The following is a 121,896-nucleotide window of genomic DNA, read 5'->3' as shown; positions in this document are numbered from 1 at the left end:
TAAAATACAATAGCTATTTAGAATTGTTGATGAGTTTCCAAATTTAGGATAAGAAGTTGAGCAGACATTCCTTTGATTTGCATCGTATGTGAGAGCCATTTTTGCCGACGACGGATATGCTGGGGGATGATGGGAAGAGTGCGAAGCGATCCCAATGTACAAATCGCTTGTCAATTAACAAAATAAAGCTAGATCGAACCGAAAAAGAGTTGACTATTTGTGCTTCTTTATTAATGGCAAGAGACGCTTGCTAAGTAAGTAAATCGCATCGTTGTTTGTTCTCGAAGTAATGAAAGGAGGGCTTGTTACACCACAAGCGCAAATAACCTGCCGGATCAAGCACTGGTTTGCGAATAATCCGAAAATTGCTTCATTCGAACAAGCTTCGGAGCCTAGAACTTCTTGGCAACAATCTTGGCAACGAAATATGTTTGCCCAGAAAATTGACGGTAGTAGGCGTTGACGTCAGTTTCATAGTCCATCTCGATGTAACACGATTTGGTGTGTGCTAACTTCGTCTAAAGTTTCCAGTCGCAGGTTATCACAGTGATGTTCTGCTTTTCATCGCGGTTTAACATGTAACCTTGTGAATACACATTGGGGTACAAAGTAACCCAGGACGCTTCATAATTTTCTGCGTAAAACTGACAAAAACCTCAGACTTTTTAGTGACATTCCGACTTGACAAGTGTGAGTGGTTCTTTAATAAGATTTACTCTAATTTTAAGCTCTTTTATTCATACGGCTCAAAAGTTAAAGAAATTTTTTAATGTTCTAAGAACAACAACTTTTCTCGAAAAAAACTGAACCGTTTTCAATAAACTTAGGCTTGTTTTGAATCTACTTTTGGGCCATTGATCAAGTTCGAAGATCAAATGGCTGTGATTTTTGATTCCGGCGATATGATGGTATAAGTGACATAACCGAAACTGTAGTACAAGTAGTACAAGTAGTACAAGTAGTACAAGTAGTACAAGTAGTACAAGTAGTACAAGTAGTACAAGTAGTACAAGTAGTACAAGTAGTACAAGTAGTACAAGTAGTACAAGTAGTACAAGTAGTACAAGTAGTACAAGTAGTACAAGTAGTACAAGTAGTACAAGTAGTACAAGTAGTACAAGTAGTACAAGTAGTACAAGTAGTACAAGTAGTACAAGTAGTACAAGTAGTACAAGTAGTACAAGTAGTACAAGTAGTACAAGTAGTACAAGTAGTACAAGTAGTACAAGTAGTACAAGTAGTACAAGTAGTACAAGTAGTACAAGTAGTACAAGTAGTACAAGTAGTACAAGTAGTACAAGTAGTACAAGTAGTACAAGTAGTACAAGTAGTACAAGTAGTACAAGTAGTACAAGTAGTACAAGTAGTACAAGTAGTACAAGTAGTACAAGTAGTACAAGTAGTACAAGTAGTACAAGTAGTACAAGTAGTACAAGTAGTATACGTACAAGTACAATTAGTACACGTACAAGTACAAGTAGTACAGTACAAGTACAAGTAGTACACGTACAAGTACAAGTAGTACACGTACAAGTACAAGTAGTACACGTACAAGTACAAGTAGTACACGTACAAGTACAAGTAGTACACGTACAGGTTCAAGTAATACACGTACAAGTACAAGTAGTACACGTACAAGTACAAGTAGTACACGTACAAGTACAAGTAGTACACGTACAAGTACAAGTAGTACACGTACAAGTACAAGTAGTACACGTACAAGTACAAGTAGTACACGTACAAGTACAAGTAGTACACGTACAAGTACAAGTAGTACACGTACAAGTACAAGTAGTACACGTACAAGTACAAGTAGTACACGTACAAGTACAAGTAGTACACGTACAAGTACAAGTACAAGTACAAGTACAAGTACAAGTACAAGTACAAGTACAAGTACAAGTACAAGTACAAGTACAAGTACAAGTACAAGTACAAGTACAAGTACAAGTACAAGTACAAGTACAAGTACAAGTACAAGTACAAGTACAAGTACAAGTACAAGTACAAGTACAAGTACAAGTACAAGTACAAGTACAAGTACAAGTACAAGTACAAGTACAAGTACAAGTACAAGTACAAGTACAAGTACAAGTACAAGTACAAGTACAAGTACAAGTACAAGTACAAGTACAAGTACAAGTACAAGTACAAGTACAAGTACAAGTACAAGTACAAGTACAAGTACAAGTACAAGTACAAGTACAAGTACAAGTACAAGTACAAGTACAAGTACAAGTACAAGTACAAGTACAAGTACAAGTACAAGTACAAGTACAAGTACAAGTACAAGTACAAGTACAAGTACAAGTACAAGTACAAGTACAAGTACAAGTACAAGTACAAGTACAAGTACAAGTACAAGTACAAGTACAAGTACAAGTACAAGTACAAGTACAAGTACAAGTACAAGTACAAGTACAAGTACAAGTACAAGTACAAGTACAAGTACAAGTACAAGTACAAGTACAAGTACAAGTACAAGTACAAGTACAAGTACAAGTACAAGTACAAGTACAAGTACAAGTACAAGTACAAGTACAAGTACAAGTACAAGTACAAGTACAAGTACAAGTACAAGTACAAGTACAAGTACAAGTACAAGTACAAGTACAAGTACAAGTACAAGTACAAGTACAAGTACAAGTACAAGTACAAGTACAAGTACAAGTACAAGTACAAGTACAAGTACAAGTACAAGTACAAGTACAAGTACAAGTACAGGTACAAATACAAGTACAAGTACAAGTACAAGTACAGCTCGACGATCTAAGCAAATGTCTGTTTGTGTGTGTATGTAACAAAAATGTGCACTCGATTTTTTTAGAGAAGGCTGGACCGATTTTCACAAAGTTAGATTCAAATTAAAGTTTTTTTTTTAAAAAACTGCACTCGATTTTCTCAGGGAAAACTCAAACGATTTCCTTTAACTAAGATTTAAATTGATGGCCTTGTAGTCTCATAGGTTGCTATTGAAGTTCATATGCATCCGACTTCCCGTTCAGGAGTTAGGGGGTAAAATGTTAAAAATGAACTAACAACGTGCAATTGATTTTCTCAGATACCGCTCATTCGATTTTTATAAACTTAGATTCAAATGAAAGGTCTCACGGTGCCATCCAGAATTCCTGAGTTTCATCCGGATCCGACTTCCAGTTTCAGAGGTATAGGGTAAAATGTGTTAATTATTGTACACCGTCACATAAACCGGCGAAACAAAAAACGTAAAAAAAATTCTAAACTGGTCTCAAAACTACACACATCGATAGTCATTGTCAGTAGGCAGCCAACAAACCGATTCTGACTATCCTGGTTCCCGGTTTTCGATTAACGACGGGAGAAAATCATATGCTCAAAAATGGATCTTTCCACTTTTGCAGAACCGATATTTCCAATCTTAGGGTCAAATGAAAGGTTAGGTCTTACGGTTCTACCAAAAATTACTGCATATTTTCGAATTTAACAAAAATTGAAACCGTCGTATAGAGTACGATGATAGAATCGTATAAAAACTTCAAAATTTGAATAATAACTAATAAAGTTTGTACGTCAATGTTAGTTAGTGGCTGTACGAACCGACTTAGATTATACCGGTTCTCGGGTTCCAGTTACATATAATAGTGAACCCACTTCGTTTTTGTAAGGATGATCTACGCGAACAAAGCACTGTTTCATTCTGTAGGTTATACTAGTCAATGCACAAACAATCCCATGATTTCTTTCAAAAATCGAAGAGAAAAATTGTGAATAGAATACCACAATATTATACATGAGAAAGACATCATTACACCACTATGTGGAATAAAAGAGATATTTAATTAAATAGACAGTTGTAATTCTGGCAAGATATCACTCGATCACCATCAATCGAACAGCAACGTCTTACGCGATACGAAGTAATGTCGATATCTACTCCCTAACCAAAATAATAAAATACCAAAACGGATCCTTCTCGCAGTCTAAACTATATTTTGATACGTCCTGCTTAAGCACGATAGCTAGAAATGTGAACTTCACGCGAGCGTCTTAAACTTAGCGATTGTCCAGAAGAAAAATAGATCCATTGATCAAACGTTCCCCGAATAATTGACGTAGTTTAGTCTAGTCTGAATTTTAGTAAAGAGAAATATAATAAGACATTATTAATAAGAAAAATGGGAAACATCTATGAAGAACGATCACATCAATATCCTACTTTGCCCACACCACTACTGAAAAAATAAAATAAACATTCGCGGATTAGATTACCAGTTTGAATCGCATGATTGACTTGTAAATTTTCACACATTCCATATATATCTGATATCACCGAAAATGATATGCAGATGGCGCTTCGTTCAGCTGACATAGCTTAATTTTGGGCGGTAAATTTGCAGTATTCGTCGCTTGAACATTTTTTAGTTATGCGAATCAACATTATTCAATAAATAACACTTTTATCACTTTTCATTAGTCAACACATACTCAAACTAACTGTTTCGACCAATTACTTTACTATAAGTTGTTTGATACACATTAAAATTAGACTGTTTTGAGAAGCATTGCATCGTACTCCCAGTGATGCCCAGAAAGTTTCATTCATCTCAGAGATTGTACTACCAACTTCGAATACGATTTAGCGCGAATTTCGTTGTATATTGCAACAAAAATAGTCATAAATTCTAGCTTTTTGATGTTTTTAACTCAACTTCGTTCTCAAAAAGATCACATGCAAGTGGAAAAATAATTTTATAAATAGACATACTAGGGCTAAAAATTACAGTTAAACATACATGCTTGAAACAATTCCTGGAGAAGTATAAGATAAATAGTCGAAACGTTGGAGTGAAAGCGAACATTGGTCCATACTGTTAAAGACTACCGAAACTGAGTTTTGAACACATTGGAGAATGATGATGAATTTCGAATATGGTTGCCAAGTTTTCCGCTACTTTAAATTATCGTTTTTCATTTTCAAACGTAAAGCAAGTTGTTTTTTATGCTTATCCAGTTCAAACAATTTGCTACATTTTTGACACTTGCTACAAGTTTTATTTTCTAAAGTTCCATGATTGATTCCGTTTCTTGCCGTTCGTACCTCATTCCGTCCCCACTCGGGTGGTGTTTCGACGTGTGACGATCACTACTACTTCAACACTGGCATAAAGTAGCACTGGTATTAAATTTTCATCACATGTCGTCTTCTGGTGTCTCCTTTCTCCGATGTGATGGAACGATGTGTGTTTCATTTTGGACTGTGTGTTTTCTCGTAGTTTTTTTTCGTTGCTTCAGAAATGCACTACTGTGTCAGTATTATCGGGTAGCACCCGGATATTCCTATTATGACACATGTGTGAAGCTGATGCCTTAAGTTTGTCGGTTTTAAAATAAGAGGATAAGATTTACCGGGTTTGGAATTTTCAAACAGAACTCACATGGCATTGGATTGCTTTGTTTTTTTTCAGAGACACTGACGAAAAGTTTTCCACTTCTGATCGTTTTTTTCTTCAGCTTTTCAACTTCCTCGTTCAAAAAGGAAATTCCAAACGGCCGGCGTGTGCAGGGCATCATGAAAAATAAATATATCCAACAGGACCCGTTGACTTCAACTACATACATACATACATACATACATGCACTCACATACATCTTGGATTGTCCTTTCACAGCAGAGTGTAGTGTACGCAGGAGTTTCGCAACATGACACAAGCAGCAGTACATGTCGTACGTGATTGGAATGCAAGCCAGCGTTTCCAGCGAGTCATGTCTCAAGGTAGAGATAGAGACAAGGATCATTTTAGCAGCTTGTCACCCTTGAAGTTCTCATGGAATCAGTTTTCTCGTATCCTCCGGTATTCGCAGTCGGATTTTTCTCTGAAATCATATGGGCTTACCAGTTTTTTTTTGTCAGATGAAATCCGTTGTGCTTGATCAGTCCCTTTGGGACTGGATTCAAAAATTAATGGAACTTGATTGTATCGTGGCATGCATTGAAATAGTCGAAATTTCAGGTGTATGTACACCAACAAACAACATATTACAGTTTTCGTTTAGTTTTTTTTGTCTCTCTCACATAAACCTTATCCGTTCCGGAGCAAACCCTATCCTCCGGAGGTCGGTTTAAGCTTATCAAAAATGCACGAAAACTTTGCCAGCACCGCAGCGAGCGCAAACTAAACTGCCAAAAAGAGGAAGGATTTCAAAATTTCTATTTCGACGCCTCACAGGTGCGATTCCGCTGAAATTCCATAACACCGTTCTGATTAGTGCCCGGGGACATGAAGACAGCCAGCGTGCGGGAATTTCTTCCTCTTTACAGGGTGAACAGCTCATTAGGGTGGTTTACAGTGGCTCTAAACGTGGTTTAAAATTTCCACCCGAAGTAAGCAAATTCAAGCAAGTTGAACTATTTTGTTGTGCTCATTCGAATGAATATTTTACGTTGTTGTTTTGTGTTTTTGCCTTTGTCAGGCTTCAGTAACTTTGAGAACACCGATTCATGTTGACAATAAAATAAACTTGCTGCTGGAGGTAATTTGTCAAGTCGTTTGATCGCTTGGGGTGACCCTTACGGAAAATATTTCTTCCAATAGGACAGCTGTCGTCACTCTACGTTCACATACCATGGTTTTGTGGTTGGAACAGCACCAGAGTTGTCCGAACAACTATTAAAATTTTTGTTTTTGATAACCTGTTAAGTGTTGCAGCTCACAATTTCATCATTTTATGACTATTACGCATAGCTTTCTACAGGCTGTATTTGATGAATCGATTGTTAGATTTTCTTGAAATTTGCAGGAGAAACTACTACTGATTTATGATTTATCGATATTTAGATTTAATTGTTTATGATAGGTTTCCTTTATTCAATTTCGCCTCCCACTCCGAATGCCTTCTACTCATAAAATTTTTACAACCGATCTGCTATTTTTCGCAAACAAAAAGTTTTTGCCTTTCTCATATAGAAAGGTTATGTAATCACTGTGAAAACCGTGGCCCGGAGGGCTGAGCATCATATACCATTCGACTCAGTTCGTCGAGTACGCAAAATGTCTGTACGGATGTTTATGAATGGTGCCAGAGTCATTGCGTCGAAAGCCGTTTTTCCGAAAGCCATTTCGCCGAAAGGGTCATTTCGCTGAATTCTGAAATTGTCTTAATATCGTAATTGGAATTGATTTAAATAAAGACAAATGAAAGATGGTAGGGTTAACGCCCGTTTTGTTGACCTACAATTGTACTTCTTGAATTAGGATTGAATGTTGTACTCTTGAATAAGGATTGATTCATGAACCTTAGAATGGAGCTTCCAAGAAAACTTGTTGGGTTTTTTAGCTACTAAGCATTAAACCAGTTGCATAGGTGTATCGACCAGGAAAATTTATGGGGTATTTTCCGTTTCCTGAGTGAAAATGAAATAATATCTAGTGCGGCTTCGCCACATCGTTTTGGTTCGTGTGCTAACTAATGCAAAGAAACCAAGTTTCGACTGGACCGGGCATATATTCGGAATTACCCTTTCGGTGAAATGGTCTATTCGGCGAAACGTCTTTCAGAGAAATGGCATTCGATGAAACGACTTCGATGAAATAACCCGCTTAATTCCGGTTGATTGATATTCCTTGAAAAACCCTTACAACATGGACATTTTCGGAACGGGATTGATGAATAGATGTTGGAAAACGATGTTTGAGGTGGTTTTGAAATCCAAGATGGCGACTTCCGGATTTTTGATATTCCTTGAAACCCTCGTTTTTCGACATCTACTCATCAACCCCGTTCCGAAATACCCTAAGGTTTTCAAAGAATATCAAGAAACCGGTAGCCGCCATTGTTGATTTTGGAACGAGCTCAAACATTATTTTCTTGCACTTACTCTCCACATCCGTTCCGAAAATAGCCATATGATGGGCGGTTTCCACATTCATTACCCAAAACTGTTTTTTTGCGAAGTAAATTCCAAATAACGTAAACATTTTGTACGAATCAAATTTTAATAAAGCCATAATAAAACACTGTCAAATTTTCGGTATGGAGAAATAATATTTGAAATAGTAACATGTATATATATATATATATATATATATATATATATATATATATATATATATATATATATATATATATATATATATATATATATATATATATATATATATATATATATATATATATATATATATATATATATATATATATATATATATATATATATATATATATATATATATATGTATATATAATGTGTACAGTTATTTGAAAAATCCATTGTGGTCTGCATCTAGGCTAGCTAAACAGCTGAAATTGCCCAGAAATACCGTATGGCGCGTTATTAAACGGTATAAGGAAATATTGACGACGATTCGGAAGCCTCAAACCAATCGTCGGAGTAGAACTGTCGACCAGAAACTGCGTGGTAAGATTTTGAAGACGCTTAAGAGGAATCCTAATCCTCCGGAGCGAGATTTGGCCAGAAAATTCGGTGCTGCCAATAGTACCGTAAGGAGGACTCGACTCTGGGAAGCAATCAAGTCGTATCAAGGTAGCAAACAGCCAAATCGGACCATAAAACAGTATAGTGTGGTCAAAATTCGCCAACTTCGCCGGGTGTCTTGTGATGGACGATGATCGCAGGTCAAAAATTTTACTTGGCAACGGCTCGGGGTATGTTCCAGCCAAATTTAAATTTGTTTTTGCCAACAAATTTGCAAGAAAATTCATGATTTGGCAGGGCATTTGCCGCTGTGGCAAAAAAAAAAAACGAAAGTTTTCGTTACAAATAAGACAATGACATTGGAACTATACCAATAAGAGTGTCTCCAAAAACGAATTTTGCGGTTCATTCGATCCCACGACCATCCCGTAATGTTTTGGCCGGATTTGGCAAACTGTCATTACAGCAAAGTCGTTCAAGAACGGTATGCAAAGAAAGGGGTCCAGTTTGTTCCGGAAAAATCTTAACCCACTAAACTGCCCCCAGTTCCACCCTATTGAGAAATATTGAGCAATCCTGAAGAGGAGACTCAAGGCAAAAGGAAAGGTTGTCAAAAACATCAATCAGATGACGACCTGGTGGAATAAGATAGCTAAAACGATGGACGAAGAAGGTGTGCGCCGCCTAATGAGCCGTGACGAATAATTTTATCCGTAATTTTTCTTAAAAGTATGAAGAAAACGCTACATTTGTATAAAAAAAATTTGAAATCAATAATTGTCTTTGTTCCAATTCTATCTGAAGCAAGCTTTAGTTTGTAAAAATCGGTCACGCCATCTCTGAGAAAGGTTAGTACACATATTTTCATGTTTTTTTTTGTTGTGCCTATTTTACCCCATAACTCCGAAGCCGGATGTCATATCCAATCAATATTCAAGAATTTTGAATTAAGGAACATAAAACATAAACCATGGTACATAAAACAGAAGGAAGAGTTTGTTTCCTATTTTGTTCAAATGTTAGAAAAAAGTCTTTTGGGTAAAACCGCTTTTGTTTTAATAAACTCTAATAACCATTCAAAAATCGTCACAAGAATAAAAATTTCCCGAAATTTTTGTTGTCAAACCGCTGTATCTCGAGAAAATTCAAAATTTATAAAATTTTGTAGAAGAATATAGAAAAAAATTGTTCATAATTTTCAAAAATTTATTTGTAATTTTGTAATTTATCGGTAAAGAACTCGAAAATATTCGACACGTATTTTTTTATTTCAACATGGTACGTGGAATTTTCGAGATATGATTTTTTGAAGTATCGGGTTTACTAAAACGAGCCTTTTTTCAACGGCCTATACTGTAAAATCTAATAAAGATACAAAAATTCATCCAGGACATGGAATGTGCGTCGTTTCCTTAGCTTTTAAATAGACGATTGCTTAAAACAACCTTTGTAGTTTTTTCAATGGAAAAAATTAATAAACGAATAAAAAAAATTTAACTTTGGTCGAATTTTTTTCTTTTGTAGTTAAAAAAATAAGCCTTAGGGGTTTGACTCAATCTTGGCAAAGTTTCTGAGTGGAAAGAATAATACTTTCGGAGCAGTGAATTTTTCAATCATGACCGCATGCGTGAAGCGTACAGCAGCGCAACACGCTCCGACTCGGGCTTAACTTGTCGACACATGTCGCACCACTGATCGAATCCTAACTTTGACAGTTTATTGTTGGCAACGTTACAGTTGAGATCACGGTGTGAAAATGAATTCAAAAATCAAAAATCGTTGCTGCAATCTATATCACTTTAGGACTCATGTTAGCAAAAATCAAAAACATTCGTTCTTCTTCCTTTCTTGAGAAATTCGATTTATTGATAGCAAATGATGTTTCGTATGTACCGTGTTTGACTTTAATTGTTATTTTAGGGGAAAATTGGTTTTCTGTAGAATATGAATATTCATGATTTTTAATATAAAGACATCAAAAGTTTACAAAAAAATAGATTTTATTTTTTGTGTGCTTGCCAAAAAAAACTTGAGTATTCGTAAGATAGACCTTTCATTTGAAGAGTTGGTGTATTCATTTTAACAATTGTCGGCTTTCCACATTTTACCTCACATTTTCGGTACCGGATGTCGGATCCAAACAACGTTCAGGAATTTGGTATGGGACTAAAAGACCTTTCATTTGAATCTGAGGTTGTAAAAATCGATTCAGCAGTTTCTATGAAATTTGAGAGATTTCCGGTTTGGAGCACACGATCACTTTTATCAAGACTTCCGGAATCTGAAACGAAGATCCGGTATACCCAAAATCAATGTATTTGATCATCAACAAACAAAATCTGTCCAATTCAAGAATTATACGGCGTTTTGGATGCATTTGATTAAATTTTTCCGTGTCATGTATAAAAACATGCCCCCGAAAAAGAAATTTTTATACCTATCTGTTTATAATTCCGGTACCGGAAGTCGTATCCGGATGAAATTTGGTGGGATTATATGTGGTTGTAAGACCTTTTATTTGAACCTATGTTAGTAAAAGTTGGAGTCTCTGAAAAAATCGATGAATCGTTTTTAGTTCATTATTCACATTTCACCCCGTAACTCTCGTACCGGAAATCGAATCCAGATGGAATTCAATAGCAACCTGTGGGATCATAAAACCTTTAATTTAAACCATTGTTGAAGAGAAACGGTTGAGTGGTCTCTGAGAAAATCGAGTGCACTTTTTTGAATATTTTACCCCGTTACTCCCGAATCGGAAGTCCGACACGGGTAAAATTCAATAGGAGCACATTTTTGTTACATTCACACATACATACATACATACACAGACATTTGCTCAGTTCATCGAGCTGACTCGCAATTCTGAAAAAAAGATTTCTTTTAGCTTTTAAATTCAACATAAACTAGTACATTATCCACCATTCCAAATTCTTGATCTGAAAGTCGTTTTTGATCCAAATTAGTATTATTCGCACATTCAGAACTAATTGGCTCAAGTGTTTTCCCATTTTAAACAATAACGTTTAAAGGTAGGAGATTGGGCATCACTGGAAGTAAGATGCGGTGCCTAAGAGTCAGATGAAAATGAAATTGACTTCTGTTGCCATATTCAAATGAAGCTCCCGGAATTCATCGTCATTTGAATAACCATACTTAGTCACCTGAAGTTTTTCTTACTTAGTTTTAAGTGCCAAGTAGTATACCTTCTTCATTGTCTTCAATGTTGGTAGTGAGCAAGTTGGAATGAATAGGCATTGACCAAAATACCGATAACCAAAATTTTTCCTAGCCAGAATTATAAATGGAGGGTGGCGGTTCTCATTTGAGCTTTCGATTATCGCCGTCAACTTTGAATTGATAATTTTCAACTTTTTTAAATGTATTGAGATGTGTTCCAAGGTATTAAAAATGAAAACTGAAATAGGGGAGCTATTAGTTTTCTGTTTATTTTGAAATTGATATTTCAGCTCTGGTTTACCTTTCATCCATTATCTTGAACTAATTCGATTGTTTACATGAACCTCATTTGAAGGGCACTCTTTCATTCAATTGAAAGAGTTTTTATGTTATTTCAAGATATCAATTGACGGTGTGTTTAAACAGAGTGTCGATTGAAAGAGAAGCGAATGAAGAACTGAATGCCACCCGTTCTGTACCTCAGCGAAGGTTGTGTGTTTCAATGTGAAGTTTACTGCAGTGGAGTGCCACATTGGGTTTCAATTGAATGGAATGAAGTTTTACAGCTCTGATCACAATTCGTCGATTGAAAGTCGAATAATCGGCCAAAATAACATGGCGACTGTACTAATGAGATGACTATAGATGATTTTTGTGTCGTTCTCTGTATCTTACACTTCGTCTTTCAGATGCTTGTCGTAGTACAGCTTTCACTTGACAATCTCCTAACATTCGTTCTTGAGGAGGTATCTCTGCGCATTTCGACCTGTGTGTCCTCTACGTGAGCGGTTCTCCTTCTCATAGCATACCATTCAAAACGGAAATCTCATAGATGGAAATTTTTATTTTTAACTCACATACCTTTACCGGGCGAACGATTTATTTTTATTATGAGCATTCATCTTGTAAGAGTAGCTAAAATGATAAAAGTAAATTAATTTCCTGGTTTATCCACGGGAGTTACTCTTCTAGGCATAGTGGTGCGTTTTCAATATTATGGTTATCCATTATATCAGAGGTAGCTACGCATTATGGCTATAAAAATGCTTAACACGTTCATTGAACGTAACTAAAAACACACCACTCAGTTTTAAAAACAGTGCACTTTGTCATAATTGGAGTTTCTGATCACTTACTAATTTTTGAGTTGAGGAACAAAGCTGTAAAAATTTGTGTAATTCACATTCAAACCTGGAAAAAAATATTTATTTAAAGTTTGAGTGAATTTTACTCTAAATTTGAGTTTTCTGCACTCTAAATAAAAAAAATCGACTTTTCGCTTACACATGGAATTCCCGATTCGAATTTCGGAATTTTTCAAAATGTATTTCATGTGAAAAAAAGGTTAAAAATTTTTCATTTTTTTTAATCGCACTTACAATTTTGATACCACTCTAGATTTTACATCCCAAATAAATAATTTATGAGTACATTACGCTTTAATTTTTTCAGATTTTTTAAAAATGTGGACGGGTATAATATCACACTTAAAAAAATCATTCGGAAAACCATGCTTCCCCATCAAAAAAGTTCTAAAATCATATGTCACGTGCCCTTAGAATTAAATACCATGCGTTTCCATCTACAACTTGAGTTCAGGGCTTAAGAAAGAATTTTCATAAGGAAGGACCGGTGAAAGAAACATGAATCAGAACTAATGAATTGACAAATATTTAGGTTTTATTATAAGGTTTAAAGTTTTTATTTATGAACTGATAAGTCATTTTACATTTATTCTACATTTATTGTATTCAAATCAAATAATAACTATATTTAGTTAAAATTCTTAAGGACAAATAAATTATAGTTCTTTTGCAGAAAAAAGTATTCCCAGATACCAAGCGCAAAATTGAGGTAAATTCGAAACCAAGCGAAATTTAAAAAACTATCAGTTTTAAGGTAAAATGTTCGTCGACGTTCTGTATCACATGATATGAACAGCCAAGTTGCCAGAAGTTGCCCAACAAGACAGCTAAAGTCAAACGGCTTAAGCTCATAAAGACGGATTAATCAAACTGAGATCGGACTGACAGTAAGTCCGTCGAAAAAAAATGTATGAGAGGGAAAGGCTTTAAAATATAACACCTTCCCACTCGAATAAGGTTGCTGTCAGAGTGAAAGCGTCACGCGAAGCGTCTGGACGCGCGTGTGAGCTAGTTGATCAAAGCAATCCTGTCAGAGCGAATGCGATGCGAAAACAGTACATCGCATTGAATCGCTTCGCACATCAACCTAATGGTGCGTGGCGACGATATCGTGGTGGTTCATGAATTCGTGTATTCATTCATTTAAGACCGCGGATCCTTACAAGAAAAGTAATACGTCCTTACAAGAAAAGTAATACGTCACCATTAGAAATTAATAAACGGCGTTAAAAACCACGGGTTTCAACAGCTGCTTGGAGATCCACCTATCACGTACAGCTGAAATTGGACAGCGACGATCGGCTGGGCATGTCATCAGAATAACAGACGGCAAACATTTGAAAATGGTTCTCGAATGTGATTCGGAAGGCCCAAGAAAAAGAGAAGCATAGCGAGTAAAGTGGATCGATCAAATGGAGGCAAAGAGCAGCCATAGTCTGAGCTGTATGGAGACGACTTCTAGATACATAATTAACGGGCTTGAACTGAGAAAAGTACTCCACAAAATGCCAGAAAAAGAACATTAAGTGAGAGTGAATTCAATTAACTATATTTGCGAAAGCGTTTGAAATCAAACTTTTATATCTGTGGGACGGGTATAGTGTGATGGGTAAGTCGATACCTTTCACGCAGCCCGTCTGGTTTCGATTCCCAACCCCGCACATATGGTCAGAAAGTTTTTCTGGTCCGAGGAGGCGAATGACCTTAAGGTTTAAACCTCTATAATCGGAACAAAAATAAAATTTATACATAGCTCAGTTTCTCATTCATTCTTAGTTAATGCATATTTCGATTAAAGCAACAAAACAATACGGTTTTCCGAAACTTTTTAATAAACAGGTTCTCTTTAGGAAATAGCAAAAAATGAAAATATTAAGTTTAAAAGAACATGTTGTTTGAATAGAAACTCGACGATGCGAATTGATACGTTCTTTTTGGGTCTTCGGGACTTGCTGCAGACGCTTCTACTTGATTTCTATCTGGTTTATAGTATTTCTTAGGACTGCTAATAGCTAACCTCGAAACCTCCAGACTATCCAGCAAGATGTTGAAATTAGAAACGAATTGCATTCCCTGCATCATTGCTTGGTAAATCGACCTAGGCGTGCGGGCGTGTGTAAATAACATAAGAAATAAAATTCTTTTATCATTATTAATTACGTCCTGAACTCAAGCTGTAGGTGGAAATGCATGGTATTTAGTTCTAAGGGCATGTGATATATGATTTTAGAACTAAATACCATGCGTCTCTATCGGGTGATGACAATTCGATGGAGACGCATGATTTTCCAAATGATTTTTTTAAGTCTGATATTATACCCGTCCACATTTTTTGAAAATCTGAAAAAAATACAGCGTAATGTACTCATAAATGATTTATTTTTGATATAAAATCTAGAGTGGTAAAAAAAAGGTAAGTGTGTAAAAAAAGTTCGAAAATTTTGAGCATTTTGAGATGATAGCTTTAAAAGCAGAATCTAGACACTGGCAATGGGAAACAATATATATTTCGAACAGCACAACACAGTTGAAGTGTAATTTTCACTCAAAAGCTTGGAAGTTCAACCACAAACGAATTTCCAGACATGACAGTCACGATCTTTTTTTGGTGCACATCTACGTTCTTCCATGAAACTGGCAACAATGGTGATAAACTGGTTGCACTGTTGAGTTCCCATCATCACATTTATAACACAAATGTCAAACCGTGAGAACCTTTCGATTCGTTAGCTCATTTGTTTATATTGAGATTTGAAAGTACACTTAATATTTTGTTTGTTTTGATGTAATCAGCTAACACCATGATCTCTCGTGTATTTAAATTAATAGCGAGAGGACAGTTTACAGCAGTTATGAATCATAGCAGTTAAATGAGAGTTACATTGTATACTTTTCGCGTTGGAAGTAAAGGTAGCTCGGAAAGCTCGGAATTCCAAGTGCTAACACAGTAGATTTCCGACGTTTCATTATGTACTACGAAAAAGTCAGAGTAGATTGCATAAATGTTAAAAGATCAAAATCTACGGTTCACGAGTATATGGAAAAAATTAGCATGATGACCTGGCTTTGGATGTCCATTTTTCGTGCTTTTCCGTTTTTTCGTTTTGCTTATCTTGTTGGTTATTTTTAGCAATTGTCTTTTAATATTATGGTATCGAAATGAGTGACAATGTTGACATTTGATTCTGCTCTACTCATGGCACACTTTAATCGAAATGATAACAATGCAATTAATCTCGCGCTCCACCAAGCGGTGAGTGCGGTCATTTTAGAAAGTACCGGGCACGAACCAGATTTTTTTAAATTATTGTAGGCACATACATGTTTTTTTATTTATCTTTGGTTCAACTAAATACAAATAATAATACCCCTAGGTCCCATATAAACGGATCTGTTTTTCTTGGTTCAGTAAATAAACTAGTTAGCCTAGCCCAATCGTCTATTTCGTCGTGATTGTTTCAAAATGCCGAAAAAGAAATGAAGAATTTATTAGAATATTCATCACAGAATTTATCCCCTTTAATATATATTAAACTTTTTTTCTGTTTATTATAAAAATAAACAGTTACCATGGCGAACTGATTTTCTACATTCAGCATTGCCAGTTCTATAGAAATTTCACTAAAGGTCTCTGTCACTCTGACAATGTACCACATAGCGCAAAATGTGTCCTCGAAAATATGTCGAAGTACTCCGTATCATAATTTGTATTTAGTTCAACGCTTACACTAAATACGAGAGAACTCATGGTATGAGTAAATTTATCTCAAACGGATACTCAAATTTTGACATTTCATGCTAGTTTATGAATTTGAGCAAACACGACTCAAAGTTGGAGTTATGTTCAATTAGCGTGTAATTGATTTGTTGGTGAACATGTTTCATGGCGAAACTACGCGATTAAAGTCGGGCGCAGAGGAACACCAGGTTGCTGCAACAAACAATTTTAAAGACTCTGCTTTCGGGCTGCTCTGATCAATAAACGAAAACGTAATAAATGATCAAAGATCCGACGAATGTGCAATTAGTAAACCAGTTGACACTCCTTCTATGTGCATCTATAAAGACGTAAATTTACACGATTTTTTCTAAGTGAAGGGATAGAACTGAGATAGCCTCTTCCAGCAGTGAAACTGGTTACCACTTTGTTTAGTTATTAGATATTTGAGCCTCCGGATATCGGTTGTAAAATTTCTACCTTCAAAAGACAATTTCACGCACCTCCGAACCACCCTAGTGCGGAACACAAACGGCACACTCATCATCGACAAGGTGAAGAACACTGTATGTAGTACTGAAAGTACCTAAATTAACCGCAACGCGGGATGTGTCGTGTGGCATACTAAAAAGATGGCCTGTTTCTGTCGGCCGCCTGCCGGAGAATCCTGCCTGGATGCTGAATGTGCAAAAGTTTCGCTTCCGGTGTCTGCCTATCTGAAGTGCACGTAGTTGTGAAAATCTGTGCCCTCCCCGGCCACACCCGGAACCCCCGAACAATGAGGAAAAATGGCGAGGCGGAGCATCTGAGATAGATTAATTTCTTAGCAACCTGGAAAGCCTCCTTTGAGCACTTAAATCATGAACTTTACCTGTTGGAAAAAGGTTCGGTCGGTTGGTCGGTCGGTAGGTGCCAGTGTGCCAGTCCTACATCCTACACCGGCGTAGTTGCCATAACTTTTTGTGCCAAATCTGAGAAGGGTCTGCCGGGGATGTAACTTATACAGGTGGTAAACAGCTTTCCGGAACGTTTTCGAGTGAGTACAGATTCGATGGTGGCACAATGCTGTGAATAGGCTGCTACTGCTGCTGCTGCTGCCGGTGCGATACCAAGTTTCTAGACTTGCCACTATTGCGGTTTTTTCTTGTGATCCTGTGCTGTGCTGTGTCAGGGACGTAGAAAGCTCAAACTTCATTGTGGTGGCGTTGATCTAAGGTGCCTCCTTGGTGAATGTGATTAAGCACAACAAGGAAATCTCCCGGAAGATGAAGACGGCAAAGTTTTCTGCTGCTATTTCTTCTGCCCGCAGCAGCACACCACCGCGCCAGGATAAATGAGCCGGGCATGTTCGGAATGCAGAAGAATTGCCATTCTCGGCAGAGTTTGGTGCTCCATCGACCGCTAAGTAACAACTGCAAACGCAACTTTTGGCTCGTCGTCGTCGTCGTCATCATCACTGTCGGACCGGAAGCAAAGTCTGGTTTTTACTTATCCTTCTTGCGGTACCGAGCATTATCAAAACAAATGGAACGTAATCTTATTTATTGACCCAATTTATAGGACGTGCTTTGCAATTTAAATTCACTGGTGGGGGACGCACGGTCGGGGCTGACCAAGTTCTTGGCAAAGTTTACTCGGAAGAAATGTTTCGGTTGGGGGTTGGGTGTTTTATTTCACTCAAAACAGTCAAGATTTTCAGCACTCTGACAGCGTTATGATTTCCAATCCTAATTACCGAAAATATTATCATTGTGGGAAAGATACACTTGCCCTTTTGAAAATGTCATCCATTCGTCACGTTGCTAAATTTCTCATTTGCTTCGAAAATTGATTTTGGCGTGTGGCAAAGATGCTATCGAACAGCACTTTTAGCACGAGTGACGGACTGTAGATTGGGAGAGAGAGAGAGAGATAGCGTAAAAAGTAATTATCGCACGCTTCATCCGTCTCTTGTTGAAGACAGTTTAGCATCAAAGTTTCAAAGTTTTTCCCAGTCAATCCGATAGCGATATCGCATAGCCGCAGAACACGGGCCAGTTCCCCAGTTGAAGGAAACTTCTTGGTGAAGGTCGCCGGTTCGGTTCGACTGAGACGAGGGGTTTGCGTCGGGGCGGTTCGGACGACGAATCCGATGGTGGTCCAGGAAACAGATAAAGAACCAAGTTTTCACACCGCAATTTCCCGCCTCGCTGGTTGTCATCACATTCGCACCGAGAGACGCTGTCAACGTCATGCCGCACCGCACAAAGTAGAGCCAGATATAACCGGAAAACCCCGTTTCTTCATCCTGACACTGCAGATCAAGGGGGTGGCTTTAGTGCTTCACCGGAATGGTTGAGTGAGTATGTGTGTGTGTGTGTGCGCATCTCTATCTCTCTCTCAGCAGTTAGGTGGCAAAGAAGACACTGTGGGATAACACCGGAAGGAAGAAAAAATAAAAATAAGTGGCGCATAATAAGGAAAACTACAAACATTTCTCGATGCTGTTGACTTGCTAACCATTCCGGTATCCTTGGCAGGGTTGAGCATCGGTCTGTCCCCGGACGGTTGATGGGCGTGTTATCTCTCATCTGCTTTTTACGACTACGTCTTCGGGATACCAGTGACTCAGATCATACAGCCGATGAAGAAATGTTGCCCGAGAAAAAAAAACCGTTCTGTGCATCATCTCTTTGTGTTTGATAAAATAGAATGTCGTGAGTGAACTGAAACATCGTTCAGTGAATAAACAAAAGAATGAAACAAAACCCAAATAATATAAAGGCTTTCGGTTGGAAAAGTCAGATCTTCTTCAGCATAGAGAGATGGTTTTCCACTTTTCAATTGAAATCTTGACAAGTTTGTAGTTTCAATTCCTATGCTCTCAATAATCCAAATGAGTCATGATTTCGGGGAAAGAGTGTTTTGTCATGTTATGATAATACACCACGGTTAAAAGTCTAAATTTAAGTGTCACTCACTTCCAGGCGAATAAAAGTAAAACAAGTTTTAGCGTTATCTATATATATATATATGTATATATATATATATATATATATATATATATATATATATATATATATATATATATATATATATATATATATATATATATATATATATATATATATATATATATATATATATATATATATATATATATATATATATATATATATATATATATAAATGCAGAGATCATTCTTTGTAATCGCATCACGTAAGAACGGATGGACGGATTGAGATGCTTTTTTTTCGTTTGATCAGTTTTTACCCCCACCGGGTTCGTACATCAAAAAAATTAGGAAAACTTACCGGAAAAGTGGGAAAAACCAATAAAGTTATTTTGTATGGACAATTGAATTTTCCACTGAAAAAGTCGCCAATGATTGCTAGATCTACAATTGATGTTTGGCGCGCAAGGAGATGCTCAGTATTTCGCCGTTGAAGAAAAGAATACTAGATCTTTGGAAAATCGTTTGGCGCGCAACGAGTAGATTTGGGTGGATATTTTACATGCATGATTGATTCGTCATTTGGAAACACGTGCCTCATAGGGTATCAAAATCATTACTTGCCAAATTACTGTTTTAGCTATACCGTAAACAGAAACACAAGTTCTAATGTCATTTACCAGTAGATGTAGTTAGATGAATTATGTTGGCCATCGTGGGCGTGAGTTGAACAAATCAAATTATGTAACGATTTTTTTACGTATCAATGATAGGATTCTGCTGTTGAAATAATGAGTTCAGATGAAAATATTTTCCTTGCATTTAGCATGCTGACGTTTGTTCAGCCGATTCGAGTGAGTTTTCAAGAGTGGTTTACTTCAAAACGGATGGTATTCATGACATTTGTAAGCTGCTTAAGCCAAATCATTTCATTTTCCGAACTTTGGATTACTTGACGAATTACCATATGCGAATCGTGAATATCATATCTGAAGGAGAAATCGTGGCATGTAAGAACCATTAGTAGTGAGATTTGCTGTTTTATACATTGGCCTTAACGATAAGAAGAATACTGGTATAATCACTCCTCATGTTCACTCCGCTAGAACAGAATATTGATTCTCAGGACTGAATACTAAGCAAACCGATGTGGTGGCTCGACGAATGAGAGGCCTTTTGATACAATTCTTGAACGAATATAGCGTTCATGTCAAAGCTAATGAACACAATATTTAATAAAAGGGTAATTTGAACTTTCGAATGTCTAAGTATTTTTCATTTTATCGCTAATTCGTTAATCGAAAATTGATCCTGTCATTTCCCTGCTACGAACATTCATAAAAAACGACTAAGTAGTATCACTAGCGGTGAAGTAGGTTATGGACAAACGTCCAAAATTAGTTTATTACTTTCGATAATCCCTAAGGATTTGCTATTAAATTTTAAACGTCTTCAGTACAAATAAGTCTTAATATTCAATGATAAACAACAATCCCCGAGGGCTGCTTTTGGAAATTTGGGGGGTCAATTTAAAGTAATTATCTTGGTCATCTCTTTTTCATCCATCTGTTAATTAATTTATTTGTTTATTTAGGAGCAAAGGAAAAGCTGGAGCTGAGATTTTGGTTCTCCTTCTCCAGCAGGCATAAAACCTTCTAATCTTTTTTATCAACAAATAACATTTGACCAAATGATACATAACGAAATCTTAAATTACCCTTATTTAAACTACAAAGCTAACTAACAACTATTCATATTGACTAATTATCCTAATAAAACTACCGGGAAAATATTTGGAGAAAACGGGTTTTAATGGCGTTACGAGATAAATTGAAATTAAATCCATCAGAGCAAGTATTGAATACGCGACATATACTCGAAAACGGTTCAATGAACCCATAGTTAGTTCTAGCACGAGGAATTCTGAGAAAGGGATTAAATCGCAAATTACGCCGAAGAATGTCAAAACTTAGCTGTTGTAGGAGATCTGCACTATCAATTCGAGATTGGATGAGGTCCGCGACGAAAACAGCTTTTTGTGTATCACGGCGGACAGATAGCAAATCGAAATGTATGTCTACAACGATTTTCGTAGCTTGGAAGATTAAATGGATCTCTCCAGGGCAGGCGACGCAAATCAAAACGAATGAACTTGTACTGAACAGTTTCAATGCGTAGCTTATCTGTTTGATAATATGGTGCCCAAACAACAACAGCATACTCGCGAACTAGAGCGCAATATAACGATTTCAGGCAGTATATGTTTTTGAAATTTTTTGAGATGCGAAAGATGAATCCTAGCATCTTTAATGCTTTAGAGAGGGTATATGCTATGTGATCTTTGAAACTAAGTTTTGAATCCAATAGTACTCCTAGATTCCTAATTGATGTCTCCCGTTTTAGTACAGCTTGCGAAATAGTGTAATCATACATGATCGTGGTTCGTTTACGAGAGAAGGAGATAACGAAGCATTTGAAGGCGTTAATAACCATTCTGTTGACGTTGCACCAGTTAGAAAATACATCCAACTGTGACTGCAAGAAGTTTGAGTCTTTCAGATATTTGATGAGATGAAACAGTTTGAAATCGTCGGCGAATGATAGCTTCATGCATTGCAATGCGCAATTCAGATCATTTAGATATAGCAGAAATATGAATGGTCCTAGATGGCTTTTCTGAGGAACACCAGAGCTCACGATGAATGATGGAGTAACGCAGTCGCCAATTCTCACGGTCATACTGCGACCAGTCAGATATGATTCAACCCAATCCATCATCCCACATGTCACATCTTTAGTTTGAGAGAGATCTACAATCTCTGTTCAATACACTGACTCGAATGATGAGATGGCAAACGGTGCATTTGTTTAGTTTTTGCGTAACAAAAGCATTGAACATATCCACAATAATTCTTGATGATATTTCTTCTTCGGGACGAAGTTATTGTGTTGGATATGAATTTGTCGTAATTCGTTTATTGTAAGCCAAGTAATCAGTAAAATAATGGAAAGAAACATTAACTCTGCAACTGGCAACTCTGCTGTTCGAAAACACAAATTTAAAAAAATAATTTCAGGCGAGACGAAGTTCGACGGGTCAGCTAGTATATATATATATATATGTATATGGCGGATACTTTTTTAAGACCATAGAAACAGTTTGCATATATTAGATATGATTATATGGGCGGTGGATGTAGCAAGTGCCTTTAAGAAGGGTGGTGTAATGTTTGTAATGGCATAACTCCGGAACTACTGAGCGGATTGCTATCAAACTTGGCACATGTACTTACTGCTCATCAGAAAAGATCATAAGCGTATTTTTATAGGGAAGGGGACGTAGCAAGTGTCATTAACATGGGGGGATCATGAAAAAAATAAATATAATTTGCTGAGAATCGATACTTTTTGAAGACCATAGAAACATATAAGATATTTCTATATGGGGGTGGATGTAGCAAGTGCCTGTAAAAAGGGAGGGGGGGGGGCGGTGAGGTGTAGTGTTTGTAATGACTAAACTCCGAAGATACTGAACGGATTGCTATCCAAAAAGACACAGATACTTCATGCTCTTCAGAGATGATCATAAGGGTATTTTTATGGGAGAAGGAGCGTAGCAAGTGATCTTAACAGGGGGTTCAGAAAAAAAAATCTAATTTGACGAGAATCGATACTTTATGAAGACCATAGATTTTGTATACCTAAGATATGATTATAAGTGGGTTGATGTAGCAAGAGTCTCTAAAATAGGGAGTATAATGTATATAAGAACAAAACTCCGAAACTACCGAACCGATTGCCACCAAACTTCGCACAGATACTTCTTGCTCTTCAAAGATGGGCATAAGGGTAATTTTTAGAGGGGAAAGCGTAGCAAGTGTCCATAATAGGAGAGCACCATAACTAGTTTATCTAATATGGCGAGAATACTTTTTTATGACCATAGATACTTTTCGCACAACTTAGATATGTTTATAAAGGTAAGGTGCCTCTATAAAAGGGAGTGTAGTGTTTGTAACGGCATAATTCCGGAGAGGGGAGAGTGTATAACAAATGTCCTTCACATGTGGGGTGTGGACCAATGACGAAATTTATCTGATTTAAATAGAAGCGATACTTTTCGAAGACTATACATACTTTTTTGAAAACTCGAATATGGTCTTTAGGGTGGATATAATGAGTGCCTCTTAAAAAGAAAGTTTAATGTAGAGTTGTTAGAATTTGTCAAAATACGATAATTCTTGCTACGTACAGATATTATTAGAGCATTTTTAAGGGGAGAGGGAGGGGGGTGTGGATAAAGTAAGTCCCATCCAAGGGGGGGCGAAATTCAAAAGACCGTACTAAGCTCAAGTTATCAATGCTATTCATAGGTTGCTTTAAGGATATTTAAAGGGGGAATTCGAGACGAAATGAATCGAATTTGTGAAAATGGACATGTTCCGACAGGCACAAATATTTATTACAACTAATAGATGGTCGTAAGGATATTCATAAGCGTGAAGTAAGTAAGTAAGGGTAACAAGTATCTCTAATAAAGAAGCTGGACGACAAATTGTTTGTATGTATCTGCATTGTTCCATAAAAACTCAGAAAACTATCACAAACTTGGTTTTGCGATTTATAGGTGATCATAAAGATATTCTTCAAGTTTTCTTCAGGAGATATTCATTGCCAAAGTGAACAAAAGTGTAAAATTTATAACAAGTGCCTTTATAAAGCGATGTTTATTGTAAAATTTATTCTCTAACATATGTCGACAAACAAGACGGAGAGGGGTTTAGGCTAGAAGAAGGGGGTTTGAAAATCAATTTCCATCTCCTATTTTTTGTAAAGCAATAGAGGGGAGAGAATTTGAAGGTCATACTAGATAGTATTGCTATTTTTAATTTGAAACCAACACGAAATTCCTAAAATAATTTCAAAAGAATTGCCGGGGAATCCGAAGAACATAGGGTAAATAATCTTTATTTGCGTATGAACGCGATTGTTTGTAAGTCTTAGCATAAGTACGAAACAACTAAACAAATCGCCACCAAGTTTGAAACATAAACCAAAGGGGGGAATCGATAATTGTTGAAGAGCATAGATACTTTCTACACTACTCAGAAGTGGTTATAAGGGTTATCATGGAGGAGAGCTGTAGTAAGCTCACTAAAAATTATGATTATTGTGACATTTGAGATCCCGACATCTGAGATGGAATATTGTGCAATCGGGTTGCCGTCTATGTTGTGTTACTACAATCAGAGTTTCACTGGACAGGATAATTTCGAGAATTTTTTTGCGCCCTTACCTTCCCGAAATATTTCTGGGCAACGCCGGGTAACTCAGCTAGTATCTTATAATAAGGAGTGTATCGAAAATAAACTATCCACATACATTTGTGTTGTGCGAATGTATTTGGATGGTTTTTTATGCTCAGATCACAGCATGCTGTGTGTTTGGCTGTCAGCTTTCGTTTGTTTACTTGTTTGTGCGGTTGAAATTCTGCGTTTTCTTAATGTCGTGTATTGAAAAGGAAGTGAAAATGAAGGTTCTGGATACATGGCTAAGTGAGAAGGGTATGCGCAAATTGGCGAAGCGGTTTGGTATACATCATGCCAGTGTTAAAACCATCATTGATAAGTTTGGATGAGCTACCAGGAAGAGGCAGAAAACCCGGTTCTTCCAACCCGAAACTGGACCAGAAAGTGGACTTTACTGTCGTCGCGATGGAATAAATTAAATTTAGCGATGGAATAAATTAAATTTCATCCGGTTTTCATTATGCTCAGGTTTAACCTCGTACAATAAAGGATCAATTTTTAGTTTGAATAAAATATCGTTTTTTATCATAATTTGAAAGAAAATTTTGTGGATAGCTTATTTTCGATACACTCTTTATTAAAGGATTCCAATTGTGTAATTAAAAGGTTAGATGACCGTATTTTTTATGTACGATTCCAACATAAAAAAAATCAAATCAAATTACGACTACTAGCAGCAGTGCTGCTAGTTATATTAAGGAATGAGTCGAGTCGGTTTTCTTTTAAAAACTTTTTCTAAAAATATCAGATTGATTTGTAGACTGCGAAGGTTTTCTTCTGCGTTAAATTTCCTTCGAAAATAACATATGCTCTGGTTTTTGGAAAATAAAAGTTGATCATCAGCCTATTTGTTTGGTAAGAAGTCAGTTCCCCCATACAAAATACCATACAAACTCTAAACCTCGGGTGCGAAAACCAAATATACACTGAAAAATAACCTTCCGATTTCTCAAAAATTCATAAATAAAAGCATTTTTTTCTAAATTCTTTGTTATTCCATCGTAAGATTTTTCCTTTCTCATACAGAAAGGCTAGTCAATCACTGTGAAACCGACGCTCGGAGGGCCGAATGTCATATACCATTCGACTCAGCTCGACGAATTGAGCAAATGTCTGTATGTGTGTATGTATGTATGTATGTCTCAGTGTATGAGACAAATGCACCATTTGGACTGGTTTCACAAACTTAGATTCAAACGAAAGGTCTTATGGTCCCATAGGTTGCTATTGAATTTTATTCTTATCCGACTTCCGGTTCCGGAATTACAAGATAATACAGTGGTACAAACTCATTTTCGTACACCTTGCGTGTATAACTTTGTAATCAAATTGCTATAGTATAAACATTTTTTAACAACAGAAAGTTGGGTCAAATAGTTTGCACAGCATTCGGCTAACTAGATAAATATAAGATATTATTTGAAACATGGTTTATTCAATAACAATCAAATGTGCACTAAATTTTTGTTGAAAAATTATTCAAATTCATATTCGTACAACGAACGAAATCATTGGGAAAATAATTTAATTGAGATTTTAGTATTTAGTATGATATCCTTTATTATCATAAACTGTCTTCAAACGACGAGGGATGCTGTCTACTAGTTTTTAGTGTATTCAATAGATATATTGTTCCATTCGTAGAGCAAATGCTTCTTTAGATCCTTTTTATTAGAAATCTAATGATTTCTAATCTTTTTATCTAAATGCTCCCATAAATTCTCAATTCGATTGATGTCGGGTGATTGTGGAGGAGTTTCTATAACTTTTTTACAGTTGTATAACAACCATGATCGGACACTGTATGCCTTGTGCTTAGGATCGTTGTATTGGTAAAATTAATATGTCTAAATACACTTTTTGATGAACACTAATATCCCAACTCCATTGGCTGACATATAACCCCATACCATAACCCCTCCACCACCGTACTTCACGGTAGCTTTTAGATTTTTTGGGTTCAATTCATCATTGGGTTATCTCCATACGAACCGACGTCCATCAAAGCCAAAAATATTAAATTTTGATTCATCAATAAAAATAACATATTGCTGGACGATTAAAAAACTGTGTCGCAAAATTTAACCGTTTTGCTTTGTTCTTAGCACTGATAAAAGGCATTTTCCTTGGAGCGCGAGCATTAAAATTGTTCTCTTTCAACACATTTCTTATTGTTTCGGCACAAACTTTTACTTTGTTTCGGTTATTCTGTTCTTTAGTTATCTCCACTGCACTGCTTTTAAAATTTTCTCTAATTTTTCTCAAAACAAATCGTTCATCATGCGGAGTTAGTTTTTTTTGGTTGGTGTTTCTTGGGGCATTTGCGATTCGCTTTTCTTCAACAAACCTTTTGATCACGTACTGTACAGTGGATCGCGGTTTTTGAAGAATATCTGAAATCTCCTTAATGATTTTCCATCTTTATGATAAGAAATCATCAGCTCACGTTGGGAAATATTTGTTTCTTTACCTCTTCTTCCCGTTTCAACGCTTTCGATGCTACAACAGATAAATTATTAGTACAATCAATCATCATAAAATCCAGACATACTTGTATACCTTAATTTTAGCTAAACTTGAACTTTGAACGCAATTCGTAGTAGTAAATGATGAAAAACTACATTTTCGACTCGCTGTACGAATACGATTTTGTCGCTGAATCTTTTCGTTTACGAGATATATTATCATAAGATTGGTAAAAACTTGACATTTTCTTGAAATAGTGTGCGTTTCGCATTGGAAAATGCACAAGAATATAATGTACATGGTCATCTATAATAATTAATGCTTATATGTAGACGAAAAACATTGTTTATCCAAATATATACGGGTGTACCAAAACGACTTCTTAGATGCAAATGAAAGGTCTTGAAATTCTTTTAAAAGTTTCCGAAAAGTTGATCGAGATCCGACTTTCGATTCCGATGTTATAGTGCAATAAGTGAAACTGATGCCGTTTTTCATTGAGAAACACTGGTGGCGTGGATTGCTCTGATTTTGCACTTTCGAGCATAAATGCAATATTTTAACGGTGTTTCATTGCCATTTCTGCTCGAAAGTGCAAAACCAGAGCAATCCACGCCACCAGTGTTTCTCAATGAAAAACGCCATGAGTATCATGAGTAGTTTATCGAACGCGGTGCATATTTTTATAAAACTTACTGGTAAATTCATCTAGTTTGCAGACCTTGTTAGTAAGTGGATGTATAAATCTACTTTTGGACTACTAGTCCTCGGCTTCTGCTTTCAAACGCATCGGTAATGGTGAAGAAAAGCTCCTAAAGTGGAACTTACTTCGATTTCTGAGCAACGGTTAAACCAATTTTCACAAATCATGGTTCAAATTAAAGCTCTCAGTGTCTTAAAAGATACTGTGCAATTTTATTTGATATTATAGCGCGATGGGTATCAAAACTTTCGAAACGATGTGAAACCGATACGCATCGGTACGTGCTGGTACGGAAGAAGAAAACACCACCGCCTATAACACAGCGTGCTTTAATCAATTTTGTATAGGGTGCAGGGTTGCCACATTTAAATCAATATCAACTTGACATAACTGTTTACAAATTGAAAAGGTTGTGGTAGTTTATACTCTAAGAAAGTTTTTGATTTTATTTAAGTTTGAAAAAAATCTTGATAGAATCTTCTAGGGATCTTTTTGAAAATATAAATAATACGAGAAGAGTTTCATAACACAACTAGTTGGATTGAAAAGGCGGGTGGGTAATGTCAGAGACATAACTGGATGTCGCGAATACGAAAATAACTGACATGTTCCTTAACACTTCCGAATATTAATTAGTTGATCAATTGTATGAATTATGCAAGCATTCCCCTTTTCCACATTTTGCGCAAAAACAAAGAAGACTTCACTTGATCTAGATTACTGTGAATTTTACACAGCGAAAAGTGCAAAAATCAAATCAAACAGTTTTAGAATTGCACTAAACTGAGGATATTTACCTTCGATTTGCGAGCAAGAAATCTTACTAGTTCTTTAGAAAACTTTTAGAGCCATTAGAACGGCTCTCCACCGTTGCTTTTTCGCCAATGCAAATGACTGGCAGCTGTGACGTAATCGCTCTTGTCGGAAGCGAAACTAGCTTTGCAAACGACACAAAATACATCTGCTCGCAGTGGCGATAGAATCCAAACTAATCCAATTTTTGTTGAGAGGTTTGTTTTTACCTGATTTCGTTTGTAGCTTTTTCACTAATGGGCGGTCCTAACGGCTATAAAAATAGCCGCATACAGAATTTTAATGTCGATTATTTCATTTCGGATTTGCATTTAATTGAAAGAAACTGTCCGGATGCTGTACGGGATTCATTCCTGCGTTTCAGAAGGACCGAAATGTGGAAGTCACTACGATATTAAACACTGTTCGGAACATTTTCTCGAACGATTTGTTGTACAGCAGCAGATATTTTGTTCTCTTCCTCAGTACGCGTTCTGATTGACTGGTGTTGACATGGGTCAAATGAGACAGGTTTTTCAATAGTGTACTATTGAAATACTTCAATGCTTTTTCTATACACGATTAAGATGAAAAATTTCGATTCTATTGGTAGTTACATTATATAAATCCTTCTACAGATCACTGAGCTATAAGCTTTCAAAATACGAGAAAGGCAAACTCGTTTATACCAAACCTCTTTGATACTCGTTTATACCAAACATTTCAGAAAAGTTTAATTTTGAGTTATTTGAGATTATGTCACACAACTGAATATTTCATCATGAAATTGTGATCATATTTCCGATGGCATGTAGCAAAACTTATGTTGATTCGTTAGATACAACAAGAGATATTCACGATCAAAAACTTATCACTCTCTAAGAGGGTAAATTTTGAAAACGCACCCCATAGTAAAGTAAGTCGTGTTCACGACAAAATGTCTCGTTTTTTCTACCACAAAAAACGACAAGTTGCAAAAAAATAATGAATGTTCAAAATAGTTGGAAAGGTGATAGAAAAGTTTCCCGAAGAAAATCTTTATAACGATTCTCAAAAAACAATATTTTTATATGATTAAATGTCTGCGAGTAAAAGAAAAACATTCTCCAAACTGCGCTCAATGAAAAAAATCTTAGAGAGCTACTTCCTGAATGCAGTCATTTTCGAGATATATAAGAAACAAAATCGAGAAAATTGATGTTTTATGAGAATACGCCATTGGTCAGAATTCTCCGTTGCGAAATTTATTATGTTTGGAATTCTCATGAATTTTCGAATGAATTATTCGCTGGTATCAAGACGATGCGAGCAGCTTTTTTCGAGATATTTTGAAAACAAAATCGCAGAAAAATCACTGGTTTATATTGGAAAAAATACCTGCTTTCAGGTAACTGGTCCGCGAATCAAAACTTAGGTTATCGCGGTCTTCTTGTTTTCCTCTAGTATAACAGTTTACCTATGGGATTACCTACAGCCAACTATAAAAGTGCATTTTTGAAACACAAAGCGTCAGTGCAAAAACATACAACGGAATATGATTTAGAAGAAATACTATCAGCGGCTGGCTTCACTTGTCTGAGCATCCTTCCAACACAGTTATCTAGCGGATGACTTGAAAAATCAAACTGATGCGGTATTTATTGGGAGTACAAATTATTCCGTTTTCAGAAGATGCCTCTGGATGTTTTAAATTCATTCGTTCTTCAATATGCTGTTCAAAGTCTTTTTAATATAAAGAATCAGGCAAGAATATAAATTTGAGCTTAGTTATAATATCAGATGTCTTGAAGCATGACACGATTGCTGTGAAAGTTGTTAAATTTTCTTGCAACATGAAATATTGCGGTATCTCATGAATCCGTGGTTCGCTTTTGCTCGGGTGCACTATGCATGCAGTTCCGTCCGGTTCATCCCCGACACTGTCCACAGCAGCAGACAAACAAGCAATTCCGCCTGCCACTGCTGACTGTGGCGGATTTGAATGCGAAAATCGTTCCGGGCGTTCGCGCATTCGGGATATGAATTAAAACTTAAAAAATTGAAAAACTTTGCCGCGTCGGATGCAAACTCACCAACACTGGACAACTTTGTGATGAGTTGTAAAATTATTTATATACTTATCGTGCCTCCGTGCGTTTTGTTATGACGGTCTTATCTTCGAACCGGGATGAATAGTTAGGTTGCTTCGATGGAACTAAGAATGGCGTGTTTGTCCCCGTTTTGTGCAATGACTTTTAAAATTATGTATGGCGTTAAGTTAAACTCAACGCTTTCTTGACATCGTGGCAGGCAATGAAAATGCGTTGATTCAATAAATCAAAAAAAATCTATTGCCTGCCTTCTTTGTGAAAGGAAAAACGAATCTCTCCCAACCATAAGACTAAAGTACGGATCTTTATCGCTTTTGAGCACGCACCGTTGAACATTCATATAAATAATACGAAGTGCTCGTAAATATGTGGTCGGACCACATTCACACTCATTTTTTTTCGACCTTCTTTTAGGAGTTAGAAGGAAACACACACACCCGGAAAAGAAATGCTGCTGAGGCGGTAATCTCTTTAAAAGCTTGCAACGATGCGATGATGACTTCTGAACCTATTCTTCGAGAACCTGCCGCCAGTTTATGCCAGTTGTCGTAAAAAACCGCGATTTAACAATTTAATCAAAACGAGCAATTTCCTTCAACGGCTGAAGCTTCTTACTGACATTGGCTGAAATGGATGATGTGATTTTGAGTAGCAGCAGCAGCAGCAGCATCTTAGTCGGGCTGGAGGAAGCTGAGCCAGATCAAAGCATTGTCTTGATATTTAATATTACTGCTGTCGAAAGGCGCCGCCGATCTTGGAAGTAGGAATAAAGTGCGGATTTTTAAGGGCAGATTTTTTGTTTAGCTGAGTAAAGTGTACTGGAGCTTTTTATTCTGTCGTCTAACTCGATAAGAGAATGCTTATTTAGGGATTTTTATCCGGAATGTTTATTTGCTTATGAATAATTGAGTTTTTCGTTTGCTGCAATGAGAGAACGTATGAACATTGGAGGAAGTTTTCCCGGACAATCTGACGTAAGATTAGGGAAGTCATGTCCCAAAACTGTATTGTTAGGGGCATGCCTCGTAAACCTTTGTCGTATGTTCGAGCCACGAAATGAAATGATTCTTTTTGTCTGCAGAATCAACTACGAGTTTGTTGATTCGAAAATTCACGTTCAGAATCGGAATGTGGTATCCTGAGTATTCTGAGCGATTCCCGAAATGGGTCGCAAGTTATAAGACTTTACCCAATTAGAGAGTGATGAAATTTGGCATATATCTTCAGCATAGTAAACTATTTGCTTTGCACAATCAGACAGATTAATTCCACTCAAGACTGACATTTCGGGAAAGCTTTTGTATGCATTTTATTCTTATTTTTGTTTCTTGAAATCCATTACTGGTACAAAAATGATGGTTAAGAAGAAATTATAGGACATCATTCGAGTACTCTAAAAAAACTGTTCTTCCTGGAATCTGAAAGTTAAAAGAAAAAAAAACAGTTTCTTATTTTTGTTTCTTGAAATTCATTACTGGTACAAAAATGATGGTCAAGAAGAAATTATAGGACATCATTCGAGTACTCTAAAAAAACTGTTCTTCCTGGAATCTGAAAGTTAAAAGAAAAAAAAACAGTTTTAATCTGGTGGTATAATGGTGCCTTTCTCATTAAAATTTTACGAGAAATCCATGCAAAATTCATATTGGACTTTTTGAACAGCTGTTTCCGGAACCAGAATCGGGAGACTGTCACAGTTGGAGAACGCTTTTAGGGTCATTAAATAGCCAGGCCTACAAGTTCGAATGGTTTAACAGTCTACTTAGAAAATTTCGTATGTTTTGTCGGATAAAAATCAATCTCATTCAATAGGATTATTCTATCGGCTCAGTCACGGTTAGTTTGTTTGGTTATAAGCTAATAAGACCCGCATATTAGAAGAATTTAGTATTTAGTTGTAAGAAATATGTTACATTTTCAATACCCACTAATAATAAATTCAATGAAAAGAATACTTCATTCTGAATATTAGTTGTAGAGACAATGTCTTTGTTTTAATTCGAGTTGTTTGCCTTACTCTCTTACGATTAAACCAATTACTCGAGAATAAACGAAGGTTTGTCAAGAGAAACCTCAATGAGCGCTCTTTGGAATACGGCCAGACGAATGTGGAATCGTAACGTAGGAAATGAGAGTGATAGCCCCTTTTCATTGATGCAATTTTCCATAGCACTCATGTCTTGTAACAATAACGCTCCTAGGTTGGACAGAATTAAATTCAACTTGGTGAATACTCTGCCCGACCTCGCAAGCGACGTTTGTTGGAACTGTTCAACAAGTTTCTTGAGCAAAATATTGTTCCACCTGACTGGAGGCAAGTGAAAGTTATCGCCATTCAAAAGCCGGGGAAACCAGCTTCCAATCACAACACGTATAGACCCATTGCAATGTTGTCCTGCATCAGAAAATTGTTCGAAGAAATTAATCGACGTCTCGGCACTTGGGTCGAGAAGAACCGTTTGTTGTCAGATACTCAGTTTGGCTGCCGAAGAAATAAAGGGTCGAATGATTGCGTTGCATTACTTTCGTCAGTTTGCGATACGTAAACTCGCTTAAAAAAGACTTCAGTGTACAAGAGATCCGTAAAATTTACTGTCGTCGCTCACGGAGGTCCGCGCCTGTCGATGATCAACATGCGGGTCACTAGCAGGGTCTGTGTCACCCGGAGGTGTTTCCCGCAGACCCAAGATTTTGGGTTTGGGTATAAAACCAATGTTATGAAAAGGGATTTTCAAAAATATAAATTTATTTTCTGTTACATTGAATCACTCCTTGGCTAAATCGATGTCACTATAATGTTTCGTCATCTGAATGACTGGTTATACCTCGACTTCCATTGGTACGGTTTATTTCCCTTTCAACGGTGTTCTTAAAACTGAAAGCTCTCTTCTCTAATTTTCGGCTAGATCCTATACCATCCTTGAAATTTTACACATGCTCTTGAAACTTCTTCAGAAACAGCCTAAACAAAATCAACCGGTAACCGATTGATTCGGTTAATCAAAAATCTGCCGAAAACAAAACTCTAAAGTTGACCTCAAAATGCACCGTATCCACAACAAGAGAAATTCGTATCCATGGTTAAGTTGTATTCCAACTTTCAGTGATTCCAGTTTTATCAATTTTTAATCAAAGTACACTGCACTATGGTCCGAAACGGGAAATTAGCGTGACAAAAATATTTTCACTATTAAATATTAGTTTTTTGTAGTTGATGTCTTTACAAAAGTTGTTTGTAATTAAATGGCGCTCCTTTTGATGAAAAAAGCTACTAGGGTGGTCTTCATTTAGATTGAAATCTGAGATCTAACTTTCTTAATTCAACTCAAAAATGATTTTGTTGTACAATAAAGTTGTAGAAAATTTTATTTTGAGCAACTTTGTTGAGAAAGCACCTCTCTAGCTCTTCATTTGATCGAGTTACATCAATTTTCTCGAGTAAAAGTAGGGTGGCTCCCAAAAATCACTTTTTTGTTCTAAATTTTTTTGGGAAACGTTCTATCGAAAAGTTGTCTTTAGAAGTGTTGTGGAACTAATCATTGCGCACAATTTGGCTCAACCAATCTTTTTTCATATGAGCTACCAGTAAAAAGTTATGATTGGTTTTTCATCAAAAACTAGTCAAGCTTTAAATATAAATATTCATAAGATGCTAGATCGATAAGAATGTATCCTATGCGGTTCCTGAAAGGTCATAATATATACAAAAATTAAGGAGGAAATTGGAAAGGTGTTATTTTTTTTAACTTATTTAAATTAGTTTTAAAAATACCCTCAAAAAAATCAAAAACATTGCATAACTCTTGAACGCCTTAATGGTATCAACATACTTTCTTGAGCAAAATAATAGTATCAAATTAGTTCTACAAGTGTTCTATACATTGTCCTTCCGAGAAATGAGACACACAAATACTACAGCCGAAAACAGATTTTTTGTAAGTCAAAGCACTTCCTGAAACCCAAGAAAATCATTAGTTTGTTAAAATGAGTAGAATGTATTTATTTGAACCAAAACTCATTGTGCGTCGTTTTCCGGCTTTTACAGGCTATTCGGTACACAAGTGGATGAAAAAGAAGGGTCAGTGTCACAGGTGTCTTGGCACGATGTGGATAAAAATATTTGCATTTTACTAACTTGCACCAGCTTTTAGGAATGGTTGTCGAGATCATGAAAATTTCTGTTCATAAATTTATCATGGCCAACTAGTTCGGAATAACCATATTACACAGTATCTCTAATCCTCAGTTGCTCAAACTCAAATGAAGTAGTTAGTTTGGTAATAAATGAATTAAAACTGTATGTAATATTTGTAGAACTAATTCGATACTATTATTCTACTGAAGAAAGTTTGTTGATATGTTAAGGCGTTTAAAAGTTATGCAATGTTTTTGAGTTTTTTGAAGGTATTTTTAAAACTAATTTGAATAAGTTAAAAAAATAACACCCTTCCAATTTTCTCTTAAATTTTTACTTATATTATGACCTTTTAGGAACCGCATAGGATACATTATTATCGATCAGGCATCTAATGAATATTGATATTTGAAGCTTGACTAGTTTTTGATGAAAAAACAATCATAACTTTTTACTGGTAGCTCATATGAAAAAAGCTTGGTTTAGCCAAATTGTGTTCAACAACTCTTCTAAAGACAACTTTTCGATAGAACGTTTCCCAAAAAAGTTTGAACCAAAAAGTGATTCACCCTAGTAACTTTTTCCATCAAAAGGAGCGCCATTTGATTACAAACAACTTTTGTGAAGACACCAACTACAAAAAGCTAATATTTAATAGCGTAAATATTTTTGTCACGCTAATTTCCCGTTTCAGACCACTGTGCACTGTCACTCTGACAGTGTATCGCCTAGCGAAAAATGTGTCCTCGAAAATTTGTCCAAGTATTCCGTATTTTAATTTGTGTTTGTCTAGACAGTTTGTCTTATGTAAGTGAGATTCAGTTCAACAAGGCTTCTAAAGGCCTTGTGGTCCCATACAAAATTCCTGAATATTATTTGGATCCGACTTCCGCTTCCGGAATTATGGGGTAAAATATGCAAATAGGTTCAAATGGACCCATACGTAATTCCTGAATTCCTGGTAAAGTGTGTTAAAAATTTTATATAATCACTGAAAAGGGCGAAAAAACGGAAAAAGTTTTCGGAAACGACCTCAAATCCTCTTCAAATGATAATTTTTATCAGTAGACGGTCAAACAAACCGATTTCGGTTACTTTTTTAAGAATCGAAGAAAATTATTTTTAAAAATGCCACAGTATTAGGGTAAGGGCTCCCTATTTCACCTCAGCTTCAATTTCCATCTCATTCCTTCACCTCATAACTTTGAACATTAATCATATCTTTAAACGTACCGGAACAAAACTGTGGAACATTTTAAAACATTTATTCTAGGTTTTGCCACACTTTCCAATTGAAATAAATAGTTAAAAAACCATCAATGATCGCCTTCTTCATTTAAAATAAACTCACTCTTTGATTTAGGAACCACTTTCGTCCGAAGTTTTACAATTCATCATGTTTCTGAATATTTACTAATCGATTCGTCTCAAAACATGATCACTATTTCATATAATTGCACCACTATTCAATGTTGGATGCCTTTATAGTTTGTAATGTTCACTTTCCACTTGTTTATTCAGGACTTCTGAAATTACCTGATAACCAATAAAAGCAATGAAAAATATGAGATGAAAATTTGCACTTAATTCACTTGATTGCGCTTTGTTTTCATCTCATTTCGTATCGCAAGGTTGCCAAGTTTTCTCATAACGTTAAATAAAAAAATTACTATTTTTCACCTGGAGCTGTTAGCGGAATATATTCAACAGTTGCACTATTTATGTACCATTTAATTCCACTATTTCACTGTCACGTTATTACACTTTCATAAAGTCACTATACTTTAATGAAGCATAACAAACGTTACAATACAGATACGCGTATTTCGGAATGTTATTTACATCCTTCTTCAGTGTATCGGTTATCAAAACAAACTTATAAAACCGATACACTGAAGAAGGATGTAAATAACATTCCGAAATACGCGTATCTGTATTGTAACGTTTGTTATGCTTCATTAAAGTATAGTGACTTTGTGAAAGTGTAATAACGTGACAGTGTAATAGTGGAATTAAATGGTACATAAATAGTGCAACTGTTAAAAGAAATTATTTTTTCTTCTTCAAATTATCATCAACAAGTATTTTTTTGGTATCCGTGACATTAGTTGATTTATATCATTGATATTTATATATAAATAAATCTGTTTCGGTTTCTAATATTACCAAATAGAGCGTGTTAAATACTAATCAAATAACCATTGTGGCAAATCTAGTAGCACTGGTTTCTTTCCGTTATACGTCACCATAACACTGTTAAATGTGTGTTTCATCGGCTGTGCACACTAATAAAATGAATCAAATTCAAATTAAATTCAAATTGGTGTCAAATTTTAATATAAATGTTTTTCAGTGTTCATCATCATGCACAAAAGATTTCCATTTTAACATGTGATTTGTCCGTTGATTAATAAACTTTTAAAGAAGTACTGTAATCAAATACTAATAGAGATTAAGAGAGAAAAGTCTAACGTTTTACTTCTCACTTTGTATGAACCTTTACAAATCTGTATTAAATTTAGAAAATCTGTAATCTGATTTAACGAACGCGAACGCAAAAATCTATACAATACAGATAAATCTTTATGAATGGCATCTCTGATTCTGCATTTTGTTTTAAGAAGGGTTTTAATGTCTAAATAGTAACAATTTTTTTTCTCCAAATTAACTGCAGAGTAAAATTTTAAATTTGAAACGAAAGGTAATAAAAACGATCCAAAAAATTTTAAACGTCGAAATGATTCCTAAATGTTTTTTTTAAATATCGTGTGTTGTGTCATAGTTGGCATTAGGCCCTTTTTAAGGAAAATTCAGACATTTTTAACCTGAGAGTGTAATAGTGCAGTATTTTGGTTTTGATTGCTGTCGCCATTGCAAATTTGTGGGATGAATAAAGGACCAACGATAGGATAGATATAAAACCTTTGAGATGAAATTAGGAACACAGTAGTGAACATATCAGAAGTGTTTTAGCTGATTTTTTAATTATTATTTGAATTTCCAAGGAATGTGAATCAATTCCCAATGTGGAGCAAGGCGAATTAAGCAGAAATATGAAAAAATCGTAGTGATTTTGGTGGCTGAATCAGTTTTTTAAGGTAACGTCCTTACCAACAGGGCCGGTGAAACATGTTAAACCCAGGTGGGTAATTTTTCATACCGGGGAGAAAGACCCGTTTGAAGTATGTATTCCTCTATTCTAATGGGAATGATATTTATCCCTAAAAAGTGCAAAGTCGTTTTTTAAATAAAATTCTGTTTTATTTAAATTCCGTTTCAACTTATTTGTGTCTGCGAATTTTCAAAATTATTTCTTTGGGAATTTTGGTTATACTGATCGTTTAGTTTGTTGAAGTTGTTGATGGAAAGTGCTGAATTCGTTCATCCAGTACTCCATGATCATTTAGGTCATTCTGCATATCCTCGAATACGAAGAAACAATCGATTTTCGATCAAAATGTGTCTCACCAAATGCATATACAGTCGAGCCACTTATGCACACATTAATCAAAAAGTCCCGGGACTGACTCGGAGATCACGTTCAAAGAACATATGTCAAAATTTAACATCAATAGCACCACGAACACTGAATCTACCGACATATAAGTGACGAATTTATGAAAAATGATAAGTGTGTTCTCCACTAGGATAAAGGATCCATTCAAAATAAAGGTTTGTGGTATTTTGATTTTGAACGTGACCAAATGAAACAGTCAACCGGAAAAAATTAAGCAAGTTTTGATAATCGTGATGTATGAAGTCCCGGGGTGGCGTTTCAATGCATAAGGCACCGGTTTTACAAACCAGCTGTCGTATGTTCGAGCCCCGACCTGGAAGGATTCGTAGTGTCAATAGAATCGTAGCACCAGCCATGGTTCTGTACACTCTGAATCGGCTGCGAAGTCTGGTGAAACAGAAGGTCAAATTCCACTACAGAAATCTAATACCAAGGCTTTGCTTTTGATGTATGAACGCAAAATCAAAATTTGTGACATTAGATGTGCTGAGGTGGTTAGCACATGAACTGGAAATTCTTTTACGATCTTGTACGACAATCTGGGCATAAAAAATATCTTTTCCAAATGGGTGCCGTGTTCGCTCACAATCAACAAAAGTCTACCGCAATAAAATGGAACGCGTTGGTATTGAACGGTGGACGAAACATGGATCCACTATTTTTATCCGGGACTGGGAAAGCCATCTGAAAACGTAACAGGTAACTGGAAAAATCATAGCATCAGTTTTTAAGCTGTTCAATGTATAATTAACATCAACTATCTTGAACAGGAAAGTACCATCAAAAGTGATTATTACATTGAGTTAGTGATGCGATTGAAGAACGAAGTCGTAAAAAACGGCTTTTTTTATATAGATTCATCTACTCCAATCAAACTGTAGCAATATTTCCAATGCATTTTATGTAATGATATAGAAAATCAATTAAAAATGATTGATATATAGATGTTCAAAACTTGAGCACTGTTTTTACGGTTTTCAGTATTTTGAATTTGCACACCAGTATAAAAAATCATAATGTAGTCCTACGTCAAAATATTTCGAGTGATTTTATTTATGTGAATATATAGAAGGTGAGCCGTGACAAGGTTCATTTGATCATGTAGAAATCTTTTAGTAACTTAAATTTCACTTTCTACCAGAGGAGTTTACCATAAACATCTGCCGGAAAATTCCGATAAAGGTCTTCTACCATTGACTATTAAGTCCGAAGCTACAAGAAGTTACTTTCTACTTGCTACTGCATTCTTTTTTTGCCGATTCGGAATGTAAAGAGTAAAAGACCTTTATCGGTATTTTCCGGTATATCAGAGACTCGAATGATTCGCATTGATGAGATGCGGCTGCTCGGCCATCCATGGAAGTTGACCATCAATGTTAACTTCCCTCTCTGAGCAGCCTAGATAGCCGTGTAGTGTCGGTAGCGGTTTCCCAACTGCTAAGAATAACGCTACGGTCCACCTGTACCGGTGGTATAAGTCCACCAAACAGGTAAGCCGTGTGGCATCCGGCGGAATTATTTTTTACCAAGAATTGATCCACTGGTTTCCTATTCCATGTCGTAAAAGGCCACAAAAATAGGAACTCCTAAGTCAAGGTGTATTTCCGTGCCGATGGCTGAATGGCTGCAGGAGGTTAAACATTGCAGTCGTGAACGGAATATCTTGGGTTTTTCCCTTACTGGATACATGCAATGCTTAGCAATCAACTTCTTTGATCATCGCTTCGGTAGGCCAGAGATTAGAAAGCTGAGTGTCTGTGGGTGTCCTCAAGGTGGTGTACTATCCCCACTTTTATGGAACCTAGTCGCTGATGGTTTGTTAAGGAAACTTTATAACCTTGGATTTCCGACTTATGGTTTTGCCGACGATTATCATATATTGATGACCGGTATAAGCATTAACACTCTCTTTGATTTAATGCAGCAAGCCCTGCGATCTGTTGAACAATGGTGTTGTCAGGTTGGATTATCCGTAAATCCGGGCAAAACATCAATGGTGCTTTTCACTCATCGTAGGATAATTACAGGAGCTCGTCCGTTGCAGTTCTTTGGTTCAGGGGTCACTGTGGTCGATCAAGTTAAATACGTCGGGGTTATTCTTGACTCAAAACTGAATTGGTCTGCTCACATTGATTTCAGGATTAAAAGAGCTTGCATGGCTTTCGGCCAATGCAGACGAGTTTTTGGAAAATCATGGGGACTCAAACCCAGATATATTCATTGGATCTACACAACTATCGTTAGACCAATTTTAGCATATGGATGTCTTGTATGGTGGCAGAAAGGAGAAGTCGCGACAGTTCAGTCAAAGCTAAATCATCTCCAAAGGATGGTCCTAATGGCGATGACAGGAGCATTCACGACAACTCCTTCTGCTGCTCTAGAGGCGCTACTGTGCATTAAACCACTACATGTGTTCCTAAAACAAGAAGCATTATCTTGTGCATACCGTCTTAGGGTTACAGGGCTTTGGAACAGTAACCCATTAGAATATGCTACCAGTCACACTCGCTTGTGGTCTCAAATGTTTCCGTGGGATGAGTATTTACTCGCTCCTAGTGACCTAACTCTCACAAGCAGTTTTCCTTTTAAAACATTCAATGTGAGCTATCCTCTTCGTTAGGAATGATTGTCTGGTTGTCTGGAACGACAACTTGATGAACACATAGTTTGTTTTACGGACGGTTCTCTGTTGAATGGTCGTGCTGGTGCTGGTATCTACTGTCGTGAAATAGGCTGGAGCAGTCTCATTCACTTGGTAGATGCTGTACTGTGTTCCAAGCAGAAATCTACGCAATTCTGTGTGGAGTACAATCGGCACTTCAGCAGAGGATCTGTGGTAAACGTATTTATTTTTGTTCCGACAGTCAGGCAGCCTTAAAAGCACTCAGTTCGAATGACTCACGGTCGAATCAAGTGATCGCATGTCGAACTCAAATTGAAGACCTCAGCATTTCAAATGCTGTTTACTTCATATGGGTACCCGGCCATTCTGGTATTACTGGAAATGAATGGGCTGATGAGTTGGCTAGAGCTGGTGCAACGAATGATTTCGTTGGTCCTGAACCAGCTTTACCACTTTCAACTAGTTGGATAAAGCACAAGATACGTTCTTGGGCTGCATCCAAACATGCCAGCTACTGGCGCAGCTTGCAAACTTGCGCTCAGACAAAAGCATTTCTACCAGATTTAAATCTGAAAATGTCAAAGTGTCTACTGCATTTCTCCAAGTATCATTGAAGTATTCTGGTCAGAGCTCTGACTGGACATTGCAAACTCAATTATCACATGGCTACTATTCAACGTGCTGAGTATTATTCGTGTGATTTGTGTGAATGCGATTATGGTACTTCATATCATCTGATATGTAACTGTCCCGCATTGACGCAGCTACGTATCCGGGTTTTTGGTTCTCCATACATGGTTGAGTCTGTGTATGCGGAGCTAAAATTGAAGGATATTCTCTCGTTTCTCACCCAATGTGGTAAGGAGCTATAGTCAGAAGGGTTCATCGTTCTTCCTGGAGTGAATGAATCCCTTCTGTATCCACCTTAAATAGGGTTTGGCAGATTGTTTGGCATCCTCTGAGGGGTACCGAATTTACTTCTTCTCGTACATACTGCGAGTCGTTCTGCATTCTTCCGGGAGTGCAGAGTGGTGTCGCTTTTGTGGGATCTCTAAATCCTCTCGGGGGTTGGAGGTTTTATTAACAGCAGACTGTTCGGGACCTCGTAGAGGTTCAGAATTTCCTTCTGCTTCCACTAAATGTGATCCTCAGCAGATTGTTCAGCATCCCTTAGGGGTGCAGAATTTACTTCTGCTTTTATGTGTTTTTGTGTCGTCAATTTTTCCCATCCTCCTAGTCCAACCCTTACCATTTCCTTTCAATCCTTCCCTCTTATATATCGGGAAAATGATGCTAAAAACAAATTGATGGCAAGGCACAAATCTCCAAATATCAAGGGGAACGTGCCATTTGAGCCAATTTGTTCTGATTCCTGATACCATAAACATCTGCCGGAAAATTCCGATAAAGGTCTTCTACCATTGACTATTAAGTCCGAAGCTACAAGAAGTTACTTTCTACTTGCTACTGCATTCTTTTTTTGCCGATTCGGAATGTAAAGAGTAAAAGACCTTTATCGGTATTTTCCGGTATATCAGAGACTCAAATGATTCGCATTGATGAGATGCTTAAGCTCGGCTCCTCTTCTGGAAGGGAAAAGTTAAGTTACTAAAAGATTTCTGCTTGCTCAAATGACCCTTGTCACGTCTCACCTTTCTGCGGTATATCTTTACATCCTTACTCTACCTTGAGAACTAGCATTCTATAATTTTGAAATTATTTATTATTCCGAATTACAAAAAAATATTCTTATTATTATAAATAATACTAATATTACAATTGTTTTTTGCTCGAAATTTCAAGTGGGTAATTACCCAGCTTTGGAATTTTCGGGTGGGTAGTGCTACCCTCCGTACCCACCTCTTTCACCGGGCCTGCTTACAAATGAGATGAAATAGGGAGCCCTTACTATATGATAGTATGATTGATATGAGAAAGGCATCATTACACCACTAGGTGGATTAAAACAAGTGTTCGCTTAAGAGATAACCCATAAGTTGAACCGATGCAGAACCCTTTCCGTTGTTGTTAAATGGATTAGATATTTTGTGTGTTAGGTTTAGAGATTTGTTTCTATATTTAGATGTTGAAGCCTCTGAGGTTGAGAAATAAGCTGTTGATTTGAGACTATCGCAGAAAATGCCACTTCGATATATTCTTCATTGAAATTTGGTTCTCTTTCATTATCATTGATGGTTTGATTTTCTTGATGTTGCTTATAGTTTCTCTTCCTCGAACGAAATACTAAAGAAATTCAGTTGCTCTCCGTACTTATACGGACGATTTTTCGAAGCACTTCGTCCACTAGTAGCGAACTTCTTTTTCGGAATCTTCCTGTATGGATTCCTAATGTTGCTCCATCGTGATTTGATTGCAGATGTTAAAATTGATATAATAAATTCATCAAAATCCTGCCTCAATTCTTTATTCGGGAAGTACATTTGTTTGAGGTGAAATTTTCAACTAACTCATAATCAGTTGGAGTTCTTAATTTTTTACATTTACACTTGTTTACAGACTAGCTGTCAATGCACTAATATCCTTGAGTCAACGCATGCTTTGATCTTGTTTCGGACGTGTGTCGAAGCAAACACGGGTACGGCCCGGTCTAGTGAGAATATTTATACGGAGCTGCCGGCCCCCTGTCACAACGCCATCTTGATGAGATTAAAATCGGAACTTCAAAATCAGCTGATTGCAACATAAACAAACAAACAGTAATACATTTGTTTTACGCGTTTACCTTGTTTAGAACACGAAAATTAGTGAATTTTGGGTCGACTCTCTCACAAAAACTTGTCGGTTTACCTAAAATACAGCAGACAGTGTTTTGGGACATCAAGTGGAGATAATTTTCACATTTTGAGAGTCGCGATGACTATCAAAACATCGCAGTGTTTGGGGCTCGAAACGCGAGGGGCTCTACGTAATCGGTATACTTTCATATGGCTGGTGCTCACATACCGGTGTCAGATGGGTGGGAGCTGCATTCGACAAATTTGAAGTTCCGGATACGACATGATCTAGTGTGATTTGCTCTTTAATCGTTAACGTCAGTGTGTTAACCGAGTCGATTTCCTACCACTTCAAAATCATTTTTTACCAATTACAGTTTAAAAAAACATTTATCTAAAAATAGATTCATCCATTTGAGTGAAGCTGACCACTTAATCCGTGCAAAATGAATTGTTCACCATACTTAAGACGTGTGTAAAGTTTCATTCAAATCGGAGCTATTTGATATTGATTTTGCCAAATTTTCGACGGTCAATTTTGGGAATTAACTTTACGAGGATTAGACACCGCATTTACCTCTTAACCATGTGTATTTGTTTTCCACCGAACCTTGTCGTCATTTCGGTCGAAATAATGAAGATTATCGCGCCTTCCTTTTAGAATTCTTAAAAGAAATAAAGACTCCATATGTCGAGCAACTGATTATTTATTTGATCAAAAATTCAAAGATTGTTCAATATTTTTAGAAATGCCGTCTTATTTTCTTTACTTCAATGCAAAAAAATGCATTCAAAAATATGCGAAATAATTAAACTGAAATTTGAAAAAATCAGATATGATTAGGCATTGTCAAAAAGGTTCGCAAGTTTTTCAAGTTGTATTTCTTTTACCATGCGTTTCCTTTGAACAGAGCTCCAATGGAAACGCATTGCATTATTATTTAATATTAAAAAATCCAGAATCAGCTTTGAATCTAATTGGTCTTTCCATCCGTGCATAATAAATCGGATGCTCTACCGAAGATGTATGCAAAGCATAATCCACTTCATGACAATCCAAACATATTTTTGCCATCTTATCGGCTATTAGTTTCTGGAATAGCTCTTTACGAATGTGCACAAGAATTCATCAGCAACAAGTCCAACATCACTCCATTGATTCTTTTCCAATCAAATGAGCATAAAAATGGCTGTAAAATCCAAACCGAACGACTCAATTATCTCTCATAAATGATCGGATTCTGTGGTTTAATTATCCCATTTCCAGAAACCTTTAATTGAAACCAACTTTAAGCAATTGCTATCGTCTGTCATTCGCTGACTGACGCTCACCTGCAGACGGCAGAGAGAACCGGCCTGCCTGCCTGCCTACCGAAGCCTGATCCCGGATACGGAGAGTATTATTTAATTTTGCATAATTTCCTGTCACGAATAAATCTTCATTGTATGTCCTGTTTGAAGCCCAGGTCCGAGCTCGAACCGAACCAACAAACACTAGCTAGGGAGCTAGACGGCTTGCGTAAATGCAAGGCTCAGAAGATAATGGTTTCGTCTAATGGGTAAACACTTCCGGTAACGAACAGTCAGTCCTGCAGCGCCCAGGTCGTTCCACAGCCACTGCGAACCACAGGGGAAACGACTCAAATTTGACTTGGTTTTGTGGTTTCAGTGCCGTTCCGTACGGTAAATTGTGTTCCCAAGCGGACAAACACATTTTCCATCGAATCTGATTTCCGGAACAAGGATCAGTTGCTGATTGTGAAAACTCATCGTGGGTGCCAAACATATCAATGATATTCAATTAAATTACCAGTATATCATGCCACAAAACGTAAATAATTTTCAAATGTACTTATGTCCCCACCCCTCCATCTCCGATACAGCAAACTAAATTAGAGACTCGTAGCCCATAAAACAGGTGCCATATTTATGGCATCACACTATCAATTCAGACCAATTCCGATCGGTCACTACCAGGCTTTGTGCCTCACACCAGTCCGCCTCATTAGACAGGAATGATTTCAATATAAATTATATTCTGTTGAATCAATTTATGTTCATTTGTGCTCTGTCGAAAAGCTCTAATTTCCGCATATTTTCCAGTGAATACGCGGCTTTGTCGCCTTCTTCATCACCCCCTTTTTCGTGACGTCGTTAGGCTTCGTTTCCGCTATTAGTAATGCATAAATCAACCAACCGAACAGCTATCCACCGTACTCCACATATGCTGTATCTTGATGTGATAATTTTAGAAATCATTTCCCACAGGATACGAAGTTTGTAGGTGATAGTCAATAGCTTTGCACATTTTCAATAAATTCGAACCTTGTCATTCGAATGGCACTCGACCAGGCTTCCCAAATGTACCGCCGCGCGACATTATTATTGAGGATGTCATGCTACTCTTTCCATGACAGCCTTGTGATAGGTTTCATCACGACAGCCCTTAGACAAATAGTTCTGTACAGCCAACGTTGCCGTCATTCACTTCGTTCGACAGTTCATTCCATCTTAAGACATTTTGTCATGGTCCACGACAGCCGAAGAAGCATGAAGTTCTCGCTGTTGCGACAGTAAGCTTCGGGTATCAGTCACTGCGTTGTTTCTGTCGAGAGCAAAATATTACTCTCCCTTGACCAGGTCTGCGACAGTAACCGGTGCGGTTCAAATTTGTTGCTCTTGGTTTGCTATGAAGATTCGAGGCAAGCATGTGGGTTTTAGTTTTGCCTTTGGTGATTGCTTTGCGCAGCGGTTGATCATTGCGCATAGCAATCACCGTTGGTAGGGCATTGATAACAATATAATTGATAATTAATAATATACGAAACTCCTAATACGAAACGGATTGAAGAACGGACTTTGGTTTTAATGAAAGTTAATTTTTATATTTTGGTCGATCTTCTATGAATTGATAGATCGATTAATTAAAGAGCAATGTTTTTTAATAGCTGAGTCAGTTCGGCGTGCTCCTTTCAGGCAGTTTGCGGTCGGTTTGTGGGCTGTAACATTCATAGTGTATGCGCGTACTGATGTGCGTGGAGCATTATTTTCATCCTCTTTATCTCTTCCTTCAGGATAGTAAAGGCGCAATCGTTCCTTATATAAGAGTGTAAAAGCCAATTGAATCAGATTTTAGATTTATATGTTAACGGTAAATAAATGTTCGTAGCGAAAGATATGTTCAAATCAAAGATTCCGTATTCGATACTCGTTAGCGTTAGCTTTGCAGTCGACTTGTAAGTCTACGGGATTTTTGCATGGCCAGTGCTGCAATACTACGGACACTAAGAATTCTTTCAAGTCAGGAATGAAACATACAAAACCTGGCTCGTTAAGTTCGTTATACGTTGAACCACCAATCGAATAAAAACCTTGAGTGAAAAATTTGGAGTCGGAATTTGCAAGGCAAAAATCATCCAGAAACATCTTATTTTCAGGTACCGTACAACAAAGCTTTGAATGCAAAAACTGAATGAAAAATTCCGGTTCTTCCAAAAAATATGTTTCCAAGCGTGGAATGCAGCATGGTTGCCCGTAACAGATTCGAATGTTTATTTTGTTTTATTTAGAAAAAAAGTTTTAATTCCCCAAGTTATGTAATAATGTCTTTCTTGAGTAATGTGGTCTCAAGCTTTCCATACATATCAAGTTCTCTTCTATATATGAATAGTATGGTGTTTCTATTACCCTGGAATATATTCCAAAAAAAAAATCGGATATAGTACGGTTACTTATATGATATAGGGTTGTGCTGATAATCTGCTGAATCATTTTCTTCCTGTTATGCATAGAATTATCTTATTTCCAGAAACAGCATATTAACTATTACATTATTTTGGTCATAGCTACCAGAAGTTCGCGACTTTTACACACGTTGAAACTGTCACTTTACATTGTAAAATTTAAAACTCGGTTAAAGCGTATCTTTCATCAAGTAGAAGCTTGTGTCAGTATATTTTGAATTCTTTAACTTAATGTCGTTGTTTACCACAAAACTTGCTATAAAAGTAACTGAGGCCCAAATTTATATCTACAGTTAAAAGGACAATTTCATGTAAACTTCTAGAAGTATCTCAATCATTTCCTTTATGTGCTTTTACGCTCAATCCAATTTTGGAAATGTAGATGTTGCAATCACGAGCCGCACGCAGAAGAAGATGCGGTGCATTGAAATTTCAAACAGCACATCCAGTTTATATGCGCTCGCTACAATTCTCGTACACATTTTTCGTTTTCTGTTTGAGTCGACTCTCACGCCCTCACGGAAAAGGAAAGTTATTCGTGAATAGCAAAGCGAACTATTGAATTTAATTCGGATCCGACTTCCGCAGTTAAAAGTCTAATAATGTCGAAAATTTTCTAAAATCTAATTGCCTTAGTAGCTTGTGTCTGCATTTAAAAAAATCAATCAGGAATCAATAAATATTGTAACAAAATAGTCAAACTTTCTGAGAGCCGAGTTCTTTGCACATATTTAACAGTTTTCTTTCTAAAAAGAAATTATGTTCTGAAAAATGTAGGTGTAAATCCCCGGTGAACAATTAAGTTTGAAACCGGGAATAAATAAAAGATATAATGAAAATAATAATAATAATAATAATAATAATAATAATAATAATAATAATAATAATAATAATAATAATAATAATAATAATAATAATAATAATAATGATAATAATAATAATAATAATAATAATAATATTGTAGCAGTCATTTCCGACCCTAAGAAACTCATTGTTTTAGTTATCCTAGGAGAAACAGAATTTAAGAGCTGTATATGACACGAATTTGTCTTTCATTTATTTAAAATTCAAAAATTAAATTTTTAAATTCCCAGTTTTGGTACTGATCATCCCTTAATTTCGAAACAAGAAGTCGAATATGGATGAAACTAAATGGAAGGCTTTTAATTAAATGATTTGCGATGATTAAATGATTTGCGATGAAAATTTCTTCTTAACTTTTCTTCACATAAACAACCATCTGTTGAACTACTTTTTATCTGAGAGCTCCCCCAATCAACTTCATGGTTGCGGACCCTGTATTTGTGTAGATGGTACTAAAAGATCTACCACCTCAACGAAAAAGAGCTCAATTACAAGGTCCGGGGAGTACTTAGAAACTTGCAATGAGAGCAAAGGGAAAGTCAATTTAAGCCGCAATGAAGCTATATGATTAGGCACTGAATTCCATAAAAAAACTTATAAACTTATTTTTCTAGTTTTGTGATATTTATGAAAACAAAAGAGGTTTATTGAAGATCTGTTCTCAAAGGTAGTAACAAATTAAGAACTCAACGTTTTTTATATTCTCATTCCTTCAACTGCTGGCAAAACCTATGTGAATGTTAAATGAACAACTAAATTTAAGCTATTTTAAATAAATTTAAGCTATTAGTTGATTGATTCCTATGTGGAAAAGAACAATTGAGAATACTAAATTTGTAACAAAGTTTGGGGTAAACCAAAAAATTTGATGCTTTTGGGAAAAATAATGGTTTCATTATATTTTTCTTTTTAAAACACTTTTAGCGAAAATCTGAAAGCACATGTTCACATATAAACATAAAAGTTGCCCATTCAATTTTATGGTCGAAAACTATTCAAAGTGCACCAAACATCTTATTTGGGTTCAGAGTATCATATTCTATAGTTTCAACGAAATCGGTGAGGCACGGGTACCAAAGTGTGCCGACTATTGGTGGAGTAACGTTAAATACACTACATAATTAATTAGTTGTGAAAAGTAGCTACGATTCGATCCAAAAATCAAACGTCATTATTCAGAATAAGGGTGCATAAGACATTTTCGGAGTATTGTTAATGAATGGAAGTGTATCTGTTTCTTTAGGAATAAGAAGGAAGCAGTAAGGATCAATACTTTAGAAATTCATATATATGAGCCGTTACACAAAACTCAGTGTTTATCTTTTAATATTCGTTAGTTATTAAAATTCATTGCCTTCGCCGACAGTATATATAAATCTAAAACAATTTCTTTATTTCACAATGGTATTGTAATGAAACGTTACTAAAGTTTCCTGCAAAGGTAATCCCAACAACGCAATCGTATGTACTAGTACCATTTCATTGAGGCAGCCGAAATAGTGCGAGCGCACTATGACCCACGGCTCGTCTCCAGAAACAGCCGGTTTATTGCTTCAAGAGACATTGATGAGACAGCCGGCTTGCGACAGCCCTTTGTAACAGTAATGCCCTTAAAATCAAAGGATGTCTTCGATTTTCAAAGGCTGTCTCCGTAACATTTTATGCGAATGAGCGAACAGAAAGAAACAGGATACAAACAGCCCGTTCGGTTTGACTACTCTCCGGATAGAATACTCTCATCAATCTGGCGAGTACAAACTGTCTCAGTGACAGCATTCATTTAGGCATGCGAGCGCTGTTGCCATTACAGTTCGGCGTATGCTTCACACATATTGTAGACTGGGCTTTCGACTTTGCGCTCCGACAGTTCATGCTATCTCGTGGCGGATGTCATTGAAAAGCAGTACTGCTGGGAAGCCTGCACTCGACTATTACGTTATTATTACTATGAAACCATTGAGTTTAGAATAACTAGTGCTACTTGGTTATAGCTTTAGCGATACATTGCATTGATTATGATACCAAATTGAAGAAAAATTAACAAGGGACAGCTGATGGGGTTGTTAGAACTGTTGACATAGGATTACACAAAGCAAAGCGAAGACCTTCTATTTCAACAGATTTCGATAAACGATAAACGATAAACGATAAACGATAAACGATAAACGATAAACGATAAACGATAAACGATAAACGATAAACGATAAACGATAAACGATAAACGATAAACGATAAACGATAAACGATAAACGATAAACGATAAACGATAAACGATAAACGATAAACGATAAACGATAAACGATAAACGATAAACGATAAACGATAAACGATAAACGATAAACGATAAACGATAAACGATAAACGATAAACGATAAACGATAAACGATAAACGATAAACGATAAACGATAAACGATAAACGATAAACGATAAACGATAAACGATAAACGATAAACGATAAACGATAAACGATAAACGATAAACGATAAACGATAAACGATAAACGATAAACGATAAACGATAAACGATAAACGATAAACGATAAACGATAAACGATAAACGATAAACGATAAACGATAAACGATAAACGATAAACGATAAACGATAAACGATAAACGATAAACGATAAACGATAAACGATAAACGATAAACGATAAACGATAAACGATAAACGATAAACGATAAACGATAAACGATAAACGATAAACGATAAACGATAAACGATAAACGATAAACGATAAACGATAAACGATAAACGATAAACGATAAACGATAAACGATAAACGATAAACGATAAACGATAAACGATAAACGATAAACGATAAACGATAAACGATAAACGATAAACGATAAACGATAAACGATAAACGATAAACGATAAACGATAAACGATAAACGATAAACGATAAACGATAAACGATAAACGATAAACGATAAACGATAAACGATAAACGATAAACGATAAACGATAAACGATAAACGATAAACGATAAACGATAAACGATAAACGATAAACGATAAACGATAAACGATAAACGATAAACGATAAACGATAAACGATAAACGATAAACGATAAACGATAAACGATAAACGATAAACGATAAACGATAAACGATAAACGATAAACGATAAACGATAAACGGTAAACGATAAACGATAAACGATAAACGATAAACGATAAACGATAAACGATAAACGATAAACGATAAACGATAAACGATAAACGATAAACGATAAACGATAAACGGTAAACGATAAACGATAAACGATAAACGATAAACGATAAACGATAAACGATAAACGGTAAACGATAAACGATAAACGATAAACGATAAACGATAAACGATAAACGATCAACGATAAACGATAAACGATAAACGATAAACGATGAACGATAAACGATAAACGATCAACGATAAACGATAAACGATAAACGATAAACGATAAACGATAAACGATAAACGATAAACGATAAACGATAAACGATAAACGATAAACGATAAACGATAAACGAAAAACGATAAACGATAAACGATAAACGATAAACGATAAACGATAAACGATAAACGATAAACGATAAACGATAAACGATAAACGATAAACGATAAACGATAAACGATAAACGATAAACGATAAACGATAAACGATAAACGATAAACGATAAACGATAAACGATAAACGATAAACGATAAACGATAAACGATAAACGATAAACGATAAACGATAAACGATAAACGATAAACGATAAACGATAAACGATAAACGATAAACGATAAACGATAAACGATAAACGATAAACGATAAACGATAAACGATAAACGATAAACGATAAACGATAAACGATAAACGATAAACGATAAACGATAAACGATAAACGATAAACGATAAACGATAAACGATAAACGATAAACGATAAACGATAAACGATAAACGATAAACGATAAACGATAAACGATAAACGATAAACGATAAACGATAAACGATAAACGATAAACGATAAACGATAAACGATAAACGATAAACGATAAACGATAAACACTTAATAGAAGAACTGCTCCCAAAACTGATCGAAAACTTCTATTAAAATTGTAAACAATAATTCAAAATAGTTGTCTAATATCTACTTGATAAGCTGCTCGTAACTTTTTTAATAAAAGCGGCTCGGAAATAACTGATTCAAAAACTGTTTAGAACAACGGTTCAGAAAAATGCTAAAAAAAACTACTTAAAAAATTACTTGAAACACTGCTTAGAAACCAGCTCGAAAAATGCTCTGCGAACTGCTTAAAAAACTGATATAAAATATTGCTCCAAAGAACTGCTTGAAACTGCTACACAATAAACTGATTAAACATTTTACTGGAAAAAAACTACTCAAAATAAATGACTCAAAAAACTACTTAACAAAACTGCTGAAATAACTACTAGAAAAAAAAACAAAAACCAAAATTCTCAGAAAACTGCTATTGCTAAAAAAAACTGCTTGAAACTGCTACACAATATACTGCTTGAAACTGCTACACAATATACTGCTTGAAAAATTTACTGGGAAAAACTACTCAAAATAGAAGACTCAAAAATACTGCTTAAAAAACTGCTTGACAAAACTGCTTGAATAACTGCTAGGAAAAACAAAAAAAAAATGCTTCGAAAATTGCTTGAATGCTGTTCGAATTAGCAGTTTGAAAAAACTGGTCGAATGAGCTGCTTTGATAGAACTGCTTGGATAATACTGCTCGAAAACAAATTGCTCAAAGATAATAGCAGAAAATGCTCGAAAAACACAAAAAACTGCTTGATAAGCTTTCAAAGAAAAACCCAAAAATTTTTTTCTTAGAAAGTTTATCAAACAGTTTTTAGTGAAGACTTCAAAAAACTTGAGAAGTTGCCCGAAAAAGCTGCTCGAAAAATCTGCTGGAATAACTGCTAGCAAAAAAAAGTGTTTTTAAAAAACGTTTCGAAAAGCTGCTTAGAAAACTGTTTAAAAACTGTTCGAATAAGCTGCTGGAAAAATGCACTTGGGAAATAATTGCTCGTAAAATAACTACTCGAGAAAAACTCCTCAAAAACAAACAGCAAAAAAAAAACTCAAAAATCTCATTAAATCCTACAAAAATTGCTTGAAAACCCTACCAGAAAAAAACTACTCCAAACAAAAGGCTCCCAAAAACTTGAGAAACTGCACGAAAAAATTGCGCGAGAAAACTGCTAAGTCAACAGCTACAAAAATGTGATAAAAAAACTTTTCGAAAAACAAGGTTCTCAAAATCTGCTTGAAAAAGTGTTATCACAAGCGATTTGAAGAAACTGCTCGGAAATAGTGCCAAAAAACTACTGGAATAAAACTGTTCGCAAAGAAATTATGAAGAACGCAACTGCTCAGGGAAACTGTTGAAACCGCTCAGAATTTACACGAAAAGCTGCACGAAAAACCTACTGAAATACTGCTCAAAATAAAAAACTCCTAGAAGTTTGGAAAAATTGTTTCAATTTTTTTTTAAACCTACTAGGAAAATACTACTCCGAATAAATTGCTCCCAAAAACAAGAGAAATTTGAACAAAAGAGCAGCTCGACAAAAGTTCCGAAATAACTACTAGAAAAAACATCTCGAAAAAACTGTTTGAAAATCAATTGAGAAACAAACTGCTAAAAAAACTGCTTGAAAAGCGGTTTGAATTAGTAGCTCGAAGAAATTGCTCTACAAAAAAATGCTTGCCAATAAATTACTAGAAAAAAAGTTGCTCAGAAAAACTACTTGAAACTGCCCGAAAAAATTACTTATAACCTGCACACAAAAACTGCATGGAAAACCTACAAACAAAAAACTACTCAAAATGAACGACTCCGAAAAACATTAGAAACTGCATGAAATAACCATTCGACAAAAAAGAATGCTACTAAGAAAACAGCTTGAAAAACTGGTCGAATCGGCAGCACGAAAAGCCTTCTCGGAATAAATTGCTGGAAAACAAATTGTTAGGCGATAATTACAAAAAAAACTGATAAAAACAACAGCTTTAAAAACTGTTCGAAAAATCTTTTTAAAATAGTCTACTAGAAAAATCGCATTGAAGAAACTGTTCGTCGAACTACTCGAAAAACTACTAAATATTTAATGTTAAACTGCTTGAAACTGTTCAAAACCTGCATAAAAAACTGTATGAAAAATTTACTAGGAAAGATTACTTAAAATAAAAAACTCGAGAAAACTGCACAAATAACTGCTCGATAAAACTACTAGAATAACCGCCAGAAAAAAACTGTTCAAAAACCTTCGAAAAACTGTTAGAAAAACAATGCTCAAAAATGATCTAAAAGACTGTTCGAATCAGCTACTACTCGATAAATTTGCTCGAAAACAAATTGCTGTAAGATAATGCTGAAGAACTGCTCGACACACTACTTGAACAAACTGCTCAAAAAATTGCTCAAACAAACCGCCAGTAAAAAACTTTTCAAAATAGTCAGCTAAAAAAATCGCATCAAGGAACTGGTCGGAACCTCTGCTAAAATAGATGCTATGAAATATTTCTTAAAAAACTGTTCATAAAACTACAGCAAAAAAACTACATAAAATACTGCTTGAAAAACTTGCCAGAAAAAACTACTCAAAATAAAAGACTCGAAAAAACTGCACAAAAAAACTGCTCGACGAAACTGCTGGAATAACTACCAGAAAAAAACTGTTCTAAAAACTTCGGAAAACTGTTTGGAAAACAATGCTCAAAAAATTGCTTAAATAACTGTTCGAATTAGCAGCTCGAAGAAACTACTCGAAAAATTTGCTCGTAAACAAATTGCTGTAAGATAATGCTGAAAAATTGCTCGACACACTACTTGAACAAACTGCTAAAAAAACAGCCAGTAAAAAACTTTTTTAAATAGTCTGCTAGAAAAATCGCATCGAAGGAACTGCTCGAAAAAACTGCTGAAAAGGTTGCTGTAAAATATTGCCTAAAAAACCTGCTTGAAACTGCTCGGAAAAACTGCCACAAAAATTTACATAAAAAACTGCTTGAAAAACTTACCTGGAAAACCTATTGAAAATAAGACTCCAGACAACTGCACAAAAAAACTGCTCTACAAAACTACTGGAAAACACCAGAAAAAACTGTTCTAAAAACTTCGAAAAACTGTTTGAAAAGCAATGCTCAAAAAACTGCTTTAAAAACTGTTCGAATTAGCAGCTCGAAGAAACTACTCGAAAAATTTGCTCGAAATCAAATTACTAGAAGATAATGCGGAAAAACTGGTTGGACAAATTGTTCAAGAAAAAAGATACTGCTTGAGAATTAGCTCGGTAAACTGGTCAGAAAAATTACTGGAATAACTGCCAGTAGAGATTGTACATACACCTTCGGAAACGAAAGAACAAGGCTGCTTGAACAACTGTTCGAGTTAGCAGCTCGAAGAAACTATTCGAAAAATTTGCTCGAAAACAAATTTCTTGAAGATAATTTTGAAAAGCTGTCCGAAAAACTGTTTGAACAAACTGGTCAAGAAAAAAAGCTAGAAAAAAACTTCAAAATATTCTGCTAGCAAAAACTGCTAAAACAACTGCTATTGAAAATTGCTCTGAAAAACTGCTCGGTAAACTGCTCGACAAAATTACTGGAATAACTGCCAGTAGATATTTGTCATACACATTCGAAAACTTTTCAAAGTAACCTGCTAGAAAAATTGCATAGAAGTTACTGCTCGAGAATCAGCTTTGAAAACTGGTCGAAAAAAACTGCTAAAGAAACTGCTATTGAAAACTGTTCGAAACAACTGCTGGAAATTGTTGAAAAATATGATGCTAAAAAAGTACTGTGCCAAAATTGTTTTGAAAACTAGAAAAACCTTCATTGGTTTCTTTTCCATCGGCTTGTAAGAGAAGACATTGCACTTCGTTGCAAATACAGGTGTGATATAAGTATCACTAACTTTATGTCTCCTTAGCGGTTTATGTTGATTCGTGAAGTGGCATCAGCAGTACAATATAGTCTGCTAATGCAATAATAAACCGCACTCGTAAAACTTCGAAAAAAAAACTGCTCAGAGAAGCTTCTCAAACAATTGACGAGCAGATTTCCTACAAAAATCATTGAATTGCGTGCGAGGCGAACGGCGCATGAAATAAATCCGCACAGCAACCTTTGTCTACGTCAGCAATCGGACCGCAAGTCAATTAAATACTAACTCTGTAAAGTAAACCAAAAACATAGTCCCACATCATAAAAAAGAATGGTTCTACTCGCAATTATACCGTTCTGATTTTCACGGAACTGCAAAGTAAAACTAAGCTGGATCTTGGTCTAGCTGGGGATCGTTTTTCAAATCATTGGAAATCGAATCTAGTTTTCCCCCATGGTGTTCTGTTATCTGCTCTCTAGTTAAAAACTATATTCCACAGTCGTACCCGACATCATTTACTAAATATACCAGAGGCAAACCGAGAGCACGTAGATTCCCGTTCCAGTGACATTCAAACCACGAAGCTTTGTCCACCAGCGGAAAAACCCGGTCGCATTGCATCCCAGCTGGCGTGAAAAGCGTGTGCTTTTCAACCAAGCCGCTAATCCACCAGCGGCAGTCATTTTTGTCTAATTATTTTTATCTGTGCAGGGGAGATTACACCGGACCGGCCTGGGCCGGACCGGGCCGCCGTGTTAGTTGTCATGTGCCATGAGTTGAAATTAAAATTAGGAATGCCTGGTTTGTCTGTTGTTGCGGTACCCGACCGACGCTAACCGACACTAATAACTGCTGCTGCTACTGGACAGTATTGGGTTGTGCCGTCGTCATCATCGCGGTCCTCATTTGCTGATGCCACTGCCGCGGTAACCAACGACAGCCGGAAATTGTCATGTAAACCGATCCGAAGTGTCGTGCCGGTGATAGTCGCATTATTAGTGGGATCGGATTTCAATGCAAATGTGTTCCGTTCTGGCAGTTGTGCGTGGAATCTGCGAATGAAGTGCATTTTTGGATGTTCCTGTGCGTAACGAACCCCGACAGGGGATGAATTCATTGTTACGGTGAAATTATTTGCTCTAATTCGGCGCCGGAGTCGTTTGGTGCCTTACGAATCCGGTATGGTTGTAACTGCGAAGGTAATAATCGAGAATTATATCTGCATAAATTTCCGAAATACTGGAATGTTTGATCGTCTGAAACCGGATGAACGTTGAACTCTGATGTTCAGATTTGGCAATACATGATATCTTTTGAGTTTAGCAAAGTCTTGTCAATTTGGCCTTTCTGTTTCAACAGACTTCGCAGCCGATTCTTATTGTACAGAATCATTGGATGACTAGTACTATGGATCCTACTGACACTAAGAATCCTTCCAGGTCGGGGCTCGAACATACGACAACTGGCTTGTAAGATCAGCGTCCTATGCATTGAACCGCCAACCCGGGACATTTAGGAAACCCGATTTTTAATTCGGCTCTCGTTCTATAATGTAGCGAAGCATTTTCTAACCGACAGTTGAGAGATCCGCGTACAGAAAACTTCCTGTTTAACGTAAATTAATTATTCAAGTACAAAAAACAAAAATCTACTATGCTATGCTCATAGATTTAGGCATAACATTTCTGTTTCAAACATTCTCCTTTTATATAGAGTAACGGCTCCCTATTTCACCTGAGCTCCTATTTCCATCTCATCTCTTCACCTCATTACTTTGAACATGAATAATATTTTAAAACCTACCTGAACCAAACTGTGAAATGTTTTAAAATGATTATAAAAGCTATTATCACACTTTCCTATTGAAAGAAATGGTTTTAAGTTCTTCGGTTATCGTTTTTTTTCATTTAAAATAAACTCACTTTTCAATTTAGGACACATTTTCGTCTCAAGATTTACAGTTCGTCATGTTTCTGATTATCTACTAATCGATTCGTCTCAAAACATGATCACTTTTTCACACAATTACACTACCATTGAATGCAGTATGACTTCATAATTAGTAATGTTCACTTGCTACTTGTTTAATTAACGATTTAATACTTCAAAAACTACCCGACAAACAATAAAAGTCTTTAAAAATATGAGATGAAAGTTTTTCACTTAGTTCACTTGATTGCGCTTTGTTTTCATCTCATTTGGTTTCGCAAAGTTGCCAAGTTATCTCATAATGTTACAAAACAAAAATTGTTTTTCTTCTTCAAAATCTCATCAAAAAGTATGTTTTTGGTATCCGTGACATTAGTTTAATTATAATATTTATATTAATATTCCAATAAAACTGTTTTGGCTTCGAATATTACCAGGAAGAGCATGTTAAACACTAATGAAAAAACGTAATTAATCCACCTAGCAGTGAGATGATACCTTTTTTTATCAATCCGCATGTGTTTTTTTGCATGGATATTCTTAGGTGTTTTAGGTGTTTTTGTTTAAACATCGTTTCAAACGGCAAATTGAGAGTTTTTCGTCATTATTTATGGTACTTCCAGAGCTGGTATTCAGGAACTAGCATAACCCAAAATGATTCGAATGGCCATAAATTAATACGCCAAACAATTTACATCTTCTATATTGGTATGAATTTTAAAAATTCATCATCTGTAATTCCAGAATCGGATAAAATTCAACAATTTTGTATGGGACCTTAAGTCCTTTAATTTGAATTTCTGTTTTTGAAGTTCGATTTGGCCTTTTTGAAAAAATGATTAAACTTTGAAAAACGATTCGAAACTGGATCCGGAGTTCTAAGATCGGTGTAGCCGAAATCAGATAAATTCACCTGAGGAGTGTGTAGACATCTTTGAGAAATTGTAGTGCGAATTAAAATTTGGGGGTACATTCCGAATCCAAAAAAGAATACCGCTTAAACTGAAATAAATTTATTTCGTAATCGACTATCCAAATCAGCAAACCCGATAAACCTGATTAATTTATGTGAAATGGACATTTTTATACTAATCACCCTGTATCTCCTAAACCAGAAATCGGATCTGACTAAATTTTAAAGGATTTTAAGACCTCTCATTTGAATCATAGATGATTCTTAGATTTCATTTGAATCTTAGATCGGTTCAGCCATCTACGAGAAAAATGATTATTTTAATTTCGTTTCATATATCATCCTGTGGTTCCGCAATCAGAAGTCGGATCCAAACGTAATTCAGGAACCTTGTTTGGGAGTATACTACTTTTCATATGAATCTGAGTCTGTAGAAAACGGTTTAGCCATCTCCGAGAAAATTGAGTGAAATTATTTTTCACACACGCATTTGCTGATCTCGACGAACTGAGTCGTATGGTATATGGATGTTATGTTCTTCCAGCATTTATTGCTGTAAGTAGTTTAAATCAATATAATTATGGAATTACTTTCAACTCGAAAATGTTGATATCATCTGATTTACATATGCCATATTCGAACGATTATGTTGCCAAAAACGAACCGTGCTAAAATCGGTCCAAGACAAATTGTCATGAAAAAGGATGCTGTACACAGTCTTTTTGGTACTTAGAAACAATTGTATGTCACAGTATAAAAAATCGTGTTTTCCGTTGCTCCCAAGCATTTTTTTGTCATACAGCGCTCAAAACTTCTACTGCTGGAATAGGGGGAAAAGTCGCTTACAGAAAAATTTCGATATCTCCGTTAAAAATGGACGGATTTTAACAATCTATGGCTTGTTGGATAGCTATTACCGTGCGGAATCTAAGTCTGAAAACATATTCTGTTTTCAAGGTCAATTGTGACAGATACTGTCAAAAAACTGAAAATTTTGACATTAAACTTCGTATAACTCAAAAAGTAAACATCCAATCTCAAAACCATTCAATAGCGTTCTGGGTGACGGGGAGACCTTTCATTTGCGACTAGTTTGATCAAAATCGGTCCAGCCATCTCTGAGATCTCGACCTCTTAGTTGACAACACACATACAGACACACACACATACACACACACACACACACACAGACATTTGCTCAGTTCGTCGAGCTGAATCGATTGGTATATGTTATTCGGCCTCGGAAAAATTTTCTAAAGTTTGAGCGAATTCTATACCTCTTTTTATATATATAAAAAAAGGTAAAACCATTGTGGCAAATCTAGTAGCACTGGTTTCATTCCGCTTTACGTCAACATAACGCTGTGAAGTGTGTGTGTTTCATCGGCTGTGCACAGAGATGCCAGATATTTTCATAGAAAATATGTATTACGTTGCATAGAAACTCTATATCTGGTCTACTCTGTTTTCACTAATAAAATGATGTTAAATCTGTTTTCACTAATAAAATCTGTTAACATCATTTTATTAGTGAAAACAGATAGACCAGATATAGACTTTCTATGCAACGTAATACATATTCTATGAAAATATCTGGCTTCAAATAGTTCAAATTGGTTCCAAATTTTAATATAAATGTTTGTCAGTGTTCATAATCAATTATCTACATAAAAGATTTCCACTTTAACATGTGATTTGTCCGTTGATTAATAAACTTTTAAAGAATCACTGCAATTAAATACTAATAGATACTTAGAGAGAAAAGTTTAATTTTTTACTACTTTTTTTCTATGAACCTATACAAATCTGTATTAGATTTAGGAAATCTTTACAAAATCGGTACTTTGATTTAAACTAGTATGCAAACGCGAAAATCTATACAATACATATAAATCTGTAAAAAAGGCATCTCTGGCTCTACACTTTGTTTTAAGAAGGGCTAATGAATAAATAGTAACAATCACAGTTTTGTTTTTATTTAAAGTTCACCAAATTAACTTTTCAGTAAAATTTTAAATTTAAAGCGAAAGGTAACAGAAACGACTGAAAATTTTTTAAACGTTGAAATGATTTCAAACTGGTTCTAAAAATATCGTATATTGTCTCATAGTTGGCATTAGGCCGTTTTTAAGAAGAATTCTGACATTTTGAACCTGAGAGTGTAATAGTGTAATTTATAGTGATATTAGTGGCTAAATCGAGGTTTGAAGGCGACGTCCTTACAAATGAGATGAAATAGGGAGCCCTTACCCTACTTGGTAATTCTTGACGCGACCGCATGGTAGTTTTCATCAAGTAGTGTACATCAAAGCAACCATGCGTTCCCGTACAGAACAGACTCTATGAAAAGGCATGGTTGTTTAGCTCAGCTTTCCGATTGCTGCATAACAATTTTCGTTGTCAGTTTCAGATAGCTATTGGCCGACGACACGACCAGGCACTCCGAAGAAAAATTTTCATGAAAATGATCCATCAACGATTTACCGCCAGCTACCACAAATGCACTGAGGTCTTTTTTTATGCGGTCTTTTTTATGCGGTTTTTTTTTACGCGACTTTTTTTTATGCGAATTTTCAGAGTTATGCGGTTTTTTCATGCGAAGTTTTCAGAGTTATGCGGTTTCCCTTCTGCGGTCTTTTTTATGCGAAGTTTCAGAGTTATGCGGTTTTTTTTATGCGAAGTTTCAGAGTTATGCGGTTTTTTTTATGCGAATTTTCAGAGTTATGTGTTTTTTATGCGGTACGTAAATTCACATAAAAAAAGACTTCAGTGTATAGAAACCCCTTGATAATGATACAAATAATCTTCTCGAGCAACACTGTTTAGGTTGCTACAAACTAGTTTTCCTAGGAGCCCCAGAATAAATAAACAAACAGTTTGAAAAAATTGTGGAGTCCTACCATTAATTTCAAATTTTGTGTCCACTTCAGAGAATTACTGAGAGCAGCTCAAGAATGTGGATCAACGAAGTGCTACAGCCATTATCAGCTCCAGCTAAGACGAAGGTAAGTTCAAATTTCATTACAGTGCTCTGTGATCTATAAATATAATCTTTTTCATGTAAACATGCCATCATAACGTCCCAAACAGCATCTTTAGTAACCTATACATTCAATCGTTTATCACTCAGCTAATAAACATTTATTTTTTTATATCGTTTATTTTGACCCGCATTTATATAAATTTCAATTTTTTGCAGTGCTACTAAAGTTGGATATAAAAAGCTAATACTAAAGCAAAGCTTGTTGACATGCACTCAGGAAACGTAGCTTAAAAACAAATGAGAAGTTATTATCAGCTAGAGGAAAATAAACTAGTGAAAAAGTCTATCTTCGAGTTTTTGAAGTGAACAGAACAGAATGCTGTGTCGGTGATTAACGGGTAATTGATCCTGCAGGAAACTCCCGATTCGGGCGACCTATAATGGTGTTCAGTACAATAAAGAGAATATTGCTGCAAGAAGAAAATATTGAATTAAATATAAAGAGAATAAAAGCCATTCGATGCTAATACCTTTACTACGCTTTTGGAGCTGATGTGATGGGAGGAAGATTTATACAAGAAAATAATATATAAACAGAATTCGAGAAGTGTTTAAATTGGAAGCTTTCGGATGCACAATAGAATTAAATAGTTCTTTTTTAATAAATTCAAATACGATGCATTGTGTTTTTTTGCCTAAAAAACATACTTTTCTCTCAATTATATTTTGAAAATAATTACAATATACGGATTTTATACTAACAAATTATTACCAAATGTAATAGTTGTATGTAATAGTATGTTCAAATTATAATATAGAAATTCTAACAGTCATCACTTTCCTACTATTTTCTTAGTTCAGAAGTATGTAGTTCAAACTGTCTCTCCGTCTCATCTTACGCCCGTTGATCATCGTTTTCAAATAGTTCACTCACAGCTCACATTATTCTTATTTCCATCTTCTGTTTTATTCGGCATATGAAAACTTTCCGCAGGATTTTCGGTATGGACTGACAGTAAGTATGAATATATCGTTGAAAGGCTCGTTAAAAGCCGTTAAAAGTCTGTGCTTACCTCAAAACTTACCGTGGGAAGAGAATTTTTCACTCGAGACACTCGGTAAATCGGTTTTGTTTACATTTCCCGAGTCTCAATATGAACTTACCAAGGTTGAGGTAGCTGTTATTTAAAATCAACAATTTATCAACTTGTGTTGCCGGTTTCATTTTTTTTCAAGCGATTTCGTTTTGACATTACCAGTTACTGAGGGGTAGTTTAATTTGCGATACAGTTTTGATAGCCGAGTGGCAGGTCGTGTCGTCGTATTGGTAATACTAGTCCAAAAACATGTAATTTTGAAACTGTTATTTTGAAAATCGAGACGAACGAAAAAAAAATCTTTTTCCTTTATTTTTTTTAGATAACGCTCTCAAGTATGTTAATTGAACAAAGGGCGGCGGAGTGAATGACAAGACCTACAAATAAATGTTGTATGAGTAGTTTTAACAAAATTAGTCAAATTGTATAATGAAAAAACCTGTTTTAATCCACCTAGTGGTGTAATGATTCCTTTTTCATGTATAATATTGTGGTATTCTATTCAAAACTTTTCTCTTCGATTTTTGAAAGAAACCAAGGGATTGTTTGTGCATTAACTGGTATAACATACATAATGAAACAGTGCTTTGCTAGCGTAGGTCATCCTTAAGAGAACGAAGCAGAATTCAGAACCACCTCAAACATCGTTTCCGACATCTATTCATCAAACCCGGTATTGTAGGGATTTTGAGGATTATTGTAAGAGGTTTTGAGGAATGCCAATATACCGGAAGTTGCCATCTTGGAATTTAGAACGGAGGTTTGGGTGTATAGAGGAAAATCTTAATTGAGCCCTGCACAGAAAGATAATCGTAAAAATCGTTGAAAGTATACTATGAAGTCAATTTACAAAAAACGCCATTTTTGATTCTGATGAATTCTCGGTCTCTAGATAGGGAATTATGTTTCCTACCAACCGCCAACACATTGCAAGATAATCGCTTCGAAAGCGAAAAAGTTGTTCTAGTACAGCTTTTCTTTGTATTTTTTACGAAAATAAACTATCATCCAAAGTAAAGCCTTGGTGTTACATTTTGTTTAATTTGACCTTTTGTTTCAACAGGTGTTTCTATTGACACTAAAAATCCTTCCAAGTCGGGGCTCGAACATACGACAACTGGCTTGTAAGGCGTACTATGCATTGAATAGCCAACCCGGTCATCCACTTCCAATGAAACTCAATTTGTGAGACAATTTCACAGAATACAATCAGTTTTAGTTAGAAACACTTGTTTACTTCAGAACTGTCCAAATTGCAGGTTTAGCCGAATATTCTGAGTACCGATACAGATTAACAGGTTTTTCTCCTGAAAAATGTAAATTTAAACGTGGCAATCCTGCACGCTATATGAAATTGAATAAAGCCTACTGCAAACGTAACAAAGGTGGAGATGTTTTCTTATTCCAAACCAGCGGAACACATCGTTTTGGTTCATGTGCTGTCCGACCTCGCTACCGCTCGTTCGAACCTAACTAAAGCAAAGAAACCTAGCTTTGAGTAGACCGGACAAACGAGGCGGTTACAGATTTGTATGCAAGAGGCCGCCGCTTCCATCTTGGCTTCGGTTATGTGGCTGCGCCACATCAGTTATACAGGAGACATAACATGCAGGAGATATGACCCTTTGGGCGAAATTACCCTTTCGGCAAAATAAACCTTTCGGTGAAACGACTTTCGGCGAAAGGACCTATTCGGCGAAACGACTTTCGGCGAATTGGCTTTTGGCGATATGACCCGCTCCCGAATCAAGATTTGTGAAAATCACTTTAACCGCTGCTGAAAAATCTTGTTAGCTTTCAAATAAGCCTAAGTACGTCGAAATGTGTTGACTCATACTCAAGAAAATTTAACCGATGAAAAATGCGCGGTTATTCGTTTACGTCACTTATACCATTATACTTCCGGAATCGGAAGTGCCAGCCATTTCATCTTCAAACTTAAATCACAATTCAATACTAGCCTTTCAAACTGCTCTAAGCTTGTTGAAATCGGTTCAGTCATCATCGACTAATTTGAGCGGTTCAGTCATTTATGGCTAAATCAAAAACACACAGAAATTTTCCGATCCCGTCGAGCTGATTAGCTCCGTTCGAAAGTTGTTTTTCTGCAGTAATTCTTATTTATTTCTATAGAAAAAGGTAAATCTGGAATTGATTATTTATAGTTTTTTAGGAATGTTATTATTTGGGACAATAACATCTGAAAATGGTTTAGTCATCCTGTTTATACACAATGCACAGTGGTCCGAAACGGATAATTAGTTAATATATATTCTCTATTATTTTTTTTTTGTCAGTTCAAGAGATATTTTAAAAAAGCTCAGTGACTGAAAAAATCACTTCCGATATTTTCATTCATTCAACAAGTATTCACAAATCTGAACCTCGAAGTGATTTTTACTGTCAACGATACTTGTTGACGAATTTTCAGTCACAGAAATATCGCTAAGGAGAAAATCGAAAGGGAGAAGAGTCTACGATGTTTCTTCGATGCTGAATTTCCACTACGCTTTATTTCAACACCGAAGTCAGTCGTGCAAGATTTAATTATTATATTTTCATCAATAGGAATACCTCTACTGAATAAATTTGCAACTGAACCGTAACTGAGAAATAATAACTGCGAAATTTTCGATGCACGTAGGGTGGTCAATATGAACAATAATATTTTTTCCACATTCCTCACAGTGATTATAGCGCCGAAAGGTTGCTTTAATTCCTGCTGGCTGATTACACTGCACTATTTGGATTAAACCCAATAAAACGATATTTATTAGGTGTACAACTTTGCTTCCGCCGTTTTTACCTTTTTTTTATATATATATAAAAAATAGGTATAGAATTCGCTCAAAATTTAGAAAATTTTTCCGAGGCCCGGAGGGCCGAATGACATATACCAATCGATTCAGCTCGACGAACTGAGCAAATGTCTGTGTGTGTGTGTTGTCAACTAAGAGGTCGAGATCTCAGAGTAGGCTGGACCGATTTTGATCAAACTAGTCGCAAATGAAAGGTCTCCCCATCACCCAAAACGCTATTGAATGGTTTTGAGATCGGATGTTTACTTTTTGAGTTATACGAAGTTTTATGTCAAAATTTTCAGTTTTTTGACAGTATCTGGCACATTTGACCTTGAAAACAGAATATGTTTTCAGACTTAGATTCCGCACGGTAATAGCTATCCAACAAGCCATAGATTGTTGAAATCCGTCCATTTTTAACGGAGATATCGAAATTTTTGTGTAAACGACTTTTCCTCCTATCCCAGCAGTAGAAGTTTTGAGCGCTGTATGAAAAAGAAATGCTTGGGAGATTTTTTATACTGTTACATACAATTGTTTCTAAGTACCAAAAAGACTGTGTACAGCATCCTTTTTCATGACATTTAGTCTTGGACCGATTTTAGCACGGCTCGTTTTTGGCAACATAATCGTTCGAATATGACATATATAAACCAGATGATGGCAGAATTTTTTTTAAATTATATTGTTTTAAACTACTTACAGCAATAAATGCTGGAAGAACATAACATCCATATACCATTCGAATCAGTTCGTCGAGATGAAATAATTTCACTCAATTTTCTCGAAAAATTTCTTTTCTACAAACTCAGATTCATATGAAAAGTCGTATGCTCCCAAACAAAGTTCCTGAATTATGTTTGGTTCCGACCTCTGGTTCCGGAGCTACAGGATGATATGTGAAACGAAATTAAAACTGTGTAACTCATTTTTCTCGTAGATGGCTGAACCGATCTAAGATTCAAATGAAATCTAAGAATCATCTAAGATTCAAATGAAAAGTTTCAATATTCTATAAAACATCTTGCTCTTCAGTCAGATTCAACTTCCGGTTTCGGGGATACTGGGTGATTGGTATAAAAATGTCTATTCCACAAAAATTAATCTGGTTTATCGGGTTAGCAGATTTGGATAGTCGATAACCAAATAAACTTTTCTCAGTTTTAGTGGTATTCATTTTTCGATTCAGAAGGCACCTGAAAATTTAATTCGTGCTATGATTTCTCAAAGATGTCTACACTGATTTTCAAACATTTTGAAACAAATGTAAACTATACAGCTACTCAGGTAAATTTATCTGACTTCGGCCATACCGTTATTAAAATTCCGGTTCCGATATAGAATCGTTTCTCAAAGCTCAATCGTTTTTTTAAATAAAGCCTAATCGAATTTCAGAAACAAAATTTCAAATTAAAATAAACTCATAGTCCCATACAAAATTAATTAATTTTATCCAATTATGACTTCCGATTCTCGAATTACATTATGATGAATTTTTAAAATTCAAAGCAATATAGAAGATGACAATCCCGAAAAGCTTCAAAGTTGGACTCAAAACTGTTGCAATTTATTCGTCATATGGCCATACGAATCGGTTTGGGTTATGCTGGTTCCTGAGTACCAGCTCTGGAAGTATCTTAAATTACCGTAAACTCTAAAGTGGAACTTACTTCGATATATCATGGTATGTTTAATCGATAATCACACTTTTAGATTCTAATTCGATCCGATTTGCAGTTTCGACATTACAGAGTAATGAGTGATTAAAATCTCAAATTGTCGCTTAAAACGACGGTCATTAAAATAATGTCATGAAAACTTAAAAACTGAAGAATATTCATGCAAAAAACACATGCGGATTGATAAAAAAAAGGTATCATCTCACTGCTAGGTGGATAAAACACGTTTTTTTCCGAAATTTAAAGCTTTATTACGAAAAAGTGCTTACAGATGTATTATTCAAAGTATTGTCCGTCGCTAGCGACAACTTTCTCCCGTCTTTTCGGAAATTTTCGGAAATTCCCGGCTCGAAAAAAGGAGTCTTTTTTTGACGCTATCCATGAAGCAATCCATTTTTCCAACTATTCGGAGGATTGATGGCCGTGTGCCATCGAACGGAATAGGTGACAGTCAGAAGGGGCGACATCAGGGGAATACGGCGGGTGGGGCAAGACTTCCCATTTCAGCGTTTCCAGGTACTTTTTGACCACTTTTGCGACGTGTTGGGGGATGACTTTGCCATGTCGCTCTTAATACTGAGGCCGCTTTTCTTTTAGCGCGCGACTAAGGCGCATCAGTTGCGTTCGGTAGCGATCTCCTGTGATGGTTCCACCCGGTTTTGAGAGCTCGTAGTAAATTGTTATTCATCTTTGAAGGTTTTTTCTCTTCCACTATCATGTTTGGCTTCGACATCGAAATCACCATTTTTAAAACGTTGAAACCACTCCCGACACGTTCGTTTACTCAGAGCAGCATCACCGTAAGTTTCTGAAAGCATTTGATGCGCTTCAGCTGCTTTTTTTTTCGAATTGTAACAGAAAAGTAAAACTTCCCGCAAATGGCGAGAATTGGGCACATAAACAGACATTTTCGAGCGTGAATAATACGAAAACAAGAACAACTGTCACTGAAACGGCGATGACAATTCGTTAGGCACTGTACACACTCACTTTAAAGGCATTATCATCTTTGTATTTTGACCAGCCTCAGCCGGTACAGCCACCTATCGGAAAACGGCGGAAGCAAAGTTGTACACCTGATAGCATGAATTTGATTAATAGAAGTAACAGGAGCGCAGCATTTTCAGCAAGTCTCGAACACACATTAGGCGCAGTGGCTGAATGGCGCGTTTGAATTGGCATAGCGGTAGTTTGCGCTCCTGTGACTTCGGCGTACGATGTTCAGGCTAAATTGGCTAATATTTTTTATTCAGCTGCATAACATGATTTGTGATTGTTCTTTCATTAATGTTTTTGTCTTTCTCTTATAGAAAGTTCTTTAATTAATGTTTTTTGTCTTTCTCATATCTCAATGTGAAAACCGACTTTTGAATCGAGACCCGGAGGGCCGAGTGTCATATACCATTCGACTCAGTTCGTTGAGTACGCAAAATAATTGTCTGTGTGTATGTGTGTGTGTGTATGTAACGTTTTTTTTGCACAAACTTTTCTCGGAGATGGCTGATTCGATTTTCCCAAACTTAGATTCAAATGAAAGGTCTTGTTGTCCCATACAAAATTCCTAAATATTATTTGGATCCGACTTTCGCTTCTGGGATTATGGGGTAAAATGTGCAAAAAAATATGATAATAAGTGCACCAACTTTTTTCGGAGATGGCTGAACCGATTTTCACAAACTTAATTTCAAATGAAAGCTCTTTAGCTCCCATACCAAATTCCATTTTTAACTGATTTCCGGTTCCGGAGTTATGGAGTAAAATGTGCAAAAAAGAGAAAATACGTTTTCTAGCTTTTCTCATAGATGGCGAGACAGATTTTCACAAACTTAGGTTCAAATGAAACGACCTGTGATCCCATCCGTAATTCCTGAATTTCATCCGAATCCGACTTCCGAATTAAAAAATATAGGATAAAGTGTGTTAAAAATTTTATACCATCACTGAAATGGGGGAAAAACCGTAAAATTTTTTCAAAATCGACCTCAAATCTTCTCCAATTGATTTTTTTGCAGTTCACAGAAAAACAAACCGATTTCTGTTATTTGCTCAAGAATCGAAGAAAATTATTTTGAAGAATACCACAGCATTATATATGTTAGTATGATTGATATGATAAAGACATCATTACAAGACATCAATCTACCTGGATTAAACAATGCGAGAACTTTTTTCTTGAATATCATCGAACAGCATGTTCCCTAGTAAACTTCTCACAACTGATTCTTTGCCATGCGAAATCAGTATTAGTGAATATCACTTGTAAAAAATTTTGATTTTTTCCCAACACTCAGAACTTTTTACAAAAGTTGTTTGTAATAAAATCGAGATTGTTTCGATGTGCAAAGTCATTAGGGTGGTTCATATTTAGATTGAAATCAGGAATCTAACTTTCTCAATTAAATGAAATGAGGTTTAAAATACAATCGAAGGAAGTTTAGTTTTGAGAATCTTTGCTAAAGCCATTTTCTTAACCAGCTATTGAAAAAAATTAGAATTTCCAAGCACCATTCGTCGAGTACGCAAAATGTCTGTGTGTGTATGTGCTGTATGTATGTTACATTTTGTTTGTAATAACTTCTCTTGGAAATGACTGAGCCGATTATCGAAAACATATTGAAAGGTCATATGGACCCATGCAAAATCCCTGAATTTTGTTTGGATCAGACCTCCGGCTCCGGAGTTATGGGGTAAAATGTGCAAAAAACTAACTTTTCTCAGAGATTTCGTAATCGATTTTTTAGAAACTTATGCCATTTTTCGTTGAAAAACACTGGTGGACTGGATTGCTCTGGTTTTGCACTTTCGAGCAGAAGTGCAATTTTTTTATGGTATTGTCATTTCTGCTCGAAAGTGCAAAACCAGAGCAATCCACGCCACTAGTGTTTTTCAATGAAAAACGCCATTAGTATTACTTAAGGAAGCGGAACAAAAAACGTAAAAAAATTCTAAACCGGCCCTCAAACTATTCCAATCGGTAGTCATTATCAGCAGACGGCCAAACAAACCGATTCCGATAAATCTTTCGAAAATCGAAAAAAATAATTGTTTAACAGTATAAACTAAATGTTTTACTAGAATCTGGTAAATTCTCGGAACTTTAAACTTTCTGGATTCAAGGAATAAGTACCTACATAGGTTACTTATTTGCAAGTTTGCTCATTGGTTAAACGTATTATTGATTGTAAAATCAATGGACATAAACTCCTCATCAAATTTCTGTCCCAGATCGATAGTTGTCGTTGGGAGAAGCTTTTTAGTTAGGCTAGGTTTTCCGACGATATTCGCCTGTAAAAATGGTCTGATCTGTTGCAGTATAGAAAGAATCTCAAGCTTTCGATTGTGATCAAAAGTACATTTCGAATTTCTGCTACTTTTCATATCAATTCATCATACGAATTGAGTCCTTCATTGAACATCAATAACGTAGATTAAATGGTCTGAAAGCATGGTCCAATAAAACGAATCAATTGTGGTCAGTTAGTTATTAGCAAGTGATACTGATTAGAACCGACCTTTGTTTGAGCTCCTCTGGTCGATATTCCGTATCTTTCTACTTTAAGTCGTTATTAATATTATACAGTGAAACATTTACAATCCATTGACTTCAATAACCGGAACTGTAAGCATCTGGCACACACACAGTTTCCTGAAGCCTTTGTTCTCCACTACGGCTACCATTGTATGTTTACCAAGTAGAAACATGTCGTTTTCTGCTTATCAAACTTGAAGTGGATGCAGGCTACCATCAAGACAAGACTTTAATCAAGTTTCTGAGTTCAAAACTCAAACACCGATTGCCCCCTCCCCCACTCATGCTACAACTAACTGACCACGATGCAATGCATCTCCATCTACAACTTTGATATTTGCCGGGGGGAATGAGTGAAGATGGGTTTTCCTGAGAGTTGGAGCAAACCACATTAGTAAAAATAAATATCTGATACGCTGATCTGCGGAAAAACTAATTATTATAAAAGATTTCAAATCCTAATCATCACAAAACTTCTTTAAACATTCAACAATCGAAATTTTACATGTTCGCTTTTTGTTACCCTAACTGTTTACCATGATGCTACGCTCCTGTGGCAGCCATTCTGTAAAACATCGAGAGTTCAGGGTTGGAATCCCATTCACAAGAAGACACGACTGTCAGGTAAACAGGTATAGGCAAGTAGAAGAGGAGAATAGACAAGACGGAAACGCATCACATCCCTTCGGTTCGATATTCTCGCACGAATGCGTAATGATATACATATTGAGTCCAAGTAGGAGGGGGGAGGACACTGGAATAAACTGCTCCTCCGTGGTAACGCCGGAACGGGTCGATTTATAGCGCAGAGCATCTGTACCCAGTCGGTCTGCCGAGTCACCGGGAATGTATTCAGTTGGAATGGATTAGGTTCTTGATGCTGGTTGTACGTCAGGCATCGAGCACATATCGATTACAAGTCTTGCATACTGATTGGAAGGATGTCTATGATACTGCGGCTTTACATTAGCACTGCCAAGGATCCTAATAATAGCTGGTGCAAAGTAGTTCTACTGTTTGAGCAAAGCTTAACAGGACTACTGGCTGAGGCTAACAGGAAACACGACGGTCAATCACACATTCGTCATTACGTTTAGATGAACCAAGCCGGGAACATGAACAGAAATACTCAGGTAATGCCCTCTTATCGCATTCATCGACCATTTCTTTGGAGGAGAGGACAAAAAAAATGCAAGAAGGTGCCACAGGAGTAGAATACAAAGGGGACTGAAGAATGTTAAAGACTTATGAACATCGAAAGTCTAAAGATGAGATATAGAAGAGAATGATAATGATGCAAAACAAATTCTACAACGACATAAATCATCCATTTCAAGTAAAATCTCATTAGCTCATTGTAAAATGCTTTGGGTTATTAAAAGAATCGAAGGTTACCATTTCTAAAATTTTCGTCACAGTTGATAATTATTTACATGAGTAAATTTCCAAAAAAATCGATCTCCTCTCGTTTGGTGAACGGTGCACAAAATAAATCTGCCACTTGCTTGTGTGCCCTTCCCTACAGCGCTAACGTACCGCATGAAGTTGGACGTCGTATGCATAAGTGACGATTTTTATTTTGTTTGAAATTCAATTTTATAAAATCAAATTGATGTTAATGAGGAAATCCAATGAACTCTTTGCTTGGTTCCATGTGGAGATACTGAAAATGTTTAGGAACTAAATGATTCGCAAATATTTTCTCTTTATTGGGTACATATTTTGCTTAACTTTCCGCACTTGTTTGAAGCGAAACCCGCACTAGTTGATCAAAAGAACAAAATCGGTCAGTATTCCTTGGTGCAGAAGGCTTTATTTTTCCGTCCGTCCTGCAGCAGAACTGCACACAGTGCGGGGTTAAATCAATACTGAAGTTATTTATGTGAAGGGTTTTCTTTTCACGTGATTTCGTTTGCTCATTTTATAAGAAAAGCGGTTCCAACGGCTACAAAAATAACAACATATAGAATTTTGAGGTATATTATTTCATTAAATGTAGACCGATTAAATGTATTTTTTTTGTAGTCGGTCACTTTTCGAAGAATTTTACTCGCACGCAAACGACCAGCAGCTGAATGATGTACTCGCGGGATTCATTTGCGACTTTCAGAAGATTGTATGTTCTACGATATTAAACGCAGTTCGGAGCATTTTTATCAAATGCGAAGCATCCAAATTTGGCGCGAGTTCCACCGTGCGAAAAGTGCACAAAGCTAAATAAATTATTCTAAGTTATCACTAAACTGATGATTTTTCTCTTCGAAATGCAAAAAAGGAATTTTAATTGCTTTAAGCACTAACGAGCCGAAAGCGAAACGCAAAGAACGTTGAACCCTAAATGTTCAAATCTCTGCGGCGACCAGTAGCCAGTCGTGATTCGTTTACGCCCGAGACGTCAGAAAGGATATTGCACTTCTGTGCTATATCCAAAAGTGTTACATAAGTTGTGTAAGCTTTGCGTCTGCTTAGCGGTTTAAGTTGGACTGCTAGGCGGAGATGGCAGTTCTACTTGAACTGCTTTAAGCACTGACGAGCCGAAGGCGAAACGCAAAGAAAGTTGAAACAAAATATGTGCTTTATTGCACAAAACAAAAAACCCCTAAATGTTCAATTTTACTAATTCTTTAAATAACATTTAAAGCCATAAGAACGACTCATTTTGTGTAGTGTTCCCCATTCTCGTCTTTTTCTCCAATGCAAACGACCAGCAGCCGGACGACAACGCAATCGCTCGAACTACTCACAGTGCCGATTGATTCCAAACTGAATCGATTTTGGTTAAGGGCTTTCTTTTTGTGTGCTTTCACAAATGGGCTATTCCAACAGCCACAAAAATAGTAACAAAAAGAATTTTGAGGTCGATTATTTCAATTCGGATTCGCATATTTCATTGAAAGAAAAAATCAAAATGCTGTACGGGATTCATTTCTGGCAGTCAGAAGGGCCAAATTGTGGAATTCTCTACGATATTAAACATTGTTCGGAACATTTTTCTCGAACGCCATGAAGCCAAATGCAGGCTTTATTTACGCTTGTTTGGTGCGAATTTCGCACTGCGAAAAGTCCTCAAAGCTTATTTACATTTTCACTAACCTGATGATTTTAGCCCTATCAGTGCATACAAAATTTAGATAATGTAAGATAAATTATCTTTGAATCGATAGTTGGATATAGTTTCGATCTCAGTTCCTCGCCAAAATAGCTTCCTTCAGAATCAAACGGATTGTTTTTTATTTTACACTCACAATTTCATCCTCCGAATCAACAACTTTAGGGAAAGATTCAGTTCTTTTTCCATAACTTTGACCAAAACCAGATGTAGGCATAGGAGAATATTTCAAATTGGAATTATCTCGAACGTACTGTGCTGAACGAGTGATTTCAGAATATTGCTTCCGGGTGTTGGTGGAATTAAAACCTTCAAAGTAACTGTTTAAGCTTCCGTGGAATATTCTCCATCATACAATTTAATTGCATCAAGACCTGACATGACATCACAAACTTAATTATATCGAACGATTAAAAGATTCACACGGATGGAAAATCAAACATGAAATTTTGACACGTGCGAGAGAAGCATAGCATGCTAAGATGGGACCGGTATGCGAGTATCTTTTCGTTCGTTAACAAAAGTACTTGCATATGGGTCCCATCTTGTTGCGTGACAGTTTTTAGAAAAACGAATGACATAAATTCAAGGGGAGGAGGACGCTTAGAACAATGTGCCAATCACACATTAACACAATGCGTTGGTGCATTTATCAATATTGGTTTTCATACAGTTGCACAGTTGCGGCGCACAAAGAGCTCAGTTTTGACAAGTAGGGGAAAGTCTTATAAAGCGCCCCTGCTAGCCAAAATGCCCCCTTTCTTTTCTTAAGCATTGAAGACTTTTCTAAACCAAAGTTTTATCACTAACACTACCTTTTCGTATGATCTTTCTGCTATGCAAGTTTGGTGGTTGTCGTTTGCAGGAAAGTATGAAAAAACTAAAAATTTCATTTGGCAGCTTTTCGATGTAAAGTCTTGTTTCGATTAAATAGATGTTTTATCTGCCATTTCTTTGACATACTGATTATCTCAAAACAGTAACATTTCAAGAAGCATAATGCATCATAGTTGTGGGATAAAATGTATTTTGTTGTGTGTCATGCCACTGATTTGTTGTGAGACAATTTTTTTGCGGCTGCTGGGGCATTATGTCTGAGGCGAGCGAAAAAACTAAGAATATGGCCGTTTTGGAAAATGTGTTTATATCAATCAATTCTCATCTTTTCTATTGGAGTCATTGAAAATTATGTTCCTCATCCGTATTACAATGAAATATTTACATTCTCGAGGAAAATATATCAATACACTTGGAAATATCTCAATGTTTTCTTAAGGGGGGCATATTATAACACTTTACCCTAGCTGTTTCATGGGGCAAAGAGTGGCACACTTATGCCGTTTTTCATTGAAAAACACTGGTAGCGTGGATTGCTCTGATTTTGCACTTTCGAGCAGAAATGCAATATTTTAACGGTGTTTCATTTCCATTTCTGCTCGAAAGTGCAAAATCAGAGCAATCCACGCCACCAGTGTTTTTCAATGAAAAACGCCATTAGACTCACAGTATATCACGTGTTTTTTTAGAGGCACAATATAGTTCGTGTTAAGCGACTCTTCCTTTGCATAAAATTCAATATTTCATACCAGATGAAAAGTTTATAATGTATTCCATATATGTGATTCAATAGCATCACAGAAGCGGAAAAAAGCGAATTATTATCGAAATTTGTATTCATCTTTTTTTCAACTTGGCGATTTTCAATATGGGACTGATATGCAAGTATAGGCAGTAAAGCACCAGTTTAATGATATCGGATGTATTTCCATTGTCTTGACGTAGATGGAGGCCTGTGAACTCGTTGTGTCTCCGTTCATGGATTATCATAGACTGAAGCTAGCAAACGTGCAACAGGGTCTATTTATAGATTCGGTGAAAGAATTAAAAAAAAACTCAAACACAGGGCCAAAGTTATTAAGAAATCAAATCTGGAATAATTTCGTAACACTTTCGTGTTGTGAATTTTGAAAATGCACCCAGGTAAGTAAAGTAAAGAAAGACGTAGTCCTACGGCAATAGAAATAAGAAAATTTGTTAGGGCATCAACTAGCTTAAACTCCTCTTTGAAACAATTTCGAGTCAAATTTCGTGATTTTTTACGTTTTTTGAAATTTTATGCACACCTCACCCTGTAATTCTGGAACTGGAAGTAGCAACTCGATACAGTTCAATGGCAACCCATGCGACCATAAGTGTTTAAATCTAAGTTGAGGGAAATTAGTTCAGTATTCTGTTTGACACTGTAATGAGTTTCTTTGAGGAATTTTGATCACTATTTCCGGTACTTCTGGAACCGGAATCCCGGCACCGTTGTAGTCGAAATCGGTTCGAGCCTCCACCTACTAAAATAGTTTACAATTTGTTGTAGCTTCGAGTTTAATTTAGTTTAATAATTTTTTTTACGTATTTTGCATCGTCTACCTGTAGTTCCGGAACCGGGAATCGGATACGGGTAAAATTTATTAGCAACATATGTAAATGTGAGGTGACATCGTTTTCGTTTTGCAGATAATACAGCATTCCGCTTCCAGTTCCGCTACAAAGTCCTGGTTTAACGAGCGGAAAATTGAGCTCCAGTGGTGACCAGCCCGTAGTTCGGATTTAAATCCAGTGGCAAATATCTGGGGAGTTATTGTTCTATGGATCTACGCTAACAAATAGCAGTACGCCAGCATTGCTTAGCTTTAAGTGGCAGTTACGAAAGCGTGGGAGGATTTTGAAATGAAAATTTTAAACAACTTGATTGAAGGTACACCCAAAAGGATTTTCCAGGATATCGAACGTGCTGGAGGACCAACTGACTATTGAATTGCAGGAAGTATTTAGAAAAATGAATATTTTGACATGTACGTTATCCACTTAATTTCAAAAATTTGATTTAATAAAAGACTTTCTGTCTCAAATTGTCAGTTCAGATTTGAACTTTATTCTTAAACAAATCTATTTTAAGCGTATTACCAGAAGAAATAAAGTTTTATCCTCTAGTTCACAAGTTACACCATAAACGTGTGTGCAACTGTAGAAACTAGTCGCAGTGTAGAATATCCCTGTAAAAACCGAGTTTTCAACCGAGGCCCGGAGGTCTTACGGATCCATATAATGTTCTTGATTTCGTTTTGGTTCTTCTTATAAGGTGATGAAAAATGAAAACAATATCACTCACTTTTCTCGTATCTTAGACTCAATTAAAAGGTTATAATATGCCATAAGAATATTTTGATTTTTATTCTGATCCAACTTCTAGTTCCGAAGATAGGGTGCTTAGAATAAAAATGTCAATTCCAAGAGTACACCGAAATCTTCATTTACGAATTAAACGGTGGTTCGTTAATCGAAGTGTTCGTGAAGAAGTTTACGTTATTTGGAATTTGGTGCGTAAAAAAAGTTTACGTTATTTGGAATTTACTTTGTAAAGAAGTTTCGTGTACTGAATGTGGAAACCCCCAATCATATGGTTATTTTAGGAACGGATGTGAGGAGTACGTGCAAAAAAATGATGTTTTAGGTCGATCCCTCCAGTTTATTGATATTCCTTCGAAATCCTTAGGATGGTTTTAGAGTGAACGCGATTTGGGAAGCATCCAAACGCGCGTGCGAGCTTGTTTCATTCAATCAAAGCAAACAGGGTAAGGGTTTTCCAGAAATATCGATATACCGGAAATCAACATATTTAATTTCGAAATGACCTCAAACTTCGTTTATTGGTGGTCAATCTGTTCCGAATATACTCTTATTTTAGGGGCTTTCAAGAAATATCAATAAACCGTAAATCGCCATCTTGGATTTCGAAACGCTTTGATAGCTACACATCAAATCCGTTCCGAGAATATCCATATTGTAAGTGTTTTAAAGGAATATCAATAAATTGGAAGTCGTTATCTTGGATTTCCAAAATACCTCAACCATTATTTTCCGGAATATACTCTGTAAATCAATTCCAAAAATACCTATATTGTAGTAGTAGTAGTAGTAGTAGTAGTAGTAGTAGTAGTAGTAGTAGTAGTAAATGAGCCGGAAATTATTTTCACAAAAACATCTTTTAACGAAATAGGTTCGTGAAAAAGTTTACATTACTTGGGATTTCGTTCGTAAAAAGAGTTATGTAAAAAGAGCCAATGTGAAAAAAGTATTTGGAAACCGAGGTTTGAGTGTATTCTCTCATTAGTAACCATGAGATGAGAAGTTAATTTTGGCTAATGAATTTCTATGGTTTTCAGATCATGGTAGTCTATGACCAAATAAACTCATATCAGAATTTCTCAAAATTAAACTAAAAAAATGAACTGAACCCTAAAAAATATGCTGAATGTTATCCAAGTCCCGCTTTTGGTTCTAATACTACAGGGTGATAGGTTTTTAACATTTCAAATTGTCATAGAAAATCGTAAAAAATATGAAAAATCGTAAGAATATATTAGGAAAATTGAGCTCAAAACTCTTCCAATTTGTATGAATATGTTTATCATTTTCCATACGTATGGAAATACGCATATTATAACTTGAAAAATTTTTAATTAAAAAGTCGTTTGTTGAAATTTATCAATTTAATAAATGACCCAAATATCTAAAGAAATGAGTTTGCATAATATAGGAGAGACCGGGGTCAAACCGGAAACTTTTTGGTGTAAAAATAAACTTCCTGTGCCTTTTATCCTGATTTCAATCAATAAATCTTCCATATGATTGGCAAATAAACAAATCAGTTCATTCTGTTTAGAATTGCAGTTCAAGAAAATCAAAAATTTGAGATTGAATCTTTCTCCGTTTTTCTGCAAACTGCTCAAGAAAGATTATTTCAGTTTCAGCTTACTTCCATTTACTTGGATTTTCTCTTGCAAAATTCATGGCGAAATAAAGATTTACGTACCTTCTATTAGTAATTCCGTAAAATGGGAATCTTTAATTTAATACGCGGAAAGCAATGGATATGGAAGGTTGTCGTAATACCATTTATATTTCCAGAAAACAACAACAGAAAATATTTAGTTTTGATTATTTTGTGTAGCTTGATCTAAGACAGATGCACTGAAGCAGTGTAGGTAGCTCTTTTTTATTAGAGATTTTAAATTTATATCAATAAAATGTAAACAATTCCAATCAAATCAAATATCGGTGAAAAATTTATCAAAATTGATATTTCATCCAAAAAGTCGGGCGTAACGTTTGTTTCAGAATAAATTATTGTTTTAAACTCCATCGTTCAAGCCACTTTAATAAACTGGTTTCACTGCATATCTAAATTCTGTGGTGTCAGCAGGTGTAGTACCGACTGCATTATAGTTTTAGTCATCCATGCTGTAAAGGAAAACGAAGCATCACACCAGCAAAGTTATAAGTAGATAACAGATCGGCTGAAAAGTTCGTATCGTTTCTATGAGAGGGCGCCACTAGAATTAAATCCATACCATTTTCAGTTAGTACCGACCTTCAAAAGATACGTGTATAAATTTGACAGCTGTCTGATTATTAGTTTGTGAGATATTGCATTTTGAGTGAAGCTACTTTTGTTATTGTGAAAAAAATTAAAAAAAAGGAATTTCGTGTGTTGATGAAACACTACTTTTTGATGAAAAAAAGTGCCGCCGATACCAAAAAATGGCTTGATGAGTGTTATCCAGACTCTGCACCGGGCGAAGCAACAATTCGTAAGTGGTTTGCAAAATTTCGTACTGGTCATATGAGCACCGAAGACGATGAACGCAGTGGACGTCCAAAAGAGGCTGTTACCGATGAAAACGTGAAAAAATCCACAAAATGATTTTCAATGACCGTAAAGTGAGGTTGATCGAGATAGCTGACACCCTAAAGATATCAAAGGAACGTGTTGGACATATTATTCACGAATATTTGGATATGAGAAAGCTTTGTGCAAAATGGGTGCCGCGTGAGCTCACAATCGATCAAAAATAACAACGAATTGATGATTGAAAACCATGCTGAAATTGAACGAATTGGGCTTCGAATTGCTCCCTCATCCGCCGTATTCTTCAGATTTGGCCCCCAGTGACTTTTTCCTGTTCTCAGACCTCAAGAGAATGCTTGCTGGTAAAAAATTTAGAAGCAATGAAGAGGTAATCGCTGAAACTGAGGCCTATTTTGAGGCAAAAGACAAATCGTACTACAAAAATGGTATCGAAAAGTTGGAAGATCGCTATAATCGCTGTATCGCCTCTGATGGCAATTATGTTGAATAATAAAAACGAATTTTGGCAAAAAAATGTGTGTTTCTATTAAACGATACGAACTTTTCAGCCGAACTGTTAGCTCCACCTGTATAATGAAATTTCGTGAAGTGTAAGATTGCTCGTGAATTTGTTTTATTTAATCTGCGTTGAATATCATTGCAATATTAAAATCTTAAGCTGTATAGTAACTTAAATATAGCGTAAAATTGCTATATCGTATACCTAGTTTAAGATGCACTTAACAATAACATGCTTTTTTTCAAATAACTATTTATTGGAATATGAGTTAAAATTGAATTAATAAGATTTAAATTAGGTGTTCAGTCACAAGTGGTGACTTTTCAGCCCTATTATATATATATATATATATATATATATATATATATATATATATATATATATATATATATATATATATATATATATATAGATATATATATATATATATATATATATATATATATATATATATATATATATATATATATATATATATATATATATATATATATATATATATATATACATATATATATATATATATATATATATATATATATATATATATATATATATATATATATATATATATATATATATATATATATATATATATATATATATATATATATATATATATATATATATATATATATATATATATATATATATATATATATATATATATATATATATGATTTGGTTATTACCATGAGGACATCATTTGCTTCCGCAATTCTGAGATTTTTGTGTAGGGAAAATTCTAAAGCTACTTGTACAGGGTCCGGCACTCGAAGTGTAACCAATTAAAAAGGCCATAAATTCAGTTTGGAAAATTACTTTTACTTAATTCAAAGTACAAAATGTGCAAAAATAATACAAAATTCAGAATCAATTCACTTTTGCTCGATATGACCACCTTTGGCCTTGACTATGGCCTTGAGACGGTCAAAAACGAATCGCAAGCTGCCCGAATGTGACTTGCAGGTGTATTTTGGCCCACTCGCGGACAATAACTTTTTTCAGCGCCTCGAGACTGGTGTATCTTTTAGTTCGGACTTTGCTCTCCAAAATGGCCCAAAGAGAATAATCCATTGGATTCGCATCTGGTGAATTCGAGAGCCATTATGTGGACGTGATGAAGTTCGGAACGTTGTTTTTCAGCCATTCTTGGTTCACTCGAGCTTTGTGAGATGGTGCCGAGTCCTGCTGAAACGTCCATGGTCTGCCACCGAAATGTTTGTCTGCCCACGGCTTCAAAGCAACCTCCAGAATACTTTCCCGATAATATGTCGCATTTACCTTGACGCCAGGCTCGAAGGTCTGAAGTTGGTTACACTTCGAGTGCCGGACCCTGTATTGTGTAATGGGGAAAAGGAACTTATATACTAACTTTCTAACTAATACAGAGAGTGAATCGATTCAATTGAAGATTGCATCGATTTTTGTCGGAATTTGCTTATAATATTATGTGACATTACATCTAATGGTTCTATATTTGTGAGTCTGTGTAACTCATTTGTACTAAACCAGGGAGGACGCTTCAAAATCATTTTCAGAATTTTATTCTGAATCCTTTGAAGCGTTTTCTTCCTGGTGGAACAACAACTTGACCAAATTGGTACTGCATAAAGCATGGCTGGTCTGAAAATTTGTTTATAAATTAACAATTTGTTTTTTAGACAGAGCTTAGAATTTCTGTTTATAAGAGGATATAAACATTTAATATATTTATTACACTTTGCCTGGATTCCATCAATGTGATTTTTGAAGGTGAGTTTTTTGTCATTCGTTAAACCTAAGTATTTAGCTTGATCAGACCATGTCAATTCCAAGCCATTCAATTTGAGAATGTGATTATTGTTTGATTTAAGAAAAGAAGCTCTTGGCTTATGAAGAAAGATAATTAATTGCGTTTTTGCTGCATTTGGTTTAATTTTCCATTTTGACAGATACTCACTGAAAATATTTAATCTTCTTTGTAGGCGACTGCAGATCACTCTTAGATTTCTACCTGTGGCTAACAGACTTGTGTCGTCACAGAATTCAGATTTACAATGCTGATAGCTAACCTGAAGAGTACGATCAGTTAAATAATTTTGAATTATTTTGATCAAATAAATAGGAAACTGGAAATCAGACATTTTTGCTATTAATCCTTTGTGCCAAACACTGTCGAATGCTTTTTCTATGTCTAGAAGAGCAACTCCAGTAGATAACCCAGAACCAGAAGATTTATTTGCTTTTATCATGTTCGTTACTCTGACAAGTTGATGAGTAGTTGAATGTTCATGACGAAATCCAAACTGCTCTGGTAAAAAAATTGAATTCTCATTTATATGAGACATCATTCTCAACAAGATAATTTTTTCAAAAAGTTTACTGATAGAAGAAAGTAAGCCAATTGGTCGATAACTTGATGTTTCTGCTGGATTTTTATCAGGTTTCAGGATAGGAATTACTTTAGCGTTTTTCCATCTTTTTGGGAAGTAAGCTAATGAAAAACACTTTAAGCAGGAAAATTTAACCAGGAGTCAAGGCAACATCGGGAAGATTTTTAATAAGAATATTAAAATTCCATCATTACCAGGAGCCTTCATGTTTTTAAGTTTTCTAATAATTGATTTAATTTCATCAAAATTCGTCTCAATAATGTCATCGTGTGAAAACACTTGGGTTGAAATATGATCATATTTCAGTGAGACTTCATTTTCAATAGGACTCACAACGTTCAAATTGAAATTGTGGACACTCTCGAACTGCTGAGCAAGTTTTTGAGCTTTTTCGCCATTTGTAAGAAGTATTTGATTTCCTTCCTTGAGAGCAGGAATTGGTTTCTGAGGTTTCTTTAGAACCTTAGAAAGTTTCCAGAAAGGTTTAGAATATGGTTTAATTTTTTCAACTTCATTAGCGAAATTTTCATTTCGCAAAAGAGTAAATCTATGTTTAATTTCTTTTTGTAAATCCTTAACTATATTTTTCATAGCAGGATCACGAGAACGTTGATATTGTCGTCGACGAACATTCTTCAACCGAATGAGCAGTTGAAGATTGTCATCGATGATAGGAGAATTTAATTTAGTTTGAGCTTTGGGAACTGAAAGATTTCTAGCTTCGATAATGTAATGATTCAAATTATCAATTGCTGTGTCGATGTCCGCAGAATTATCTAAAATAGTTTCATGATCCACATGATTTTCAATGTGAGATCTGTAATCCAACCAATTAGCTCTATGATAGTTGAATATAGAACTAATTGGATTAATTATAGCTTCGTTGGAAAGTCTGAATGTTACAGGAAGATGATCTGAATCAAAGTCAGCATGTGTAATCGGTTCACTACAAATGTGACTTTGATCCGTTAGAACCAGATCAATTGTAGACGGGTTTTTCACGGAAGAGAAACAAGTAGGATTACTGGGATGAAGAACTGCGAAGTAACCAGCTGAGAGTTGATTATGAAGTATTTTACCATTACTGTTATTTTGCCTACAATTCCACTGCACATGCTTAGCATTTAAGTCCCCTATTACGAAAAATTTTGATCGATATCGTATAAGTTTTTGCAAATCGCCTTTAAAGAAATTTAATTGTTCGCCGGTGCATTGGAATGGCAAATATGCTCCAGCGATGAAATAAATTCCATGAATGGTTTCAACTTCGATTCCCAAGCTTTCAATAACTTTAGTATTGAAAAAAGGTAAAATTCGATGTTTAATTTGCCGTTGGACAAAAATGGCAACTCCACCACCCATTCCAGTAAACCTGTCAAATCGATGAACCACATAATGTGGATTACTTTTCAATTTGACATTTGGTTTAAGAAAAGTTTCTGTCACAATGGCAATATGGATTTTGTGAACTTTAAGAAAATTATAAAATTCATCTTCACTCGATTTCAAAGATCGAGCATTCCAATTTAAAATATTCAAATAATTATTTAGCATCACTGTTAAATTTTAAATTCATTATAATATTATTTGCAAATTGCCATCCGATTTGAAATGCTTCAAAAAGTGATGAAGTCAAATTCATTTGGATGATCATTTGAAAAAGTTGATCTTGTAGGTAGATCATTTTATTTTCAGTTATATCGCCTAAATCGACTTCATTTAAAGAAGCGAATGGCTTTGAAGGAATATTTGTAGACTGCCATTAGAAGAAGATGATTTGGCCGGTCTACCTATTAATAAATAGTTTTCGTTAGAATTATTTACATTAGAAGAAATAGGTGATAGATTTCTACCTAAAATACCAGCATAACTGACATTAGAAGAAGATGATGACGAGGTCGATCTACCTGTCAATAAATTGTTTTCGTTAGAAGACGAATTGGCAGGCGTACCTGTTTTTTGTTTTAAATTCGAAGAAATCAGTGCCTTAGAAGAATTAGGCGTGGCATTTGTAACGGTTTTTTGATTTTCAGGTATGTTCTGTAAATTTAAGGTCGTTGATTTGACTTGTTGTCTAAGCGAACGAGCGTTTAAAATTTTTTCCCTAACAGGACATTTCAAATAATTGGATTTATGATTTCCATTGCAATTTGAACATAAAAATTTATCAGTGGTTTCATTCATTGGACAAACGTCTTTCGAATGCGATTTACCACAATTCAAACACCGTATATCCATATAACAATTTTTGGTTCCATGGCCGAAGCCTTGGCAACAACGACATTGCGTTAAGTTTGCAATACGATTATGCCGTTTATAATGTTCCCAATGAATTTTAATGTGGGAAATGAAACGTACTTTTTCTAAAGTTTTCAAAATGATTGAAGTGTATTAGGTAAAGTTCATGGGAAATTCCAGAGCGTGAATTAGAAGTACCATTCGCTCTTTTTTCATAAGTATTACTTGGGAAGGGGCAAAACCAAGCAATTCTTTTGGTTCATTTTTAATTTCATCAGTACTTTGATCATTTGATAAGCCTTTCAAGACAGCCTTGAAGGGTCTGTTTGATTTTATATCATATGAATAAAATCCATCAACCAAGACTCGACATTCTCCTCTTCGTCCGATTTGAAATAAGACTTTTACTTCCGGGAGAAAAGTAGAAAGCTCAGTACGGAATGCTTTGAAGAATCATAGAATCAACGGAAGGGAAATCCGTCCGTTGTCTTTTATTTTTACATTTGGATTCTATAAGATCGTGAATGTTATTAGAAAAATGTTGAATAACGGATTGTGATTTATTTCGTATTGAATTATTATTAGCCTTAGGCTTGTTGCCTTTCCGGTTGGACGCAGGCATTTTTGAAATGAATGAAAATTTAAATTAAATTAACTAGGCCTAGTCTTCGAGTCCTAGTTTGGAAAAGTCTTGATAAAGACTGATTTTGTGGTAGTCTAGTTCTTTGAATAACTAGCCTTAAAAAATGCTGTTTAATTTCTTAGTCACTCTAATATCACTCTTTGTATCACTTAGTCACTCTAATATCACTCTTTGTATAGCCTTGAGAAAGGCTAACTAATTGTTAGTCTTTAAAAAGACTGTTAGTGATACGGGTAGCCTTGAATCAATGAAACTCTGGGTAGCCAGAGGAAATTTCCAGGAGCCAAGAGCTAAACGCGTGCGGTGCGAACGACTGTTCAACACCGACTGATCCAAACTTATTAATGATGGTTTTAATACTGGCATGATGAATTCCAAACCTTTTCACCCATTTTCGCATAGTAATACCCTTCTAACTTAGCCATGTGTTCAGAACCTTAATTTTTACTTCCTTTTCAATACGCGCCATTCTGAAAACGCAGAATTTCAACCGCAGAAACAAGTAAACAAACGAAAGCTGACAGCCAAACGCACAGCATGCTGTGATCTAAGCATAAAAAACCCTCACAAATTCATGCGTACAACACAAATGTAAGTGGATAGCTTATTTTCGAAATACTCCTTATATGCTTATTTCCTCTACATTTCAACGCAGAAGAAGCAATGCAAATTCGTTATGGTTTTATGTCATGTCAACATAGTGCGTTGTTACACCGGAGCTCGTTTTACACTGTTATCAGTCGGTATTACATTACGTCCAGTCTATTGCCGAATGGTTTATTGTTTTTGCATAACCTTTACAGCTTCTTGAATTTCTGGGTATAACTGATGGAAAAATGGTAGCAAATAAAAAGTACGTAATATACACATTATCAATTTGAGTAAACTTGGATTACATTTGATCCTTAAAGAACGAGACGTTAAAAGCCGAGTATGAGGCTGCTGGATTGAATTCTTTCATTAATGTCTTTTTCGCTTGAGAAAACTGAAACTGACCCAAGGTAGTTTCATCAAACACTTTTCACGAAACTGTTTTGATTTCTTAGCAACGAGAGTTTGAGCAAACCTAATATGAAAACCAGGTTCGAAACTGACTCGATTTTCAGTTTAACAACGTTGAAAAGGAAAGCCATTCCTGTAGTGGAATTTGACATTCTGTTTCAACAGACTTCGCAGCCGATTCAGAGTGTACAGAACCAGTGCATGGCTGGTGCTACGTTTCTACTGACACTACGAATCCTTCCAGGTCGGGGCTCGAACATACGACAACTGGTTTGTAAAGACCAGCGCCCTATGCATTGAGCCGCTAACCCGGGACGACAACGTTGAAACTAGGTTCGAAACTGGCTTCAAACAAACGGTTTGACAGCAATCAGAGTGGAAACTGGGTTAGGTTTGGTATCAATTTTAAGCTCTGGTCAGAGCTAAGCAAAGTCAATTTCATTGACTCAAATTATGCGAAAATGACGATAAATAAATGTCACACTCACTATCATATTTTAGACACTTTTTATAGCCAAACGTCACAGGTTGTCTATATATCGATGGAAGAATGAAAATTGAAACACTACTGTTTCTCCTTGCAGACGATAGTTTTGTTTCGGTCTTGTCATCAGAGATGTCAGGTAGAAATTTCAAATAACTTCAGATATAATTGCAAAAGTCTATGAATACTGGATAAGTATGATATTCAAATATTGCGAGCGACTTGGCGAACAAAAAAATAAACGTCGCGACAATTTCAAAAGTCTGTAAATTTTGACGAAAGTCTGCAAAAAACTCGAATGTCAAAAGTCTGCAAAAAAAGTTCACAGCAAACAATATTGGCAGCACTATCAATGAAATCTGCAGATCGGCAGACAAATCTACAGACCTGGCATCTCTGCTTGTCATAGAGGAATAAACAAAATTTACGGAAATTGAATTTTTTCTAAGGAAATCTAGAATTTATCAACGGAAAAATACTACGGGAAGTATTTTTGTCTGGCGAGCAAAAAAAAAAAAAAGAATTTCACCGCAAGAGCTTCCGAGAAAAATGTCAATGGAAATGACACTCCTACGGTAAAAAACCGAATATGAGCCCGTTGGATTGGATTTTTTCATCGAGAATGTGTGACAATTTCAAGCTCTGGCTCTGGTACCAATTGGCAACTCATTAGTGCAGTTATCAAGTTGCGATAAAATCGGATACAATGGGCCGTATGAATAAAATGTAGTAAAGTCTCTTGTTTGTAGTATCTTCTCGAAAACGTAGTCCACAGAGTAAAACACGTTTGGTTTGATTTTAATTTTTCTACTTCACTTTATCAGCAAACACACGAGTAGCATCCTCTGGAGCTACCTACCGAAAAATTGTAGTAAATACTACATGTTCGAACGTTGTTGTGTAGTAAAGTCTCTGCTTTTGACAGGAACGTGATCCACACGTAGCATTTACTACCGAAATTCAAGCATGCTACGTTTTATTCATACGGCCCAATATCTTCGCTTCGACTCTAATAAGTAACATCGCAGAAAAAATACTGCTACGATAACTGCTGTTATAGTAACGCGAGCTCGAAAAAAAATGTTTTAGTGCATGAGATGAATACTGGAGCTGATACGAATGGGGATACCGTTATCCACATTTGCACATTTCTGTCAAATTTTCCCCATAATAGCTTCCGATCTGGGTGAAATGACATATGACACTTGACAGTCGATTTGCACAGTGATTGCTTTGTGTTATTATTTGAAAACGGCAAAACGTATGTAAATCTGTCACAGAAAATTGGAAATGCAAAATAGAAGTATTTTGTAGCAAAAAGGGGGAGGGGTGGTCGAATCCGAAAGCTAGTTTATTCGAATGGTCGATCGCGATATGATGGAAAAGTAATTGTGAATAATAGCATGAATTCCGCAACGTTCCGATATGTCAAGTTTATAATCCCGTTAAGTTTATGCATGCACGATTGAATTTCCCCATCACTATGACAGGTGCAGCGTTCCGATAGCAACGCACCCCCAATCTAGATCAAACGCTAATTGCGACCTATTTTACCTATTCTATTTGAATGCCTTCAATGAAAGAACAACCAATTGAACGAATCAATTACAATGATTCTGCTGCGCTTCCATCTGGCACTTTTCCGCGGCAGACTGCAGAAGGAGAAAAAAAACGGTGTTTCTCTTCGTCATTAGTCTCCGCCTCACCAAATCCTCCCGTCAGCTGATGACAGAATTACCCCACATAAGAGCCGGAGGACAACATTTTGCTGCTGCATCTGCTCACCTTGCAAATTTCCTTTGATGTTTTTTTCCCACGTTTTTCCACTGCCACCGAAAGAACTCTATCCACTCTGTCAAGGTATGCAGAAACATGTTTCTATACTCATCGCCTACTTGATGTTCACCTGCCTGTCGGCTCGGCGTCTTCAGGAATGTTCGCTTTTTCACCTATCCTGAAAAACAAACACACACACACTCTCTGATGATACACACAACACGTGGTACGTCGGCACGAACGGACGGCTTTCGATTGGACCACTTCCTGACTGGTGGTTGTCATCTTTCACAACCATTCATAATTCACCTTTGCTTTGCTTCCAGTGGCTCTGGCAACACTTCGGGATGGTACGCATTATTACCCAACAAACAGTAGCGGCCGCCTGGATGGTGGTGGTCCTCGTCGGCGACTTCCTCAACCGATCATCCAACCGGAAGATGAAAGAACTGATTCCGGAGGTGTGATACGATGATGTTATGATGCGGTTGCTTTCAAAATCCTCCAACCCCTGTGGCCGGTGTGATGGAGGAATTTATGATGGCAGTTGCTCCGCTCCACCCCACGGATCTACTGGGTGCGAGAGCATGAAAACCGATTATTTGAAGACTGTTTTGTTGTTGTTGGATGTTTATCAATCGCTGGGTCGATTAATTAGAACGATGAAGCCGTTTCCACGGTGATACAGGGTTAATTGCTTGCCTTTATCGATGGGTGGCGGGAGAGTTTGGAATTGGCTTTTTCGGTAATTAAGTATAAATGAACCGAATGCTTTTAGCGAAGGATTCTGTAAGGATGAATAATAAAACTATCGATCTACATCAGTCCTGGTTCCGTTCATCAGTCCTCGCCAGGAATCCGCTGAGCGATATGCTGTTGTGTTTATTTCTTTTTTTTCTTCTTCTTCTTGAAGCTTTGGTCAGCGATTATGACAGCACAAGAAGGGTAATGAGTAATTAATTATGACTACTTAACCGCGTCGTGAAAAACACAATCTCGTAATGATCTCTTTGAAATATTAAACAACGTGTGATGAATGACGGGCAAAAGCGCTTTTTTTTCTCCGTGTTAATCTCATGTCTTCCTAGCTAGGGATTATGCTTTGCTAGTTGAGTTAAGTGCTTTCATTTTGTTGAGCATTTTTAGTCCTTAATGTGTCTTTTATTTTCTTGTAGCTTTTTTACATGCGAAAATAATAGAGGTAATTACTTTTTCCATCATCGCCAACGAGATACTTTTTCCATCATCGCCAACGAGAATCAAAGCGGGAGGGAAGATGAATTAAACAAAAGAAAATTTGCCGAAAAGAATCGCCCGAGAACCCGATACTTTTACCTTACCATGGAGACGTTCTACCAACCAAGCTACTTTGATACACATAGGTGCAAGTTCCAGACCGCAACCTGACTAAGTAGCGCGAAACACGTACACGATGCTTTGCATGTATCGGTTAAAGTTCATACTGAATGGTATATTTCATAACAACGAGAAACGTAAAAAATAAGATTCGAGATCCGGAATCCGTTCAAACTCTAGTTCTGGCAATGTTTTGACGTTGGACTTTTCTAATCCTATCGCTTATTTTGGCTAGCTCTTCGATGACGAAATGGTTGTAAGATACTAAATAAACCAAATATAAGACGTCCATGGACATGAGATAATTTCCCGGGTAAAAGTTTTGTAAAGAAATTATCTGATTCAATCAGCAATATGCAGCTGTGGGAAAAAATATACTCAAATTTTAGTTACAAATCAGTTTATGGACACGACGCAATCTACTTCAAAGCATAATTTGAGAAACGCGCTCTACTTTCCATTCGGTATTGCAGCTTCGTCAGATTTGGTAAACTGCCACTTCAGTGGTCAAAAATGGCACTTTTCCCACTAATGGCGTAACCGATTTCCATAAAGTTAGATTCAAAATTAAAGATCAGAAGATACAGAATTCCTAAATTTCTTCCAGATCCAACTTTCGGTTTCAAAATTGCTGGGTGATGAGCAGTGCTGTAAAATTTCATTCAATTCAATTGAAACTGAATGTGAAACACATTGACGATCTCTCTAATGCAGTAAACTTCACTCTCTGACACACACAATGTTTGCTGACAGCCCGAACGGGCAGCATTCAATTCATCACTCGTTTCTCTTCAATCGAGGATCAGCTTAACCACCGTCAGTTGATATTTTGAAGTGACAAAATATCTCTTTCAATAGTTTGAGAGCGGCCTTCAAATGAGGTTCATGTAAACATTCGAATTGGTTCAAGATAATAGATGAAAGACAAACCAGATAGCTGAAATATCAATCACAGAATACACATAAATTAATTGTTTCCTCCTTAAGTTTTCATTTTTAACACTTTACTCCATTTATAATTCTATTCGATCGAAATTGCTTACTACCAAGAGCGAAGACTATGAAGCAGCTAGACTGCTTGGCACTTGAAACTGAGCAAGCAAAACTTCGAATGACTAGGTACGATTAATCAACTGACGATGAATTCCGGGAGCTTCACTTGAAAATGGCAGCAAAAGTCAAATGAATTAGTAGGGATATGCTGACGGTCAGCGGCCATAAATTTCATTTTCATCTTATATTATTCGATTGAAAATGAAATTTTACCGCACTGGTGATGAGTGAGTTTAAGTCATCGTATTGAGTATTTCGTAACAAGTCACGATAAAGAAAATTAAAAAATATCACCTTAATTGGGTTCAACACTTTTCATATGAAGTGTGTGTGTGTGTGTGTGTGTGTGTGTGTGTGTGTGTGTGTGTGTGTGTGACCGGCGAAACAAAAAACGTTAAAAATGTCCTAAGCTTTCGTATTTCGTATTTCGAATTTTGTATTTCGTATTTCGTATTTCGTATTTCGTATTTCGTATTTCGTATTTCGTATTTCGTATTTCGTATTTCGTATTTCGTATTTCGTATTTCGTATTTCGTATTTCGTATTTCGTATTTCGTATTTCGTATTTCGTATTTCGTATTTCGTATTTCGTATTTCGTATTTCGTATTTCGTATTTCGTATTTCGTATTTCGTATTTCGTATTTCGTATTTCGTATTTCGTATTTCGTATTTCGTATTTCGTATTTCGTATTTCGTATTTCGTATTTCGTATTTCGTATTTCGTATTTCGTATTTCGTATTTCGTATTTCGTATTTCGTATTTCGTATTTCGTATTTCGTATTTCGTATTTCGTATTTCGTATTTCGTATTTCGTATTTCGTATTTCGTATTTCGTATTTCGTATTTCGTATTTCGTATTTCGTATTTCGTATTTCGTATTTCGTATTTCGTATTTCGTATTTCGTATTTCGTATTTCGTATTTCGTATTTCGTATTTCGTATTTCGTATTTCGTATTTCGTATTTCGTATTTCGTATTTCGTATTTCGTATTTCGTATTTCGTATTTCGTATTTCGTATTTCGTATTTCGTATTTCGTATTTCGTATTTCGTATTTCGTATTTCGTATTTCGTATTTCGTATTTCGTATTTCGTATTTCGTATTTCGTATTTCGTATTTCGTATTTCGTATTTCGTATTTCGTATTTCGTATTTCGTATTTCGTATTTCGTATTTCGTATTTCGTATTTCGTATTTCGTATTTCGTATTTCGTATTTCGTATTTCGTATTTCGTATTTCGTATTTCGTATTTCGTATTTCGTATTTCGTATTTCGTATTTCGTATTTCGTATTTCGTATTTCGTATTTCGTATTTCGTATTTCGTATTTCGTATTTCGTATTTCGTATTTCGTATTTCGTATTTCGTATTTCGTATTTCGTATTTCGTATTTCGTATTTCGTATTTCGTATTTCGTATTTCGTATTTCGTATGAACGTATGAACGTATTTTGAATTTTAAATATTCTCTTTGTTTTTGTTTTTGTTTTTGTTTTTGTTTTTGTTTTTGTTTTTGTTTTTGTTTTTGTTTTTGTTTTTGTTTTTGTTTTTGTTTTTGTTTTTGTTTTTGTTTTTGTTTTTGTTTTTGTTTTTGTTTTTGTTTTTGTTTTTGTTTTTGTTTTTGTTTTTGTTTTTGTTTTTGTTTTTGTTTTTGTTTTTGTTTTTGTTTTTGTTTTTGTTTTTGTTTTTGTTTTTGTTTTTGTTTTTGTTTTTGTTTTTGTTTTTGTTTTTGTTTTTGTTTTTGTTTTTGTTTTTGTTTTTGTTTTTGTTTTTGTTTTTGTTTTTGTTTTTGTTTTTGTTTTTGTTTTTGTTTTTGTTTTTGTTTTTGTTTTTGTTTTTGTTTTTGTTTTTGTTTTTGTTTTTGTTTTTGTTTTTGTTTTTGTTTTTGTTTTTGTTTTTGTTTTTGTTTTTGTTTTTGTTTTTGTTTTTGTTTTTGTTTTTGTTTTTGTTTTTGTTTTTGTTTTTGTTTTTGTTTTTGTTTTTGTTTTTGTTTTTGTTTTTGTTTTTGTTTTTGTTTTTGTTTTTGTTTTTGTTTTTGTTTTTGTTTTTGTTTTTGTTTTTGTTTTTGTTTTTGTTTTTGTTTTTGTTTTTGTTTTTGTTTTTGTTTTTGTTTTTGTTTTTGTTTTTGTTTTTGTTTTTGTTTTTGTTTTTGTTTTTGTTTTTGTTTTTGTTTTTGTTTTTGTTTTTGTTTTTGTTTTTGTTTTTGTTTTTGTTTTTGTTTTTGTTTTTGTTTTTGTTTTTGTTTTTGTTTTTGTTTTTGTTTTTGTTTTTGTTTTTGTTTTTGTTTTTGTTTTTGTTTTTGTTTTTGTTTTTGTTTTTGTTTTTGTTTTTGTTTTTGTTTTTGTTTTTGTTTTTGTTTTTGTTTTTGTTTTTGTTTTTGTTTTTGTTTTTGTTTTTGTTTTTGTTTTTGTTTTTGTTTTTGTTTTTGTTTTTGTTTTTGTTTTTGTTTTTGTTTTTGTTTTTGTTTTTGTTTTTGTTTTTGTTTTTGTTTTTGTTTTTGTTTTTGTTTTTGTTTTTGTTTTTGTTTTTGTTTTTGTTTTTGTTTTTGTTTTTGTTTTTGTTTTTGTTTTTGTTTTTGTTTTTGTTTTTGTTTTTGTTTTTGTTTTTGTTTTTGTTTTTGTTTTTGTTTTTGTTTTTGTTTTTGTTTTTGTTTTTGTTTTTGTTTTTGTTTTTGTTTTTGTTTTTGTTTTTGTTTTTGTTTTTGTTTTTGTTTTTGTTTTTGTTTTTGTTTTTGTTTTTGTTTTTGTTTTTGTTTTTGTTTTTGTTTTTGTTTTTGTTTTTGTTTTTGTTTTTGTTTTTGTTTTTGTTTTTGTTTTTGTTTTTGTTTTTGTTTTTGTTTTTGTTTTTGTTTTTGTTTTTGTTTTTGTTTTTGTTTTTGTTTTTGTTTTTGTTTTTGTTTTTGTTTTTGTTTTTGTTTTTGTTTTTGTTTTTGTTTTTGTTTTTGTTTTTGTTTTTGTTTTTGTTTTTGTTTTTGTTTTTGTTTTTGTTTTTGTTTTTGTTTTTGTTTTTGTTTTTGTTTTTGTTTTTGTTTTTGTTTTTGTTTTTGTTTTTGTTTTTGTTTTTGTTTTTGTTTTTGTTTTTGTTTTTGTTTTTGTTTTTGTTTTTGTTTTTGTTTTTGTTTTTGTTTTTGTTTTTGTTTTTGTTTTTGTTTTTGTTTTTGTTTTTGTTTTTGTTTTTGTTTTTGTTTTTGTTTTTGTTTTTGTTTTTGTTTTTGTTTTTGTTTTTGTTTTTGTTTTTGTTTTTGTTTTTGTTTTTGTTTTTGTTTTTGTTTTTGTTTTTGTTTTTGTTTTTGTTTTTGTTTTTGTTTTTGTTTTTGTTTTTGTTTTTGTTTTTGTTTTTGTTACTAATATTCCAGTTGAAGATTACAAGTTTCGGCATCGACAGTAACGCAATTTCAAAGGCATTTTCTCTTCATATATTAACTTATATTCTGATGAGAACGCCGTAATTATAATATTATCTTGATTACACCATTTTCATTTTTTCGCTTTCGATTGGATAAGCATTTCCATTATCGAATGGCCCAAAAGTTTCATTTTTCAGCATTAAATTGTATGAAAAATTATAAACTTTTACCACATTACATTATTACGGAAGGAACCACCTCCCGTAATGTATACGAAGATTATTATATCCCACTTGCCGACTGAACATCAACCCAGCTAACGAACTATTATCACAAGGAGCATGCCGAGGCACCACCCACTCGGCCATACGGATCGGGTCAAGCGTTGACCGGGGTCTTACTTCATGACAAGCAGCAACCGCAGGAGCCGGCACACGGCAACTCGGGTGCTGATAAAATTCGCAATTTGTATGTAAATTCCGTTCCTAATAATAACAACAACCATAAATTTATTACTGTGTGACACTTTTGCGCTTTGGAGAAGCTTTGCAGTCGCGCGTGTTTTGTAACTTGCCGCGGGTACAAAAAGCTGCGGTTTTTCGGATCTTTCAGTGAAGCGATCGGCAGCCGGGAACGGGCTTCCGGGGAGGGTGGGGGGTGGTTGAGGGGGTTTGGTAGTTGTGTATTTTTGTGGCATCACCCGAAGTACCGCTCGGGTCGGGTGGGGGTTTTAGTTTTGTGCTTCGAAATAACCACCAGCAGCAGAAGCATCAGTGGCTGCAGGGTGGCGGTACCCAAAGTGTTGAAATCGGAAATAAAAACAAATTGTGTGCGAATGGTTGTTGTTTTTCGGGCACTCTGCATATCGCGTCGGTGGCGGAGGCCAAGGTCCGCCCGAATGTATGCTGTTTCGGTTGCTCCGAAAAAAATGAATGTCACTAGAATATCAAACGGTTTTTCGTGTGCCTTTGTTTGGGAAGAATATTTGATAAGATTTTTTTTTCACATTTGCAATCGAAAAATGAGAGCCGCGATTTGTTTGCATTTACTTTGATTTGACACCATCATAATATTCTTTGAAAAATACACTGAACGAAATGTTCGTCTTTCGAAATGTTTCACAAAACATATTTTACGGTTTCACAAACTTTTTTTAACGGTTTTTATTTGTGTACTTTATCAATTTGCATAGAAGTGCATTTATTTTGGCGTCGCCAATCGCCGAACAAATAAAAAAATGGAAGGGGGTTTTGATAACTAACCGTAAATAAATAATGGAAGAATAGCTTTAGATGAGAATTTGTGAGCTTTTCCGGGGTACAGTTTTAAATTTAGCATTTGTGGGGGATTTACTCTTTGAATGCGAAATTCGCAGCACCACACGATATAAAAATGTGCATTGGTGTAATTTAGAACCATATTCGCGACTGTCGGTTATTTAGTTGCATTGCAAAAGTGTGTTATTGCGATGGAAACGGGGAACGAAATTTGCTGTAATCTGCTTTGCGCAGTGATGTATTCCGTATGGGAATTTTTCGATACAAATGTCAGAGGAACTGCAGTTAGACCAACATTTTTTTAAGTACCAGCGGTTCGGGAGTCACATCATTGACCGATGCCTTAAAAAATTCACTTTGTATGGATCGTGTTCTTATGGTATGGACTGATCAGATATCCTGACTGCAGGATTCAAAAGCCATTACACTGTGACTGTTTTCAAGACGTTAATCCACAAGGTTCTGCGGTCATCGTAGCATTTCTGTTACAAAGTTCGATTTGTTTCATATTGGGACATGAAAAATCAACTCCATTTTATGATTCTTTTGATTGGCTATGGCTATATTCTTGGCTATTGGTGATAGACGACAGCAAAAATTTTTGGAAGAGTTCCTTGTAGGCCGTTCAGCAATGTGATTGCTCGGCAGTTGCAACAGTAAAATTAATCAACCTTTTTGTAAATGGGGCACTCCACTCGTTACATCTATTCTTGCGGTAGAATCTCCTCCTTACAAGTCTTAGAAATCATCCAGTGCAGTGAAAAGTCTCAAGGAAGTCATTAGGGACCGTTTATGTTTTCACTCTATCTCAACGATCTCAGCTTCACCCTTTAAATGTTTCAAGCTATCATTCGCTGATGCTTTCAAACTATATCATTTGATAAATGGTCAGGATGACGCAAGCTTGCTACAAACTCAACTTGATGCTTTTGAAAAATGGTGTCATGTCAATGTTATATCCTTCTCTCGAAAAACGCTCAAGAATGACTACAACCTCTCGCAAAACATTCCCAAACGTGAAACGTTTGTGAAAGCCTTAGGAGTTATTTTAGGCAGCAAACTTGATTTCGAGAAACACGGCTATTAAGTAATTTCGAAGGCTTCCAAACTCTTAGGTTTCATCTTTCGAATTGTTAAAAAATTTAGGGTGCACTGCTTGAAAGCTCATTATTGTGCGCTAGTCCGGTCAACCCTCGAATATGCGGCTATATTTTTGGTCACTTCATTATCAAATTTACATCGATCGTGCCGAAGCTATTCAACGCAAATTCATTAGATTCGCATTTCGCAATCTACCATCGTCGCAGAATTCCCGCTGCTACAACCAACTACGGATATAATGAGCCATATTCTAGTATGTGTTGTTTATTTAATAAAGACTGTCTCAGAAAGTATGGACGCAACCAAAACCACTTGTGCAGTTGTTTATTCGTTTTCATTAGTTTGTTTCGAAATGCGTGGACTTTCAGCAGAACAACGTCAAAAAATTGTGTGCAAATGGTGCACAGAACGCGGACTGTCACTGAGAAAGATTGCAAAAATGGAAGGAGTAAGTGAAAAAGCCGTGCAAAATGCAATCAGGAAGTTCGGTGAGGATAACACCTTTGAGGATAAACCGAAAACGGGTCGAAAAAAAGGTCCTGCTAACCCTCAGTTGGATAAACGTATACCGAAGGCGTTCGAGCAAAAGAAGGATTTTTCTGTTCGGCATGTGGCCAAAAAAGTGGGTATTTCGAAGTCAAATATTCTTAGTGCTAAAGAACGTTTGAATCCTCGAACCTATAAGAAGCAGAAACAACCAAAACGTAGTCCGAAACAAGAAATATCGATCAGGCCGAGGGTTCGAAAGCTGTACATGTATTCTTGCTGGAAATTTGAACTGCATAATCATGGACGACGAAACCATAAAAAGTCTATATCTGCTCTATCTGTTTTCACTATTAAAATGAAATTTCTATAATAAAATGATGTTGAAAGATAATTCTTCATATCGACGTAAGTCATTGCCACACTCACTAGAATAGTCAAACGAAGAAAATCTTTTTTTATCAATAGCAATTGAATATAATAATTTTATTCTAACCTGTGATTTGTCCGTTGATTAATGAACTTTTAACTCATCACTGCTATCAAATACTAATAGATACTCAGAGAGAAAAGTCTAATGATTAACTTCTCACTTTTTATGAACCTGTACAAATCTGTATTGAATTTGGGAAATCTGTATACAATCTGTACCCTGATTTAAATCAGTATGGGAACACAAAAATCTACAAAAAAGTGTGTGTGTGTGTGTCTGTGTGTGTGTGTGTGTGTGAGTGTGTGTGTGTGTGAGTGTGTGTGTGTGTGTGTGTGTGTGTGTGTGTGTGTGTGTGTGTGTGTCTTATGTACTTTCCCAGTTCACGCGCTCGGTAGTTGTCAAGCTACCGCTATTGTGAACCAGCGAGTGGGACTGGCTGAACCTTACCCACTAAAACACCTTGGACATCTTGCCTCGATCCCCTCGGAACTAAGCTAAGCTCAATACGGGGGAGGCTGTGTTCATGCACTTCTTCGTTTGGGAGAAAATGAGCTCCTGAGTCTCTCTCTGTATCCATCTCGCTCCACCTTTGGCGCCTCGACGACCCAATGCCGCTACGTCGCGCCACACTACTCGACTGATCCCCGACGATGGATCTAGCCTATACCGACTGAGAGTTTCCCCTTCTACGCCACGCGGGACACCCGAAGGAGTGCCGAGGTCTGCTCTGCGATTCCGGTTGGAGCATGGCTTCCGGTTCGCTGATGCCCCGACGACTCGAATCGGTGTTGTGGCGTCTACTCGACTAGTCCCCGGTGATGGATCTAGCCTACACCGATAGAGAGTTCCCCGACGATGGAAGTTCTCCCGAAAACGGCGTTTTCAATACCCGTCCACGGCCCGACCGTAAGGATGCCTGGGTCGATCCAATGATGCCGGTTGGAGGATGGCTTCCGGTTCACTGGTGCCCCGACTATCTTAACGGTGCTACGCCACGATCTACTCGTCTAATCTCCGATGAAAGATCTAGACTACATCGACGGAGAGTTCCCCGGCGAAAGAGGCTCTCCCGACACCGAGTCCCCTGTTGCACCACACGGGACACACGAGAGAGTGCCGAGGTCGGTCCGCCGATTCCAGTTGGAGCATAGCTTCTGGTTCGCTGGCGCCCCGACGACACAAGTCGGTGTTGTGGTGGCTACTCGACTAGTCCTCGCCGAAGGATCTAGCCTACCGCGACAGAGAGTTCCCCGACGCTGGAAGTTCTCTCGAAGCCGACGTTCCGAAACCGGTTTACGACGCGCTCACTCAACTAGCCCCCGATGGTGGGTCTAGCCTACCCGACGGAGAGTTTCCCGGCGAAGAAACCTCTCCCGGAACCGAGCAGCATTCCACACGTTTCGTCCGTCTTCTTAGGGTGCTGAAAACAGTGCGGCATTCTTCGTCTTTGAACCTAAGTCATTTGACGCTGCTCTTCTCGCCAACTCCTCTGCAGTGTGGACATAATCTGAACAACTGTCCGGTTCACCGCGTTCCATTTTCCTTCCTCACTGCACATCCTTTGAACGATGTTCTCCACGCTGACATCGGCGCCAACGATGGCAGTCATTTCGCAATGTCGTTGAATAAACCGTGGGCAACTGAATATTACGTGCTCCGGCGTTTCTTCTGTGTCCTGGCACTCAAGACACAACGGCGACCTTGCGTGGTCAAATCTGTGCAAGTATTGCTTAAAACAGCCATGTCCAGACAGGAATTGCGTCAGTTGGAAGTTTACCTCACCGTGCACTCGAGTTGTCCAAACCGACAGGTTAGGAATTAATCGATGCGTCCACCTCCCCTTCTCCGCGTTGTCCCACTGCTGTTGCCATTTAGTGAGTGTGTTGGCTCTCTCTCTGTTCCGGGCTCGTCCTGTGCCTCGATCCCTGTAGCATAAGCTATCCTCTTCCAGTAGCAGACAGATGGGGACCATTCCGGCTATCACGTGCACAGCGTCTGACGATATTGTTCGGTTCGAACTTGTCACGCGCATTGCCATCAGTCTGAAAGTGCGGTTCAACTGGGCTCGGTTCCTTGCTGTTGTCAATGCCATCGACCACGCTGGAGCTGCGTATCGTACGATCGATGATGACACGCTCGCCAGTAACCTCCTCTTGCTACTGACAATCGCGGAATTATTGGGCATAATCCGAGATAACGCCAATATCACCTTCATTGCCTTCTTGCATATGTAGTCAACGTGACTGTTAAAGTTCACTCGATCGGCCAGTATCGTGCCCAGGTGCTTGACCTCACGCTTCGAATTGATGATGCACTCGCCGACCGAGGTGCTCGCATGTTGCACCGCCTTTCGGTTGCTGATGATGACCATTTCAGTCTTTTCATGTGCCAGCACCAGCTTCTTCTCCCGCATCCAATTCTCAACGACGTCTACTGCCTCCATGGCGAGAACCTCCACCTCTTCTCGAGACTCACCGATTACTAGGAGCGCCACATCATCCGCAAAGCCGACAATCCTAACTCCCCTGGGCAGGTTTAGCTTCAGCACTTTATCGTACATAATGTTCCACAACGTGGGACCCAGGATGGATTCCTGTGGAACGCCCGCCGTGACAGAAATATTTTTGTATCCGGCGTCTGTCTCGTATATCAGCATCCGGTTCTAAAAATAACTTTTCAGAATCTGACATAGGTACTCTGGTATCCTTAACCTGTGCAGAGAGTCGGCTATTGCTACCCAGCTGGCACTGTTGAAGGCGTTTTTCACGTCCAATGTGACCACCGCACAGTAGCGGTTTCCCCTTTTCTGCTGCTTCTGGGCCTTTCCCATGGTTTCCATGACCACTCGTATGGCTTCTACAGTGGACCTGCCTTTCCGGAATCCGAACTGCATGTTCGACAGACCGTTCTCGCTCTCAGTGTACTTCGTAAGTCTGTTAAGGATCACTCTCTCCAGCAGTTGTGTGTGTGTGTGTGTGTGTGTGTGTGTGTGTGTGTTGTGTGTGTGTGTGTGAGAGAGAGAGAGAAATAGAGAGAGAGAGAGTGTGTGGGGGTGTGTGGGGGTGTCTGTATGTGTGTTGTCAACTAAGAGGTCGAGATCTCAGAGATGGCTGGACCGATTTTGATCAAAATAGTCGCAAATGAAAGGTCTCCCCGTCACCCAGAACGCTATTGAATGGTTTTGAGATCGGATGTTTACTTTTTGAGTTATACGAAGTTTTATGTCAAAATTTTCAGTTTTTTGACAGTATCTGTCACATTTGACCTTGAAAACAGAATATATTTCCAGACTTAGATTCCGCACGGCTATCCAACGGGCGGGCAATAGCTATCCAACAAGCCATAGATTATTAAAATCTGTCCACCTTTAACGGAGATATCGACATTTTTGTGTAAGCGCTGTATGACAAAGCAATGCTTGGGAGCAACTTGAAACACGATTTTTCATACTGTTACATACAATTGTTTCTAAGTACCAAAAAGACTGTGAACAGCATACTTTTTCAAGAAATATGGCTCGGACCGATTTTAGCACGGTTCGTTTTTGGCAACATAATCGTTCGAATATGACATATGTAAACCAGATGATGGCATCATTTTCGAGTTGAAAGCAATTCCATAATTATATTGGTTTCAACTACTTACAGCAATAAATTCTGGAAGAACATAGCAACCATATACTATTCGAATCAGTCCGTCGAGATCAGCAAATGCGTGTGTGACAAATATTTTCACTCAATGTTCCGAGATAACTCAACCGTTTTCTACAAACTCATATTCATATGGGAAGTCGTACGCTCCCAAACAAGGTTCCTGAAATATATTTGGAACGGACTTCTGGTTCCGGAACTACAGGATCTGTGAAACGAGATTGAAATAGTGTAACTCATTTTTCTCGTAGATGGCTGAACCGATCAAAGATTCAAATGAAAGGTCTTGCTTTTTAGTCAGATCCAACTTCCGATTGATTAGTATAACAATGTCTATTTCACATAAATTAATCCGGTTTATCGGGTTTGCATATTTGTTTCTCAAAGCTCAATCATTTTCTCAAAAAAGGCCAAATCGAATTTCGTAAACAATAATTCAAATTGATAGACTTATGGTCCCATACAAAATTGGTCAATTTGACCGATTCCGGCTTCCGATTCTGGAATTACAGGGTGATGAGTTTTTTTAAATTCAAACCGATATAGAAGTTAGGCTCAAAACTGTTGCAATTTGTTTGTCATATTAATTTACGGTCGTATGAACCGTTTTGGGTTATGCAGGTTCCTGAATACCGGCTTTGGAAGTACCGTACATAATGACGAAAAACTATAAATAGCAACTTATTTCTACATCTCATGGAATGTTCAATCGATTGTCACACGTTTAGATTCAAACTCGATCCGATTTGCAGTTTCCACATTACAGGGTAATGAATGATTAAAATCTCAAATTGCCACTTAAAACGACGGTCACTAAAATAATGCCTTGAGAATTAAACACCGAAGAATATTCATGCAAAAAACATACGAATTGTTTAAAAAAAGGTATCATCTCACTGTTAGGTGGATTAAACACGTTTTTTTAAAGTTTACCAAATTAACTTTCCAGTAAAATTTTAAACTTAAAACGAAAGGTAACGAAAACGACCCAACAATTTTTAAACGACGAAATGATTTCAAACTGGTTCGAAAAATAGCGTGTGTTTTCTCATAGTTGGCATTAGACCCTTTTTAAGAATAATTCTGACATTTTGAATCTGAAAATGTGAAAAAAGTGCAATATTTTGTTTGATTGCTGTCGCCATTACTAATTTATAGGATGAATAAAGGACCAACGATAAGATGAATAAAAATCCATTGAGATGAAATTACGAGCAGAGTAGTAAACATATCGGAAGTGCTTTTAGCGGGTTTATGAATACTAGTTTGATTTCCAACAAATGTAAATCAATTCCCAATGTGGAGCTAGGCGAATTAAGCATAATGTTATAATTATGGTGGTTTTTGTGGCTAGATCTGGTTTTTGAGCTGAAATAGGGAGCCTTTAGATAGAATTTTTTCGGTCATATACTTAATACACTTAAATTTCACTTACTTTACTCAGATACGGCAGAACCAATTTTCCCAATCTTAGGTTCAAATGGAAGATTTTATGCTCCTACCTGAAATTAAGCAGGTTTTTCACTTTCGGATCACTGTGCGCCATTTAAATCAAAGGTACAGCAAATTCTTTTGAATTGGGCTTAAAATTCTTTCAGTTTGTAGTTCATATTATTTCGATAACGTAAAAACTTTTAGTTAATTCAATTGCTTTGCATTCTCTAACGAATTGAATATATGTAACATTATGCATTTTGTTCGATGGAAGCAAATGCAGTTGTTTTAGATCAACATGTATTTGTTCTTTACGAAAAGTTTCAAGTTCTTGTATCGAAGGTCTAATTTTACAATGCCTAAAGTCAACAACAATTATATTATTTCGTGTTGGCGGTTTTTGGTTCGTTTGGTTTGTTAATTTCGAATTTCTCAGATTAGACGTAGAAGTGAACTGATTCCTTCATTTTGGTAATTGATTGAGTGTTTACCTGAAGTTGTTAGAATTTGATATTTTCGGAGGAGTTTAGAAGCCAGAATTTTTTTTTGTAGAATTTGAGTACCATAGCGAAAACGATCTGTAATTTTATATTTCATCTGCGTAAACTTACCAAAAGTTTCTAAATATTTGAAAAGACGCAGGTAAATCTCACGTAAATTCAATGTGCTCGGTTATCTCTGACATTACCCATTCAATCCGAACATTAGAAATTATATTAGACAGCATGTTATTCTCTAGAAATTATTTATTCGCGACAAAAAGATACAGCGGAGAAACCCGTTCACACGCAAGACCGTGTGCAGAACCGTTTCCCAACAGTTTCTCAAATTAAGGTGCAAAGAAAAAATGACCATTTGAATTCTTAACGCTGCTTCCAAAACTAACTAATAAAACAATATTCGCAGCTACCTCTCTAAATCACTGCTAAGCCATTTGCACCTGTTTGAAGCAGCCAACCAAAAAGCATCGGATCCGGGTTAAATTCACAATTCCACAAAAAAGCACTCACACAAACCTCAATAACACACCGAGGAAAAGTGACCAGCGTGAAAGAATCAAAAGCACTAAGACAAGAAAGCAAATCCATTCTGCTGATCCCGGTGCTATCTAATATTTTCACATTCCTGCTTTTGAATAATGTCTTTGTTCCAGGGAATCTGGTCATTCGCCTCTTTGTGAATGACTCGAACGTTCTACATTTTCCCAATTTCTGTCCCTCTCACATTCAACCCCTCTTCACCCTTACACGCAGCATTTGCCTGAATGTTTGCATAAGCAAATGAGTGCAACGTACACTCTCCTCCTGGCATTCAGCATCGAACCCGACCCACGGGTGTCCTTGCCGGGGATCCAGGAATTGATTGCGTTAGTTGGAAGAAACAACAGCAAGCGGCTAAAAAAGGACAAAAAAAAATTGCCAGGCAAAGGGCGGAGTGAACGGAAAGTGTTCGTTTTAATCTAATTGAAAGCGGTCTCTCAAGCGAACACCATCCGATCTGTCGTTTATCTGTCGCTGACCTGGTTTCTCCGGGACCGCAGGACCTACACGCTTGGGAAAAAGTTTTGCATGGTCAAACTTAGGTTTATGGCTTTGTGGGGAGTGGACCATTTTTGCGACTGCGATGAAATCTTCATTTGGGTGTGAATTTGATGGTGTCGAGAATTAATCTCTGCGCTGTTGGACGGCAAACGGTCAAGCATAAATCGATAAACGGCTTGGGTGTAGGAAAATTGAGAAGGGAACTCGGTCTTTCAGATTTTGTGACAAATTAAAAAATTAGATTTAAGTTATGAACGAACTTTAATCGAATTTCATGCTTTCTTTGAACACATTTTGAATAAACTGGAAAGAAATGTTCTAAGCAACATTGAACATGCTTTAAAGGAATTGGAAAAAGTTTATAAATATCTTCAATCAATTTCGAATAAATTCTTCTTTAACAGATTCAAACTAGAACTAGAAAATAGTTTGTTACATAAGAGAGTGTTCTTTTTAACCGTTCATATATTGAAACTAAACTAAACTGAAAACAATGATCTGATAAAAATTTAATGAAACTCACTTTGTGAGATATCGTGAAATACTCGGTCGCTACACGAATAGACCGAATTCAGCATTTTGGCGAAAAAATTAGTTGATTTTCTGATTTTAGTTAGTTATTTTTTGAGACTACTAAAAAAATCTTACTTTTGCTAATTTAGATTTTCTATTTCTGATTCCCTTAATAATAATAAAATATTTGTTAAAATGGCTATTTTTTTAGTTGAATTCACCAATTCAACGTGCTGTCATTTCTTAGCTAAGGCACACTTCATTTCCATTCAACTAATTTTTTAGTTGAATTAGAGAATTAAAACGTTGTTTTCAACCAACATAAATGGTTGAATTGGCTTCTGCAATTTGCAGCTATGTGGCGCACTGTCACCGAAAAAAACGTTAACACCGTAATGACTACTAGCCACTAGATGGCACACTACTACCGAAAAATATTTCAGTCGCGGTAGTCTTTTCTATATTGGCAGGTATAAATACGATGTTGTATTGGAGAAAAAGACATAAGCGAAACATAAACTACTTTTTGAAAATTTTTCTTCTAAATCGCTGCTTTCTTCATTCGACTTCGCGAAATCGACTCTCTCACTGAAAACTTTGAGCACTCGGAAAACAAAAACCGAATACAAGTAATACACCGGACGGCGTAGCCCGGAAGGTTGGAAGATTCAAAAAACATCATTTGACATATACAATTAGAGTGCAACATTCGAAACTCACTTCACTGTTCCGCGTGAAAAAAAACATTATTTCGCACAATCGCTTCAAATGCGCACAAATTCTGAATAAATACACTTTCCACTAAGAGTTTACGTCATTTTTACAAATCGAATCAGAAATTTATATATGGATATATCGTAACACATGCGAAAAACATAAAAACAATTTGCAAGCAGTTTCAGCAAGACTGTCCTTTTTAGCTTTTTAATGGATTGTTTTGCTTTGACACTTCTCATGGGTTTTTGGCTAATAAACTTGTTAATTAAACCAATTTCATTTTTGTGTTCTTTGTGCTGTCCTTCAGTAATGATGGTGATAGATAAATAGAAACAAATTTTCTGATTTTAATAACAAATTAGTTGTCAATGAGAATTTCGTGTTGGATTGAAATATTGCTGGTTTTTGTCCAGGATATTCGCCAACTAAACAAATTCTCTAGAAGTAAGAGATTTTTCCAGCAAAGTAAATTCTCAGTTTTAACTAATTTCATAGTTATTTTGGAAATTTTGTTGTTAAAATCAACTAATTCAAAAACAGTAATGCGAATTAGGCACAGAGCTAATTTCGGTCGTTCCGTGTATTTGCAAAAAGTATCAGTACTGGAGCCCGCGTTGGCGTTTCAAAGCATAGGGCACTGGTCTTACAAGCCATTTGTCGTATGTTCGAGCCCCGACCTGGAAGGATTCTTAGTGTCAGTAGGATCGTAGTTCTAGGCATGCAATGATTCTGCATTCGACTGCGGAGTCTGTTGGACCAGAGAGGTTCAATTTCACAAATGGAATGTATTATTACTGGACAAGAAAGTAGTTAGAAAAACATTTTGTTGTCCATCTTTCTTTAAATGGACGGTTAGTTGGGAACATAATTATCTATCTTGAGACAAAATTTCATTCGTTTAAGGGGCGGGTAGGGTGTAACACTTTTGAAAAATCATTCATTATTTTCTTCATATTTTCTTACAGTAAAACTTTTGAAGAATTTTCTTCTTTTTCAAGCCTATTGGAACGAAACTCTGAAAGTTATGGACCTTTATCTATGGCTATCTCATTCTACGAAGAAGCAAGAGCTCGGCGCACAGGCCCAAGATTTCTACTTCGATTGAACTTGACAAAACATTCTTGAAATATTCCGTTATAATAAATTATAGAAGAAAAATATGATCTTATGAAAATGTTAGACCCTACGGGCTCCCTGGAGTAATTAATTGTTTTCATTAATTTTATAGACAAAAACCTTTAAACGCGTTTTCTTCGAAAGCAGGTTTTGAAAGTCCGTGTCCATCGTCCATCTATCTTACTGACAATTCACGGATATTTTTATTTTTAAAAAATCGATTGGTATGGCAATCCACGAATCGAAATGTGGTCAGGTTTTGAACAATTACAGCTCAGTCAATTTTGTATCAATTATTAATATTATGTCACCATTTGATTGGAAATATTTCTACGTATTGATTTGAATGTTCATAGCCATGTATTTTTAATTGTATATCATTGAAATGTTGATTAATAGCTAGCAGTGTCCTTTTTTTTCTGCAAAAAATCTCCGGCATTCCGGATTTCCCTGCCATAGTCGACGGTTTTGAAGGAGTAAGCGATATATCAAAGGGAAAGCAGCGCTCTGATTGGTCAATCGATGCAAAAGCGAAGCTGTTGGAAGCACGCGAAGCTATAAATATAAGCAAAATTATAGCTAACGTTTCAGTCCTACACGTAGCTTGCTAGAGGTAGGTTGTTGCTGGACAGCAAGACAAAAAAGGCCATAAAACGATTTGAAGCTTTAATTGCTATGCTCTGATCTTGTGTCATGAAAGATTGGATGAAATCCCATGTTATGTCGTTTCGCCTGAGAAATTGACAGCTACCCCAGGGTAAATTTTGAGTGCATAAGATTAATTTCTTATTTAATCATGAGTCTCCTCTTTATGATTGCCCAGTATTTCTCAATAGGGCAGAACTAGGGGCAGTTGGGTGGGTTAAGGTTTTTCGGAACAAACTGGACCCCTTTCTCTGCATACCATTCTTGAACGACTTTGCTGTAATGACAGACTGCCAAATCTGGCCAAAACATTACGGGATGGTTTTGGGATCGAATGAACGGCAAAATTCGTTTTTGGAGACATTCTTTTTGGTATAGTTCCGATGTCATTGTCTTATTTGTAACGAAAACTTTTGTTTTTTTTTGTCACAGATGCAAATGCCCTGCCAAATCATAAATTTTCTTGCAAATTTGTCGGCAAAAACCAATTTAAATTTGGCTGGAACATCCCCCCGAGCCGTTGCCAAGTAAAATTTTTGACCTGAGATTTGCCCGAAGTCAGCCTTGACATTGGTTTCATCGTCCATCAGAAGACACTGGGAAAATCCATACATTTTTCGACGATTTGAAACGGCGTTCGACTTCCCTTGGCTTCAATTCATACGGCACCCAATTGCCTACCTGTCGGATCATCCCCATTGCTTTTCAACGTTGGTAAATGGTAGGCTGAGTAACTGCGAGTGATTTTTCGAGTTTTTATCGTTTTTGCGAAGGGGCTTGATCAAACTATTCCTTAAATTCTTCATTCTTTGGTGGCGCTTCGGCTCAGTCATCGCCTCCAAATAAAAAATGCCACTTTTAAACCGTGCATACCAACAACTTCCGACTCGTTTGCTCAGCTAGAGCGTGCTCAAAAGACACTACCATCGATACATGATTGACTTTTGTCGGCTTCATATTTCAATTATGAAAAGAAACTGTCCACAAAATCACTGGGTATTTCAATTTTTACAAGTTTTGACCCAAGTTAATGAGAAATCTTCGTTTTTTTTGCGTTGAATTTTCGTGTTCGGAAATGTCAATTGTATAATTTTTCAACGGTTTTCATGGTTTGTGACCAACGAGCACTATGTAATTTTATATTTTTTTTTGTAAGCTTAATTTAACATATTCAAAAATAAGCGATGTGTTATTTTAGATTGCAAAACCGGCTATTTAAAATAAACCTCGGTCATTTGTTATTTTAATACCTTTCTTTTTGGTATTGACAGTGTTGAATTTATTCCGATTTCTAGTAAAAAGTAAATCTTGAAACGAAAAATCACTTCAATGGACTGTAGCAATGTCGAAATCCTCCGAAATGCATATAGTGAACTAGTGATGATACATTCACATATATCTCTATATAAATCACTCACATCTTCATTGAGAGAAATGATTGATTGAAACAAATTGTTATCCATTCAATTTATTGTTTTCCTCCAGTTCCTTTTAACGCTACCTGTTTTGCTATACGCCATATAAGTTTTGATTAGTTAGGACTTAAAATTTTTGGTCCAGGTCGATTGCTTGTTTATGATGAAGTGATTCAAACCATGAAGAATTCTCATGGATGAATCGAAATTGAGTGTAATTCAAAATTTCAGAAACCTTAGATTACTACAAATATGAACATTCTAATAATCTTGTACAAAATATAAATACATTAAAAATGACAAACAAATTGAAATCTGATGCGATCATTCCAAATTTGGCAAAATGTTATCAAGTGATTCAAGAGATTTTATTGATGACCTCGGCTGCTTAGAGCTTAAGCAATGTATCTTTTTACTTATATTATTAAATAAAAAAAAGAAATTTCAGTATCTAGTCCTAAATTTTTAATACTCACTCAATTTTCTTAAACATGATTTGATCGATTTCCTTAAACTTAGACCCAAAAAAAGTTTCTATAGTCTCATAGGTTGCTGTTTATTTTGTCGTTGGATTAGTGTCTTTTTTCGTGCATATGAGTTACTGCACAGATTCAAGACGAGAAGGAAATACTTAGCTTAGCTCCGAAATTTGTTATTATCTTAGTCACGTTAGGATCTGTGAGAACTTGTATGGATTCAGGAGAGGCTTCAGTTGTTTATGCTTATGGCAGTTGAAAACAAATTGATATCTCAGTTGCACCGTCGAATTGTCGTTTCATTTATGAAATTATTGACAGATTTGCTTGACGTGCAGAGCACCGAATTCTTGTACTGTATCGTTAATACGACATAAGTTTAATAAAAAAATTCTATCTAATAGTATATCGTTATTTCATTGAATTGAAAAGCAAAGCGAATATCCATTCCTCAATCTTTAATTTTTCACTTACAACGAACTGTTACATCTGATACTATACCACATAACCAGTGCACAACCCTTCAATTTTGTCACGAGAGGCCACTGGTTTAATGTGTGTTTAATCATTTAGTGCGACGATGTAAAATAAAAAAAAATCTATTCAACTTAACATAACTGTTTGCGTTAGTGCATACCTAAAGAAAGTTTCTTATTTTATTCAAGATTGAAAAAAAATTCTCGACAGAATTCTAATGATATTTTTGATTGGAATAGTCTTAACGTGCATCCAGTTAAGAAGACTCTTTCTGTTCCCCACGAGTCAGTACAAGGGAGTCACTTAGGACCACTCCTTCTCATGCTATTCGTGAATGATCTATGCAGTGAATTGTTGTCATTGGAAGTAATTTATGCTGATCTCAAAATACATTACATCTTCGCCAACCTCGTAGATTGTAGTGCTCTACAAATGGATATTGTTAGAGTCATATGCATATGGGATCGAAACGGCATTCAATTTGCTTCTGTTCTTCTCATCAAACGCAATACAAAAGATTTACCGAAGTGTACTGATACTGGAATGTTTACATCGCACTAGTAAGCAGTATTCTGGAATACGGAGTTACAGTTACTTTCAGTAATCAATTCACTCTGCAAAATGTCATATTATTTACTTTGGTGGTACCCGGTTTCAGGTCCCGGAATTAGCGATCAAAAACTACAAAATGAAATTTATGTGTCCAAATGTGACCAAAACCCGTACCCGTTCTAAATAAAAAATCGTCACCCGTACCCGATCCAAACCCGACATTTTTTTTTTGAACCCGAACCCATCTCTAGTAATCAGTCTGAAGATTGTTCGCGTTCGTCTTAATTATTCTATGCTCTGTACTAATCCTTGTGACATCGCGCACCTTCACTTTCCGGTAATTTAGCACTATTGTATGTAGTTTCGATACTGTCCTCTGTAACCGCACCGTGGGGCTACCGCTAATAGCTTGATTGAGAGTGAAATTTCGATCTCAACAAAACTCTCAATACCACTTCACTTGAAAAGCCGTATCTAAGCTGTATGAAATTATAGCTCTGGAATTTATAACACATAATTGCTCTAACTATATATCTGAGATTTTGCGATATTCACATAACCAGATACCATTTTTGTAGAAACAGAAAATGAAAATTATAGAATGATAGTACTCAAGAGTGCAAGGATGTGAATATATAGAACGGAAAATGAGAGACGTGACAGAGGGTCATTTAGGCAAGCAGAAATCTTTTAGTAACTTTGTTATCTAAATCGGTTTTATTTCGTCGATATAACAGCTCCAAACACTGCTCAGAATCATCAATTCGTTGTTGTTTTTGATCGATTGTGAGCTCACGCGGCACTCATTTTGCACAAAGCTTTCTTATATCCAAATATTCGTGAATAATATGTCCAACACGTTCCTTTGATATCTTTAGGGTGTCAGCTATCTCGATCAACTTCACTTTACGGTCATTGAAAATCATTTTGTGGATTTTTTCACGTTTTCATCGGTAACAGCCTCTTTTGGACGTCCACTGCGTTCATCTTCTTCGGTGCTCATATGACCAGTACGAAATTTTGCAAACCACTTACGAATTGTTGCTTCGCCCGGTGCAGAGTCTGGATAACACTCATCAAACCATTTTTTGGTATCGGCGGCACTTTTTTTCATAAAAAAGTAGTGTTTCATCAACAAACGAAATTCCTTTTTTTCCATTTTTTTTCACAATAACAAAAGTAGCTTCACTCAAAATGCAATATCTCAATAATAATCAGACAGCTGTCAAATTTATACACGTATCTTTTGAAGGTTGGTACTAACTGAAAATGGTATGGATTTAATTCTAGTGGCGCCCTCTCATAGAAACGATACGAACTTTTCAGCCGATCTGTTAGTGATGTAATGAAGCCTCTCTCATATCACTCATAGTATCACATATAATACTGTAGTATTATTCAAAATAATCTTCTTAGATTCTCGAAAGAAAACAGTACAATTTGTTTGTGCAGTATAACCTACAAAATGAAAAAGTTCTCAGATTGTTTAGGTCATATCTGAGAAAACGGAGTGAGTTCTACTATTGCAGGCATTGCTAGAATCAGTTTAATTGAAGTCGGTTCGTCTGGTCATCAACTAACATGACTTACAAACTACGTTTTGGCATCGGACTTTAAACCAGGGGTGGAAATAAGCAATTTTTTTGATTCACAGTAAATAAAAACAGTCAGTATTATCTTTTCATATCACATATTTATTTTAGATATTATAATGAACTAGCTGCATTACCCGGCGTTGCTCGGAAATATTTCGTGAAAATTCTAGAAATTGTCCTGTCTATGAAATACTTTTAAGAAAAAATACGGATAAAATTATTCGTCACGGTTTCGAAGGAACTCTCGAATTTTTTCTGTAACACGGCTCATTAGGCGGCGCACACCTTCTTCGTCCATCGTTTTGGCTATCTTATTCCACCAGGTCTTCATCTGATTGATGTCTTTGACGACTTTTCCCTTTGTCTTGAGTCTCCTCTTCATGATTGCTCAGGCGGTACTGGGGGCAGTTTAGTGGGTTAAGATTTTTCGAAACAAACTGGACCCCTTTCTCTGCATACCATTCTTGAACGACTTTGCTGTAATGACAGTTTGCCAAATCTGGCCAAAACATTACGGGATGGTCGTGGGGTCGAATGAACGGAAAAATTCGTTTTTGAGGACACTCTTTTTGGTATAGTTCCGATGTCATTGTGTTATTTGTAACGAAAACTTTCGTTTTTGTTTGCCACGGTTTCAAATGCCTTGCGGAATCATAAATTTTCTTGCAAATTTGTCGGCAAAAACAAATTTAAATTTGGCTGGAACATCCCCCCGAGCCGTTGCCAAGTAAAATTTTTGACCTGGGATTTGCCCGAGGTCAGCCTTGACATAGGTTTCATCGTCCATCAGAAGACACCCGTTGAACTTGCTCAGCACCCGGTCATGTAGTTTCCGAGCACGAATTTCGAACACACTATTCTGTTTTACGGTCCGATTTGGCTGTTTGCTAGCTCGATACGACTTGATACCTTCCCGGAGTCGAGTTCTCCTCACGGTACTATGGGCAGCATCGAATTTTCTGGCCAAATCACGATCCGACAGATTAGGATTCCTTTTAATCGTTTTCAAAATCTTACCACGCAGTTTCCGGTCGACAGTTCCACTCCGACGATTGGCTTGAGGCTTCCGAATCGTCGTCATTGTTTCCTTATACCGTTTGATAACGCGTCATACGGTATTTCTGGGCAATTTCAGCTGTTCAGCTAGCCTAGATGCAGACCACAATGGATTTTCCAAATAACTGTGCACAATTTTTTTTGGCATTAAAAATGCCTTACTCTTCACTATATGGGGCCGGGTGTCAATTAAAAGTTTCAAAAATAGTCGCGTAACCTTTTTGTGTCATAATTTTGAACGTTAATAACTCGGTCATTTGTTGATGGATTGTTATAATTTAACAACCAATCGATTCGGAAACTTTTAACTTAAACATATATGGCAACGTCGTTTCAGTATTTCAATAGCATACTATTGAAAAAATGGTTGGAATCGACCTATGTTTTCATCCACCAATCCCCGTTATACAAAATGACGTCAACTTCTTGTTCGGCATAGGAGGCTTTGCGTCATGCATAAAAAACACCGCATCGTTCTGCGTAGTATGAAGAGAAATCTATAAATATAGGCTGCACAATATTTCTTTGCCTAGTTGATGTTTGACTGTGAATGAAACAAGTAGCTCGTCCAGTGAGCTGATGACTGGATTGTATATGCGTTCACTTGCTGGATTGTCGCTTTTGCATTATGTGTTGGTGAAATTTCCTGTTGTCTGCGCAACACCGTGTTCGCTTGAGTATCTTATATATCATCTAGCTATTGAAGAACCGAATCAGCGTGGTTACCGATTCTTTTGAAATATCCCATGTATTTAGCAAATTTTTGGTCGATTTTGCCATTAAAAATGCCTTACACTTCGCTTCCCGAGGCTGGGTGTCAAAACTAATCGCGTAACATTTTGCTGTCATAATTTTGAACGCTTATAACTCAGTCATTTGTTGATGGATTTATATAATTCAACAACTAATCGATTCGGAAACATTTAACTTAAACTTATGAGATGACGTTATTTGAATATTTCAATTGCATACCATTGAAAAATTGGTTTGAATTGAGTATTTCATTTTGGTTCTCTGGTATCTATCAGGCCAATTTAGAATTATCGGCGATAGATTTTTTGCGGATCTAATTTGCAGCGCTTGTTGCTCGATGATTTGTTAATGGATTTTCCTAATTTAAATTATTCCAAAGCTTCAATATTGTAAGCTTAAAAATGTTTTAATTTGTCAATGGATCGGTTTGCATACTTAAATTTCAATTCCCATACGAACAAAACGTGACAATGTGACTGAAGAAGTTGTTGCCCCACCAGGAATTGAACGCTTCAAAAGATTCAAAATTAAATTCTGGAACTTATCTAAAAGCGGCCTCCTCGGTTTAGTAGTATAAATGAGTTCCACAGGCTCACATATACAGTTCAATTAGATGCAATATCATATACTATCAAAGATAAACTCAAGGTAAGTTTACCTGCGGTTTTACATGTATCCTTTGAATAGGAACCCTCGTAGAATTTGGTTAACCGCCAGTTTCAGTTTAATTATTATTTTCTTCAAAACAATAAACGTCTGATGACTACACGCGTTGTAACTATGACAATGTTCATTCATATGTTAATAACATCAAGTTACAATATTAACAAAATTTCGGAATTTTGTTGCGTATCCATTCCGTATATTCCTAATATGCCAAAGCAAAATCAATGTAAGTAACTAAATATTTTATGCGGACTGTTTCACATGCTTTCTTGCTCGTATTGTTGCCATATTATTTACCGACATTTTCCGAAGATTATTGACGATTTTGAAGAAGGATTAATAAAATTACACTATTACTGAGTGTACCGGTACAACATCTTTCGTTAAAATAAATAAAATCGTTTCTTGGATCGATTAACTGTTTATAAAATTAATAAGTTTGTACGTTTCTCGAAAATTATTATCATAAAATAAAAGTTTTATTTGTTCAGGTTTAAATGTTTAAATTGTTTGTATCTAAAATTGAGCTTTCGAGTAACTTTGAATTCATCATAATTGACTTCTAGTTAAAGGACGTTATTCAAAAACTTAACAGTTTTGAAATTTGTGGAAAGGGATCAAAATTGAATAGAATCAATAATCAAGAAAAATTCTAATTGTCAATTTTATCATTCGCTAACAATCTCAGTGCTTAAACTAGAACAAGTTTGTAATTAGTCAATTGAATATGTTTTTAGTCTAGTGTATCATCATCATTATCATCTTTATTTTTGTATTAATTATGAAGACCCTAGAAACGTTTCATTTTTAATGTTATTGTGCTCGGTCGTGTCTTGAATACAACCCTCTAATTTTTTCCTTCTTTCGGCTTCCATGTTGATTGTTTACAAAGTACAGTCGATTTGCGGGATGTCAAAAATCATACGTGAAGCTGACAAAATTCCCGACACGTGGGCGCCAAGAACTTCCCAATCCGTCCACCAGGAGCGCCACAATAGGAGCATAAGTTTGTTCCAATTCTAAATGAAGCAAGCTTTATAATGGTATAAGTGACGTAAATGTCAAAGCTGATTATCAGTCAATTTGATCAGATATGGATTATCCGATATCAACAACTTTGGCCTCGTTGGGTGAGTTTATTTCGTCGGAGTCTAGGATTTTGCTACGCCAATTCAAACGCACCTTCAAACTTTGAATCTAAGTTCGTGAAAATCGACCGATACCAGTTCCATTTTAGAGGTACGGACCACTATAATTTTAATTTTTCACATCGTGATTCAAATGAGCGACAGCAAAAAAAAAAGGTTTTCTGCGGCCTAATACACATATTGAAGTTAACATGAATAGACATGAATGAAACATTTATTTTTAAGCTTTTTATCAGAAAATCCCTGTGTGTGATACTGTTTGAAACATAGCAGGTTTCAAAAAGTGATTAGGCGTAATATGAATAGCTAATAAGTCAAACTTATTGTCGAAACCCCGGTATTTTCAGAGCAAATGCGTTGATTTATGCATGGAAACTTTCTACACATTTTGAATGTTATGTATTTTATCTAACAGATTCAAAATTATTAACAATTGTGCCGTACGCCAAGGAAAGTAATTAAACTAGTCTCAGAAAACACAACTGCCAAAAAATGTAGGGTTCAATATTCTTACAAAATTGTATAAATGTTATTAAACTGGAGCACTCGTACCTCGTTCTTGGCTAAATGCGGCGAGGGCGAACAAAGCGTTGTAAGGGAGAGTGTTCGGTTACCGGCACCCTTTTCTTTTTTGCTCATAACTTCTAACTTAGTGCACATTATGCGGACATCTATACATCAATGAAAAGCTAAAGTCCCTGGCTAACAACTGATTAAGAAACTAAGTTGATTCATGTTATTGAAAAAAAAATGTTATCATTTTAGTTAAGCGATAAATTTTGGCCATTTTTAAAAAGGTGTTGGATTACCGGCACTCCAAGAAATTTCGCTAAAAATGGAAAAATATAAGTAAAGACTGCAGCTTTTCAAAGAAAAAACAGAACTTATTCTTTTTGGGAGCGTCGTTGACAAAAATCTTCATTGTCTGATTGTTACTTCGTTTTGGCTCTCTTGGTTGAATATTTGGCTCTCTTGGTCGAATATCTTTGCCGGAGCATCTGCTGTATGAGCAGCTAGATGTTTGTCTCGACAGCAGCCTACATATCACTGACAATTTTTCACGATTTGTCGAAAAAAATGGGGCGGCGGTAACCAAAATTGGTGTACATTTTGAAAATTACAAAAAAAAAATCTTTGGTTGCGAAAATTTTCATAGCATCCGGTATTAAATCACGAAATAGATCTATTTCACCTTATTAAAATTCAATCCACTCACCTTTCCAATTTATGATATTCTAAAATAAGTCAGAAAAAACTTTTGTGTTGATGTTCACGTAATGAAAAGTTATTTTGAACACTGCAAAAAGTACAAGTGACTGGTTGCTTCGCAATTCGGCACAAAAAGAACGTGCTGCTATTACACACACACATGACATTTGTTGGATTGACGCTATATGCTTTCTGTCAAAAGTTACGGTAGGGTGCCGGCAACCGAACACCTTCCCCCTACATTCATTTCTGCCGCGGTACATAAAGGTGCGAACGAGTTTTTTTTGAGAGCAGCTAAAGTTCTTCGCCTGCGCATGGTTGTCTTCTGAGAATGAGAACAAATTTGTCTCAGCGCAATAAAAAGAGCGCATAACGTCTGCTGCTACTCAGTGTAATATACAATTCCCATAATTTGAAAAAAATAATCTCAATTTTAGTTTTGTTACCCAATTTTTTAATTCACAGTGTTTTTTGGATTTACAATCCAAAATCTTGATTCACATTCTCGTGCGCAAAATGAGCTTATTTTCAGCTCTGCTTTAAACGATGATGTAAAATTTTGTCATAGCCGAACAAAACTCAGTACGGTTTGTACGGGACCATAAGACTAATGGCGTTTTTCATTGAAAAACACTGGTGGCGTGGATTGCTCTGGTTTTGCACTTTCGTGCAGAAATCGCAATGAAACACCGCCTGAATGTTGCATTTCTGCTCGAAAGTGCAAAACCAGAGCAATCCACGCCACCAGTGTTTTTCAATGAAAAACGACATAAGTTTGAACCTAAGTTTGTGAAACTAGACAAACTGAGTGAGTTCCATTTTGAAATATTGGACCGGTCCTTTCTTGAACATAGACGATTGGGTTAGTTCTAAAAACCGGGAGTTTTTACCTCTCGTACTAGGGTACCGTATAGATCTAACGAGCTGGAGCATTAGATTCTTAAAACAATAATATTTGAAACTAGAATTAAAACTATATAAAAGGTGATTTTTTAAGAGCTTGAGAACTTTTTTAAACAATAAAACGCATAAAATTTGCAAAATCTCATCGGTTCTTTATTTTAAACGTTAGATTGGTACATGACATTTACTTTTTGAAGATAATTTCATTTAAATGTTGACCGCGGCTGCGTCTTAGGTGGTCCATTCGGAAAGTCCAATTTTGGGCAACTTTTTCGAGCATTTCGGCCGGAATAGCCCGAATTTCTTCGGAAATGTTGTCTTCCAAAGCTGGAATAGTTACTGGCTTATTTCTGTAGACTTTAGACTTGACGTAGCCCCACAAAAAATAGTCTAAAGGCGTCAAATCGCATGATCTTGGTGGCCAACTTACCGGTCCATTTCTTGAGATGAATTGTTCTCCGAAGTTTTCCCTCAAAATGGCCATAGAATCGCGAGCTGTGTGGCATGTAGCGCCATCTTGTTGAAACCACATGTCAACCAAGTTCAGTTCTTCCATTTTTGGCAACAAAAAGTTTGTTAGCATCGAACGATAGCGATCGCCATTCACTGTAACGTTGCGTCCAACAGCATCTTTGAAAAAATACGGTCCAATGATTCCACCAGCGTACAAACCACACCAAACAGTGCATTTTTCGGGATGCATGGGCAGTTCTTGAACGGCTTCTGGTTGCTCTTCACTCCAAATGCGGCAATTTTGCTTATTTACGTAGCCATTCAACCAGAAATGAGCCTCATCGCTGAACAAAATTTGTCGATAAAAAAGCGGATTTTCCGAATGGACCACCTAAGACGCAGCCGCGGTCAACATTTAAATGAAATTATCTTCAAAAAGTAAATGTCATGTACCAATCTAACGTTTAAAATAAAGAACCGATGAGATTTTGCAAATTTTATGCGTTTTATTGTTTAAAAAAGTTCTCAAGCTCTTAAAAAATCACCCTTTATGATGGTTGTAACGACTGGAAGATGAATTTATATAAGTATTGACGGCTTTCTCAGTTCCAAATCACTAGGCAAACGATTTAATTCTTAAATTGCCCGACGTTCCGGCCGTTTTTGATGGCCGTTGTCAAGCAAGTGTACACCCAGAGAGTCTGTGACTGTTATCGACTACCAAATGCAAATATCCGCGAAGCAATTAAAGCCGTTTAAAATTGTTAAACTTCTTACCGTTGGTAATCAACGTACTCGACAAAAACGAATTGACTAAAGTGAGTTTAAAATATGTTTGTAGTATTTGTATTCATGTAACTTTTTTGTACCTTCTTTTTGACAATAATAAAAACACAACTTTACAGTTCCCCTTGGAAAAGGCCATCAAAAACGGCCGAAACGTCGGGCAATTTAAGAATTAAATCGTTTGCCTAGTGATTTGGGACTGAGAAAGCCGTCAATACTTATATAAATTAAAACTATAAATACCTTATATTAGCAATTTGTTAACATTGAATCAAATTTGAAATTTTTTTTTTATTTTGTTCATTTTGTTAAGTTTCGTCCATCTGACCAACATGGTTTTAATGGAACTGTCTGCGCTGCACAGCTTCGAAACGTGCACTCCACACTTCCTGATAGGGACTCCAGACAACAGAAGCAAATTCAAGCAGCGAGCGAACCATGGAACTACACAAGGCCTTGAAACATAGCGGATTACGGAACTCACTCGATATCTTGAACATGAATCCAAGTTGATGATTCGCTTTGTCGATCGTATTTGAGAAGTGCCGAAAGTATGTAAGCCTTTCATCCAACATGACACTAAGGTCCTTGACGTGGTCGACACGTTGTAGCGATGTTATAATCAAATCGAACTGCAGTCCTGGTCCTTCGAATGCTAATTACAGAACATTTAGCGACACACAAGACCATCATATTACATTCGCACCAGTCGTTGAAGATGTACAGGAGGTTCTGCAGTTCTCGGCAATCAGCTTGGTTACGAACGACGTGATAAATTTTGACATTATCTGCGAAAAACAATTTTCCTCCACGCTGTAGGACAAAAACTGTGACAGTGTGCTGCCCTGCGGAACTCCCGAACAGTTGTAAAAGCAGCCAGAAGAACTATTTCCAATGCAGACAGATAATTCTCGTTGCACAGGTACGATCTTAGCCGTCGCAGAATCTAGACGAGCATCTCATTTTTGCAAGTTTAGCAGAATGCCATGGTTGACTTTGTCGAATGCAGCTTTTAGATCCGTGTAGATTACATTCACTTGTAGTTTTTTGCATATTTGATCCATGCAGAACGATGTGAAGCTATTGAGATTAGTCCCCAAGTAACAATTTTTGTTATGCTAGCTTATTCGTGACTAGTTTGCAACCAGAATTTTGAGTTATTGTTACTAACATTTAACCACTTGCGTGACTCAAAAAGCGCAGTTTCTACTAGTTTCTATGTCGGTTAAAAATAAGTTGTCGTTACGTTGTAATGCCATGCAGAAATAACTTATTTGCCATAACTTGAAAATAACTTATTTAACTTAATTACAAATTTGATACAAGGTACAAATTTCACAACGATTTTAAAACAATCGAGTGGAATTAAACTTTAATTAACTGTTTTTTTTTATGCGCCTTCAATCAAAATCTGTTTATGAAGATATGAACAATAAACAACGAAAAAACCTTATGGTCAGAAAGCTCAAAATTAATCCAAGTAGAGTGATTTCTCATTATCTTAAATTCATATGTCATGATAATTGTAATATCACAATCGATGTTTTATCCCTATATTGTTTTCTTCGACTTTATAATAGTGGTATAAAACAAAAAGGACTATTCTGCCTTTCATTATTTTCGTCAAAAAGTAGTTTTAAAAACAGTAATTTCCTGGTTTTATTTATGTTTTATACACTTCTTGCGACTCGATAGTGTGATCGCCATATTCAAGCCAACAAAAGTTTTTTAGGTTGTATTTCCGTTATCATTACGTTGGGAAAACCTACCGATTGCTGTCTGAATCAATGTAGAAATTGTATGTTATAATCTTATAACATCTAAGTTATTGCTACATCAATTGACCGTAACGATTTACATATACGCTAACGTATTTATAATGGTTTCACTACCTTTTTTCAATTAGTAGCTGAAGCGACAGCTGTGATTAATAATATGTTAGAATCGAGTAACGATAACTCACAAATGATAGCTACTTCAACGTTTATGTTATAAAGAAACACTGCCGTCATCTTGTTTTAACCAGCATAACATAAAAAAAATGTTCGTGCTCTTGTTTCAACATAGTTGGGCTAAGTGGAATCAGAACTAGTTACGGGTAGCTAATATTGGAGTCAAATAAACTTATTTTCAACTAGTAGCTAGAAACATAGTTGTTATTAAAGATATGTTTGGATTAAGTAACGATAGCTTATAATTTATAATTAACTCAATATGACAGGAATATGTGGTGATTTGAAACCTAAATTACTATTTCGTAACTAGTTATGTTATGAAGAAACATTGATGTCACCTTGTTTTAACCAGTATAACATAAAAATCATATTCGTGCTCTTATTGCAACATAGTTTGGACTTAGTCGCATCAGAACTAGTTGCGGATTGCTACTTGGGTCTCAACAGAGCGACCCGGAAAGAATCCATGCCGGTAGGGTCTAATGTATTGCTTGCAAGATGCAAAGAGTTTATCGTAAATCAGCGACTCAAACACTTTGGATTGCACTCCCAGCGAGGTGATGCCACGGTAGTTTACTATATTGCATTTATCCCCTCTCTTAAACATGGGGAACATCGTAGAGCGTTTCCATTCCGATGGAAATTTGTGCAGACGAAGCGACAAGTTGAATAATGTAGAAAGTGGAGCAGCTAAAATGTCGGAACATTCTTTCAGAACAGCTGAGGGAAGTATACTCGGGTCGGGTGAATATGATGA

At 36.1% G+C, this 121,896-nt stretch overlaps 1 protein-coding gene across 1 annotated transcript; it reads left to right on the top strand.

The window, feature by feature from the left end:
* The first annotated feature begins 289 nt into the window (after nt 1–289).
* LOC131428603 (uncharacterized protein DDB_G0271670-like) lies at nt 290–89,502 on the top strand. Its single transcript, XM_058592650.1, has 3 exons — nt 290–345; nt 936–1,435; nt 89,354–89,502. Exons 1-3 carry the CDS (start codon nt 290–292, stop codon nt 89,500–89,502), a joined length of 705 nt encoding a protein of 234 aa, XP_058448633.1.
* The last annotated feature ends 32,394 nt before the right edge of the window (nt 89,503–121,896 follow it).

This window comes from Malaya genurostris, chromosome 2 (assembly GCF_030247185.1).
Source record: "Malaya genurostris strain Urasoe2022 chromosome 2, Malgen_1.1, whole genome shotgun sequence".
In the NCBI taxonomy this organism is placed as follows: Eukaryota; Metazoa; Arthropoda; class Insecta; order Diptera; family Culicidae; genus Malaya; species Malaya genurostris.
Note: the sequence above shows the minus strand (reverse complement) of the source record. Positions and strands in the feature narration are given on the sequence as shown.

What these genes read in the sequence shown, in the direction of transcription:
- LOC131428603 (XM_058592650.1), top strand. Translation starts at nt 290, where the DNA reads ATGAAAGGAGGGCTTGTTACACCACAAGCGCAAATAACCTGCCGGATC. An exon ending in ACCTGCCGGATCAAGCACTG is followed by an intron (nt 346 to 935) that starts GTTTGCGAATAA and finishes CCGAAACTGTAG; the next exon opens with TACAAGTAGTACAAGTAGTA. An exon ending in AAGTAGTACAAGTAGTACAA is followed by an intron (nt 1,436 to 89,353) that starts GTAGTATACGTA and finishes CTTTGCTTCCAG; the next exon opens with TGGCTCTGGCAACACTTCGG.